Source organism: Lacerta agilis, chromosome 17 (assembly GCF_009819535.1).
Source record: "Lacerta agilis isolate rLacAgi1 chromosome 17, rLacAgi1.pri, whole genome shotgun sequence".
NCBI classification, from domain to species: domain Eukaryota; kingdom Metazoa; phylum Chordata; class Lepidosauria; order Squamata; family Lacertidae; genus Lacerta; species Lacerta agilis.
Window position 1 is genome coordinate 15,417,436 of NC_046328.1, and position 139,306 is coordinate 15,556,741.

At 47.5% G+C, this 139,306-nt stretch overlaps 8 protein-coding genes across 12 annotated transcripts in view; 3 read left to right on the plus strand and 5 right to left on the minus strand.

Annotated features, from left to right (window-relative positions):
* Positions 1-773: 773 nt before the first annotated feature.
* On the minus strand, positions 774-7,805 carry LOC117039190 (hydroxysteroid 11-beta-dehydrogenase 1-like protein B). Its single transcript, XM_033136259.1, has 6 exons — positions 7,686-7,805; positions 6,145-6,275; positions 4,940-5,051; positions 3,772-3,960; positions 2,773-2,916; positions 774-1,069 (listed from the first exon to the last, which is right to left on the minus strand). The coding sequence occupies exons 1-6, from the start codon at positions 7,765-7,767 to the stop codon at positions 855-857; spliced, it is 873 nt and encodes a 290-aa protein (XP_032992150.1). The 5' UTR covers positions 7,768-7,805; the 3' UTR covers positions 774-854.
* A 4,667-nt stretch (positions 7,806-12,472) lies between these two features.
* On the minus strand, positions 12,473-23,470 carry SIRT4 (sirtuin 4). 2 transcript variants are annotated; one of them, XM_033136061.1, is made up of 5 exons: positions 23,394-23,470; positions 20,685-21,193; positions 17,713-18,007; positions 14,901-15,095; positions 12,473-12,871 (listed from the first exon to the last, which is right to left on the minus strand). In XM_033136061.1, the coding sequence occupies exons 2-4, from the start codon at positions 21,191-21,193 to the stop codon at positions 14,943-14,945; spliced, it is 957 nt and encodes a 318-aa protein (XP_032991952.1). In that variant the 5' UTR covers positions 23,394-23,470; the 3' UTR covers positions 12,473-12,871; positions 14,901-14,942. The 2 variants fall into 2 exon arrangements, with proteins under 2 accessions (XP_032991952.1, XP_032991953.1); XM_033136062.1 differs by lacking the exon at positions 23,394-23,470 and adding an exon at positions 22,892-22,998.
* A 3,756-nt stretch (positions 23,471-27,226) lies between these two features.
* Positions 27,227-69,864, plus strand: AIFM3 (apoptosis inducing factor mitochondria associated 3). Of its 3 annotated transcripts, XM_033135899.1 has the most exons (22): positions 27,227-27,364; positions 39,231-39,479; positions 47,481-47,648; positions 51,331-51,544; positions 52,544-52,653; positions 53,165-53,274; positions 53,972-54,016; positions 54,352-54,448; positions 55,317-55,429; positions 56,565-56,651; positions 57,336-57,427; positions 58,477-58,607; positions 59,243-59,358; positions 61,398-61,469; positions 62,807-62,870; positions 63,718-63,794; positions 64,136-64,253; positions 65,741-65,839; positions 66,044-66,119; positions 67,219-67,323; positions 68,217-68,237; positions 69,769-69,864. In XM_033135899.1, exons 2-22 carry the CDS (start codon positions 39,449-39,451, stop codon positions 69,806-69,808), a joined length of 1,986 nt encoding a protein of 661 aa, XP_032991790.1. In that variant the 5' UTR covers positions 27,227-27,364; positions 39,231-39,448; the 3' UTR covers positions 69,809-69,864. The 3 variants fall into 3 exon arrangements, with proteins under 3 accessions (XP_032991790.1, XP_032991792.1, XP_032991793.1); XM_033135901.1 differs by lacking the exon at positions 68,217-68,237 and having other exon boundaries at positions 27,228-27,364; XM_033135902.1 differs by lacking the exon at positions 47,481-47,648 and having other exon boundaries at positions 27,230-27,364.
* A 5,746-nt stretch (positions 69,865-75,610) lies between these two features.
* Positions 75,611-79,828, plus strand: LOC117039082 (transmembrane protein 17B-like). The gene is made up of 5 exons (XM_033136119.1): positions 75,611-75,672; positions 76,842-77,026; positions 78,516-78,619; positions 78,978-79,091; positions 79,508-79,828. Exons 1-5 carry the CDS (start codon positions 75,611-75,613, stop codon positions 79,826-79,828), a joined length of 786 nt encoding a protein of 261 aa, XP_032992010.1.
* Positions 79,829-81,355: 1,527 nt separating this feature from the next.
* On the minus strand, positions 81,356-103,019 carry P2RX6 (purinergic receptor P2X 6). The gene is made up of 12 exons (XM_033174695.1): positions 102,876-103,019; positions 100,406-100,556; positions 99,950-100,021; positions 98,352-98,427; positions 97,517-97,610; positions 96,705-96,785; positions 94,690-94,831; positions 92,295-92,404; positions 90,267-90,360; positions 83,517-83,582; positions 83,093-83,170; positions 81,356-81,439 (listed from the first exon to the last, which is right to left on the minus strand). Exons 1-12 carry the CDS (start codon positions 103,007-103,009, stop codon positions 81,401-81,403), a joined length of 1,137 nt encoding a protein of 378 aa, XP_033030586.1. The 5' UTR covers positions 103,010-103,019; the 3' UTR covers positions 81,356-81,400.
* A 1,644-nt stretch (positions 103,020-104,663) lies between these two features.
* LRRC74B (leucine rich repeat containing 74B) lies at positions 104,664-115,195 on the plus strand. 2 transcript variants are annotated; one of them, XM_033135937.1, is made up of 11 exons: positions 104,664-104,830; positions 106,464-106,623; positions 106,917-107,059; positions 107,382-107,514; positions 108,364-108,570; positions 111,184-111,293; positions 112,492-112,607; positions 112,723-112,801; positions 113,366-113,461; positions 113,949-114,065; positions 114,869-115,195. In XM_033135937.1, the coding sequence occupies exons 1-11, from the start codon at positions 104,711-104,713 to the stop codon at positions 114,875-114,877; spliced, it is 1,290 nt and encodes a 429-aa protein (XP_032991828.1). In that variant the 5' UTR covers positions 104,664-104,710; the 3' UTR covers positions 114,878-115,195. The 2 variants fall into 2 exon arrangements, with proteins under 2 accessions (XP_032991828.1, XP_032991829.1); XM_033135938.1 differs by lacking the exon at positions 108,364-108,570.
* Positions 115,196-120,190: 4,995 nt separating this feature from the next.
* Positions 120,191-132,669, minus strand: SLC7A4 (solute carrier family 7 member 4). Its single transcript, XM_033135844.1, has 5 exons — positions 132,552-132,669; positions 127,171-128,224; positions 123,942-124,624; positions 122,722-122,830; positions 120,191-120,697 (listed from the first exon to the last, which is right to left on the minus strand). Exons 2-5 carry the CDS (start codon positions 128,150-128,152, stop codon positions 120,501-120,503), a joined length of 1,971 nt encoding a protein of 656 aa, XP_032991735.1. The 5' UTR covers positions 128,153-128,224; positions 132,552-132,669; the 3' UTR covers positions 120,191-120,500.
* Positions 132,670-135,149: 2,480 nt separating this feature from the next.
* The window catches only part of LOC117038843 (protein DGCR6-like), a 4,685-nt gene continuing 528 nt past the window's right edge, over positions 135,150-139,306 (minus strand). The window contains exons 2-5 of the mRNA XM_033135788.1: positions 136,698-136,858; positions 136,212-136,312; positions 135,786-135,926; positions 135,150-135,474 (exon numbers count right to left, since the gene is read on the minus strand). Of these exons, the coding sequence (XP_032991679.1) occupies positions 135,391-135,474; positions 135,786-135,926; positions 136,212-136,312; positions 136,698-136,858 (487 nt within the window). The 3' untranslated portion in view covers positions 135,150-135,390. The remainder of the gene's footprint in view (positions 135,475-135,785; positions 135,927-136,211; positions 136,313-136,697; positions 136,859-139,306) is intronic.

Consider the following 139,306-nt stretch of genomic DNA (forward strand, 5'->3'; position numbering starts at 1 on the left):
AAAACAGCTGGAGACCCAAGTTTGGGAAACACTGGCATAGGGGAAGTTCAGTACAGTGGTGCCTCGCAAGACGAAATTAATTCGTTCTGCGAGTGCTGTCGTATAGCGAATTTTTCGTCTTGCGAAGCACCAACAGGGGAATAGTGGTTTGACGGGGGGGGGGGGATCGAAAATTTTTCCATCTTGCGAGGCAAGCCCATAGGAAAATTCGTCTTGCGAGTTTTCCGTCTAGCGAGGCATTCGTCTAGCGAGGTACCACTGTATAATGCAGTTCAGTATCAGGCCGGTGCCTTTTGAAATCTGCTCTAAATGAGAGCCTTGAGGACTAGAAACTTACTTCATTTTCAGGGGAAGGGTGTAGCTCAGTGGTAGACCATCTCCTCTGCACGCAGGATCTCTTGGGGTTGAATCTCCAGGTAGGGCTGCTGGACCTGACTTGGTATAAAGCAGATTCCTATTTAAATCTGCTACTTGAAGACAATGAGGACTAGGACCTTACTTTATTTTTAGGGGAGGGGCACAGCTCAGTGGTAGAGCTGTGCGCGCCAAAGTTCCCAGGTTCAGTCCCTGGAATCTCCAGATAAGCTTGGGATTGCCCCTTCCCTGAAACCATATGTGGTTTGGTTATGCGGAAAAAAAAATAAGAAGACCATAAAAAATCATGCATATATTAGGGAAAATGTGTTATGTTAGTTAAAACTGCACACAAAAACGTGTTTATTAGGAGAGATTTGCACTTAAAATACTGTTGAATATTCAAGAGAGAGAGAGAAATGCATTGGGAAGCAGCCCCCCCCCCGGATGTTTTGCAGCACTGGAACTCGTAGCTTTTCCGTTCATCCCACAAATAATTCTCAGAGGATTTTCTCCAGAAAGTAGCTGTTGCCAATGATCTGCTCCAAGACTCCTGGCAGCCAATCTCTGATGAGCAGCACAGGTTTCGTGATCCAGTAAGGATAGAAAACTTCCCTCACCCTCATGACGCCGCCCCTCACAATTGCCTGGGCGCAGAGCTCTTTCGGACTTGCCTTCAGGGAGATCTTGCCGTCTAAAAACCCCACAGCTGTGTCTGCGGGAAAGAGCACGGGAGGCAACTCAGTGTGGAAACGGCACCAGGCACCCTAGGACCTTGGAAGCTGCTGCTGGTTTGTCTACCTTGCTGCTGCCCCTAGGGGACTCTCCAGACTTTCAGGCTCAGGAGTCTCTCCCTGCCCTTCCTGAAGACGCTTCCAGGGATTGAGCCTGGGACCTGCCTCTGCGTGAGGCAGAGAGGCTTTATCACTGAGTGACAGCTCTTTCCTTAACAATATATTAAGATTCCAGTCCTTAGGGTTCCCCCCCAAAAGAGCATACTAGAATCTTGATTTCTTTCCAGGGGAAAGGTTGCAATTCGGGGGCAGAACATCTCCCTTGCATGGAGAAGGTCTCAAGTGCAACTCCCCAGCAGCATCTCCAGGTAGGGCTGGGAATGTTCCCTGCCTGTATATCATCAGGGCCGTCTCGTCATAGGGGCTGGGTGGCGCGGTGCACCAGGGCGCCAGGCCCCCCAGGGGCGCCCCTGCGAGCCCGCCGGCATACCAGGCACCCCCTCGCCAACCCGCCCCCGCCCCTATGGGCGGGTGTGCGGGCGGGCGCTCGCACGCCGGTGGGCGAGCTGCAAGCCGGCTGCCCTCCGGAGCCCCAGCTGGAGCGCTGGGAAGGGCACGCAAAGCCCCGCGCCACTCCAGCGCCATGCCGCTCATCCCCCGCTCGCCCACCTCCCTCCCGCGCTGGCCACCCCTCGGGGGATGAGGGGCAGGGCTTTGCGCGCCCTTCCCAGCGCTCCAGCTGGGGCTCCGGAGGGCGGGCGGCTTGCAGTGCCACACCCCTCATCTCCCGCTCGCCCACCCCCCCTCCCGAGGGGCAGCCAGCGCGGGAGGGAGGTGGGCAGAGAGGCGGCCCACTGGGGGCGCCGAGGGATCGTCGCGCCAGGGTGGCCGATCCCTTTAAGACGGCCCTGTATATCATGATGGTGTCAAAAGAAAAAACGGCTCCTTTTCCTTTATGGGGTATCCAAGAGCCCGTACAGAGTCCTTAAGTGGGTTCCCTATCGGTAGGAGAAAATAACAGAGGCCAACCAGAGAATATTGAGAAGCAAAGCGGCTAGTAAGCCTGATCTTTATTCAAGGAACTGTTGCAACAGGGTCCCCACTCACCACACGCAGGAGGGAGGAGAACCCTGAACAATGGTGCACAAGCCCTTATACAGACTTTTGAAATTGCCCACCCACCCTGTCGCCCAAGACCACCCCCCTAAAACAGCACACATACATCACAGAAGGAGGCCGTCTACAGCAGAGGAGGTGGCAGAAATCCTGTCTGCCAGGATACACGATAAAGGTCACTGGTTGCATTACCTGGGCAGCCTGGCCATTCTTTTGTGATGGTTAATACTTTACTTCCTGGATCCAGGTCACAGGCTCACCCTATTCATACACAAATATGCCCTTAAGGCAGGATTTTCAAGCAAAAAGGCAATGGGAAGACATTCCCCATTTCCCACCCTTACTGCAGAGGAATATTTGAGGTCATTGGGAGTGTCAAAATGGCTTCAGGGTTGCTCTCCTGTACTATTTCAGACATGTGGTTTATATACTTATGTATGTATTTGCCTTTTGAACATTTATATTTGAGATCTTAGAATTCTTATAACACTGGTGATACCATCACGATGTTGAAAACCGGATTATCACCCAGCCCTACTAAGCATCTGCCCTCCCCGGGGCTGCTTACCTGTGTCAATGTACCCCAACACGGCAACTGTGATAGGCATGTCGATTTTCCGAAGGCGCAGCTCTGTCCGCAAGGAGCTGTAGAATCCTTCCAGCGCAGCTTTGCTGGCAGCATATGGAACGGCGAAAGGGCCTGGAATGCGGCCTGAGAGAAAACAGGAACATATTCCCACTTGGAAGGTTGCAGAATCTAGTTCTCTGGAAAACAAAGTGGTTAAGGGGATGGAGCGAGTGCCCCTCCGAGGGAACGTTGCAGCGTTTGGGACTTTTTAGTTCAGAGGAGAGGTGAGTAAGGGGCAACGTGACAGAGGTTTGTACAACTGACATGGAGAAAGCGGTGACAGAAAGGATTTTCTCCCCCTCTCACGTTTTTTTCAGCTGAAGAAGAACAGGATGCGAGTGCTTTCCAATAAATTAACTAACAGAGGATTGGGTAATTTAGATGCAGGAGCCACAGAAGGTCCTAAGAAGAGCCCTGCTAGATCTGGCCAATGGCCCATCTAGTAGTAGTAGTAGTAGTAGTAGTAGTAGTAGTAGTAGTAGTAGTAATTTATTTATACCCTGTGCATCTGGCTGGGTTTCCCCAGCCACTCAGGGCGGCTCCCAACAGAATATTAAAAACACGATAAAATATCAAACAGTAAAAACTTCCCTAAGCAGGACTGCCTTCACATGTCGTCTAAAAGCCAGATGGTTGTTTATTTCCTTGACATCTGATGGGAGGGCATTCCACAGGGCGGGCACCACTACTGAGAAGGCCCTCTGCCTGATTCCCTGTAACCTCACTTCTCGCAGGGAGGGAACTCCCAGAAGGCCCTCTGAGCTGGACCTCGGTGTCCGGGCTGAACGATGGGGGTGGAGATGCTCCTTCATGTACAGTATATTGGGCCGAGGCCATTTAGGGCTTTAAAGGTCAGCACCAACACTTTGAATTGTGCTCGGAAAGTTTGGACCTCCCGAGATCTCTTAGGCTGGGGGGCCTCAAGTCGCCTGCCCATACCATTCATGGACGATACCACGATGATGTTGCCACGGGACTCTTGCAACATGCTTAGGGCCGACACGGTGACCTGGACGTAGCTGAAGAAGTTGACCGTCATGGAGCTGATGACAGATTCCATGTCTCCTTGGTATGGGCCAAAACCGCTTTTTCCACCGTAATGATTCAGAACCAGCAGATCAAGCCCTCCTGCAAGCGAAAAGAGCACAGAGATACTGAGTGGAAGCGAGAGAGCCGTACTTGGCGATGGACGGAGCTCAGTCTCTTCTCATGTTTTCAGGCTGTCCTTGAAAATCAGCCTGTGCCGAGCTCAGTCCTTTCATGATTTAGCTGTGGTTCCTTTGTTGCAGGGGGTTGGACAAGATGACCCTTGGGGTCCCTCCCAAACTTACAATTCTCCGATACCAGCTTTCGCAAGCCTGGTGCCCTCCCAATGTTTTGGACACCAACTCCCACCCGCCCCTAGCAGCATGCAGCCATGCTGGCTGGTAGGAACGCAGGAGAAATTTGGTTAGGTTTGCATTAAGACAGCGGTTTCCAAACTTTTTTCTCCCTACCCAATAAAAAGCATTATTCAGAAGCGTGATTTGTGCGAACCAGTAAGGAAGATAATAACGCAATGACATTCAAAATGGTAACTATGAATTGCCCATGTATTCAAAAAACCCTATTTAGGTTAACCAAGTCAACAAAACTGATGAACGTAATCCGTTCATCAGCTTTCGCAGAATCACAGAATGATAGAGCTGAAAGATACACCCAATCAATGAGAAATTGGAAACAAGTCAAAATCTATTATGTAATCTCAAATGACTGGGGCTGATGGGAGTTGCCATCCAAATTATCTGGAAGGCCAATCAGGTTGGGAATTGCTGATCAACCCCCCCTTCCTTCCTTCCTTTTCCCTCCCTCCCTTCCATATACCATCTTTCATGAAAAGATCTCTGGGCAGATCTCTGCCAAGATGCAGGCAGACAAAGTCAATAGCTGAGGTGTCCCAGGGCGGAAGCTGGCAAATGCCTTTGCAGCTGTTCCCCTCAAGACAAAAGGGTTAAGGAGCCCTTTGCCTGTGCCTCAGGCAGCTTGTGTGGCAGCCTTTTGGGAACGGGAAGAAAAGTTGCCACCCCTCCAAGACAGGCTAGACTAGAGACTGGCCTTCCATCTTTACCCAAGACGTTCTTGGTTTCTTCCACAACATTCCGGGCAGAAGCCAAGTCATTCATATCTGAAACGACGTACGAAGCAGAGGCTGCTCCCAGTTTAAGACAATTCTGGACTACCTGGAGGAAACAAATGAATGGAAAATGAGCCCCAAAATGGAAAACGAGCGAGGTCCCAACTAAAGAAGAATGGCAACTTAAACTGATGGAATATGCGCAGCTTGCAGACTTAACTTATAGAATAAGAGAACAAGAAGAGTATACGTTTAAAGAAGATTGGGAAATGTTTATTGAATACATGGTTGAAAATTGTGCACACTTGAAAACGTTGGCAGCTTTAAGATAAATTCAACAGTGTAAATAAGTTTCGATGGATGTAAAAATGGAATACTGGATGCCTTAGTTTATGTAAATTATGCAGGGATCTATAGCATGGAAACTGAACCATGAAAAGAGACTGGAAGTCATTGATATTTTAAGGCTGTTTAAATGAATATTCTAAATTGTAAAATAGAAAAAAAAACTTAATAAAAATTATACAAAAAAGAGAAAACAAATAAAAATAAAGAGGGAACTTGAAAATGGCTTCTAAGCGGTTTTCAAGTATAAAATCCATTGTAAAATACTACAACTCACAATAAAACAATCCTACCCGAGCAGTAAAAAACAGCCACAAAATTTATTATACAGCGGGCCAGTTTAAAAGCACCATAATTTTTAAAAGGTCAAAATAAAAACAGTTGGATCAGGAAGTTCAAGCTCAGGGGAATGTTCATCGAAAACAAGTGTGTCTTCAAAAGTCAGCGGAATAGCAGTACTGTCGTGGTGGTGAGTCATAAAATCACAGAATTATAGAGTTGGAAGAGACCCCAAGAGTCATCTAGTCCAACCCCCTGCAATTGGAGCAAGGAGGGTGTTCCATAATGCCGGTGCGATCAGGGAAAAAGGCTCCATGTTCCCGCAAGCTAATGGTCATCATGAGGGCATGGCTAAACTAAACCAGTTTCCATTACTGAACAACCGATTCTTGTGGGAGGGGAGCTTGGTCAGAAGGAGGGCCAGATGAAGAAGGAAGAGATGGGGGGGGGAGGTATTTTTGAGAGGGGAGGGGAGGCTAAGGATTGTAGCCAAAGTAAGACTATTGGAATCAAGGAACCTGAGATGCCTATGTTCATTAACTACGTTGGGGTCAAGTGATGAATTAACAGCTTACCTTCTGGAGGCTTGTCTCGTTCCTCGCTGTCAGCATCAAATGGGCCCCCATCCACGCGAACTCGTAGGCCATTTGTTCCCCTATCCCTGTGCTTGACCCCGTCACCAGGACCCGTTTCCCTCGCACCATTTCTGGAGACAGAAAAGGAGATGGTCAACATCAGCCGCCTGTGATCCAGATGTTTTGCGCTGAAGTTCAAAAGAACAGAAACGTAAGGATTGAAGGAGAGTCAGGCCAAAGGGGGCACTCATGTAGTCACAGAATCATAGAGTTGGAAAAGACCCTTAGGATCATCTAGTCCAGGCACCCCCAAACTTGGCCCTCCAGATGTTTTGGGACGACAACTCCCATCATCCCTAGCTAACAGGAACAGTGGTCAGGGATGATGGGAATTGTAGTCCCAAAACATCTGGAGGGCTGAGATTGGGGATGCCTGATCTAGTCCAACCCTCTACAGTGCAGGGGTACGCAGCTATCCCCATATGGGGATTGAACCTGCAGCCTTGGTGTTATCAGCATCAGTTATCCAGAGTATCCTGTTCTCGCAGTGGCCGACTAAATGCCCCAAAGGGAAGCCTGCAAGCAGGATCTGAGCGCAGCAGCATTCTACCCTCCTGTGGCTTCCAGCATCAGGGATTTAGAAGCATTACCGCCTCCTCCCTAGTAATTGATTTTATTTCACAAGATCGATATATGGCTGGATTGTAACACAATGTCGACACCTTTACAAAACAACAAAGTTGATGAAAGCAATTCTTAAAAAAACATTCAAAAATTAAATCAGAATAAATTATCATTACCCCAGAGTCTCAGGGGTGGTGGCAGCCCAAGGGAGGGTCTTTTCTGTGGTGGCCTCTAAGCTGCAGAACTCCCACTTCACAGGGATGCGATTTCATTACACAGCTTTCAGCAAATGCTAAAGACTCACTTCTTTCCCCTGGCACCTGTGTTTTTAGGATCCACCTTTTCGCCCAGTTGTTTTAAACTGTTTTTAAAGTTGCGTTTTGTAACCCGCTCTGGAACCTTAGGGTGAAGGGAGAGTTAATACTAATACTAATTTAAATTTAAAACATGGGCCAGATTCTGCATATCTGGCTAGGGTAGTCTAAACAAAAAAAGCTTTTAGCAAGTGCCAACAACAGACCCTCCCAAGCTTCCCTATTTTCCAGGGACAATTTTCTTTGGAGAAATGTTGGAGGGTAGTGATCCGATCCCCGGGCCATCTGAAGTAGCTCTGTATAGGGAAGTTTTTCAATGTTTTATTATGTTTTTATATATGTTGGAAGCCAGGTGGGTGGGGTATAAATAGTAACTTCTTTGTTGCTGTTGCTGTTGCTGTTGTCATTATTATTATGGAACAGGACGCCCCTATTTTCATTGGATAAATGTTGGAGGGTATGCAACAAGAGCAGAGCGAAGGCGCTTGTCTGGTGTCGCTAGCGTGCTATATGCAAACATCCCCGAGAACGGCAGAGCCATTTATGTGCAAGAGACAATCAAGGCCATGTTTCAGAAGAGGCAACCCTTCTCCCTTGGCTTACCTTCAGAGAAGCTTTCCCAGGTATAGGCATAGAAAGCGAGGACAGCGGCGAGGACAGGTAAGACGATCTTTAGCACCACCATGGTTGTCTCTGCAGCCAATCGTTAACCTCGACTAAGCTGGAGTTGTTTGGCGAGGTTCAGAAATCCACCCTCTGCCCTGTGGCCACCCGAAGCCTCCCCCCACCCCACCGCTTCAAATTGTGCAATTTCTCCTAGCCTTGAGCAACACGGTCCTCTCCCCCTTGGCTCCAGCACCTTTTGAAACCGACTGTCAAATCTTAACTTGTGAAAGAAACCTCCTTTGCCTCCTCAAGTGATCAGTGCCTTAAAAAAAACGTGTGGTTGGAATCCGTCAGATCGTGGCATGCATCACACTCCCCTCTCCGCAGCCTCAGATGTGGGTCAACAGTGGCACAAAGTGTGAAGCAGGGAAAGGCTTTTGGATGTGGGTGGGTGGGGGTTACTGTCAGCAGCAAACCTCACAAATGCCATGGAGGTGAGTTTGTTGGTGCTAATGCGCTATTGGCCCACTACTCTCAACTCACTGGGGACTTTTTATTATTGATTGCATTTGTACCCCACCTTCTCCTGCGAGGAGCTCAAGGTGGCCTACATGGTTCTCCTCCTCCTCCTCACTTAATCCCCACAACAAGCTGGAAAGTGTGCAGGGGAAGGCGGCCAAGATGATCAAGGTGTTGAATGGTTTATTTAAGGTTCATTAGTGTTCCACCGGTGTATACCTCTTTAAAAGTTAGAATGTCATCCTATCCATTCTCAAAGAAATCAGCCCTGAGTACTCACTAGAAGGACAGATCCTGAAGTTGAGGCTCCAGTACTTTGGCCACCTCATGAGAAGAGAAGACTCCCTGGAAAAGACCTTGATGTTGGGAAAGATGGAGGGCACAAGGAGAAGGGGGCGACAGAGGATGAGATGGTTGGACAGTTTTCTCGAAGCTACCAACATGAGTTTGGCCAAACTGCGGGAGGCAGTGAAGGATAGGCGTGCCTGGCGTGCTCTGGTCCATGGCGTCACAAAGAGTCGGACACGACTGAACAACTGAACAACAACAACAACAATCCTGTGACCTAATTTAGCAGCTGTGGAACTGTACAACAGGTGTTGCTACATTTATGGTAATTGAGTAATGATATGTTGTATAGAAGGAGTGTTATGCATCTGCCCTGTACCCCTGGCGGGTGGGCTTTTGGCTGGGGTCATGTTTCTGTAAAGTTCTGAAGATGTGGTATACTTTCTGTTATTTTATTTTTCTGTAATTAAAACAAAGCAAATGGTTTATTTGCATTCCATTGTTTATGTGCAGTTTTCCTCAGCGTGATTTCTGCAGCGCACTTGCCCCGCCTAATTACATAACACAAGGGTCTGGAAACCATGCCGTATGAAGAGCGGTCGAGGCAGCTGGGGATATTTAGCTTGGAAAAGAGGAGACGGAGAGGAGATAGGATAACCACCTTCAAATATCTGTCCCGTGGAAGTTGCAGTGGGATTGTTTTCTCCTGCTCCCGAGCGTAGCACTCAAGCCAAAGGGTGAAATTCCGACTAAACACCAGGAATAACTTTCTGATGGTTAAGAACCGTTTGACATTGGAACGGATTCCCTCGTGTGGTGGTGGACTCTCCATCCTTGGAGGTTTTAAAGCAGAGATTGGATGGCCATCTGTCATGGGTGCTTTGGCTGAGATCACTGCATTGCAGGGGGTTGGACTAGATGACCCTTTGGATCCTTTCCAACTCTACAATTCTATGATTCTATGAATGACCTTGTGAGGTAGGTTAGGCTGAGAGAGGTAGTTTCTGGCCTTCCAGGCCACCCAGTGAATTTCATGGCCGAGTGGGGATTTGAACCCAGGTCTCTCCCAGGTCCTAGTCCGACACTCTAACCACTAGGCCACATTCACTTTCCTTTTTGTTGTTGTTGAGAAGTCTCCTCCATCACCTGTTTAGACACCTCTTAAAGGCAACCTCTTTTGCTTGGGCTTTCCACAGTTTTTAAAGCTGGACTGTGTTCCTTTAGGAACATGTTGTTGTTCAGTCGTTCAGTCGTGTCCGACTCTTCGTGACCCCATGGACCAGAGCACGCCAGGCATGCCTATCTTTCACTGCCTCCCGCAGTTTGGCCAAACTCATGCTAGTTGCTTCGAGAACACTGTCCAACCATCTCATCCTCTGTTGTCCCCTTCTCCTTGTGCCCTCTATCTTTCCCAACATCAGGGCATTTTCCAGGGAGTCTTCTCTTCTCATGAGGTGGCCAAAGTACTGGAGCCTCAACTTCAGGATCTGTCCTTCCAGTGAGCACTCAGGGCTGATTTCTTTAAGGATGGATAAGTCTGATCTTTTTGCAGTCCATGGGACTCTCAGGAGTCTCCTCCAGCACCACAATTCAAAAGCATCAATTCTTTGGCGATCAGTCTTCTTTATGGTCCAGCTCTCACTTCCATACATTACTACTGGGAAAACCATAGCTTTAACTATATGGACCTTTGTCGGCAAGGTGACGTCTCTGCTTTTTAAGATGCTGTCTAGGTTTGTCATTGCTTTCCTCCCAAGAAGCAGGCGTCTTTTAATTTCGTGACTGCTGTCACCACCTGCAGTGATCGTGGAGCCCAAGAAAGTAAAATCTCTCACTGCCTCCATTTCTTCCCCTTCTATTTGCCAGGAGGTGATGGAACCAGTGGCCATGATCTTAGTATTTTTTTTTTTATGTTGAACTTCAGACCATATTTTGCGCTCTCCTCTTTCACCCTCATTAAAAGGTTCTTTAATTCCTCCTCACTTTCCCCCATCAAGGTTGTGTCATCAGCATATCTGAGGTTATTGATATTTCTTCCAGCAATCTTAATTCCGGCTTGGGATTCATCCAGTCCAGCCTTTCGCATGATGAATTCTGCATATAAGTTAAATAAGCAGGGAGACAATATACAGCCTTGTCGTACTCCTTTCCCAATTTTGAACCAATCAGTTGTTCCATATCCCTTTAGGAACATAGGAAGCTACCATTTATCTGTCTACCTCTGTACTGTTTACTCTGACTGGCAGCAGCTCTCCAGGGTTTCAGATGCAAAGCCTTTCCAAGCCCAACCTGAAATTGCTGTAGAGGATGAAACCCGCGACCTTCTTAATGCAACATAGATTCTGTAGCCCCTGAACTACGTTGCGGCTTAGAATGTATTTTTAAATGATTAGTTTAGTGGTTTGCTATTGATGGTTTTATTGCAGATTTCAATTTTCTGTACACCACTTCAAGATCTTAAAAATAAAAATCTTTAGCAGTCTACAAGTGTCATTTATTAAATAAATTTTGCACCCTCTGACATATACAGGACAGTGAAATAAACATGACCTTCCTCTCCAGTCTCTCTTTAAGAACTCAGGAAGGTTCACAGATAGGAGACCATTTAAATAGCAAGACGTAACTTGAAAGTATCTACTGCTAACTAGCTCAGGACCGCAATACCTCGAGGACCGCCTCTTTCCATATGAACCGACCCAGACCTTGAGATCATCTTCCGAGGCCCTCCTTCGTGTGCCTCCTCCTCGAGAGGTCTGGAGGGTGGCAAAATGAGAACGGGCCTTCTCTGCAGTGGCTCCCCGTCTGTGGAATGCTCTCCGCAGGGAAGTTCGTCTGGTGCCTTCATTAGACACCCTTAGGTGTCAGGCAAAAACATTCCTTTTAAAGCAGGCATTTTGTTGGTCTGATTTACATTCTATGCCCTTTTAAAATGTTTTTTTTTTGGGGGGGGGGTTGTTCTTATTTTTTATGTATTTTGTGGTTTTATATCTTGATTTTATTCTGTGAACTGCCCTGAGACTCCCGGGTATAGGGCAGTATATAAATTCAATTAATAATAATAATAATAATACCTTCCTGCAGCAGTAGTACCTATTTATCTACTTGCACTGGCATGCTTTCAAACTGCTGGCCTGGCAGGAGCTGGGACAGAGCAACGGGAGCTCACCCTGTTGCATGGATTCAAACTGCTGACCTTCTGATCGGCAAGCCCAAGCGGCACAGCGGTTTAGACCACAGCGCCACCTACTGTGTAGGGGGACAACACCCAGCCCGTAACTCAGCCTTCGTCTATCTGGTGCCATCCTGATTTCCTGGACTTCAATTCAGTGTCGGCTGGGGGCTGATGGGGGTTGAACGACAAAACCTCAGGAAGGTTGTCAGAAGACAGATGCAACGTCCCCCTTGCACTTGCCCCAAATCTCTCCCTCTCACTCTGCATCCCTGGAGAACTGAAGCCCTATTTGGAACATCAGGAGAGCATAAGAAACTGCCTTATGTTGAGACTTAGCTCAGTATTGTCTACTCTACACTGACTGGCAGTGACTCTCTGGGATTCCAGACTGGGTGTGTCCCCAGCTCTACTGCAATGTGTTCTATGTGGGGCTACCTTTGAAGGTGACCCAGAAACTACAATTAATCCAGAATGCGGCAGCTAGACTGGTGACTGGGAGTGGCTGCCAAGACCATATAACACTGGTCCTGAAGGACCTACATTGGCTCCCAGTACGTTTCTGAGCACAATTCAAAGTGTTTGTGCTGACCTTTAAAGCCCTAAACGGCCTCAGCCCAGTATAACTGAGGGAGTGTCTCCACCCCAACCATTCAGCCCTGACACCGAGGTCCAGCTCTGAGTTTCATCGTGTTTTTAAAATTCTGTTGGGAGCCGCCCAGAGTGGCTGGGGAAACCAAGCCAGATGGGCAGGCTATAAATATTATTATTATTATTATTATTATTATTATTATTATGCCCAGGATCGAACCCGGGACCTTCTGCATGCGGAGCAGTTGCTCTACCACTGAGCTACGGCCCTCCCCTCTCAACCAAAGGGCTGGTTGGCTGGGGAGAAGCAAGGTCTCCTGGGATTCCCCTGCTTTCGTTTCATTGGGCAGAGCGGAACCATTCATGGGTGCAGAATAGGGAAAATACGGTGACGTGCTAGCTTCCATTTTGTCAGTTTGCACCAAGAAGCAGAACCCGATCATAGTTGAACCCGAGAGGTTTTATAAAGAGACAGGGAAGTAGTTTTCCGAAGCTGCGCTAGGAAGAAGGTGAGCGGGCTGGAGTCCTTGGAAACGTCCTCTTCTTGCAAGATGCGCCTCTTGGCAGCTTTGCCAGAGAATCAACTTTCTGAATGGGCCTTGGGTCAGCGAGGAACCTGTAGGCATCAGAAGAAGCAGGCAGTGAATGACTGAGACCTGATATGTGGTTACTTGTCTTCCGGCTAAGCTGTGGTGTGTCCCATGTCCCCACGACCACCAGACATGTGTTTGCCACCTTGGGCTCCTTTGGGAGGAAGGTGAGAGATGTAAAAATAATGATTAGGGAAGCCCTGTATCCAGAAGCACAGAATGTGGCAATGCAGGTTCTTTTCTGAGCATTTCTTTTAAAAGCTAGCTTCTACCTTCAAGATAGGCTTGAAAGGATGTGGCCAGTGCCTGCTGAAGTCTCAAAAGAGGGCAGAACGACTCCAAAGATGGTTTGGTTCCTTGTCCCTTCCTATGACTAGCAGGGCCAGGAAAAAAAAAACCCAATCAAAATTAGTTAACGTGAATTTAAGAAGAGAGTGCTGGATCAGGCCAGTGGTCCAGCATCTTGTTCCCACAGTGGCCAACCAGATGCCTTTTATGGGAAACTTTCCAGCAGGACCCAAGCACAATTGCCCTCTCCCGTCCTGTGTTTCCCTGCAGCTCGTATTCATCTCCCACTGCCTAGGCAGAACATAGCCTAGTATTCATTGTTGGCCTTCTCCTCCATGAACTCATCCAATCCGGGTTTTTTTTTAAAGACATCCAAATTGGTGATGGTCATTGCATCCTGCGGTGGTGCGTTCCATAGTTCTGCCTCACTGATGCACATTTCCTCAATCCGTTCAACCCGCACAGCAACGGGTGCTAAGCTGTGGTCCTCCAGATGTTGCTGGATTCCCATCATCCCTGAGCATTGGGCATGCTGGCTGGGGCTGATGGGAACTGGAGTACCACACCTGGAGGGCTACAGGTTCTCCATCCCTCATGTACAGGCTCAGTCCCAGCTCAAGTTTTGCTGGAGCAAGTGGCTCACTTGGAGCTCTCCATGGTCCTTCAGCTTTGAGGGGTGATAGGATAGCTGCCTTCAAATCTTGAAGGACTGTCACATGGAAGGTGGAGCAAGCTTGCTTCCTGCTGTTCTGAGGGGAGGACCCGAACCGATGAACTCAAATGACAAGAAAGGAGATTATGACTAAACACCTCCCACTTGGACTACTGTAATGCACTCTATGTGGAGCTACCTTGGAAGGTGACTTCAAAGTTGTCGTTTCCAACTAATTCAGAATGCGGTGGCCAGATTGGTGATTGGGAGCAGCCGCCGGGACCACATAACGCTGGTCGTAAAAGACCTACATTGGCTCCCAGGACGTTTCCTTCTTTGGAGGTATTTAAGCAGAGGCTTGACAGCCATCTGTCAGGAATGCTTTGATGGTGTTTCCTGCTTGGCAGGGGGTTGGACTGGATGGCCCTTGTGGTCTCTTCCAACTCTATGATTCTATGATTCTATGATTCTGAGCACAATTCAAAGTGCTCATGTTGACCTTTAAAGCCCTAAAGAGCTTCAGCCCTATATACCTGAAGGAGCATCTCCACCCCCATCGTCCAGCACAGACACTGAGGTCCAGCTCCAAGGGCCTTCTGGCGGTTCCCTCATTGCGAGAAGAGAAGTTACAGGGAAACAGGCAGAGGGCATTCTTTGTAGTCGTGCCCACCTTGTGGAACGCCCTCCCATCAGGTGTCAAGGAGATAAACAACTATATAACTTTTAGAAGACATCTGAAGGCAGCCCTATACAGGGAAGTTTTAAATGTTTTATGTTTTACTGTGTTTGATGATTTCTTGCAAGCCACCCAGAGTGGCTGGGGCAACCCACTCAGATGGGTGGCATATAAAACAACAACAACAACAACAACCTTAGAAGATGGTGGTCTCTCCATTGTTGAGATTGGATGGCTACCTGTCATGGATTCTTTAGCTGTGCTTCCTGCATTGTAGGGGGTTGGACTAGATGACCCCCGGGGGTCCCTTCTAGCTCTACTATTCTATGATTCTAAATTTTGATTCCTCTCACGGCCTCATGCCCTGTGGGTTCCATCACCAGACATGACCAACTGAGGGCCTAACTCTGCTGGGCTGCAACAGTGTGGGGATACTTACCTACCCCAGAGAGGGGTTGCTCCCCCAGGGTGTCGATTTGGGTCACTTTAGGACAATCTGAGGCAGCAGCTCCCCGCAACGAGAATTCAGTTTCAGAGTCACAAAGGAATCTGCCCTAGTCGGGCCAATGTTGACAACGGCAATTGGTAGCTTGCCATCGCGGGCCGCGAGTGCAAACTTGTACGCCGAGTATACCTGTTGAGACAGATGGCAAGAGATGGTCAGGCAGAAGTGAGAGAGCTGCAAAAACATAGCAGCTCAGAGGGCCAAAACTGAACTCAACTGAAGTTGTGTTTCCTTGTTTCTCAATTTAATCCTCTTACAGGGGTTTGTATGTTTTGCGGTATTTTATGCATTGTGACTTGTCGTTACTTTTATTGATTGTAGTTTAGTAATTCTTTATTGTAATTGATAAACGTAAACTGTTTATTACAGTCAATTCTTGGTTGTTGAATGTCTCGGGTGCCAAACGTTTCAGAAGCCGAACATGGAAAACCCAGAAGTGACTACTTCCGTTTTCAAACATGACTCAGAAGCTGAACGGCTTCCGAGGTGCGTTTCTCATTTTTTTCAATTGGATTTGCCAGTAGCCCTTTGATCCTCGGTTTTCAAATGTTTCAGAAGTGAAACGGGCTTCCGGAACTGATTACGTTCGAAAACTGAGGTTCCACTGTATTTGCTGATATTTAATTTTACTTTTAGATTCTAATGGATTGTTGAATGTTGCTTTATTCGACATAAGTTGTTTATTTTAAAGTTATTGTGACTATTTTGTATTGGATCAGACTGCTTTTATTAATCTTCAATGTTTTATTATGTTTTTATATGTATCGGAAGCTGCCCAGAGTGGCTGGGGCAACCCAGCCAGATGGCTGGGGTATTATTATTATTATTATTATTATTATTAATAATAATAATAATAATGGAGGGAGGGGAAAGAACAGGTGCATTGCAGTGAGTTGGGTCCCAGCGACTTTACGTTTCTATGATTCTATGAAATAATACATTGTGGCAGACAATTAAATTAACATAAATACGTTCTATGGAGAGTTATCATCTGCTACTTTGTCATTCCAGAATTGCATGTGCAAAGGCATGGATAATTATTGTAATTTTTATCTCTATTATGTGCTTGCATTATATACAAGGCTGTTTCCCTGGTTTTCTTCCGTAACTGTGGGTGATTGATTCTTTTAATTGATTTTTTTAAATTTACATTTCCAAGATTGGGCAATGCATAGTTTTGCTGTTGTCAGCAAAGTTTGCAGTAGTTGGAGATCAACAGCCGCGACCTTGAACAGAAAACTCTTTAAACAAATTGGCCCAGTGGGGAATGGGCATGCACAGCACCCGTGAAATACTGGCTACCAATCAGAACAGTCCTCAAACTTTCTGGAGCCAGGCACACATTTGGAAATGTAAGCCACTGTCCTGGGCAGTGCAAAAAATACCCGTTTCACAGAAGAGAAACTGATAATGGAGAATATTGCTCCCTGTCCAAAAAAAAAGCATAGGAAATGCATAGAAAAAAGCATAGGAAATGGATAGAAAAAAGCATAGGAAATGCCAGATAAAACACAGACAAAAAAATAAATAAAAAATGAGGTGGGCAACAGCATTCCTGAAATCAGGCAACCCCCCCCCCCATCAAACAACAAAAAGTTATAAAATCTAATTTTTTAAAATTGGGAGAGGGACACAGTCTCTCTCCCTGTGTGTGTGTGTGTGTGTGTGTGTGTGTCTGTGTCTGTCTGTGTGGAGGCGGTGTGGTACCCATAGCTGCTACGTTAGGGACCTCAGAGTTAGAGAAGAGGGAGGTGGGGGAGAAAACCAGGGTGGGGGCAGGGAGAGATTAAATAATGAATTGACCTACCCAGTCCTCTACAGCAGAAGGGGCTGTTTAACTGGCTGGCAAAAGCTCCTGAATGTGTGGCTGTTGTTGTTTAAACAAACAAACAAACAAACAAACAAACAAACAAACCTGTCCTTCACCCTAAGCTCGCAGCAATTAAATCACAACTGTTTAAAACAGTTTAAAACAATGACAGAAATAAGGTGGGTCCTAAAAATATACACTCAAATGCCCAACGACAGGGTGAAGAGGTATGTGTTTCACAGCTTAGGGGCCACCACAGAGAAGGCCCTCTCCTGGCCTGCTGCCATCCTGAGCCTCTGAAGGTGGAGGAACTACCAAGAGGGTCCCCTCTGCCCATCTCAGCACCCGAGAGGGTCTGTGGGGAATGAGGTGGCCTTTCAGATATTGGGGGCCTGGCTCATGCAGGGCTTCAAACACTAATGTGAGCACCTTGAATTGAGCCCGAAAACGAGCTGGCACGTTAACACTGCAAGATTTCCCGGCAGATCTCACTTGCCTATAAGAATACTCTGCAGCCAGAGAGCCAGTGTGGTGTTAGGGGGTTGGGCTAGGAGACCAGGATTCAAATTCCCCATTCCACCACAAAGCTTACTGGGTGACCTTGAGCCAGTCCCTGCCTCTCTCAGCCTAATTTACCTCACAGGGTTGTTGTGGGGACTGAAATGAGGAGGGGGAGAACCACGAAAATGCCACCTTGTGCTCCTTGGAGGAAAAAGGCGGGATATGAAAGCGATAAGAAAATAAACCTTACAAGGTTTTTGAGCAGATAGCTGAGACAATTTTGGGAACATGGTATATAAACACCGTGGTTCTGATTCAGAGAACTGTATGCTCAATGCAGCTAAATCTGAATCTGCCTTTGTGGGGTGGGGGGAAGAAAGAGACTGCCTCTCCTCTGCTCCCAGGTCCAGCTCCTCGCTGGCTGTGGGCACCCACCTGCAAAGAGGACCCTGCCACCAGGACCGAATCTGCCTCGCCCAGGCGCTGGTACACAAAGTCCACTTTCTCTTTGCTCACAGAATCTCCAAAGAACGTCACGTCTGGTTTGAGGTTCCCGCCGCACTTGCCACACGGGGGGACGAGGAAAGTGCGCACCTCTTCTTCGGACAGGAAGACGTCGCCGTCCGGGGCCACCCCATGCGCCTCGGCTCTCCAGGTGGGGTTCAAGGCCTCAAAGCGCTCCTGGAGGTCGGTGCGGGGCGTCCGGTCACCGCAACTGAGGCACAAGACCCTGTGAGGCAACATAAAAACATGAGGGCCTGCTGGATCAGGCCAAATGGGGCCTACGTAGTCCAGCATCCTGTTATCACAGTGGCCAACTGCATGCCTATTATCCCATTTAATTCAGCCCTGAGTTTTTTGTTATAGCCATAAGGAGTAGAACAGGGGTCAGCAAACATTTTCAACAGGGGGTTAGTCCACTGTCCCTCAGGCCTTGTGGGGGGGGCGGACTATATTTTTTTTTGGGGGGGGAAATAAAATGACGCAAGAGCACCACAAGCCCTGGTGGCTGCTTACCTGTGCCTTGCGAGCGGCAGGGGCTGGCGGTGGCGCCAGAGGGACGATGAGCAGCATGTGAAAGGGCTCCAGAGAGGGACTGCTTAAAATGGCGGCTGCTCGAGTGCTGGTGCTACTGGCCGCCGTGTGAGGGAGAGGGAAGGAGAGGGAAAGAACACGTGTGCTGATGATCCAAGTGGTGATTCCCGGACCATCCGAGGGCCAGATCCAGAATGCAATTGGGTCTGATCTGGCTGGTCTGTGTGGGCCTTAGTTTGCCTACCCATAGACTAGAATCTTAATTTATTTTAGGGGAAGGGCTGTAGCAGTACAGACAACACTTTCATTCAATGGATCAGTGTTCTGATTCAGCATGGGATAGGTTCCTATTTAAATCAGCACTTTATTTATAAGAACGTAAGAAGAGCCTGCTGGATCAGGCCAATGGCCCAACTAGGCCAGCATCCTGTTCTCACAGTGGCCAACCAGATGCCTGTGGGAAACTGGCAAGCAGGATTCGAGCAGAAGAGCCCTCTCTCCTTCCAGCAAGGGGTATTCAGAAGTGTTGCTGCCTCCCACTGGGGTGTAGCAGAGCCTAGCATTCATGGCTAGCAGCCATCGACAGCCCTCCCCTCCATTAATTTTTTGTAATCCTCTTTTAAAGCCATTTAGGCTGGTGACCATCACTGCCTCCTGAGGGAGAGAGTTCCATAGTTCAGAACCATGAGAACTGGAGTCTTGCTGTATCTATAAGAAAAGGACCGCAGTTCCATAGCAGACTGCCTATTCTGCATGCAGAAGGTCCCAGGTTCAATCCCAGCCATCTCCAGGCTGTGGTGGACCTACATTCTGGGGGGCCCCAAACCTCGAACTGTCATGGGGGCCCCTTCGCAACCAGCAATGAGGTCTGAGGTCTGGGTAACCGTTGTTATCGTCTTCAGTGAGGTTGTTCCATCATAGATCACCCCACTTTTGCAACGTCTGTGCTAATGACTCTCAAACTTTGGGATTGTTGAAATATATGCAACAAAAAATTAATCAATTGTGGTCCTGCGACTCCAAGCACCCAGTCAGATGGGCAGCATATAAATAGTTGTTGTTGTTGTTGTTGTTGTTGTTGTTGTTGTTGTTGTTGTTGTTTTGTTTTTATTCAAGATCAAATGGTAAAACAGCAACAATAACAACCACAGTGTGCATTTTATTTTATTTTTAAATTTATTTATTTGGTTTCTCAACTTAAAATTGTATAGAGATATATCAAACATAAATCATAACAACAAGATTCCAAGGAACCTCCTGGACTTCCACCCTCCCCTTTGTGGGTCCTATTATTAATCATTTCCTCCCATATCTTTTATGATAATCCAAACCCTCTTCCATTATGCCAGGAATCAACCTGAAACTACAAGTGATATTCTAATCCCACTAAAAACTTGAACTGTTTACAATGGTCTTTAAGATAAGTTATAAAATTTCCAAATTCCTTATTAAAAATTTGCTCTTCCTGATATCTAACTCTTCCAGTCATTTTAGCCATTTCAGCACAGTCCATTAACTTCACCTGCCATTCTTCTCTGGTAGGGACTTTATCTTCTTTCCACAATAATAATTTAATAATAATAATAATAATAATAATAATAATAATTTATTACTTATAGCCCACCCATCTGGCCGGGCCTCCCCAGCCACTCTGGGCAGTTCCCAACAGAATACAATGGTACCTTGGTTCTCAAAGTAATGCAAAACGGATTAATCCGTTCCAGATTTTTGAAAACAATCCCTCAAACAGCCATTTAACATGAATTTTACTATCTAACAAGACCATGGATCCATAAGATGAAAGCAGTAAACAATGCACTGCAGTCACACACTCAATCAATCAATCAATCAATCAATCCGTAGCTGGACTGGGTTCCACAGTCACAAAAGCAAAACAAAAAAGAGCCACAAAAAACAAAAATGCTAAATAAATAGCAAAAAAACAGACAGACCTCAACATAATACTCAAAACGGAAGTGTGGCACTCAAAACAGAGCATGTTCAGCTTCCGAAAAAAGGTTCGCAAACCAGAACACTTACCGGCACTTCCGGGTTTGCAGTGTTTGGGTTCCAAGTTGTTTGAGTACCAAGGCATTTGAGAACCAAGGTACCACTGTATTAAAAACACGATAAAACATCAAATATTAAAAAGTGCATTTTAAAGGCACTTGTGGTGGTTATATCTCTTTATGATCACAGCAGTGCAGACCAAACAACTCGCCCCTTTTATTTTTCAGCAAGGGGATTTGTGGTGCCAACAACCCCCACTCCCCCGCTTGCATCTCCGGGACGTGCTCATCCCAGTTGCAAAGTTGCACTCCTCTTTTTCCATCAGCCAGCCTCCCCCCCCCCACACTGCCACTCTCCCCAACCTGTGGATGCAGCCGTGCAGCTCTGTCAAACGCTGGCTGCCGGCCTTGGCGTGCAGGGCGTCTACGTTCTGGGTCACCAGCCAGTGGAGTTTCCCCAGTGCCTCCCAGTTCCTCAGGGCCAAGTGGGCGATGTTTGGCTGGTGGGCTGAAAACTGGGGCCAGCCGACAAAATTCCTGGCCCAGTACTTCTGGCGGGCCCGGGCACTCCGCAGAAATTCGGCGTGCTGGACGGGACGCCGATCTGTCCGGGAGTAGAGGCCCACGCCTTCAGAGCGATAGTCGGGGATCCCAGATTCGGTGGAGATTCCTGCTCCGGTCAACACAAAGAGCCTCTGGGCCCTGCTCACAAACTCCTGCAGCTTCTGAACTTCCGCCGGGTCCAGGGGAGGACTGGCGGGAACAAAGGCCAGGGTCTGGTCAGCCTTGGCCACGGAGGAGTGGGAGCCACGGCAGTGAAGTCCACGGATGGGCCATCCTTCCAAGACCTTCAGGAGAGAGGTAACGCTCATCTAGGTGAGGACAGAAGAGGACAAGTGAAGGATGATGTTTTCAAACTCTGTTCACATGGCTTTTTGTTCGGAGACGGCCTGACCTTTAGGCACAGTGGATACTTGGGATGGGGGCTCCCGAGCTTCGTCTCATGCAGGGCCTGGCCCTGTTTTTTGCCTCAAAGGCTCAGGTGGTCCCAAGAATTTAAATTCAGAGTTGGGGAATGTCCAGTGCTATCATCCCCAAGTACTGGCCACAGGGCCGTCTTAGCCATGGAGGCTAGTGGTGCAGGGAACCACAGCGCCACGTTCTGGAGGGCGCCAGGGAAGAGGTGGAGGCTGGACGCGGCGCCTCCCAGGATCAGCTCGCCGCCCTCACCCACCTCCACCATGCTGCGCTGTGGCTGGAGCCTCCTCCCTGCCAGAGGAGCTGCCCTCCAGCCCTGCTAGCAGCGCTGCACCCGGAGCCTCCGTCCTGCCGGAACAGCCACCCGGAGGGAAACGTGGGGGTAGGGGACACCGGAGGAATCCTTGCACCACAGCGCCAGATAAGCTTAAGGTGGCCCTGACTGGTCACACTGAGAGTTGAGCCGTATCCGGAGGGCCACAGATCGCTCACCCCGGCATTAGGCTGAAAAAACGACAAGCTCCAAGCTCACTAAGTGGCCGAGGATTGGGCTTGGACCTGGGTTTCCCTGAACCACGACACAGCACTTGTTTAACTGTGTGGCACAAGAGGACCACTGTGATCTCCAAGCCTGGATGGGCATCTCACCTGGAGGGCATCTGGTATGGGGAAGGTGCTCAAAGCTTTAAAACGGTGTTTAAGTTCCAAAATTGGACTGTGTTATCAATTGGAGGTGCTGCCCATGCTACTCCCATTTGCTTGTTTTATTGAATTAATCTCCCAGCTTTTCTCCGAGGATCTCAAAGTTGCGTACATACTTGTCCCCATTTTATCTTCACAACAACTCTGTATGGTAGGTCAGGTTGAGAGCAAGTGACTGCCCCAAGGTCAACCAGTGAGCTTCATGGCTGAGTGAGGATTTGAACTCTGGTTCCCCAGATCCTTGCCTGATGATCTAGCCACTAAGCCACAATTGTTCTTAAATTGGCCATTATTATTATTATTATTATTATTATTATTATTATTATTATTACAGTACTGTATTATTATTCATAGCTCTGTTGGTTAGAGCATGCTGCTGATAATGCCAGGGTTGCAGGTTTCATCCCCATATGGGACAGCTTTATATTCCTGCTTTGCAGGGGGTTGGACTAGATGATCCTCGGGGTCCCTTTCAACTTTACAATTCTATTATTATTATTATGATTATTACACCCTCCATCTACAGGTGAAACTCGAAAAATTAGAATATCATGGAAAAGCCCATTTATGTAAGCAATTGTTTTCATTAGCTACTGGAGTTTAATATATGAGATAGACTCATGACATGCAAAGCGAGATATGTCAAGCCTTTGCTTGCTATAATTGTGATGATTATGGCGCACAGCTGATGAAAACCCCAAGGTTGAAATTGTTAATGAGTCTATCTCATGAGTCTATCTCATATATTAGTTTCACCTTTTAAGTTGAATTACTGAAAGAAATGAACCTTTCAACGATATTCTAATTTTTCGAGTTTCACCTGTATAGATAGGCTAAATCAAGGGGACAGAGAGACACCCCGTTTAAAAGTTCTTTTATTATAATGTTACCTATTCCATTTCTTCACTGCTTTGCACAAGAAAAGGTCTCCGAAACCCACTTGATAACCAATTAAAAACACTTAAGAGAGAGAGGGAATGAAATGAAAGTTCCCTAAAAGTGCTCATCCCACTAACGAGAACTATAAAAGGGCTTAGGATTTTTAAAAAGACATGTCCCTCGTTAGCTTACGCAAAGGTTATAGGGCGACGACCCCATTAAATCTGAGGTTGCCTCTGGGGCGCTTGGGGGAGGAACCTCAGAATTTCCCTTCTCTATCCCCCAGCTGCATTTTGGACTTGGATCTATTTTTGTCGGTGCAGCTTTCTGTGAGTGCAGACAGAGGATCGCCGCCTTGTTATGTAACTCTCAATCCCACATGTAACGAGCCAGGGGAGGGGCAAGCAGGAGAAATGGGCATCCTCTGCAAAGGGGACCTGGACCATCTCTCTCCCTCCCTCCCAATGGCGCGTCCTGGGTTTCACCTCGCGGTAAGCGACACGCGACCCTCACCTCGCGCTGCACCCCGGAGGGTGCAATTGACCTCTCTTGCAGCCACGCGGACGGCCACGGAAGCACAGCCTGCTGGGGGATGCAGTTCCCGCAGGAGCCAGGCAGGGGGGGAGGAAACTACAACTCCCACAATGCACCGGGTGCGTGAACAGCTGCAGGCTGGTCGGGCTGGGAAAACCTGCCTTTGCCCGGGTGTGGTTTTTGATCGAATTTTAAAGCCCGGTTGCATTGTGAGATCAGAGAAGCCGCCGGGATCTGTGGAACTTGGGTGGGGTGGGGGGTTCTGGAAAGACCTTCCCCGACCTGGCGCCCTCCGGACTTCACCTGCCATCACCTCCCAGCCAGCATGGCGAGGGGGTGATGGGAGTTGGCAGCTGACAACATCTGGAGGGGAGTTTAAATTTGTTTATTCAATGCATTCGCAGCCCCCACCTTTTTTCCTCTGAGGAGGTCGAGGTGGTGTGCATGGTTCTACCCCCTCCTTCTATAATCTCCCACAACGACCCTGGGAGGTAGTTTAGGCTGGGATGGACTAAGGGAGACCAGGGTTCAAATCCCTGTTCGGCCATGAAGCTCAGTGGGTGACCTTGTGGGCCAGTCACTGCCTCTCAGCCTAACCTACCTCTCAGGGGTGCTAACTTAAATAAAATATTGCGGGGGTGGGGGTGGGGAGCACATAATCACTCCACACCACATAATCGACCACAAGACTCTGCACGGACACACCATTTGAATGGCAATGCCCATCAACTTCGGTGGGTTTGGCCCTCTCAAATATTTTATTGAGGGGCAGCTGATGAAGGGACCTCGGCCCCTAGCAGTTGGCTCCTATGCTACCTCACAGGGTTGTTGGGAGAATGAAATGCAACCAGTGTGGGATGGGGGAAGGCAGAGAACTGTGTACGCTCATCGGAGGAAAGAGGGGAGATAAAGATGGAATGAAAAGTCAGCTCATTAAAACTATAGGAGGGTGCCGATGTTTTTGTGGGGTGTCTGAGAGAGCCATGATACACCATTTTGGGGAGCCCAGGTGCACTGACTGGAGGCAACCCAGAGGGCATTTTTGGGTGCATCGAAGACAAATCAGCAAGGGATCAGAAGCACAGCTTTGGGGACCGGCTCTGTTTTATATATACAGTGGTACCTCGGGTTACAGATGCTTCAGGTTACAGGTGCTTCAGGTTACAGATTCCGCTAACCCAGGAAATAGTACCTTGGGTTAAGAACTTTGCTTCAGGATGAGAACAGAAGTCATGCGGCAGCGGCAGTGGGAGGCCCCATTAGCTAAAGTGGTACATCAGGTTAAGAACAGTTTCAGGTTAAGAACGGACCTCCAGAATGAATTAAGTTCTTAACCCGAGGTACCACTGTATATATAATTTTTATCAAATTTTCTGTTTTATAATTTCAAATACTCACTTTACATCCTTAAGATATCCATGACTTCCCTTCTTCTCTTTCCATGGTTCATTTTACACATCTTAAATCCCTGCATATTTTACAAAAACTATACCAATCAGTATTCCATTACTGCATCCATCAAAACTTATTTACACTGTTGGATTTATCTTAATGCTGCCAGCGTTTTCACAGTACACAATTATTTTCCGCATATTCAATTAACATTTTCTAATCGTCTTTAAATGTGTGTTCTTCTTGTTCTCCTATTCTGTATGTTAAGTCTGCAAGTTGTGCGTATTTGGTCAACTTAAGTTGCCATTTTTCTTTGGGACCTCACTAGTTTTCCATTTTGGGGCTAAAGGACTGGCTCTGTTTATTTTAGGGGTGCTCTAAGCCTGAGGAAGAAGCCATAGCTAAGTGACAGAACAGCTGCTTTGCATGCAGAAAGGTCTCAGGGATAGGAGAGGGAGGATCCCTCTCCAAAATCCTGGAGAGCTGCTGTCAGTCAGTGTAGACAGTGCTAAGCTAGATGGACCAATGATCACACTCAGTATAAGGCAGCTTCCTATTTAATTCAGCTCTGTTTTTTTTTTGTTATAACCATAAGGACTAGAATCTTAACTTATTTTAGGGGAAGGGCTGTAGCAATACAGACAACACTTAAGTTCAATGGATCAGTGGTCTGATAGGTTCCTGTTTATATCAGCACTTTATTTATAAGAACATAGGAAGAGCCTCCTGGATCAGGCCAATGGCCCAACTAGTCCAGTATCCTGTTCTCACAGTAGCTAACCAGATGCCTGTGGGAAACTGGCAAGCAGGATTCAAGCACAAGAGCATTCTGCCCTCCTGCAGTTCCCAGCAACTGGTATTCAGAAGCATTGCTGCCTGGCCATCTTAGCTAGTAGGCATTAATAGCCTTCTTTTCAATGAATTTATCCAATCCTCTTTAAAAGCCATCTAGATTGGTGGCCATCACTGCCTCCTGTGGGAGAGGGTTCCGAAGTTCAGAATCATGAGGACTGGAGTCTTGGTTTATCTTTAAGAAAAGGACCACTGTTCTATAACAGACTGCCTACTTTGCACGGAGAAGGTCTTAGGTTCGATCCCTGCCATTTCCAGGCTGTGGCGGACCTACATTTGGGGGCCTCTGAAGCTTAAACTGTCATGGGGGCCCCCTTTGCAACCAGCAATGGCGTCTGGGTAACTGCGGTGAGTGTGATCTTCTTCAACGGGGTTCTTCCACGACAGATCACCCCACCTTTGCAACATCTGTGCTACCATAGGAAACAACTCCTAGGGTCCAAGATTCCTTTGCCCCCCATAAAATATTTGAGGGTACCGCCCCCCCTCAATTTGATGTGCATTGCCATCAAATGGTATGCCGTGTCTTGTGATTGATTATGCGGGGTGGAGCTTACCTGAGCCCCCCCCCCCGCAATGTTTTATTCAAGTTGGCACCCTTGTGTGTGCTACTGACTTGCAGACTTGGGGATTGCTGAAATATATACAACAAAAATTTAATCCATCTGAGTTGTGCGACTCCAGTTGAGTCTACTAGACCCAGTGCCATTTTTTCTAAAAAATAAAATAAATGTTTAGGGATACTCTCATTTTCCTACTCAAATTGAAATAATGCCCCTCAATGAGGCCAAACTTAGATTCACGAAATGTTTAGGGGTTCCCCCCCCCCGAAAAAAGCACTGAGTAGACCCAAAAAATTTAAGCCATGGGTCCTTCTTGGGGTCCTTTCGGATCCGGGTCCTGAAGCTTAAGATTCATTAGTTTCATAGTAAAACTGCCCCTGTCTCCAGGAGACTCCCGAAATCACCGGACCAGTCAGCACAGACTATTTTGAGCCCAATGGACCAGTGTTGTGACTCAGGCAGCTTCCTGTGGCTTTATGTAACCTCTTGTCTCTCTCTGCCCTGTGTTCCTCTTACGAGCTGACTCTTCCTTGCCAAGCACCAAGGGATGCTCCTCCCTCGCTCCCTGACTGTCCCGCTGCAGCGGTGAAGCGGTTAAGTCACAGAGAGCACTCACTCCTGGGTCCGCTTCTGACCCTGGAGCCTAGGGCAAGCTCCTCAGCCACCGCCAGGGGGGCTCTGAGCTGTCAACAGCCTTCCTTCTCTCTCTCTCTCTCTCTCTCTCTCTCTCTCTCTCTCTCTCTCTCTCTCTCTCTCTCTCTCTCTCTCTCCCCTCCCTTCTCTCTTTCTCTCTCTCTGCCTGCAGGTGCCTTGGAAGTTTCATGCAGGACCCGGAGTCTCCCTCCGTCTTTCCCCAGCCTGAAGTTTTTTTGGGCTGCAGATGAGCAGCAGCTGCTGGGGCCGGAAGGAAGCCTTGCGGGACTCCGGCCAAGTTGGCACCTCCTTGGCCCATTTGGATCAATACTGCAGGGCTGGGGGGGGGGGGAAGAGAGGAAACCCTGCCTCTCTCTCTGCAAAGACCCAGAAGTCCAGGCAGGAGCGATAGCAGCCTCTTCCACAGAGGACAGCCTCTGCCTCCATCCTGCAGCTGATCCCAAGGCTGATGCCCAGTTCCTTGCACGCCTCACTGCTCTCCCTGCCCAGGTAAGGTGAAACCCTCCCAGCTGGAGGAAGCAGGCAGGGAATTAACCGGGTAGGTGGGAAGGGTGCAACAAAGAGGCTTTTCCTTTGCAAACCTAACCCCCCTCCTCCGCACCCCGGATTCTTGGTGTGTGTGTATGGGGAGGGGGGGTGGAATCTAAGAAAATGATTCTTTTTTTTCCGGAAATCTCAGCTAAAACATAGCTTCTGTAGTGCTTGCGATGAGAGATGCCTTGATTGAAATCTTCAGCTGCTGTGGGGAGGAATAATCCAGCCTCTCTCTGTGTGCGCTCCCAAAAAGCTGCAGTGGTGTCCCCCCCCCCCCCGCGCGCTGTTGTTTGGGCTCAAAACCTCCCCTGTGCTGCAAACAGCTGTGCTGCAACAAGGAGACTTTTTTCTTCTTTTTCTTTTACTCCTCTTGCTCTCTGTTTTCCCTGTGACTGACTGGCAGTGGCAGGGACTCTGAACCGTCCGCTTCCAGCCCCGGGTAATAAACATAATCAGTTGAAAGGATCTCTCTCGCCTGCGGTTCATGATGGATACCGCTCCTGCGTAAAACATCCTTGGTGTGTGTCACGAAGTAGGAACACAGGAAAGCTGCCTTGTACGGACTCAGAGCGCTGGTCTATCTAGCTCAGTATTGTCTACACTGACTGGCAGCAGCTCTCCAGGGTTTCGGGGGGGTGGGGTGGGGTTCATTACCTGGAGATGCTGCCGGGGGTTGAACGAGAGACATTTTGCATACAATGCAGATGCTCCTCCGTTGAGTTACAGCCCTTCCCGTAATGCATAGATGCATAGGAACCTGTTTTGTACTGAGTCAGAGCAGGGATCCTTCCAGCTCAGTGTTGTCTGCACTAACTGGCAGCAGCTCTCCAGGATTTCAGGCATCCCTGCCTGGGGTTGCTACTAGGGATAAAACCTAGTTCCGTCTGCTTGCAAGGCAGATGCTCTACCAAGGAGCTACAGCCCTTTCCTTAAAAACAAATCAAGATTCTAGTCCTTATGATTCTTTTTTTTTTTTAAAGAGCTGAATTAAATAGGAAGCTGCCTTATACCTTATGGGGCAGACTATTGGTCCATCTGGGTTCAGTACTGTTTACTCTGTCTGGCAGCGGCTCTCTAGGGTTTTAGGCAAGGGACCCTGCCCTGGAGATGCCATTGGGGATTGGACCTGGGACCTTCTGCATGCCAAGCAGGTGCTCTGTAAAGCCTTTCCCCAGAAAAAAAAGTCAGGAAGGGAAAAGTGAATTAAAAATTCTTTTTCTTCTGCTCGGCTCCATCATTATAAATTATTATTCTTACTACTACTACTACTGCTAATAATAATAATAATAATTTAAAAACCCACCCCACGGAATTGCAAAGTCTTGTATTCTTAAACATCTATGCATCAGCCCAAAATACATGACCTGATTTTAGAAAGATGCTAAGCATTCCTCTGCATCTTTCCTTGACTCAATGATGCCTCTGGGTGTGCCAGATTTTAAGGAGGGCAGTGTGTGTGTGTGTGTGTGTGTGTGTGTGTAGATTCTGGCTGAGTATTGAAAGGACTCATGGATTTGTTTGCTGGGGATCCCACCACTCCACAAATAACACCTCTTTGCTTGCTTCAACCTCAAATATGCTTCCATTACCATAGGATAAGCTTGATGCTTTAATGTGCAAATGATGTTCTGGCTAGTGATGGGGGGTGAAACTAGATTTAGTTTGCTTTTTGGAGGTAAAGTTTTTAATTATTATTCCATTTTACAACGTATATAAAACTCAGAGAAAGTTTAGTTTGCACTGAAAGACGAGCTTACCTAAGTCACACTTTCTGAAGCACAGCAGTCCTTTGAAATGTGCACGTCTCTGCATTGGTGTGTAGAAAAAGGCATATACAAAATTAAAATCTGTCTGTCTGTCTATCTATCTGACTGTCTACTGTTTATCAGTGAAATTAACATACAAAAATGCATTATTGTATCAGGAAAAATTGCTTGCAAAAATGTGCATATTAGTCAAAACTGCGAACGAGGTACCACATTTGCCCAAATGGCCCAGCTTCTGCTCCCCTGTAGGTTGAACTGCTGTGATACTAGAATGGGCAACCCAGGAGGAGAAGAGGCAGGGAGCACTTTGGAAAAAGTGACTGAGGGTGACCCAGAATACCAGAAGAGTTGGGAGGGAGCTCAAAGGTCATTTAGTCTTTGCCATTGAAGGAAGCTCACTGCGATGGCGTCCCTGATATAAGACCTTCCATTATCTGCTTAAAAGCTAATGATGATGATGATGGAGTGTCCACCACTTTCTGAAGTCATCTGTCCCCCTGAAGAACATCTTGTACAGCCCAGTAGTTTTGGAAGATGTTTTTTATGTTTTGGAGTATATTGCCAGCAATGCTGAGGTATGGCAGAAGATGTGTTGGACTGTTTTCTTGCCTCGATAATGGACTGGGTGAGAGCAGGGCTGGATTTAGGTTTGATGAGGCCCTAAGGCTGTTGAAGGTAATGGGGCCCTTTATATGTCCAGCTGTCCTTTGTCAACAACAAATTGTCACTGTTTTTTTGTGTTGAATATATGCTACATGGTAATTTATGGACCTAATTACATCATAGGAGCCTACACAACACAAAACACTGTTGCTGTATGTAGGTTTTTGTTTATTTGCTTTTTTATCTTATATTTAGGAAATGTACATCCAGGTTTGTTTTCTTTAAATTTTTGTGTGGCCCTAAGCTATGGCTTGTTTAGCTTATACGTAAATCCCGCACTGAGACAACATACTGAAGCTCAATCCAGATAAGACTGAGGAACTGTTAGACGGTGGTTGCCTAGACCAGAGTTTCTCAACCTTTTTTTTTAGTCCACAGCTCCCTTAACCAACTGCATTCTTTCTGTGGCACCCCTGTGGGGCTCAGGAGCCCAGTTATGTCACCCCTCGCCTGCAGAGCTGGCAGCCTCTCGCCTGTTTTCAAACACCCTCCCTGGTGGAGTGTTGCCTCAGCCTCCTCTCTTCTCATCTCCCCTCTCCTTGGGAGTCCTCTGGGCAGCTGCTGCTTCTGCCCCTTGTCTCTGAGCTGCCCCACCCCTGCCCCAAAGAGAGGGGCCTCCCAGAGGCATCATTTGCCTGTGGAGCTTATAGCCATGGCTGCTGTGTAACCAACAGCTGTGCAAGCTTTTGGGAGGCCGAGACGTGAGAGGGCATCAGAGGAGGAAGAGAAGGAAAGAGGGTCAGAGGCCAGTGTTGCCCGCAGCCAGGGGCGTAGCTGGGGGGGGCACACACCGTGGGGAGCGGCACTTATCGCACCCAAGCCTCGCGTTTCACCCGGGAGTGACACGGTGGCTTGGGTGCCTGCAGGCTCCACGCTGCCCAAGAGGGCACCATGGTGCTTGTGTCTGCCTGTTGCCTCTTCCTCAGGTTGCCACCCTACAACTGAGCGGGAGGTGGTGGGCGGACTCCCTGCAGGCTCTGCACCACTTGAAAAAGCAATGCGGGCCTGCAGGGCACCAGCGTGGAATGCTGCTCGGGCACCGGGATTGTGGCGCGCCCTGGCCCGTCCTGCCCCGAGGGCGCCGCTTGCAGAGAGCCCAAGCGGCTAGCTACGCCACTGCCCACGGCACCTCTGACCATCATTCAAGGCACCCCAGGGTGCCACAGGACACTGGTTGAAAACCACTGCCCTAGATCATATGGATGGGAGGTTGCCTGCTCTTGATGGGGTTACACTCCCTCTGAAGGAGCAGGCACGTAGCTTGGGGGTACTCCTGGATCCACTGCTGTCACTTGAGGCTCAGGTGGCCTCGGTGCTGCCTTCTATCAGCTTTGGCTAGTGGCCAGGCTTTGCCCCTATCTGAACAGGGACAGCCTAACTTATGTTGTCTATGCTTTGATAGCCTCTAGGTTAGATTACTGCAATGTGTTATACATGAGACTGCCTCTGAAGATGGTTCGGAAGCTTCAGCTGGTGCAGAATTCAGTGCCAGGTTGCTCACTGGGGCAAGATGGTTTGAGCATATTACACCGATCCTGGCCTGACTGCCATGGCTGCCAATTAGATTCCGGGCCCAATTCAAAGTGCTGGTTTTGACCTAGAGAGACTTAAACACCTCAGGACTGCAGTACCTCAAGGCAGTGGTGAAGGAAGTCTCCGCACTGCCCGGGGCGGCGGCACCCCCCTGGGGGCGGGGTGTCGCGACAACACGACGCACGTCGGGACGGGCTGCATATGCATGGAATTTCCAGGCATGCGCAGTGCATCCCACCTGGCGCTGCTGCTCCCGCGGCAACTGGGGAAGCCGCTGGGCGAGCGGCGGCTCGTAGGGCTGCCCCGGCCGTCCGTGGAGCAGCATGGGCGGCGGGGAGTGGCAGTAGGGGGCTGCCAAGTGTCACCCCCCTCCCATGGAACCCGGGGCGCACCACCCCATTGCCCCGCCCTTGCTACGCCACTGCCTCAAGGACCACCTCTCCCCTCATGAACCAACCTCTTCTGAGGTTCTTCTTTGTGTGCCTCCTCCATGAGAGGTCCGGAGGGTGGCAACATGAGAATGGGCCTTTTCTGTGGTGGCTCCCCATTTGTGGAATGCTCTCCCCTAGGAAGCCTTTGTTACATATTTTTAGATGCCAGGCAAAAACATTTGTCTTCTCCCAGGCCTTTAGCTAATTAAACAATCTATGGCCTTTTAAACTGTGTGTGTGTGGATTATTGCTTTTGTTTATTACTATGCTGCGTAAGTGCAAGGGTGCCAATATTTGTTGGGGGGCAGATGAGCCTCGCCCCACATAATCGAAAGCATGATGTGGTGCACCCCCCCCCATTTAAATGGCAATGCCCATCAACTTGGGGGGAGCCCAGACCCCTCAAATATTTTATTGGGGAGGGGGCAAAGGCACCTTGGCCACAGGAGTTGGCTCCTATGTGTACGTTTGTGTTTTTATATTGTAAATTGCCCTGTGATCTTTGGATGAAGTAAGTAAAAGTAAAACTTTATTTATTTGCATAGCCTACAGGCCATTGCATCACTTTGGATGAAGGGTGCTATAGGAATTTAAATAATAATCATGTGCTATAATGGTTGTGTTGAGTCCCACACTAGACTTCAGAGTGCCCACATTGTCTCCGCCACCACTCAAAATAGCAGCAACTCATGCTGAGCTGCATCAGGCAGCCTCTCTGAGGGCAGTGAACACTTCCGAGTCCCTGTGTGGAAAGAGATGGCTTAGAGGCCCCAAAGGACTGCCCACCTCTGGAGGATCCCAGTGGAAAGGAGGTGGTCTCCCCAGGCCAGTGACTCATGCAGGAGGATTCCTCTTTGCCGGTCACAACCTCTGGGGTCTGCAAATGCTTTGGAGCTCACAGGAGGAGCCTTTAATTATTCAGCTTCTTTCAGCTCATGATATATTCTCTCCAGGAGCTCCGTTTGGGTATAACGAAGGCAAGCAGGATTTATTTTCTCTTAATTGAGAAAAGTAGCATTAAAAATGACGACCTGTAAAGCCAAAGTCAAGGTAAGAGGGATGAGGGGTCTAATAAGGCTTCAAAAATGTTTTTGAACATAGAGGGGTTTTTTATATTAAAAAAAACCTCTCTGACAGAAATCCAATGTTTCAGAAAGGATGCTCCATGTGAAATGGGCACCTGGTGTAGAATCATAGAATTGTAGAGTTGGAAGGGACCCCAAGGGTCATCTAGTCCAACCCCCTGCAATGCAGGAATCTCAGCTAAATCATCTTTGACAGATGGCCGCCCAACCTCTGCTTAAAAAACGTCCAATGAAGGAGAGTCTACAACCTCCTGAGGGAAACCGTTCCACTGTCAAACAGCTCTGTCAGAAAGTTTTTCCCGATGTTTAGTCAGAATTTCCTTTCTTGTAACTAGAAGCCATTGGTTCGAGTCCTACCCTCCAGAGCAGGAGAAAACAAGCTTGTTCTATCTTCTATGTCAGGGGTGCTGACGTGGCCCCAGGTTATGGGTCATGGCGTCATGCGCCCCACAGCCTCAGAACCTGACTTCTGGTTGCACCAGAAGTCGGGTTCGGAGGTTTTCGCAAGGCCTCGGGCAGCATCTCTGAGGTCTCATGAGACCTTAGATGTGACCTCTGGCACATGGGGGGGCCTCTGTGGTGTAGGTGCTGAGCACCCACAACAAAATTTTTGTGGGTGCTTGGGCCCACAGGGCCCCCTGTAGTTGGAGCCCCTGTTCCATGTGACAGCCCTTGAGACATTTGAAGATGTTTGTCGTATCTCCTCTCAGTCTCCTCTTTTCCAGGCTAAACATACCCAACTCCTTCCACTGTTCCTCATAAGGCTTGGCTTCCAGGCCCTTGATCAATTTGGTCGCCCTCCTCTGCACACGTTCCAGCTTGTCAACATCATAATATAATAATAATTTATTATTTATACCCCACCCATCTGGCTGGGTTTCCCCAGCCACCCTGGGCGGCCTCCAACAGAACGTTAAAATGCAATAATCTATTAAACATTAAAAGCTTCCCTAAACAGGGCTGCCTTCAGATGTCTTCTAAAGGTCTGGTAGTTGTTTTTTCCCCTTTGACATCTGGTGGGAGGGCGTTCCACAGGGCGGGTGCCACTACCGAGAAGGCCCTCTGCCTGGTTCCCTGTAACTTGGCCTTCTTAAATTGTGGTGCCCAGAACTGGACACAGTATTCCAGGTGTGGTCTGACCAAGGCAGCATGTGCTTCTTTAATGATGGGATTTTGCTTCCTGAATGGAAATGGAGAGTGAGGCAGCAGCAGCAGCAGCAGCAGCAGCAGCAGCAGCACCAGCGGCTGGTAAGCAGAACCCAAGAAGACAGATAGAGCCTGCTCGATCCGGCCACTGGACTGCCCAAGCCCTTGTCCTCTTCTCACAGTGGCTGCCCAGATGCCCCAGAAGGAAACCCGCAAGCAGGACCCAAGGATAAGGGCACTCTCTGCTCCTGTGGTTGCCAGCAATCGGTATTCAGAAGCGTTGCTGCTACCAACTGTGCGGGCAGAGCACAGCCATTCTTTTCTTCCTGGTGGGGCTGCCTCAGGACAGTGTAAGAGAGGTCATAGCACCACAAGCCAAAGGCACCGAGAGACTGTATACAAGTGTTTATGCACCAATGCTAAAAGCCTCTGAGGAAAGATGGCGGAACTGGAGTGCTTGGTTTTAGCAGATGACATCGATAGGCAACAGAAAACTGGTGGGACAGAAAGTACCCAGCAGTACACAGTTATCTCTGGAGATAAACTCTATAAGAAGGACACAGAAGGCTGCCCTGGAGGTGGTGTGTCTCTGTACATCAAAGACAACATTGAGTCCATCAAGTTTGAAATCCCCAAAGGGGTGCACCCCTACAAAGGATCGTCGTGGGTGGTGATGCTAGGCCCCAATAGTAATTGAGTGCTGAGGATGTGTTATCATCACCCGCCCCGCCCCCCCGATCAAAACACTCAGAGAGATCTTGAGACAAAGACGGAAATCAAGGAAGTACCCAAAAGCGAAGGAATGGGTGACTTCAACCAGTGGCATAGCATGGGTTGCCAGTGCCCAGGGCTGCATGGAGGGGGACGTGGGGCGTGAGAGCGAGGAAACGGACGGAATACCGTAGGCATGTGCAACCCGCTGCCTATTACAGGGTCAGTGTCACCCAGGAGATTGCAGCCCCAGAGATAAGAAAAGAAGAGCCGTTCCGTTGTCTGGAGAGGTCGTTTCCTGGTTCTCACGGAGAAGCCGTTTTCAAAGGAGCCCAGCGACGGAACCGCATAGCTGTGTTGAAGCAGCACCGGGTGTTGAAATTTTGCACCTCGTAACAATTTTGCGCCCGGGGCAATCACCCCTGTGTGCCCCCCCCCATGCTATGCCGCTGACTTCAACTATCTTCGCATTTACTGGCTAAATATGTGTTCCATTCACGACAAAGAGGCAAGATTTCTTGAGACCCTTAATGGTGTCGCTTAGAACAGTTGATGTTTGAGCCAAACAGAGAGGCGTTGACCTTGGACCTTCTGGGCTTTGGCTGCTAGCCTGTGACCTGAACCGTCTTGGATTTCATGGCTTCTCAGATAAGTGCACCATAACACTCTGCACTTGTGAAAAGCCAGTGTGGTGGTGTGGTTAAGAGTGGCAGACTCGTAATCTGGGGAACCGGGTTCGTGTCTCCGCTCCTCCACATGCAGCTGCTGGGTGGGGGAGGAAGGGAAAGGAGAATGTTAGCCGCTTTGAGACTCCCTAGGGTAGTGAAAAGCGGTATATCAAATCCAAACTCTTCTTCTTCTTCTTCTTCTTCTTCTTCTTCTTCTTCTTCTTCTTCTTCAGCTATGATTCCTGCATCACAGACGGTTGGACTAGATGATTCCTTGGGTCCCTTCCAACCCTACAGTTCTTTGATAAGATGCTGGGAGAGGATTTTACTCAAAGCTTTCTTTCAAAATATCCCCGCTGCAATATTCAAAATGGGTCCCCCCCCCTTAAAAACATCCTTAGGCTAAATATTTGATATTTTTTTAAAAAATAAAAAATATAGCATGAAAAATCAAATATTTAGGGTCATAAGAATTGCCCTGATGGCGAGGGACCCTTGCAAGTCCTTGGCCAATGTGATCCCTCTTAGAAATGCATATTTATTTCCTTGCCCAAGGAGCCCAGGGAAGCAAACAGATAGGCAGTTTAGAAAAGAAAGCAGAAACATTCCGAAACAGATTTAAAACATTCTAAAAGTGCTTACAGTTAAAAACATCTAAAAGCAGCTTCTATTAAAAACATTCTAAAAGCCATTACAGTGAAAAGTGTTATTCCACCCACTGATCAGCAGATTGCCAGGAACAGTCTTCTTCAGCCGCCCAATGTCTGGGTGGACGGGAATGTTTTCAAATTCCTCTGGAAAGTTAATGGGAAGAGTGTTCCACAACTGGAGAACCACCAATGAAAAGTCCCCGTTGTGGTTCAGTACCAACCAGGCAGCCCCTGGCGGCGACACTACCAGCAAGTCCTCACCTGCTTTTTGTAGTGTAAGCAAAGTTTGAGAGCCACACCCCTCCTATGGCAATGAGAGGTATACTGCTGTTGAACATGGGGGTTCAACGTGGCTATCATGAACGACCCACCCTTCTCCATAGCTGTCAACCTTCCCTTTTTTTGCAGTGGGAAACGGCGCTGGAATAAGGGAATTTCTCACAAAAAAGGGAAAGTTGACAGCTATGCCTCTCACTGAGCTTATTTAAGCATCTTAAATATCTGATGGCTAGCACTACATCTTGAGTGGAAGGGATACCTATAACTTGTTCATCAATTTTGTTGGGTGATCCCTGAATCCCTGTGTTTATACGGTGGATGAACTTATCTCCAAGCCAGCTTTCGCAAATCTGTTCAAATGTTGTGGACTACAACTCCCATCAGCCCCAGCATCCCCAGCCCTGCTGCCTGATGGGAGTTGTAGTCCAAAACATTTGGAGGGGTTGGCGGGGACCTCCCCTTATCAAGTCTTCTCGCTTTCTTCTCCATGTCACCTGCATTTATCTTGGCTCACCTGTTTCCGTTCAGAGCACCGGAGAAGTGTATCAGCTTTTTATTGATGCACCTTGGACATCTCAATTGCATCTCTTGTTTAATGATTAATTCGGGGAGACTGTTTCTAACTTGGGAAAGGAGATAAAGAGTTATCCTGACAGCACTTGCTGCTGTGCTGACCAGATCTAATCTGGAGGCTGCAATTTGCTGAAACAGCAGGCCCAGAAGGAGCTGAGTGTGCAGGCGGTATCTCTCCTCCTTGCCTCCTCCGCCAGCTATCCCATGGCACTCTGGAGGCTGCAAGGTAGACATCCCAACTGCTTGAGATGCAATTAGGGATGAAGAAGAGGGGAATCTGTAAATTCCAATTTCTCTCCATTTCTTACTTTGCCCATCTAAAGTGCCACATAAAAATTCACCGGCAGGTTTCTCCTAGTAATATGCATTTTTGTATGGAAATAGGCCTAGCATACACATTTTTGCAAGAACTTTTCACAAATTTATGCATCTTTCTTGCAAAATCTGGAGATGGGCAAATTTTGACAGATGGCTCTCCAACATATCTAATACAGTCATACCTTAGAAGTCAAAACAGAATCTATTCCGGAAGTCCGTCTGATTTCCAAAATGTTCGGAAACCAAAGCGCGGCTTCTGATTGGCTGCAGGAAGCTCCTGCAGCCAATCGGAAGCTGCGGAAGCCACGCCAGACGTTCGGCTTCTGAAAATTGTTTGAAAACTGGAACACTCACTTCAGGGTTTCATTGGTCAGGTGCCGATCTGTTTGAGATCCAAGGCATTTGAGATCCAAGGTACCATGCAGTTAACGTCAGTTGAGGAGGGATTCTGTCTGAATAAGCTCTGAGCGATGCTCGTGCATGATCAGGACTAGCTAGAAATTCTGAATCAACAAACACAAACCATTTCACTGTCTTTCTACTCATCCATCGCCAATGTATACAGAGGAATCTGCTTCTGAACATGGAGGCTCCATTTACTGGTACAATTCCTGGTTTTGGAGGCCAGTGGGCTAAGTGGGTCCTCTCCCTCAATGAGGTCACCTCCTTGCTGCAGCTTTTTGCTCACTGCTGCCTATGGGCTTAGGACTAGGCCATGGGCAGGCAAACTAAGGCCCGGGGCCTGGATCCAGCCAAATCACCTTCTAAATCCAGCCCGTGGACGGTCCGGGAATCAGAGAGTTTTTACACGAGTAGAAGGTGTCCTTTTATTTAAAATGCATCTCTGGGTTATTTGTGGGGCCTGCCTGGTGTTTTGACATGAGTAGAATGTGTGTGGGTTATTTGTGGGGCATAAGAATTCGTTCATTTTTCCCCTCCAAAATATAGTCCGGCCCCTCACAAGGTCTGAGGGACAGTGGACCGGCCCCCAGCTGAAAAAGTTTGCTGACCCCTGGCTTAGGTGGTGCCACCTCCCAGAGGGAGCGAAGACAGAAGTTCCTTCTCCTTGCACCTCTGACTGCTCACACACTTGGAGAGCCAGTGTGGTGTAGTGGTTAAGAGTGAGACTCGTAATCTGGGGAACTGGGTTCGTGTCTCCGCTCCTCCACATGCAGCTGCTGGGTGACCTTGGGCTAGTCACACTTCTGTGAAGTCTCTCAGCCCCACTCACCTCACAGAGTGTTTGTTGTGGGGGAGGAAGGGAAAGGAGAATGTTAGCCGCTTTGAGACTCCCTAGGGTAGTGAAAAGTGGGATATCAAATCCAAACTCTTCTTCTTCTTCTTCTTGGAGTGGGCAGGTGAGGAGTTAGAAGAGGAACAGGACCACTGGGCTCCAAGGGTTAAAGGTGAAGGCTGTGTTTTGGGGGTGTCTGCCCAGCCTTCTTCCTCTTCCTATGCAGGAACTCTTGATGAACTTCCAAGGGACTGCAAGGTTCCTTCCGTGGGATGGTTTGAAAGCCACTGGACCAGTCTTCCTTAACCTGGTGCCCTCCAGATGTTTTCAACTGCATCTCCCATCAGCATGGTTGTGTGCACATCTGCCCCAGCTTCATATGGCTGCACTGGCTGGGGCCAGAGGGAATTGGGAGTCCAAAACATCTGAAAGGTGCCAGATTTTGGGGAAGGCAGACCCACACACCATACACCGAAATGCACATTTAAATCACATGACTTTCCCTAAGGAATCGTGGGACGTGCAGTTTCCCCCAGGCAGAGTTAACGTTCCCAGGAATCCTGAAGAACGTTTAACTTTTCTGCTGAGATTTTCCTTTTCTTTAATTACCCCTTCTGTTTGTTCTTTGCAAAGGGAAAGGGTATAAAAAGTGTGTGCTTCGTTTGACGATTGCTCACGTTGCACCTGGGATACGGAGGTTAACTTTTGAGAAGTGCGCTTGTTAGTTTTACCGCTCGCTAAATAGAACTTTTTGTTTGATTCAGGTCATGAGGGAAGGCCGAGCCCGGCGATGACCGGCATAGACCGAAGGGACCAGTTTGAGCAGAGGTTCCTGGACCGCTCCTGCATCTGCCATGGTGGGGATGAATTGTGGCTCCTGATCTCTCCCTCGCTGGCTCTGGCACCCATGTCTGCCAAAGGCACTGCTTTCTGACCCGCTTCTTCCTTCTTCTGGGACCTCTTCCTCTCTGCGTGGCTCACGATGGGAGGATGCTTCTCCAAACCCAAACCAGGTGAACTCTCCTGAATCGTCCCTCTGCTCAAGCCCTTCCACCTTTCCTTCTCCGTGTGGAACTGGGAATTAAACTAGGTCATGCAAGCAGCAGGGCCACTCCGCGGAGAGAACTCTTGCAGAGAATGTTAATTCTCTGGGCTTCTACGCGGAGGGATTATTAAAGCGATTGGCTAATCCTCCCAAAAAAACTGAGCACAATGCACAGCGGTGACTTTAATGAAACATTTGGGACTTGGAAAAGCAGCAGGAGGCATTGCTAGACAAAGAACTGGGACCTCGAGGATGGGGTTGGGCAGCAGGGAAGGAATCTTTTGCCAAGAAGTTGCCATAGTCAAGGACAAAATACGGGATCTGGGGTTCCTCCAGGCTCTTTCTGTTCCCAGGTGGGATCCAATCGCATCCCAGGAAATTCAGGTTATAGTCGATAGGGAAGTCTCTAGGCAAAAACAAGAGCTAGTGGCAGCAGTGCAATGGTTAGAGTGCCAGAGTAGGACCCGGGAGACTAGGGTTCAAATCCCCACTCAACCATGAAACTCACTGGGTGATTGTGAGGGCCAGTCATTGCCTCTCTGCCCTTAACCTACCTCGCAGGGTTGTTGTGGGGATTAAATGAGGAGGGGGAGAACTGTGTATGCTGCCATGAGCTCTTTGGAGGAAAAGTGGGATAGAAATGCCAAAAACAAACAAACAAACAAACAAATGGTGGTCAACCGATCGCTACAAAACTTTTTTAAAACACACATTCTTCATCACAATGGCTGGCTGTCAACCAGAAGGTTGGAGATTTGAGCCCACCTGGGAATGGCTGTGGGCAGGATTCCTGCATTGCAGGGGGTTGGACTAGATGACCCTCAGGATCCCTTCCAACTCTACAATTCTGCGATTCTATGATCTGTAGTAACCTTAGCTGTGCCTGCCGTCCAAAAAACAATAAAGACATGAAATACCTCAAGCCGTAAGGGGCATGTCCACAATCATTCCTGTCACTTGTTAATGGCAAAGAACAAACACCCAGCTGGCTTTGACTGTGGATTCCAGCAAATTAAGCTTCCTTAATTTAGCCCCGCATCGCCCGCAGCAATTATATGCCCCCTATGGAGTCAGCCGGCCCATGCCCTCATGGAGTCTTTTGCTGGTGTGCCAGACCAGAAAAGAATTTTCGTTACAAATATCCACAGTTTTGGGGTGGGCTGCTTTTCCTAACAGGGAACTTCCCAGAGGTTGCACGGTGCTGGCAGCTGGGAAAAGATGCAAAGGTGGTCTTGGGCACGGGTGAAAGCTGGCGGGGCAGAGGGCAGGATCTTGTCTTTGTGCAATTGTAGGCTACAGCTCTGCAAAAGGCAGGGATTTCTGTACACAGGCACACACAAATCTCCATCCAGACAAGGAAGTGGCCTGAACACAGGCATAGAATCACAGGATTGTGGAGATGGAAGGGACCCGCGAGGGTCATCTAGTCCAACCCCCTGCCATGCAGGAACCACAGGTTCTCCGCCTCCCCATTGGATCCTCACCACAACCCTGCAAGGTTGGTGAGGCTGGGATTAAAACCGCCCTGTTCAAGAAACATCAACATTCTAAGTCCTTTGACTTCAAAGGTGCTTGTTGGACCATTTTGGGCTTTTACATTATTATTTTTAAAAAAGAAGATGTTTATTTTAATTTGCAGGAGTTTCCTGTTAGAAGAAATGATGTGGCAAGGAGAGAAAAGGCATTGCTGGTTACTTTACTTCCCTTTCTCTCTCTCTCTCTCTCTCTCTCTCCACAAACACACACACACACACACACACACACACACACACACACAATTTTATTCTTATATTTTCATCCTGCCATTCCTCCAAGGAGCTCAAGGTGGTGTCCAAGGTTGTCTGCCTCCCCCATTTTATCTCCCCAACGACCCTGCAAGGTAGGCTAGGTTGAGAGATGGCAGCTGCCCCCAACCGTCCAACAGTGGAATGGACTCCCCCGGAAGCTGGGGAACTCTCTGGAGGTTTTTAAACAGGGTTTGGACAGCCATCTGTGAGGGATTCTTCAGCCGTGATTCCTGCATTGGAGGGGGTTGGAATTGATGACCTTTGAGGGTCCCTTCCAACTCTGAAATTCTTCACATGGCTGAGTCCTATTCCAACCTTCTAACCACTGCAGCCTGCCACCTGTGCCGTCCTCCCCCTTCATCGCAAGGTTGCCGCATTTCCCCCAAAAGCCTAGGAGACGTGGCCTTGCGTGGGAAGGAATTGTGTGCTGCAGGCAGAGCTCTTGGTAAACGAACCTTGCGTGTAAGGTTGCAGCCTTAGCTGCCTGGAATCGAGTTGGCAAGGCTGGCGCTGTTACTTATTCATCTTGGCCGTCGTTACTTATTTATCTCCATATTTTCTTAGCTCCAGTGGCCCTCTGCAGAAATGCAAAGGCAACCGGACGTCGCAGGTGTGACTCCGACATTTAGGTTGCCTTGCATTTTGGATGTTCTGTCCTTAATGCATTCTGGACGTGCTATTCCTCATCAAATCAAGGCAACATAGCTTTAAAAGAGGATAGGCAAGTTCATGGAGGAGAGGGCTTTTGATGGCTACGGACCATGATGGCTGTGCTCTCTGCCTTCATCGTTGCGGTTGCTGGAAACCACTGGCGGAGGGAAAAGTGCTCAGGGTTGTGGGCTTCCCTTTGTGGCACCTGAGTGGCAACTGTGAGAACAGGATGCTGGACTAGATGGGTCATTATCCTGATCCAGCAAGCTCTTCTTATGAGACAGACATTCAGAGACCACCTCATAGGGGTTAGTGGGGGGTGAAATCAGCCAGATTTCAGAAATGTTGGATGAAGCCAGTCTGAATTACGGCAGTTTATGTATGTGAGGGTCTTCTGCTTGCAAATATTTCGGGGGCAGATAGGAGGAAGCACCCACAAAACATGGAAAAACCTCAATCCTCCTCAGATAATTTCCTAAATGCAAGAGTACAGTTGTACTTGGTTCTCGAACGCCTTGGTACTCATATGTTTTGGCTCCCGAACGCCGAAAACCCGGAATCAAGTGTTCCGGTTTTTGAATGTTCTTTGGAAGCTGAACGTCTGACGTGGCTTCCAAAGCTTCCGATTGAGTGCAGGAAGCTCCTGCAGCCAATCGGAAGCCGCGCCTTGGTTTTCGAACGTTTTCAGAAGTCAAACGGACTATGTTTGAGAACCAAGGTACGACTGTATCCCATCCCTTTTACTGACTGGTGAAAACCCACTGCATATTTCTAAAGTGATGAAGTTTCAAAAGTCTCATTTTCAGGATAAATTATGCTACCCATGTCAGATGGATTCTTCTCTGGGTGGGCTCTGTTTCCCCAAAGACAAATGGCTGTTGCTTTGAGATTGGGAGAGGAGGCAGGCAAGACGGCATCCTGTGCTCATCTGTGTGTGAGAGAGGAGTTCTCTGTGTGAAACGATTTTACGACTGACGATTTATCTTTGCCCCTGTCCCTTATCTGTAGAACGCACAAATCTTTTCTACCTGTTTAATCCTTTGACTGTTCAATAGCTTCAGCTGTTAATCCTTTGACTGTTCAATAGCTTCAGCTGTTGTCTGTAGCTTGGCTCACACCCTTGAGAGACCTGCTCAATATATTTTGAGGGATGGGACGGGGACCCTTGGCTTGACAGCAGTACGTGTGAAAAGGATCAAGCAGTCTTAGTATACACCACAAGCTTAACACGAGTCAGTTGTGTCATGCAGAGGCAAAAAAGGCTAATGCAGGCTTCCTCGAACTCGGCCCTCCAGATGTTCTGAGACTACAATTCCCATCATCCCTGACCACTGGTTCTGCTAGCTAGGGATCATGGGAGTTGTAGGCCAAAAACATCTGGAGGGGCGAGTTTGAGGAAGCCTGGGCTAATGAATTTCCAGGCTGCATCAATAAAAGTGCAGTGTCCAGGTCAAGGGAAGTCCTAGTCCTGCTCTGTTCTGCCTTGGTCAGACCCCAGCTGGAGTCTGCCACAATTTAAGAAGGATCTTGACAAGTAGGAATGTGTGCAGAGGAGGGCAACCGAGATGATCAAGGGTCTGGAAAGCAAACCAAACAGCTGAGGGCGTTGGGTCTGTTTAGCCTGGAGAAGACCGAGAGATGATATGAGAGCCACCTTCAGATATCTAAATGGCTCTCCTATGGAAGATAGGGAAAGCTTGTTTTCTGCTGCTCCAGAGAGGCAGAGCCAAACCCACGGATTCAAATCACGAAAAAGGAGATTCCGACTAAACATTAGGAAGAACTGTCTGACGGTAAGAGTTGTTTGACTGTGCAGCAGGCTACCTCAGTAGGTGGTGGACTCTCCCTTGTTGTGAGTTTTCAGACAGATGTTGGATGGGCATTTCTCAGGGATTCTTCAGCCGTGCTTCCTGCCTTGCGGGGGGGGGGGGTTGGACTAGATGACCCTTCCAATTCTGCAGTTCTCTGTGGCCTTGGCTTTGCTTCATTTGCTGTGTTGCAGTTGGGCCTGCTTTGAGGGTAATAAAAAAAATGCTTGCATCACAACTTTAGTGTCAAGAGATTACAGCTGACTTGGACTCTGTGCTCGTGAATCCAAATTTCCACCTATAAAGTTCTGATGAGAATCACTGCCTTTAATTTCCCCTTGAATTGCTTTGGCTTTTTTTTTATTAACTCGTATTTCTACTTCCATTTTAGATCACTTTCCTAAAGGTGGGGTAAGAGCATTACGGCACTTAAGCCTGTGGGGGGGGGGAGGTTCCCCCATCAGGTGCTGCTACAATCCTGCGCTTGACGCCGGAGAATAAATTTCTAAGAAGTAAGAGGTTTACGAAAACCACGTTCTTTAACTTTTCCTCAATCCGATTGGCAGGGTAGAGTTGTCCTTGGACTCAGTTCTGAGAGGTTAAGCCCTCTTTGGAGTTACTAGGGGAAAACGTTGGCTATGGGAACACAGCCGGGAAGTGTTTAATCCGTGGCATGTGACTGGTTTTTTGTTTGTTTGTTTTGCTTATTCGCCCATTGGCTGGCTTCTTTGAGGCCTCACGGGATTTAACTGGAGCCGGGTCTCAGCCCTGCAATGCACAAACCAGCATTGCAGGGGATTGGATTGGATGACCTTTGGGACTCCCTTCCAACTCTCCAATTCTATGATTCCCATCGGAACCATACATGCAGATTTTGTACAAATTGGCGTCCTCTTCCAGCCTCTTTTTAAAGAGGTGCAGATGCATAAATGGCTACCCTACTGAGAGCAATGTGACCCCTCTGCTCCCAGTCCTAGGGCCTCGGCCCAGTATACCCAAAGGAGCGTCTCCACCCCCATCATTCAGCCTGGACACTGAGGTCCAGCGCCGAGGGCCTTCTGGCGGTTCCCTCACTGTGAGAAGTGAAGTTACAGGGAACCAGGCAGAGGGCTTTCCTGGTGGTGGCGCCCACCCTGTGGAATGCCCTCCCATCAGATGTCAAGGAAATAAACAACTATCTGACTTTTAGAAGACATCTGAAGGCAGCCCTGTATAGGGAAGTTTTTAATGTTTGATGCTTTAGCGTGTTTTTAATATTCTGCTGGAAGCCGCCCAGAGTGGCTGGGGAAACCCAGCCAGATAGGCGGGGTATAGATAATAAATTATTATTATTATTATTATTATTATTATTATTATTATTATTATTATTATTATTATAAAATAGGTGTCCTGTATCCCTGCACCTTATATTGCTCCGTCCAACTCCCTTGCAGCAGACTGTGGCCAGGCCCCTTCACACATTCAATGGGACACACGTTTGGGGCTGGTGAGGAGGATTGTGGGAACTTGTACCTGCGACTCAAATGTGTGTCTTAGCAAATGGCGTGAAATAGTCCTGCTTTTTATTTTATTTTATTTAAAAGGCCAGAGGTGATGGGGAGGAGGGCAACATTGTGTGTGTGACTGTTGTGATGTTGTGACATTGCATGTGTGAGCATCACACCTCCTTCCCTAAACTGGGCAGAAGCTTCCCGGGCTTTGGGAAGGCTGTGCCAGGCCATAATACTTTAATTTACCCAGAACATTTAGGGGATTAGCCTAGTCCCCTTAGTCCATTGAATGCAAGGTAAAGGTAAAGGACCCCTGGATGGTTAAGTCCAGTCAAAAGTGACTATGGGATTGCAGCACTCATCTGGCTTTCAGGCCTAGCGAGCCGGCGTTTGTCCGCAGACAACTTTCCAGGTCATGTAGCCAGCAGGACTAAACCGCTTCTGGCGCAATGGGACACCGTGAAAGAAACCCGAGTGCACGGAAACGCCGTTTACCTTCCCGCTGCAGCAGCACCTATTTATCTACTTGCACTGGCCTGCTTTCGTACTGCTAGGTTAGCAGGAGCTGGGACAGAGCAATGGGAGCTCACCCCGTCATGGGGATTTGAACCGCTGACCTTCTGATCGGCAAGCCCAAGAGGCTCAGTGGAGACAGAATGCACAACACTGCTACTCAAGCATCAAAATGTTCCTATCCCTGTTGTGAGATCCTTTTAGTTCAGGACTGGGAAAAGGGCAGAATGCAGTGTTAGGCTTTTAAGCTGCCTTATACTGCGCCAGACCATTGGTCGATCGAGCTTAGTATTGTCAACACTGACCGGCAGCAGCGGGCTTCAGACAGTGAACATTCCCAACCCTACCTGAAGATGCTGGGGGCTGAACCAAGTTCTGCATGCAAGGTAGCTGCTCTGCCTCTGAGCTACATCCCTTTTATGCCACATGGAGTATGTTCAATGTATGCATAAGGGAGCATCAGGCCAAAGGCCGATCTAGTCCTCCTAGATGCCCGTGTGAAGCCCGCAAGCAGGACCCGGGCACAAGAGCCCTCTCCCCTCTTGTACTTTCCAGCAACTGGCATTCAGAAGCATCGATGCCTCCTACTGCGGAGGCAGAGCACAGTCATCATGGCTAATAGCCATCAATAGCCCTTCCCACCAGGAAGCCAGCCAAGTTGGTGGCCATCCAGTGGGAGTGAGTTCCACAGGTTAATTAACGGTTGGGTGGTTGGGGCAACTGAGAACTGCAGGCCTTTTCTTATTGATTGTCCTGTCATTGTCCTCAGATAATCTTCAGGGGAGAACCTGGGTCAGTGTGTACTTTACTTACCTGGTAATCGGAAAAACAAAGATTGAAGTTAAGACACCTGCCCACATCTCCAAGGTGTCTAAAGTTTACTTTAGACTTAAGTGCAGCACCCTTTCACACCTTTTGTATTCTTAGCTGTTAATGTTTTATCTGTGTCTGCCAGCTTGGTTACAGGTGAAATGTATGGAGAAAAGAAATGCAATGGGGGAAAGTCAAGGCAGTGATTTATTTGTTTATTTAGAAGGGGGAACATCAGAACTTTACAGCCAGGGTGGGGAAATTTGGATTCAAGGGAACAGAGTCTGATCCAGCAGGATTCTTTTGTTCCATCGCCGTACAATTCACTTGCTTCCTTGTAGAGAAATCAGGGCCTTTGGAACTATACTTGTTCTGCCTTTGTAGGAACTCGATCTTATAGTGTGGAACTTTGGAACTCTCTGCTTATTGATACCAGGCAGGTGTTTTTGATGTACTCTTTTCGGTGCCTGCTAAATGCAATTTTGCTTAGAAACGTCTACCTACGTGTTTAGAAAGTTGACGCGAGTCTTAATCTGCTTTCAGTCTACTGCTTTTAAAAAAACTTTATGAAAGTTTTGTTTAATTTTTAAAATAATTTTTATTGGTTTTACATATAATGGCTGAAGGCTGGCTGCACTGCTGTAGGGGACAAGCCCCTCTTGAAAGGACCATGCTGTAAGATCTGGACTCCCTCCATGCAGAATGAAGGTGTAAATAGGTGAATAAACCCTATTGCTTAAAGCTGCAACAGTCTCCGCCATGTCTCGATTCTCCAAAGGAACGCAGACTCAGAGGGGCAGGCACCTGGCTTTTGTAACAGTATTCTCATTTTAGCAGTGCCTCCGCAACATTCCTGCCCCAGAGGATATGAAACTGCATCTACTAAAGCTGACCATTTTTAAATCCGCAGGACCGGATAACTCGCGCCCAAATGTTTTAAAAGAATTGGCTGAGGAGCTTTCTGAACCGCTGAGGCTGATTTTAAGTAAATCATGGAATACTGAGGATATTTCAGAGGACTGGATAAAGGCTGATGTCAGTGTCCCAGTGTTTAAAAAAAGTAAACGGACTGAACTCGGTAACTATAAGTCAGCCAGTGTTAACATCAATCCTGGGTGGAAATAATTAACGCATTAAAATGAGGATCCACTTAATCAAATAATTACAGGGTCTTAATGCCAATAATTAGGGCTGGCAAGTGATTAAAGCCCTCTCCCATTGATTAATAATTTGCGTTTCATCCAATTAATTATTTGATTAAATCTAGATTTTTGCATACCAGCAAAACCTCAGCAGGAGTGCCTGTTTGAGTTCCTGGAGAATTTAGTTTAACCACTCATAGTTCAAAGGAATATATGGAATTAATATGGCTTTTTATCATCCATTACTTCGGGACCAGAAAAAGCTTTGAAAAAGGTTTGTTTTTAATCAGAATTGCTCATTAAAATTGACACCATCGTTGAATCAACCCAGTGGACTGATCAGCCACTGATTAATATCTCCATCACTGATGATAATGCAAATCAATAAGGCTTTAGTAGGGCGTTTTGCCCCTCCCAAGCAAATTTGATACACACTTTGAAATTGGAGTACAAACGTGATTGATGTAAGTTGCTGCTTTAACATTACACACCTCTGAAAAGGGTCTGAAACAACTCAGCATCCCATTCAGTTTGGTGAACTAACAAGGTGGGCAAGTAATGTGAAGTCCATCCAAGGGATAATATAATTCAGTGCTTTATAATGTTGGATTCATAGAATTGTAGAGTTGGAAGGGACCCCAATGGTCCTCTAGTCCAACCCCCTGCAACGCAAGAATCTTTTGCCCAACGTGGGGCTCGAACCCACTGTAACGACCCTGAGATTAAGAGTCTCATGCTCTACCGACTGAGCTATCCCAGCTATAAATGTCAAGGTTGCCACTTTTTTTTATAGCGTCCACGGGAGCCATTTAAAGCATGGCGGGACAGCCTTTGGGGATCCCCAGATCCTGCTGGACTATAACTCTGCAGCTTGTTAAGGGCACTGAGAGTTGCTAGGAGACTCCTATTCATCTCCCAGTTGCTGGAAATCACGGGAGGGAAGAGTGCTCCTGTGTTCGAATCCTGCTTGCAGGTTCCAACAGGCATCTGGTTGGCCACTATGAGAACAGGATGCTGGGCCTTTGGCTTGCTCCAACAGGCGCTTCTTAAATTCTTATGCAAAAGCACTTAGCCATGGCAGTGAATCATTTCACCTGTTGTGTCTGAATAAGCAAAGGCTTTCTCCGTTCAGTTTTTGTGTGTGTGTGTCCTCTCACCAGTTATGTGTGTGTGTTTCTGCTTGTCCCTTGGAGCAAAACATCAAACATCCTCAAAATAGCTTAAACTGCAGAGGATCTCCCTCTAAGCATTTTTTGTCTTTCAGCAGAATCTCTCTCTCTCTCTCTCTCTCTCTCTCTCTCTCTCTCTCTCTCTCTCTCCTGCCCTCACAGACAAATTCATGTCAGAAGACTGTGCAAGGGTTATTCTGAGATGGAACCAATATTTGACATCAGTCCCCCTTCTCTCTCTTTTCCTCAGGGGCGTAGCTAGGTAAATTGGTACCCGGGGGCAAAAGATTTTTTGTTCCCCCCCCCCAAGGCATGGGAAGGTCAGGTGTTACCCGATGCGGAAAATTTCTTGTCAACCCCCCCCCCATTGACACCCCCCCGCAAAAATGGTTTTACGTTATTTCATATTTTCTTACAAAGGAATAATAACAAGTAATAATAATAAAAAACCTTTTATTTATATCCCACCCTCCCCGGCCAAAGTCGGGCTCAGGGTGGCTAACACCAGATACATAACATTGGTATAAAATCAAACAATAATTAAATTACCTCCTAAAAACCTCTCAAAGTCTAATTAGATGACTTTCCACAGGGTTAGGGTTGGGAACAGTAAGTGTTCTCTGAACTGAAATTTCAGCCTTCATGACATAGGAAAACAGCCAAGTGAACAGCTATTTTGGTGGAGGAGGGTCAAGATATTAACCAATATGCATGAAATTTCACATATAGCTATATAATCCCTAGTATAGTAAGATAAGACCTTCGGAGCAGGCATTTAAAAAAAAAAATTCTTGCTAATTTGTCACCCCCTCCATTATGGAACCTGGGGCGGCCCGCCCCCCTCGCCCCCCTTGCTACGCCCCTGCCTCTCCCTCCTCCCCACGTCTTCAAGAGCCAGTGTGGTGTAGTGGTTAAGAGCGGTAGACTCGTAATCAGGTGAACCGGGTTCGCGTCTCCGCTCCTCCACATGCAGCTGCTGGGTGACCTTGGGCTAGTCACACTTCTCTGAAGTCTCTCAGCCCCACTCACCTCACAGAGTGTTTGTTGTGGGGGAGGAAGGGAAAGGAGAATGTTAGCCGCTTTGAGACTCCTTCAGGTAGTGATAAAGCGGGATATCAAATCCAAACTCTTCTTCTTCAAGAAGCCCGTTTGTTTTCAAGACCGTGATGTCAGGCTCTGGTTTAGTTTAGTTTCTTGCTCTGGGTGTCGTTTTTTCTTTCTTTGCATTTCTCCCTTTTCCAATCATAATTGCGGGCATTTATCCAGCAATCTGTGATGTGTTCCCGCATTTCAGTGCAAACTTCTCCTGATAAACACATTTTTGTATGCAGCCTTGGCTGAAAATGTGCACATTTTTGCAAGCAATTCCCCTTAATAATATGATGCATATTTGTATGTTAATTTTCACCAATTTTTAATGCACATTTTCCACTGACACATGCATTTACTGGTTGGTTGCTGGAAACCTCATGAGGGGAGAGGGCTCTTGTGCTCAGGTCCTGCTTGTGGGTTTTCTGTTTGGCCACTGTGAAAACAGGAGGCTGGACTGGACGGGCCATGGGTCTGATCCAGCAGGCCTGAAACTGGTGAATGCTAAGACATTTTGCAAATTATCAGTTGAAATGGTAATTTTATTGTTTATTTTTTTAAAAAACAACAACAAACAAACCCAATACTGCTTAATATCATAAAAATATCTCAAGTGCTTTACAGGAAAAACAAACAAACAAACAAACAAACAAACAAACAGTAATAACAACAATTAAAACAGCAACGATTTCACTTAATATTTTGAGCTGCTAATCTCTTTCAGAAGGAATTACTACACCATTCTGAGTCGAAAAGCTTTTTGTGCCCAGGCTAATTCTGGGGAATAATTTTCTCCAATTTATTGGCACTAATTGATATTGCTATGGATAGATATAAAATATAGACTATGATGTAATGTGCAGTTGGAAACATCGACATTAGGACCCATGGAGGAGATGGGGGGGGGAGGTCTCGAGATTCAGAGAAATCTCTTTATATGGAAATGTGTTTGGTTTTGTTATAAATTTCTATTTGGGAAATCAAATAAAAACGATTTTAAAAAAAGATATTGTAACATTTGCACAGGCAGTTAAACTTATTTAGCTGTAGTAATTTGGTATAAAGCTTATGTGGTCATTAAATGACAAAAAAGGGCAAACATTCAATAAGATCACCATATAGATACTTGGTCCACCCAGCTCCATATTGCCTACACGGACTAGCAGCAACTTTCCAGGGTTTCAGGAAGGGAGTCTTTTCCCAAGCCATACCTGGAGACGCCAGGGAATGTGTACCTGGGACTTTCTGCGTGCAAAGCAGTTCCTACAAAAGACGACTTACCAATGGGCAGAGAGCCCAGTGCCGGGAGGGACATCTCACCATGAAGTATAACGGAGAGGATTTCTCTTTGCTTCCGCAGTTGAAGTGAAAATCGAAGTGGTGCTGCCAGAGAAGGAGAGAGCCAAGGAGGAGATGTCACCCAACGGGAAAGCCAGCCCCATCATCTACAAAGCCAATGGCACTTCTCGGCATTTCCAGCTCGAGGAATACCCGGTCGCCATCAACCCCTACCGGAACCTGAAGGACGTGGTTGAAGCCTCTGTTTGTTACGTGAAGGACCTCGACAATGGACAGTGAGTGTAGACGAGCGACAACGTATCTTAGGCCCATTGCGACTGTTACCATACCCTCCGAGATTTCACTGATGAAGATAGAGGAGATAGGGAACAACAGCAACGATAATAGTAATACCCTTCTAAATTGCAACCCAGCCAGATGAGTGGGGTAGAATTATTATTATTATTATTATTATTATTATTATTATTATTATTATTATTATTAAATCAGGACATTTCCAGTAACTTTATCTCTGCAAAATCCTTCAATCCAGCTATTGTTTGCTTAAATTTGGACCTAAAAGTCCAGTGGGGAATTAAAACAAAAAACAAAAAACCCTTAACCAACAGATTCCTGTTCCATTCGACAATCTGCATTTTGAAAGCCCTCTCATCATCAAAACTGGTTTGCTCTCTGATGTGAGGCACTGGTCTTTGATAAGCCCAAACCCCAGTGCTTCCCTGGGTATTCAGAACTACCTGTGTGGGTTTTTGCTCCAGACTTCCTTCAAATATCAGTGGTAGGGTTTTTTTTGTTTTGTTTTGTTTTGTTTTAACATTTGTCTGTATTGCCATAATGAAATCACACACACTTTGTGTTTTTTTTTGTTTTTGTCTTGAATTGTAGCAGGGTTTCCTGCCCCCCCCTTCCTGGTGCGTGTTAATTCTTTGTATAATTCCTAACAATATTTCTATGAAGTGGGTGGGTGGCTGAAAGGAGTGTTGTGAAGGTGCCGGCTTGATATCTGTAAGCAGGGAGATGCTGCCACACTAAATGTGATAAATGTGAGACTGAAAGAGAGAAGCCTGAAGCCATCTCACAAGATCTGAGGCGAGATTTGACCTGTGGGCCTTCCTGGTTCCTGGCTCCATTGCTTAGCCACAGTAGGGCTCCATGTGACTCTCATTCTCAGCAGAACATCCTCGACTCTGCTAGGCTCCCTGTTAATTGTGCACATGTAAAACTCAGGTTTCCTTTGAGAAAATATTGACACTGTTTTAATTCTGCCTATCTAGGATGCGAGAGGTGGATCTGGGCTGTGGGAAAGCACTTCTGGTCAAAGAAAACGGGGAGTTCTATGCCATGGGCCACAAATGTCCTCACTATGGTGCTCCCTTGGTGAAAGGTCAGTTCGCCCTATTATGAAAATGACACGTGTTCATTAAAAAAACAAAACCTTTTTATAAAACTGCAGCCTTGGGGTGTCCTTGCGCTTTCTGCGATTCCATCACGGGTCTGCTAGGAAAGGTCGGAATGTGACTTGGTTGCAGAATGCAGAATCTTGGCTTTCGTTTTTAAAAATAAACACGCAAGTTTCTAGCCCTCAAGACGTGCTTGAAAGTGTTTGGGCAACAGCTGTTGAAGGCTTGGGTGGGTGGCTGAAAGGAGTGTTGTGAAGGCATATCAGTAAGCAGGGAGATGCTGCCACACTAAAATATAGGGTTCCTACAAATGTGGGTGTTCTGTGGCACCTCCAACAGTTCCAGTTCCATAGGGCTGGGAATGTCCCCTGCCTGAAACCCCGGAGAGCTGCTGCCAGTCAGTGTAGGCAACACTGAGGAAGATGGACCAATGAGGGCTTCCTATGTTCCCATGCACACTCATTTCGGCTTGTGTTCCTCACCTCCTTACTGCAGGGGTTTTGTCCAAAGGACGTATCCGCTGTCCCTGGCATGGGGCTTGCTTTAACATCGGCACAGGTGACATTGAAGACTATCCAGGCTTGGACAGCTTGCCGAAATTTCAGGTAAGACCTCCAGGGTTAAGCCACTGCACTGCTTTGAGAAAGGCACAGCAGGGTAATCACAATCTCCAGCATCTGCCCAGGGTTTGGGATGCCCAGGGGGCAAGATGGTTTCGTTGAGGTAGAAGGGTAGAAGGATTCTTTACTGGTGAGTCTGGTCTGTGCAAACTTGAGTTTGGTGTTCAAGGTGCCACAGTAGAGATCATTCTGTCTGTAACTCAAGGGTTAACTCTGTTAGTGTTGAAGTCAGTCAGCCAAGAGGGAGCGAGGGGTGGAGATGTTGTTTAGCTTAGCAACCAGGCAGAGTGGCATGATGTTCCCTGAGGTAAGACTCTGATTGGCTATGTGGCACTGAGGGAGTTTCTCCTCTGTATGTTGGGTTGAATGTCTCTCTGCTACGTAGAAGTAAGACAGAACCACTTTCTTCATTTCTTCTCAACTTATACACCGTTCTGTTCACTTTCTTCAGAGCACTTTTATATGACAGTTTGCAGGTGTGAATTGCTTTTCGTGGGGGAAATCTGTGTGAGTCATTTTGCCAGTATGTCTGAATTTCGTTTGACATTCTTATTCTTATTCTGCCGCCCTTCATCATAACATCTCAGGGTGGTGATAAAAAACCAATAAATAATCAAAACAAATATGATAAACTTTGATTATAAAACCATTTTTAAAAAGAGAAACCAATTTATATTCCTAGGTGAAAATCGAGAAAGAGAAAGTGTACATCAGAGCAAGCAAACAGGTGAGATGTCCTTGAGATCCCTGTAAGGCGAAACCTTACAGCATGTGCCTAAGCATCTTTACTCAGAAGTAAATCCCACTGAGTCCAATGGAACTTGCTGCTAAATAAGAACAAATGGGTTTTGCCAGTAACAGAGCACCGCCCAAGGCCAAAACTTTCTCAGGGATGCCTCTCCTGAACAAATACAGTGTGTGAGAGAGTTGGCAGAGGAATTGCAGAACTGTAGATTTGGAAGGGACCCCACGGGTCATCTAGTCCAACCCCCTGCAATGAGGGGGAATTGCAGAAATGTGGAAGGTTTTCACTGACGCCGTCTTCTTAATGGCCCCCTTCAGGCTCTTCAGACACAGAGGCGGACCAAGGTGATGGCCAAATGCATCTCCCTCAGCAACTATAACATCAGCAGCACAAACGTACTCATCATCGGGGCAGGTACCGTGAGCCAAAGTGGGCTCCAGAAGCAGCCTGGGGTGGGCTGTGGGGCAGGTGTTTGGTGAGGGGTAGCTTCACTGAAGAGATGGCACCCCCTTCAGGTCAGTTGCTGTACTACTGCAGGGGTGTGTGGACCTTTTCCAGCTCGAGGGCCACATTGGCTACTGGGAAACCTCCTCAGGGCCAGAAGTCAGTGGTGGGAGGGACCAGAGGCAAAACTGGGCGGAGCATTAGATGTGAATTTTGCCATTATTATTGTTGTTGTTGCTGTTGTTATTTTATTTTATATACCGCTTATGTTGCAAAATGGTTTGCAACTATACATTTAATCCATAATTAAAATATAGGTGATCCTCGTTTTGTACAGGGGAAACGTTCTGGACCCCCAAGCATGTCAGTGGGGCCTACGTAAAGTGTATTACCCTACTCTACCCCCCCCACTCCACCATTTTAGTGACATTTTAGGGATGTTTTAGTCATGTTTTGGGGTCACTTCCAGGTTCGGCGCCATGCACACATGTGTGATTGCGCATCAATTGGCCGTTGCCTCTACACAATAGCATCAAGGCATTCTAAATCAAAATATACAATTTATTTATTTTATGTCATGGTTAGAGTGTCAGGCTTGGACCTGGGAGACCAGGGTTTGAATGCCGCCACTCAGCTAATGAAACTGACTGGATGTGACCAGAGGCCAGTCACTGCCTAATCAAATCAACCTCACAGGGTTGTTGTGAGGAATGAAAATGAGGAGGGGAGAACCGCATACAACAACTTGATCTCTTTGGAGAAAAAAGGTGGGAATAATAATAATAATAATAATAATAATAATAATAATAATACACAAACAAATATACTTCTGTCACAGGCCCCGCAGGACTGGTGTGTGCGGAGACGTTACGGCAAGAAGGCTTCTCGGATAGGATTGTGATGTGCACGATGGACAGGAACTTACCCTATGACAGACCCAAACTAAGTAAGGTTGGTATTCTCCAGTTCGTTCTCCTTGTACCCTAAACTTGGTGGAGGGCAAATCCTAATCGGGGGACAGCTAACTTGGTGCCATCTAGAAATTGTCGGACTACAAATCCCATCAGCCAGCATGGCCGATGGTCAGGGATGATGGGAGTTGTAGTACAGCAATATCTGGAAATCCCCACATTGGCTACCGCTGGCATAAGCTCTTGTAGACTACAGTCCTCTCCAGCAGATGCACGAAGTGTTACCTTGGTTTACCGCACTATAATAAGATTATATCGAATTATAAAGAGGTGAAGTGGGACATTTGTCCTGTGATTTGCAGGCACGGGTCTGAGAGCTTCTTCCTGGGAAAACTCTCTTGTTTACTTCAAACATGAACCGGGTTTTCTGCAGATGGACGTTTGTTCTGATTCAGCACTAAACAGCATGGACTCAGCTATGCAACTGCAAATACAACATTTTAAGTGGTTTTTAAGTACATTATACAAATGGGACACTAGATGGCGATGGTGAGCTTATGGAAAATTCAATATACTGTATATTTTTTCAAAATGCTAAAAAAAAAAGCATTTTCACAGAGGTGTGTTTTTTAAAAAAATATGCGTCTAGATTCCACCCAGGTTTTCCTGGAGAAAGCAGTGAGACAAAATAAGAACCTGTGTCTTGAAATCAAGCACTCTTCCAACTTCCTCCCCCAGGAAGTTGGAGCAAGGATGCTCTCAGTGGCGGAATTTGGGCTCTCAGATTTCAGTGATGCCCTGTGTGGAGCTAAAATTCCCCCGCCCACCTCTTGCGCTCCATTCCACAGTATTGTTGTGGGGCCCAGTTTAGCCAAACTAGTTGCATTGCCATAAAACGTCCTCTGATGCTCTGCCCAACTTCTCTATCAGCTCTTTGTTCTTTCCGAGGCTCAGATGAATACCGTTGGATCTGACTGTATGTTCACGTGTTCTTTCTTTCAGTCTCCTGAGGGGTGGGCTATGGGGGGGGGCTGATCTGGTGCCGGGGGGTGGGGAAGAGAAGTGATCAGAGGGGGTGGGCAGTCATTCAAATATCCAAAAGTGCCCTCTGGGTCAAAAAATAATAACCAGCAATCCCTGCTTTTGCTAAGGACAAAAATGGATTTTCGTTTCAGTCGATGGATTCTCACCCCGATCAGATTGCCTTGCGACCGAAGGAATTCTTTCGTACGTATGACATCGAGGTCCTGACAGAAATGCAGGTAGGTGTGTGTGTGGGTGTGTGGGTGTGGGTGGGTGTGGGAGGGTATATGTGTATACAAGGGATGGAAGTTTTGTATCAGTGGTATTCTATACTCCCAGTTTGAATTCTCAGCTTTTGTGGGAGCTGCCTCATACCATGTGTAAGGTTCGCGTGATGGTGCTTCACGAGTAACGGAGAAAGAGCCCAAACAGTCTTTTGCAGTTTTATTGTGCAAACTATTTACAGTGCAGAGCTACAAAAAGCATGTCTGTCTCAGTCGCTGGCAGAATCCGGGAGGGACCCCTTCCGGCTCCTTCCCCAGCATAAGAGTTTCTCCAAATCTCCTCCTACCCTCCTTGCGTTTCATCCCTTTGCGAGGTGAGGTGCTGGGGCTCTTTGCAGCATCCCCAAGCCCTCTCCTCTCCTGGCTGGCCCCTTCTCCTTCCTCTCCACTGGAGGTGTGGCTGCTCTTCGTGCTGGAAGAGGTGCTGCTGCTCGATTGGCGTCGTGTAAAACCAATTCTTCCATCTAGCTCAGTGTTGTTTACACTGGCCGGCAGCAACCCTTCCAGGGTTTTTCAGGCAGAGGACTCTCCCAACCCTAACCCTAGAGAGGCTGATGGGGATTGAACCCGGGACCTTCTGCACAGTTCGGTCCTTGCCTTAAGATGTTCCATTGAATGATCCTTTGGAAATTGTTTCAGGTGGTGGCTGTGGACGTCAAGAACAAGACAGCCGTATTTAAGGACGGGTTTAAAATGGAGTATAACAAGCTGCTACTTGCCACTGGGAACACGTAAGCAACGAGCAGGACATTTTTGGGCACTCAAAGTTTTGACCTTAAGAGAAAGGTCATGGATGGTTATTAATTTATTATGTATTATTTCTTTCATTTATATATCACCTTTATCTCCTAAGGATCTCAAGGTGGTGTATATAGTTCTCCTCCCCGCATTCCATCCTCACAACAACCCTGTGAAGTAATAATAATAATAATAATAATAATAATAATAATAATAATAATAAGTTATTATTTATGCCCCGCCCATCTGGCTGGGTTTCCCCAGCCACTCTGCGTGGCTCCCAGCAGAATATTAAAACCACAATAAAACATCAAACATTAAAAACTTCTCTCTACAGGGCTGCCTTCAGATGTCTTCTAAAAGTCAGATAGTTGTTTATTTCCTTGACATCTGATGGGAGGGTGTTCCACAGGGCGGGCCCCACTACTGAGAAGGCTTGGTTCCCTGTAACCTCACTTCTTGCAGTGAGGGAACTGCCAGAAGACCCTCAGAGGAGGACCTCAGTGTCTGGGGCTGAACGATGGGGGTGGAGACGCTCCCTCAAGTAGGTTAGGCTAAGAGATGGTGACTGGCCCAAGGTCACCCAGTGAGCTTCGTGGCTGAGAGGGGATTCGAACCCTTCTCTCCCAGTCCAACATTCTAACCATTAACAGCACATTGGTTGTGAGCTCTCTTTCCATGGCGCATTGAATGCGGCGCAAGAAAGTATGAGACTGCCATATACTTAGATCATTGGCCCATCTAGCTCAGTATTGTCCACACTGACTGGCAGCAGCAGCTGTCTAGCGTTTCAGGCTGGGAGTCTCTCGCAGCCCTGCCTGGAGATGCCATTAGGGATTGGATCTGGACCTTCTGCATTCCAAGCAGGTGCTCTACCTATGTGGAACAACCAGGACTTGGGGCACCATGGAGTGGTTGTGTATTTTGAGGGTGTTTTTTCTGTGGTCGGTATCCACATTACAAAATCTGGACATCTGCCAGACTTTGATCTTGTAGAATTCTGTTTCGGCTACAGTCTTGCTCTGCCATCGCGTCTTTTCAGGCCCAAAACCCTTAGCTGCAAAGGCAAGGAAGTGGAGAACGTTTTTAACATCCGGACGGTGGAGGACGCCAACCGAGTGGTGAAGCTGGCCACCAGCAAGAACGCAGTGGTGGTCGGAGCCTCTTTCTTGGGTGAGCAACTCTCTGCAAGGAAGGACGGTCAGATCAAAGAATTTACATACCTGGGAGAAGGCTTAGCCTGCCTACATTTTTGACTAGGGCTTTTCATATTTCTTGTTGCTGTTGGAACGTATCCTGTGTGTCCCTGGCCTATAGCAGAAAATGTCCTGCTTTTAGATGTTTTAAACTGTGGCGGGGTGAGGTGGGATTCGAACCCTAGTCCACACACTCTAACCACTGATTGTACTGGTTCGATCTTAAATCCAGTTTGATACATTTATACACCTGATTGTGGATTATTACCATTTTTATTTCAAGTCCTCGTGAAATTTCCTCAGCGTTTTTATTGCGATTTCTCCTGCTTGTTCTCCTACACAATTTGGGTTTTTTTCTTTTTTGCAAAACAATATCTCCTTATGTAAAGCATGTTAGTATTATATTTTCACAAATATATGCATTTCTATGCATGCTTTCCCCTAATATATGCTTTGCGTATGCATAGTTGAAGAACTGCATCATAAAATTCAGGGAAGTGCGAATTTTCAATGGAGAGTTGCACTTCATTTCACGTATTGTTTCGGGAAGTGCATTCCTTGGCATGGTTTCCTCTGTGGAAAGTTTTACTTTTTCTCGTTTCTGTTTTCCAGGCATGGAAGTTGCTGCTTACCTCACGGAGAAGGCGCATTCCGTCTCCGTGGTGGAGCTGGAGGAAGTTCCTTTCAAGAAATTCTTTGGGGAGAAGGTTGGCCGAGCCATCATGAAGGTAGCAACAGATATGGAAAGTTAACCTGTGAGAGCTCCTAGAATCATGGAATTGTAAAGGTGGAAGGGATCCTGAGCAGATATTAAACCACTTCTTTAAAAAAACTCAACATCTTTTGACCCGGCCAATATGGCCAAGTATTGCCCAATCTCAAACCTTCCATTCTTGGACATTCCTTTTTTTAAAATAAATGAATAAATAAGAATTTATTGTTTTTTCAAACAAAATTTAACAAACGAATTAAACAATACAAACATACAAATACAAAAAAGATATACAAACTACAAAAAATAAAACAAAGAAAAAACTAATACAATACATCAAAAATTTACATAAAACACCTAATTAACTATCTTAATCTTATTTTGAATCTTAATTGGGGGGACTTCCTCACGCCCTCTCTTCTGCGTTCATTTCAAATATAATTTAGTAACTTTGTAACTACTTTAAATCCTCTTTACAAATTATCTTAAACCTTAACTAACAACTTATATGTAATACCTTACTCTCACCGAAATATAGAAAAAATTCAGATATATCACTAACTTAACTTCTTATACACTCTATTAAACTAACATTGTAATGCTATTGCCTATAATATCCACTGATTTCAATTTCAAATATCTAACTTTTCACGTTGTTTCAAATATTCTTTAAATTTCTTCCAGTCTTCTTGCACCTCATTCTTGGACATTCCATTCATATGTCAAGGAAATAAGCAACTATCTGACTTTTAGAAGACATCTGAAGGCAGCCCTATTTAGGGAAGTTTTTAAGGCTTATTATGTTTTTAGATATGCTGTAATTCACCCAGTATGGCTGGGGAAATGCAGCCAGATGCCGGGAATAATAATAATAATAATAATAATAATAATAATAATAATAATAATAATAATAATAATAAATATCCAACTACCTTCAAGGCAGGAATGTGCAGTTGTCCCATGCAGGTATCAAACCTGCAATCTGGGCATTATCAGCACCATGCTCTAGCCAACTGAGCTATTCAGGCTGACTGTGGCTGTCTTTTTGAAAAATGTCTGTGAGGAAGGAAGGGAAGTTTTGACCGACTGTTCAATAATTTGAGGATCCATTATAGATTCTAGTATAGGGGGGGAATTTATTATTATTTTTTATCTTTATTTAATTTTATTCTGTAATATTTATACGCTACTTTTTATTTATTACAAACTTTTCTGGTGGTTTTTTTTTTTGTATAAAAAAACAATTACTAAGCATAAAGTGTTGTCTTCCAGGACAAATGCATGTACAGGTGTTAAGTCTTGTATGGAGTCATGCATATAAACATCAAAACAGACTTGGGAAATCTTCTACTTTACAGACTGAGCTCACATCCACACTTGATTGTAAAAAAATTAAATAATAATCCGTGTGGTTGACATAGAGAATAAAACAACATAATCAGTAAATACAGTTAAAAGCAACTATTTATTATTTTATATACTGCTTAATGCCCCAAAATAGACTTCTAAGTGGTATACAAAAGCAATAAATATATTAACAAGGCATAAAACCAGTTAGCTACACAAATTATTCAAATATAGAATCACATATTTGTGGAGTTGGAAGGAACCCTAAAGGTCATTAATCCAACTCCATGCAGTGCAGGAATCACAGTTAGATAATCTCTGACAGATGACCCTGCCCAACATCTGTTAAAAAACCTCCAAGGAAGAAGAGCCCATAATTAAAATATGCAGAGAAGAGGCTGGCTTTAACCCTCTGTATCCCACTGTAGTCCTGATCTGTTGGGGGTGGAGGGGAGGGGGCCAGCAATTTTATGTAACTGTGCGATTTGCTGGCACTATGTGACCATAGTTGTGCGGATGGTTAAAATCCCTCCACCTGCCATGCTAGGGTACTGATCTGGATTGGGGCCCCAACTGCTGGCCATTTATCTTTAAAAAGAAAATCCTATGCTTAAGAGCACCGGTATAAAGCTAATGCATAATCTCCCCCCTCCCTCTCCTTCTCTCTCTCTCTCTCTCTCTCTTGCTTGCTCGCTCGCTCTTGGCCAGATGTTTGAAAACAATCGGGTGAAATTCTACATGCAGACGGAAGTCTCGGAACTGCGGGAACAGGAGGGCAAGGTAGGTTTGTGTGCAATGACCTCTGAGCACCATCTGTTGGATTTCCAAGGTCTTTGCCTTTGTCCTAGGGCAGATGCAGTCATTCTGTGCTTCTTGGCTTTCTAGGGCTGATGGGAAGGCGATTCTATGCCTTGCATTGATCTAGAAAGAGTCTAGTCCCATGCGGCACCAGGTTTGAGAGGTGTAGGACACTCCTTGAGATTCTGTGTCTGGGATGGGGGGGAGAGACATCTGTGTAGGCACTGCTGTCTAAGTTTGCTTGTGGGTGTCTTCTTTTTTCTTCCTATATACATAGAAACATAACGGTGTCGTCACGCTCTGCAGTTTGCAGAGATGAGCATAGAGAGCAGTAGGGGCTCAGTGGGCCTGATGATGGAGGTGGCCATTTTAATGATAAGAGATTGACTGCGGCTTCCTTTATTCAAAATGGCAGTGCAGGTTAGGGCTGCGCCATATATTGATATACAGTGGTACCTCGACTTACGAATTTAATCTGTTCCAAATGCACATTCGTAGGTCGAAAAAGTCGAGAAAAGTGATTTCCCCATAGGAATGCATGGGAAACGAAAAATTCGGAAAAGTTCGTAAGTCGAGTAAACCGCATCTAAAATTCGTAAGTCGAGTAAACCCCATCTAAAACCGCCAACGGATGTCCTTCGGATGTCGAAAAAATCATAGGCGTGTGGGCACTTTTTTCATTTGTAAGTTGAAAAATTCGTATGTCGAGTAATTCGTAAGTCGAGGTACCACTGTATCATCCACAAACCAGTTGGAAGTCCATACCGTGATATCGGTTTCATAATGTTTGACCTGGGAACATATTGCAAATCATGATGTGTGTACATGTGCTATGCAAAAATCACAATGTGGGGAAAACTGTGAAGCCAGCCAATGCCTCTACATAGCTCCATCCTTATTTTGATACACACACACACACACACACACACACACACACACACACACACACACATATCGCAATGTTTAGCTGGTGACATATCATAATGTTGAAAACCAGGTATCGTCCAGCCCTAGTGCAGGTACAGCCTCATTTCTCACTAGACCTACGAATGGTATAGGCTACAGCAGCTGTCCCCAACCTGGCACCCTCCAAAGGTTTTGGACTACAACTCCCATCAGCACCACACAGCCATGCATCCAAAACACTCGGAGGGCACCAGGTTGGGGAATGGTTTCATACGACAACTTTTCCATTCTTTATTTCCTGGTTTCGTAGTGTGGGGTGAATGAAAGAAAAGGGTGTGAGATCTGGGCAAAATGGGCTGCGACTCGTCCTTCAAATCACCACCATTCCCTCCTCTTTTTTCTCTCCCTTGAAGCTAAAGGAGGTTGTGCTGAAAAGTGGCAAAGTCCTCCGAGCTGATGTCTGCGTCATAGGCATAGGTAGGTGGCCGTGCAAAACTTTACTTCTCTGGAATCCTTCTTATGGGGGGCATGGGCTGCTATGCAACCTACCTGCGGGCCATCCATTGCAATGCTATCTTTTGCAACAAAACACTTTCGCATTTCCCTTTCTCATTCATTGATGGAGAATGGTCGGGGCAGGGAACGCAGTGGGAAATTTTGGTGCACCGCTACCGCAAATTCCTCATCAACAAGGTTGCTTATCTATTTCGTAAAATTCATATTCCGCCGGATTGTAAAACGACGAACCACAATGCCTCAAGGAGGTTTGCAAAAAGAAGAAAACAATAAAATGATCAGTAAAAACGTTCCAAGAAATAAAATAAAATCAGCAATAAACTAAAAGCAGATGAAAATGTACAGCAACATTCTACATGTCTGGGTAGGTTTGCCTAGACATTTTTATTTTTTTAGCAGGTGCTGAAAAGAGTACAGTCAAGGTGCCTGCTTTTGGCCAAGAAGCCAATAATTGCTGTTGGAGGGAGGGGGCGGTCAGACGCTGGGACTTAGGGCCAGGCCGGTGGTGCTCATGTCAGCCAGGATAGCTCAGTTAGTTAGAGCGTGGTGCTGATCTTGCCAAAGTTGCAAGTTCGATTCCCGTTTGGGACAGCTGCATATTCCTGCAAGCTGGACTAGGTTATTCAAAGGGTCCCTACCAACTCTAGGGGTGCCTGGCGTGCTCTGGTCCATGGGGTCACAAAGAGTCGGACATGACTGAATGATTGAACAACAACAACCACCAACTCTAGAATTCTGTGATTCTATGGAGAAGTTGCTTAGGCAAAGCCCTCCCACTGAAAACATTCCTGTCTCCCTTTCTGGGCAGGTGCAACCCCAGCGACGGGCTTCTTGAAGCAGAGTGGCATTAACGTGGACTCCAAAGGTTTCATCGTGGTGAATAAGGTAAAATCGGGGCACGGAAGGCAGGCTGGAGCCCAGTGCGAGTGCTCTGGCACACAGACAGCAGATGTGCTGTCAACCCACAAGGATCCAGTGTGGTGTAGTGGTCAAGAGTGGTAGACTCGTAATCTGGTGAACCGGGTTCGCGTCTCCGCTCCTCCACATGCAGCTGCTGGGTGACCTTGGGCTAGTCACACTTCTCTGAATTCTCTCAGCCCCACTCACCTCACAGAGTGTTTGTTGTGGGGGAGGAAGGGAAAGGAGAATGTTAGCCGCTTTGAGACTCCTTAGGGTAGTGATAAAGCGGGATATCAAATCCAAACTCTTCTTCTTCTCCCGTCCAGATGATGCAGACCAGCATCCCAGGAGTTTTTGCAGCCGGCGACGCTGTTGCATTTCCGCTGGTGCTGAGGAACAACAAGAAGGTGAACATCCCTCATTGGCAGATGGCTCACATGCACGGTGGGTGACACTCAGTTTCTTGTTTCTTCTTTTGTCATTTAAGTTTTTCATTTTATTACGTATACAAAGCAGAGAGAACGGTTATAGCAACCGATGAACATTTAAAGATGAGAAATAGGTAGTTATGTCATTGAATTCTACTCAGTATTGATTCATAGCAGATTCCAACATATAGTTAGCAGAGTAAAAACTTAAAACACGTTGCAGGATTCCCAAAAAAAAATAGACCACAGGCAATTGTATTTCATCCAGCAGAGCTTTATGGCTACTGAAGGCAAATAAGCATAACGGTCACAAATCCAATATATTCAGGATTGGCACTGTCCATAAGAAATCCAGTTGCAGCAGACTTAACTTAAACTTAAAGGTAAAGCAAAATGAAAAAAAATCCTTCCAGTAGCACCTTAGAGACCAACTAAGTTTGTTCTTGGTATGAGCTTTCGTGTATATCTGAAGAAGTGTGCATGCACATGAAAACTCAAACCAAGAACAAACTTAGTTGGTCTCTAAGGTGCTACTGGAAGGAATTTTTTATTTTGTTTTGACTATGGCAGACCAACACGGCTACCTACCTGTTAAAGGTAAAGGTAAAGGGACCCCTGACCGTTAGGTCCAGTTGCGAACGACTCTGGGGTTGCGGCACTCATCTTGCTTTACTGGCTGAGGGAGCCGGCGTACAGCTTCCGGGTCATGTGACCAGCATGACTAAGCCACTTCTGGTGAACCAGAGCAGCGCACAGAAACGGCGTTTACCTTCCCGCCAGAGCAGTACCTATTTATCTACTTGCACTTTGATGCGCTTTCGAACTGCTAGGTTGGCAGGAGCTGGGACCGAGCAAGGGGAGCTCACCCTGTCACGGGGATTCGAACCGCCAACCTTCTGATCAGCAAGCCCTAGGCTCTGTGGTTTAGACCACAGCGCCACCCGCATCCTGCAACTTAAACTTACAATAACTTATAATAAGACCAAAACCTTAACACTAAGCATACTATGTACAGAACACCACACCAGGTGGAAAAAGAGATAGAAAGGGAAAGGGAAACCCAGGCTCCTTCTGGCCTTATTTTTATAGTCAGCATGACCTTGACAGAAAGAGATAAGAGAACCAGTTTGAACCAGCTGTACTCAGCTTCTCTGAAGGTATAACCCAGACATCATGAACCTTCTGCATGCTTCTTTCACACAGAGAAGCTTCCAGAACCCTCTTGAATTAATTAGAATAGGAAATATCTCTACACATCAGATCAATACTTTCTGTACTAAGAAATGCAAAATGACAAGTTACACATGGGTTAAAATAGCAAAGTCCCAGACTAACAGCTGGCCTAAGCCACCCCTAAAAGAGAGGGTGATTTCAGATTCCAGGAGGGTCGACACAGCTGGTTTGGGGAATCAGGAAGGGCTTCATCGCTGGGTGGCTAGTGCTGTAGACATCAACTGTACGGAGCATTGGGCAATGTGCTCCTGCTCTTCCTCTACATTCCAGGACGCATTGCTGCGCTGAACATGTTGGCACACGGGACCGAAATCAGCACAGTCCCCTACCTGTGGACAGCCATGTTTGGCAAGAGCATCCGCTACGCAGGTGAGTGAACGGCCCACCCAGGTCTGACGGTAAGAGCAAGGCCAAGTCTTCTGCACTGCAAGACTTTGGAGGAAGATCTATCCCTGGCCATTGGCTGTCCTTGCTAGGGCGGTTGTACTTCAGCAACATTGGGGAGGGTGTGTGTGTGTCACAAGTTCCCCACCCTTGCAATAAATCAGTGTAAGTTCTCTTTTCATTTCCCAGGCCATGGAGAGGGGTTTGATGACGTCATCATTCAGGGGGACTTGGATGAACTGAAGTTTGTGGCATTTTACACCAAGTAAGTGCTGCTTTGTCTTTCCAAAGGTGCAACTGCACCCAAGTTAAGTAAGGATGGGCATTTGCAAAAAGTGCTGGCTGTGCTCCACTTAGTGGCATTCCGTGTCAGCAGTGTGATGCAGAAAAAAAAGCTAATGCAGCTCTAGGTTGCATCAACAGAAATCTAACGTCCAGATCAAGGGAAGTAATAGTACTGCTCTGTTCTGCCCAGGTGAGACCCTAGCTGGAGTTTTGTGTCCAGTTCTGGGAACCCTAGTTTCAGAAAGATATTGACAAATCGGAGTTTGTCCTGATAAGACTGACCAAGATGATCAAAGGTTTTGGAAACCAAGCCTTACAAGGAACGGCTGAGGGAGTTGGGTAGGTTTAGCCCGGAAAAGAGAAGACTGAGAGGTGATATGAGAGCCATCTTCAAATATCTGAAGGCCTGTCACATGGAGCAAGCTTGTTTTCCGCTTTTCCAGGGAGTAGGACCAATGGATTCAAACGACGAGAAAGGAGACTCCAACTAAATATTAGGAACAAAGGTGCCAGCTTGCCTCCCGCATGGAGGGGGGGGCACGCCACATGACACGTCACGTGACACATCTGCCCTAGTGGGTCGTGCGGCGGGGAGATGGAGGCGGAACCATCGCCATGCTCCGCCTCCCCGCCCAATGTCATGAGAGGAGAAGGAGGCGGAGCTCAGTGCTTGGCTCCGCCACACGGCCTCCTTTTCCCCATGGCATATGCCGGGGGGGGCACGTGGAGGGCAATCTTCTCCTTTGCTTTTCCCAGCCCCCTCCTGGCTCCCAGGTGGAGGCTGGGGTGCACAGAGGGCACCCAACGGTGACAGGGGATGTCGGCCCCTTCAATATTGGGAGGGCTGGGTTCCCTGATTCAAAATATTGAGGGGGCTACCAGCGCCCCCTATACCTTGCACCGGTGATTAGGAAGAACTTTCTGATGGTAAGAGCTGTTCAGCAGTGGAATGGACTCTCTCAGAAGGCTCTCCTTCATGGAGATTTTAAGGAGAGGTTGGATGGCCATCTGTCAGGGATTCTGTGATCTCAACCTCTCCTTCTCCGTCAGCCTCCAAAACCTCAGATCTTTCGTTGCAGGAATGAAGAGGTGCTCGCCGTGGCAAGCATGAACTACGATCCCCTGGTCTCCAAAGTTGCAGATGTCATGGGAGCCGGCAGGGCCATCCGGAAACGAGATGTGGAGTAAGTTGCAACCGCTGGTTTGAGACCGGCCTTTCCCTCAAAGCACCCGCTGGTTTGTTTCCTTTCTTTCCTCATTGCAAAGTTGATTGACAGCCCAGAAAGGGAAGGGAGGTTTCAACTGCTGATCCGTCCCCAAGTTTTAAAAGGCACCAATCTGGCCTGGGCTGTCTGTGTCCCACAACTGCCCCACAAACAGGCTGTAGCATCTGGTGGAGCTTGTCATTCATTTTAAATGCAAGGTTCTAGTCCTTAAGCTTGTGAATATCAGATGAAAAGCGTACCTGCCACTTCTTTGTTTTTCTTTTCTGGCAGAGCTCTGGTCCATTTCCCACTTGTGAGGCAGGTGAATTCCCCCCCAGGAAATGGATGTAATGATATTGGGTGGGGGAGCTCACTTCCTTGATCAGCATTGGGCTAGCAGCATTGGGCTATCCGGAGCTAGGTTGGCTGATTTTCCAGTAGGAAAAAGGTGGGCTTTATTGCCCTGGTTTTGCCGTTTTTAAAAATTCTCTCTCTTCCTGTGATCAACGTTTACTGAATAAACTTTGGGGGAAACCGCCCCCCCCCGGGAAACCACCAATATGAATCGTGCATAACTTTTAAAGTGGAAGCCGAGATTATCAATATTATAAGCTCAGAATTTTGGCTATAAAGTTGGTAATTTCCATTTGAAAAACAAAGCCAAGTTTCTAGCCATTACGGTTGTAGAGGGAAGCCAGAGAAGTGGACTAGCTTTGTGCAGGACATTAAATTTTTTAGAACTGAGGAAGAATATGTAGTCCTGAGTGTGAATTGCGAAGCAGGTCAGTCCCGCTGGTAGCAAATATTGAGTCTCTTCTCCTCTCCTTTCTTACTTTCTTTCTCTTTCTCTTTCTTTACTGCTGCAATTTAAGGCTCTTCATCCGCTATGGCAAGTAGGTATATTTTAGTCACTGTCTCTTCAGCTTGCTAATTTGGGGGGGGGGGGAGTTGTTCTCTCCCCCAACCCAACTTTTGCTTTTTGATCTGTTTAAATCAGTGGTTCTCAAACTTTTTCCTTGTTCACTGTTTCCTTGCTTCCACAAGCTCATCGCCGGTGCTCCCTACCATGCTCTATAAGGAATAAGGAATAAGGAATAAGGAATAATTTTATTGGCCAAGTATCAATCATACTTGGAATTCTGCTACATTGCAATGTAAAGAAAACCGTACCTCATACAAACACTATTCCCCTCACAATACAACAGCACAGCAACGGAATCCCATACCACCAACTGGCCTCCCTTCCGCACACAACTATGAATTTAACAGTTTGATGGCACAAGGGAAAAAAACTATTCCTATGCCTAGACGTTTTTGTGTATAAAGTCCTGTAATGACATCCAGATGGAAGTAAATCAAACAGGTAATGACCAGGAAGCAAAGGGTCTGCGACAATTCTCTCTGCTCTCTTCCTGGCTCGACCAGCATAAAGTGTCTCTCTTGGAGGCAAACTAACACCAATTACCCTCTCTGCAATTCTTACTGCTCATTGGAGCCTTTTCTTGCCCAGCTTGGAGGCTGTGCCATACAAGGCAGTAATAGAATTACAGAGATTATTCACAACAGCAGTTTGGACGACCCACTGAGGAAGATAATGATAGAATAAAATTCAAAATGGTACGGATTAAGTGCATGTTCATTCAAGATTCAATTAAAGCTATTTGGTTTAATTCATAAAATAGATGAATTTGATCCAGTGATACATTAGTAAGAACTTTCTGGCACTAGGAGCCGTTGGACAATGAAACGGATGACCTCAGAAGGTGGTAGATTCTCCTTCACCAGAGAGGAAGTTTAAAAGCACTCTGCAGCAACAGCATTGTGTGGATTATAGGTTGCTAAACCCTTTTGCTTATCCTGATTCATCTGCCTTAAAACTATTGCCCTCCTTCTACTTCTCTAGCAATGAACAGACCACACACTCGTAAGTAAGTTTAAAAGCTTTACTTACTAAATCCAAAGGTCTGATTCATGCATTGTTCCACGCAGCACCCAAGTTACTCTTGGGCACAAAATACACAATATAGTTTCAAATATGCGGTCTGAACTTGGATCAAGTTCAGACATGTCCACCCTGGTCGGTTACATGGCTAGAAGAGAAGTGAGAGAAAGGAAGAGAAAACAGCTTCACTTCCTCCCTCATGGAGGAGAGGGGTCATGACCTAGCTGAGTCTAGGAACAGAACTCTGTGGTCTTAACCCCTTCATGCACTAACTAGTGCTCGTGCATACTGTAGTTATGTTTGACTGCAATTTCCCACACCTTCCAACTCGACAGTTCTATGATTCTATGATTCTTTGCTCTTTCAGTCTGCTTCAAAAATATTGCCTTCCTCCACTCCAAGGTTTGTGCGGTTGGTTTGGGAGTTGAGGAAGCATTCCTACAACGATCTTGCTTTGTTTGTTTGTTTTGTATTTCCTGTAGAACTGGAGACATGTCCTGGCTATCCGGAAAGGGTTCCTAACATCCCCAGAAATCGCTGGCTTCCTACAGACCCTGCAGTCACCAGAGGGCAAGATGCCACACACCTTTCTCCAGTGACTTTGACAAACCTGGCACTGTTTCCATAACTGTTCTCTTCCTACGCCTTCCGAGGGCCCCATTCACGCTGAGATCAACTGCAGTAGCCTCAGAGTGGCTTATACACACCCTCTCCCTGGAGCAACCGGAAGGAAAAGGGGCCACTTAGGGGTTCATTGAGTTGCCACGGCTATCTAGGGCCAAGTCAGATAAGTGCTGTGAAGTCAGCAGAGCCGTGGGGTGGGGTGGGGTGGGGTGGGGTAGAGGAAAATGCGGGTCACACCTGCACGCTTGCTTGGGAGCAGAGTGGAGAGCTGGTGGACCTCAAAGGCTTCCCTTTCTACATGGTGAAATCTCCATGGATTGGTGTTGGCCGCATCCCAAAGTGGCTGGCTGTGCCGCTCGCCGTCCACATTCCAACTCCCCTTCCAGTCTACTCCATTGCTGCTGCGGTTCCCTTGAACCACATCCTTGAGGCACTTCCTGCAAGCCCATTATACAGTCTTCCTTTATGTGAGCCACAAACCTCTGTTTGTGTGTATGTGTGTGTGTGTGTGTGTGTGTGTGTGTGTGAGAGAGAGAGAGAGAGAGAGAGAGAGAGAGAGAGAGAGAGAGAGCGCAGTGATCAAAGGGAAACTAGTATGGAGGATTGGCTCACCTTTCTTTGTTCCCTTTGGAACAGTTTTGCCCAAGTCTGCTGTGCCAAAGATCTGTTGGTCTTTTGCATGTGTGTGTGTTTGATTCAGTTCATGTTTCAAGGAGAACGTACCTGGTTTGCACTTTCTGAAAACGGCAGGTGAACCGAACCACAACCATCTTTAAAAATTTGCCCATCTCTGAATTTTGCAATGCAGTTCTCTGGTCAAGCGTGGAAATCCATAACTGTGCATAAACATGCATATATATCAGAGGAAATAACATACAAGAATGCATTGTGTTGCAAAAACCAAACATGTGAAGCTTTGCAGAAACCGGACACATGAAGCAAAATTGCATAATAGAACGTTGCGTGAAAATGCTGGCGAATTTTCACGAGGACTTAAGGAACAGCAACACAACCACTTGTGGACTGGTGTGGAGATATGGCTAAACTCCACTCAAGACTGGAAAATGAGGAACTGAAATGGACAGATTCAGCTATCCCTAGTGGGATCCATGTTTTCTCCCACATTTCCTTCCCTTGTGTCAAGCCCTCTCTTGCCAAGCCTAGCTGTGCCTGCTCTCTGTCGTTCTTATGGAATGCAGAAGAGGCACAGGATCCGGCTTCCAGATCACTGCAAGGTTTTCTTTCCTTTTGTTTTGCCTTAAACAGGTTTCTAGCCCCTAAGGATTGCCAAGATGTGCTTGAAAGAGTGCCAGAAGTCAGAGAGGTTGGAGGAGCAAGCGAGGGGAACGGTAATCATCCTTGGTCACCCTCCAAATTAGTACGCCAGAATAAATTCTGCAATGCAATAATGCATGTGTTCCTCTGGCATGGTTTATTCAGACTGCAGAACTGTCTCTTCTCCTCGGCATGGGGTATCAATTTTCTTTTTGCAACGGGAAAACAAATCCCCGAGTTATCATCATGGGACAAGGGGACCTCGAGGGTGATGGAGATAGGGTGCACCTCTCCTAATAATCCAGACCATCAAATCCTATAATTGTAGAGCCGGAAGGGAACATGAGGGTCATCTAGCCCAGCCCCCTGGAATGCAATTTCCTAATTCAGGGTAATCAGCTGTATTTTCTAGGAACCAGTAGCTACCATTTCCGTGCAACTCGGGGGCGGTGGAGGGGTGTCAACATTAAAGTGGAAAAACTTTGAAACCTGAAACTCCAGGTTCTCTTCATGTGGCTGGAATTTCTCTCCCCTGGTGAAGTTGCAGCCGAAGCTCCTCCTCCAACAGGACTAGCCCCTTTCCCAGACTTTTATGTTCCTCGCCACTGACAGGGTTGCCAGTCATAGGTCTGCCACCTTCCACCTTCCTGACAGAGGCCTGGGGGGTGCTTTAGAAATGCTTGCAGGCAGAAATTTGGCCACTGTGATGGTGTTTTTTGTTTTGTTTTGTTTTGTTTTTGCTGCTGTGGGGCTGGAGGAACAGGAAGCGCCCGTTGAGTTCATGCGGGTGTTTTCTTAAGGGTGAAAAGAAATGCTGGCTGGATTTTGCCCGCCCCGCGTTTCAACTGCCCACATTTGCTTGCATTTCACTCGCTTTGCCACAGAACGTCATGCAAAATAAATTAGCCATCTCATGTTTTGCCCTCTTCCCCCACCCTCCTAGGTTATTAATAAACTCATGTATTAAACCACAAGGCTTGTGTTATAACTGCTCTGGATGGTGTGTGGATGCTTCAGCCAAAAATAGCCCCCTCCTGGGGTTGCTACCTCCCCCCCCTTTTTTTTTTTACTTGCCCTGTTCTTCTGCCTTTAAATTCTGCCTAATTTAACCAGGGCAAATGTCTTTCCCCATTATTTAATGCTGGGGGGCAGGGAAAAGCTTTCTGAATTATTTGTTATAGAGAGAGAGTGGGTTTCCCCCCACCCCTTCAGTTTGCTTTTTGATGTGAACATAAATCTCACTTCCCGAAACACTTTGTGAAATGACACACAGATCTTCTTCCAACGTTGCACCTCTCTGAATTTTTTGCGATGCAATTCTCTGGGGGAAAATGCCTGTTTTTTTTAAAAGGAAAGGGCTGTGCTGTTTTTATTACCAGTATTTTTTTTTAAATATTGCTTTAATTCTATTAGAGTTTAATTCCATTTTTAATGATTATCTTTGATATGTATTTTATCTGTGTTCTTTTAATTTGTGTAAGCTGCCTGGAGTCCTAAGCTGGGGGAAAGGCTGGGTATAAATAAATATAATGATGATGATGATGATGATAACCCAGAAATGTTCACAAATATGCCTCTACTAGGGGGAAGCATGCCAGAAACTGCATATGTTAGTGAAACCAACAATACAAAAATGCATTTTATCAGAGAGAAAAAGCTTGCAAAGTAGTATTTATTAGAAGAAAATGTGCAGTAACGTGCTGGTGAATTTTCTTGAGAACTTTTTTTTTTCTTTAGCAAAAAAAGTTGCAACCGAATGCGGAAATGTGGTGAAATGAATGCAAGACTGGGAAACCAAGGGAAAACTGAAATTGAGAGAATCACCTATCCCAGGGGTCTGCAACCTTTAAGACAAAAAGAGCCACTTGGACCCGTTTCCGAAGAGAAAAAAAATCTGGGAGCCGCAAAACCATTGCGGCCCACAAAAATATAAACACCCAGAAGCTCATAGCACAATTTAGACAGGTAATGAAGAAACGCTCCCCCCCCCCCAGCCAAACAACAAGCACTGTATTAAAGGAACCGTCCGAACGCCTGACGCTGCAGGGGCAAATCTAGAAGGGGAAATCCAACCCCCCAGAATACTTCCGCCCCATGAACAGCACAAATGCAACCCTAAAAGTTTAGCAAACTTATGCAAAAGCACACAGCATGCACACTGCCCCAATCACTATTGGCCAGCAGAGGGGCTGGGCAAGGCAGCTGAGAGGGGCTGAAGCAGGGGGCTGATCACGTCCCCCCTACAGGCGCGGGAAAAGATTCCTTCAGAATGGATAAAACCCTTCTTTCAGTCCATGGGACTCCCGCTTCTAGGGGGGCAGGGGGCTTCTAGGGGGGGCCGCTGCCCCCTCCTGCCCCCCCCCCCCCCCCGTCGGTACGCCCATGCTCGGGTCCCTTTCGCCACGCTGCTTAAGGGAAGTCTCCTGCGCGCCCCCGAAACTTTGGCCAGCCTGATATCTGTGAAAAACTGGCAAGCAAAATTCGAGTCTTCCTGTGGTTTCCAGCAACTGGAATTCAGAAGCATTGCTGCCCCAACTGTGGAGGCAGAGCAATAGCCATCATGTTTAGTAACCATTGATAGCCTTATACTCCAAATAATCTGTCCCATCCTCTTTTAAAGTCACCCAAGCCTATCATTGTCTACTGCGGGAAGCAATTTCCTCAGTTTAACTCTGTACCACATGAAGGACTTCCTTCCTTTCAGATAAACAACTCTCTGACTTTTAGAAGACATCTGAAGGCAGCCCTGTTTAGGGATTTTTTTCTTAGTGTTTGATGTTTTATTGTGTTTTTAATATTCTGTTGGAAGCCTCCCAGATTGGCTGGGGAAACCCAGCCAGATGGGCAAGGTATGTATGTATATATGTATGTATAAATAATAATAATAATAATTATAAACAGCCACCTTCAGATGTCTTCGGAAAGTCATGCAAATTGGTTATCTGCTGGGAGGGCATTCCACAGGGTGGGTGCCACTACCAAGAAGGCCCTCTGCCTGGTTCCTGTAACTTCACATCTCGCAGAGGGAAACGCCAGAAGGCCCTCGGAGCTGGACCCCAATGTCCGGGCTGAATGGTGGGGGTGGAGACGCTCCTTCAGGTTTACAGGACTGAAGCCATTTAGGGCTTTAAAGGTCAGCACCAACACTTTGAATTGTGCTCAGAAACATACTGGGAGCCAATGTAGGTCCTTCAGGACTGGTGTTATGTGGTCTCGGCGGCCACTCCCAGTCACCAGTCTGGCGTTTGCATTCTGGATTAGGTGTAGTTTCTGAGTCACCTTCAAAGTTAGCACCATGTAGGGCACATTGGTGTAGTAGCCCAAGTGGGAGATAACCAGAGCATATCCCCTTCCTTCTGGATCCCTGTTAAAATCTGTGCTGCAGAGCTGCATATTTGCAGGGATCTGCCCTTTACCAGCAGCTGGAACATGCTGGTGTGAGCAGATTGGCTGTGTTTATCTCCGTGCTGTGAAAATCTTAATGGGCTCTGTAGTGTCGTGGGTTCTGGTAGCAAGAAGTCCAGCTACACGTCTTAGTGAAAACAGCTCTTTATTGTAGGGATTAGACAAGACTGGGGATAGGGGGTAGGGAAAGCTCTATTTATAGACACATTGGGACTGGGGGAAAAGATACATTTTAGCGGGAACCAATAATATTCAAACTTTCCGGCGGGACCCAATCAGGCTGTGGATTGTATTTGTACACTTCAAATTGACCAATAACAATACTTTACCCTGCTGCCAGAATATCTTATTTAATACACAACAGGCTCGTCGCTGCAGATCTAGCTGTTCTTAAAGACACAAGAGCAGAGCAGGCATTCTGGGTGTTGAGATCCACAATTTCATCACAAGAGGTTTACAGCTGGGCTGGGCAGACTTCTGGGTCCCAGAATCCACTTGTTTTTGGTTCTGCTAGCATCCTGGAATCTATCAACTGGAGTCTAATGCAAGGCAAGCAGTTTGGAGGGAGGGTGTCAGCATATGCGGAACGGAGGAATGGGGTGCCTCTGAGCATGCACCGAGCACAGGAATTTATTTTCAGTTCCAAAACTGGGTTCAGAGTCCTATCACTCAAAAAATATATTCCTGGTTTCAATCTTTCTTCATCTCGGCAGCCTGATTTGGGAGAAGAAGAAAGTGTTTTTTGGGGGTCAGGTTTATTGTTGAAAAGTTATTATTGCACATTCCCCCAAGATTGACCAGTAGATCAATAGATCCCAATCTACTTCTGTCATGGCCTTGTTTTACACATCGAAGAAGGTCCCTGCTCCGAGGAGCTTGCACACTAAAATTTAAAGCAGAAGAACTTACAAGAGGAAAAAGAAGCAGGGTGTGAACTGGAAAAGTGCAGGTAATGATTCCACTTGCAGGCACGTGCCTTCCAGGTGTTTTGGACTACAACTCCCACCAGCCCCAGCCAACATGATCATCTTAAACTACAACTACCAAGAACCCCAGCCAGGAAAGAATTGCACTGGGTACCTGTAAGAACGTTCAGTGGTTGCTCATGAGTAATCAGCCAGAAGCAGAACTCCTAACAACTAAGTTCTTTATTGTGCAAAATATTTACAGTGGAGCAAAAGTAACAACGTCCATCTCATCCCTCTGCAGAGTCCGGGAATGAACTCTTCCGGTTCTTGGTCCAGCAAAAGAGGCGCGGGATTCTAAACCCCCGCCTCCCCCTTCCACGTCTTTCCTGTCTGCGAACTCTGAGCGTGGGAAACTTGACCCTGTTCCCCGCTCTCCCCTTGGTGCTCAGGCTCTGCGATCCCTTCAGAGCCCCTGCACCGACTTCCTGCCTCCAACTCCCCCTCCCCACTGGAGGAATGGTCGCTTCCTTCTGAGGAGGGGGATGACGAGCTGGTGAACAACAAAGGAGTTTCCCTGTACTGCAAACGATCCTGGGATGCTACCTGCCGTGGGGAGGGGGGGGTTTCCTGACAGTACCAATTACCTACCAGGCTAAGGTGTTTAGAAAGGCCTGTACAGCTCAGGACCAAGATACCTGAAATATCACCTCAGCCCTTATATACCCAGTCGATTGCTGCTCTGCGGGTGAGGGGCTCCTGCTGACAACATCTTATCAGGAGGTTTTCTCCTCATGAAACAAGGCCTTTAGTGTGGTGGCACCAACCCTATGAAATTCCCTTCCAATAAATATTTGGCCTCTGTTGTCTTCTCAGTGCCTACTTGGGGAAAAAAAAATCCTCTTCTAACAAGGCTATTCAGTAGAGATCTCTATCCCGTGTCGGCATCTGTGGTGGAATTTTCAGATGTTTTAATTACAGTACTTCAGCGTTTGTGTGTTTGAAAACCTGGGCTCATTTGGGAGGAAAGTCAGGACAGAAATTTAATAAATAACATAACGTAACAGAACAGCCCATGGGACTTTTGCATCACTTGCTAAGATCCATAGGCAGAAAGTGCTCCTAAAAGCACAGGAGCGGCGAAAAGTTGGCAACTTCTCTCCAAAAATGCGCTAGAAAAGGGGCAAAGAAAGATGTGACAACCTTATCCAGGAAACTTTTGGGGTTTTTCTCCCTCACAGCACAGCAGGATTAACCTCCTCCAGCCATATGTCTGAGTGACAGCTGTGCTGCCCGGCCTCCTAATGCAATTAGCAGATCTTCTTTCCCAGCTCTGCCTGATTCAGGTCAAGAGCAGCAGGGTGGGTGGGGGAACAGAGGGTGACCCCCCCACAAACACATACATTGGGGGTGATGGCCCTGCAGACTCCGCTGCCCCCCAACCTGCGGAGGGGGCTGACAACTTTCAGCGGGTCCCTCTTCATCAACAACAAGACTGGCGACTGCGGCCTGGCACAGAGCTACCACCCAGGTACGATGAGATTTGAGGAGTGGGCTTTGGTAAGGTCTGGGAAAGCTTTTAACATTGAACTGGGGCAAACAAGGGCTCCGATGCACACCCTTCCCAAGTGGGGTGGTCTCCATGGCTGTAGATCACTGGTAGAGCATCTATTTACAATTTTATGATTCTACCATTCTGTGGTTCTGTAGTTTACTTTATCCGATTTAATATTTGGAATAATAAAATTGTAAGAGTTGGGTGGGACCACAAGGGCCATCTAATTCCAACCCCCCCCCCTACAATGCAGGAATCTTTTGCCCAACATGGGGCTTGAACCCACATCCGAGATTAAAAGTCTCATGCTGTACCGGCTGAGCTGTCTCGGGAATGTGTTCTGCTTTTCCAGCAACAAATGTTGAGCTCAAAGCGGCTCACGGCAGCATGGAGAACAACAAACACTGCAATCGCTATAACAGCAAAACGAGGTAGCATATTAAGAAAGCAGAGAGCAGAAGGAAATTAAACTGTTGGGACTATGCTGAAATGGCAAAACTGACCGGAAAGCTCAGGAACCAAGAAGACCAAAACTTTAACAAAGAATGGGTTTATTATTATTATTATTATTATTATTATCTTGGGAGACCACAGTAAGCAGATGAAAACATTAGCAGGATTGCAATAACACTTGTAAGGAAGCAAGATTTGGAGGAATCTTTCAATGTGTATGTGTATGGTTGTATTGTTATAATTTTATATTTGTAAAAATCAAATAAAAATTGTTTTTAAAAAGAAAGGAAAAAAGTAAGCAAAGAGCAGGAGCAAATTCATCAGAACAATTAATAAAGTGGCGGTGATTCAGTTCAGTTTAATAGAATTCCTATATACTGCTTGATATACAACACTTCAAAGCGGTTTCCAAAAAGAATGAAATTACCGGTTAGAAAGCAGCTGTTTTAAAACATTAAAGAATAACAATAATAAGTCAACAATAAGTGAAAACCCAGAGTAAAACACAGGTCAGCATTCTACATGTCTGGGTTGGTTTGCCTAACCAAAGTGTTTTTAGCAGGCGCCGAAAAGAGTACCGGGAAGATGCCTACTTGATGTCAATCTGCAGGGAGTTCCGAAGTGCGGTTATCACTTAAAAATCTGTAAAAGTGCTAGTTCTGCAGATCAGAGCAGTTGAGTGGGCATGCGTGGGGCAAGACGGTCTCGTAGGGAAACTGTAATCCAAACCAAGTTGATGTTTATAAGGGTGGGGTATAAATTCAGTAAGTTAAAAGCTATGCAGGAGGCCCTGTTCATTTCACAGTAATTTTGAATTGTATTAACTGTCGACCATGTATTCAACCTTTGGGCAATCCCTTGGCAAGGTGCCTTATCCAAAGCTCTAATAAAAAAACGAAACAAAAAAAAAAAACACCCCATGCCACTGGCAAACGGGCCCAGAGGAGACTGTTTTCTCCCGGAGATGCTGCTGCAGCAAACTTTCCTTGCTCTTTGTTGGTGTCTTTTACAGACCACACGGTGCTTTCCAGTCTGCCGTTACAAATGATGCTTTACTTCAATGCTTTCTTCTTCCCGTTCTGGTGCCTGTCGGAGGGGGTCATGCTGGAACTGAAGGTAGTCAGGGTTTCCCCCCTTTTCTTTTGTATGGTAAACTGGAGCTGTAATTCGGAGGAAGAACATCTGCCGTACATGTGGAAGGAGGAGACCCCAGATTCAATTCCTGGCATCTCCAGGTGGGGAGGGACAGACCAGCCTGAATCCCCAAAGCTGTTGGGGTCAAGTGTTTGTGTGTGTGTTTGGGGGGGGGGGTGTGTCATCTGCCGAGGATTCTTTAGCTGTGATCCCTGCATTGCAGGGGGTTGGACTAGATGACCCTAGGTCCCCTTCCAACTCTGCAATCCCATCTTTCCAAGTTAGATGAAAGAGGATTGTCCTTTTCAGCTAGTTCTCTCTCTTTCTAACCTCCTTCCAGTATAGCCTACTGCCCACTTACTATCAGTTCCTGCTGGTCAGTGCATACCTGATGATCATCTCAGCTGAAGGCCTGCGGCTCTACCTGGGGTTTATTGGAAATCTGCAGGAGAAGGTAAGGCCTCAAGGCAGGGGTGACGAACCTCAGAGCTGAGAGCCAAGTGCGGCCCTCCAGACCTCTTTGCCTGGCCCCCAGGAGTTCCCCCAGGCCACTGCACCCACCTTCAATGTGTTTTGCCTTGCTGGGATGTGGCCTTAAACTCTCTCCAGGTAGGGCTAGAATTTCCCCTAACTAGAACCCTGCAGAGCTGCTGCCAGTCAGTGTAGACCAGGCTTCCTCAACCTCGGCCCTCCAGATGTTTTTGGCCTACAGCTCCCATAACCCCTAGCTAGCAGGACCGGTGGTCAGGGATGCTGGGAATGGTAGTCTCAAAACACCTGGAGGGCCGAGGTTGAGGAAGCCTGGTGTAGATAATACTGAGCTAGATGGATGGGTACAAGGCAGCTTCTTCTGTTCCTTGGCTCCTGCAGGTCCCGGAACTGGCCGGCTTCGTCCTTCTCTCCTTCCTGATTGAGACGCCCGTCCTGCTGTTCATCCTGACCGACGAGCACATCATCCGCCTGCCGCTGGAGACGGCCGTCCACCTGCTCCTCCTCCTCTTCCTTGCCTCCGAGATCACAGCGGCTGTCTTTGCTCTCAAAGGGATGACCAGGCAGCTAGCCAGGCAGTTCTACCTGAAGCAATTCGAGGAGGGGCCCGGCAGGCTGGGCCCGGGTGCGAGGGGCAGCCAGCAGGGGGCTCGGCTGTCCGTCAGCACTGACTCCGCCCTGCTTTCTGCACAGGGGCGCTAAATGTGCGGCGGGGTGTGTGTGTGTGTGTGTCTTCCCTTTGAGGTGGTGTTCCTCACTGAGAGCCAGCGTGCTGTCGTCGAGTAACATCTGAGAGACCAGAGTTCAATCCCCACTCGGCCGTACGGAGCTTACTGGGTGACCCCGGGTGAGGCACTGGTTCTCAAGCCAACCCGCCTCGCAGGGTTGTTGTAGGGACTGAACTGAGATGGGGGAGGGCTGTGTATGCTGCCTGGAGCTCCTTGGAGAAAAAGGTGAGATATAAATGCAGTAATTAATTAAGTAAGAAATAAATATGCAGGCAAACCCTAAAGATGTGGAACTCCCTCCTTACAGAGGTGTGTCGGGCATCATCATTGCACATGATTCATCGAATATCAAAGATGCTCCTCTTTATCCCGGCCTTTGCACAGCATGGCTACATTTGAAGCTGTTTGATACTTCCGCCAAAGTATCCTGGGATGTGTTTGTTAAGGGTGCTGAGAGTTACTAGGCGAACCCCAGTTCCCCTTCCCAGCTGCAATTCCCAGAGTTCCTTAGGAAGTAGGAATTGATTGTTAAACAATTCTGGGAATGTGTGTGTGTTTTAAACTGTTTTTTATTATTGTTGTACATCGCCTTGAGAGGATTGTGTAGAAGGTGATCAATAAACTGATGATGGTGATAATAATAACTAATTAATTTTATTAATTGACCTGGGACCTGAGTACCTGTACTTGATGGAGCACCTGTCGCCACGTGCCCCAGTACACAGTTTATAGTCAGAGAGAGAGAGAGAGAGAGAGAGCCTTACAGAATCACAGAATTGGAAAGGACACAGAGGGTCATCTAGCCCAACCCCCTGCAATGCAGGGACCTTCTCACCGTATGTACGCTGAGCACCTTTTCAGGGAGGCGTGGTGGGGTATAAATTTAAATAAACACAAAGAAAATGCATCAGTTCCCCAAGTAAGTAAAGAAAACCTGCAAGTCCTGTAACAAAGGGTGAAAAAAGCAGGTTTCATCTAAAAGTGATCTTTAGGCAGAAGCAGGAAAATAAACTGATGTGGCTGATGTGGGGAGGTTTTGATTCCCTCGACAGAAATGTGGCTGAGAATTATTCCAAGTGGAATATATATATCAGAGAGAGAGAGAGAGAGAGAGAGACAGAGAGAGAGAGACATGGGGGGTTTGACAGTCTTCCCCCGCCCTGGTATCTGAGACCCTTTTATACCGGCCCTCCCCAAACTACAACTCCCAGGGTTGTTGGGAATTGTAGTCCAAAACCTCTGCAAGGCATCTATTTGGGAAAGGCTGCCCTGGGGCTTTCTACCTCTGTGTTGCTGATACCCTCTGGAGGTTTTGGACTACAACTCCCATCAACCCGACAACACAGCCCTGGGGCTGATGGGAGTCCAAAACACCTGGTTGGAGGAGTCTGTTTTAAAGCAATACACCAGCTGGACACCAAAGTCTTGGTTTCCTGGAGGGCCGAACGCATCCAAAGCAGGGAGGAGAGATCTTGCCCATCTGCTGGAGCATCAATCTATCCCACATTAGGTCTCTCCTGAGATCTCTTGCGCGTGGTCTGTAGGGCTAAGTGGCTGCGTCAACTTTGGTTTTCGGTGGCTTTGCCTGGAAAAGTAGAACAGGGAACATATTAGAAAAATACTGTGGGCATTGGAAAAGGTTCAGGAAAGGCCAAGCAAAATGAAGAAGGGGATGGAGCGACTAAAGAAAGGTTGCAGTGTTTGGGACTTTTTAGTTTGGAGAAAAGGCACACAAGACATGATTGAAGGGGACAAAAAGCATGCTTGGCAGGGAGACAGTGGATAGTGAAATGTCCCCGTCCCCCCGAACACCAGAACTTGCGGAGAGCCAATGAAGGTGAATTTTGGACGATTCGGGACAGATAAAAGAAAGTCCATCCTTGTGCAGCGCAGAGTTAAACTGTGGAACTGTCTCCCGTAAGGACCTCCAACATGAATGGCCTTAAAGCAGAATTACAGAAATGCATGGGAGATCAGGCTATCGATGGCTCAATGGAGGCACTGCGTGGCTGGAGGCAGCAATGCTTCTGAATGCCAGTTGTTGGAAACAGCAGGAGGAGGGAGGGCTCTTGTGCTCGAATCCTGCTTGTGGGTTTTCCATTGAGGCATCTGGTTGGCCACTGTGAGAACAGGATGCTGGACTAAAGGGGCCATTGGCCTGATCCAGCAGGCTCTCCTTGTGTTGTTTTACAGATGGGCTGGAGAGCCAGTGTGGTGTAGTGGTTAAGAGCGCTAGACTCGTAATCTGGTGAACCGGGTTCGTGTCTCCGCTCCTCCACATGCAGCTGCTGGGTGACCTTGGGCTAGTCACACTTCTCTGAAGTTTCTCAGCCCCACTCACCTCACAGAGTGTTTGTTGTGGGGGAGGAAGGGAAAGGAGAATGTTAGCCGCTTTGAGACTCCTTCGGGTAGTGAAAAGCAGGATATCAAATCCAAACTCTTCTTCTTCTATTATTATTATCTGCCTCCGCGATCCGAGGGCTGTGTTGTAGCATGCAGAAAAGCCTGCTTATACCAGGTAAAAGGTAAAGGTAAAAGACCCCTGGACAGTTAAGTCCAGTCAAAGGTGACTGTGGGGTTGTGGCACTCATCTCGCTCTCAGGCCGAAGGAGCCGGTGTTTGTCCACAGACAGCTTTCTGGGTCATGTGGCCAGCAGGACTAAACCGCTTCTGGCGCAACGGAACACCGTGACGGAAACCAGAGCGCACAGAAACACCGTTTACCTTCCCGCCGCAGCGGTACCTATTTATTTACTTGCACTGGCCTGCTTTCAAACTGCTAGGCTGGCAGGAGCTGGGACAGAGCAACGGGAGCTCACCCTGTTGTGGGGATTCGAACCACCGACCTTCCGATCGGCAAGCCCAAGAGGCTCAGTGGTTTAGAGCACAGCGCCACCCGCGTCTCTCTGCTTGTACCAGAGACCGCCCCCGACAGGCGAGAAATGAAGTAAAGGATTGGGGAGCCAGACACCTTCAGACACACAATAATCCCTCTCAAGTTCCCTGACCAGTTGCTGCTGCCAGTCCCCAGGGAGCACAAGGGGCTGCTGAGGTTGCGATTCCCCACAGCGGGACGATGGGGCGTGACAGCGAGTGCTAAATGGGACGGAACCGGAGCATGCAGGCAAAGGGATGTTTACAACAAAGGGCATGGTGGAGAGAAAGGGATTTGCAAGGCAGCGGCATCCACATAAACAAAAGCAAGAAGCCAGGTCAGCCCACATCCGATCGCTGTTACCTCCTCGTATTTCTCGCTCCGATAAAATTCAGCTTTCGTATCGAGGTACAGCAGGACGAGGTCGCAAACCACGGCGGCCTAGGGTGGCAAGGATGACATCATTCAGCATCATCCAGACCAGCCTTCGCCAACACAGCGCTCTCTGAAGAAGTGTATCTGAAGTGTATCTGAAGAAGTGTGCATGCACATGAAAGCTCATACCAAGAACAAACTTAGTTGGTCTCTAAGGTGCTACTGGAAAGAATTTTTTATTTTGTTTTGACTATGGCAGACCAACACGGCTACCCACCTGTAAACAGCGCTCTCTGTTTGTTTGGATCTACAACTCCCATCAGCCCCAGGGGCATTGTACAGCAGCGCCGCCCGGGGCTGATGGGAGTTGTAGTCCAAAAGGGCGTTTTTTTACTCTACCGGTCATACTTACAGCTCCAAGGAAGGCAGCTCCTGTTCCCAAGTTGACAGCGGTGGGAATGATGCTGAACTTCCCAGCCTAAGTAATAAGAAGTGCATGGGGTATTAGGGGATGGGTAGTAGCTCTGGTGGGACATACACGTTGCATTCCTTCTGGGGTTTTTTTTTTTTTTTTTTTTTGCCTGTCTTTCGTCCCCACCCTGCACTCAGCTCTCACCTGTGGCTCCAGGAAGCTGTCAGCCTGCGACTGAAGCCACACCCTGGGAACAGCTTCGACTGGCTGGCTAAACCAGGTGAGGGTAGCCTATGGATCTCAAACACTTGGTGAGTTAGGGATTTCCCCTGCATTATATAGAAAGCTGTCACCCACTGTAATAAAAATTAGGTTTGGCCCCAGAAGGGAGTCCACGAACCCGAGGGAGAGCTTCAGCAGGGCTCCCCTCCTGTCAAGAGCACCTAAGAACAAATAGAGACGATACAGATTCTTCCAAAGCAAGCAATAGCCCTTTATTAGACACTGCTGCAGCAGGGTGTTTTGCAAGCAAAAGACCTCAAACAAAGGCGCGCAAGCTCCTATATAGACTTTTGAAATTGCCCCCCTCCAGCTCAAGACCACCCCTCCATACATCATACATACATCACAAATTGGGAGGGTCTGTTAGCAGTGATCTGAGCATCCTGGATCCTGCCCCCTGCCTCCTCTTGCCCTCCACCAGAAACCCATCAAGTGAAACAAAAGATATTTACATTTCCCTATTTCCCAGCCAAGTTATTCACACCCTTTTGTTTGGCACTCAGGTATCAGGATGCCAGAGAGTATCACTCAGGCAGGGGGCTGCTGAGTAGCTGGAGGGGCAACCCCCCCTTTGTTCCTGAGACAAAGAAATACTTGGTCAGTTGGGAGTCAAAATGGAGTGAGGCCTGTCTTCCTGTGCTGTTTTTCAGACATGTGGCCTTATTTGTTTTGGTACACTAATAACAATTATTATATATAACTAAAATACCTTAAAATTCTTACAACACCACTCATTCAGGCCACTGGTCCATGGAACGTCTGCAGGCACGGTATACAAAAGGCACAAATAATTGGGAATATAAGCTCCCCCCCCCCTTCTGCCTGTGGCACAACAGATCGCTTTAATCTTTAATTGTATCGCTTTGTGCACTGGAGGCCATGCAAAGAAAGATGTCGGCAAGTGTTATGTATTGAAGTTCTCACCTCGGCCACCAGGGGTGTGTGTATATAGTTTATTCTGCTGCGGTTTTCACTCAGGTCAGCTTATGCAAATGAAGGATTAGAAACTGACACTCAGGGATTGGTTAGCTGCAGAATGTTGTTACTGTTACATTGTAGCTGAGCTCTATATAAGCTGGTGGCTGAGGCCTCCAGCTCAGTTCTGTTCCAGCCTGCAAATAAATAAGAGCTGTTTTGGAAATCGCTGTGTTGTCTGTTGTGTCCACCCACAACTTAACACTGGCGACGAGGATGGGATCATGGACATCAGAACACAGACAGCACACAGCCAGTCAGCGCAAGGGCAAATCACTGAGCTGAATCACTGAGCTGAATCACTGAGCTGAAACGCTGAGCGAAATCACTGAACAGAACCAACTCAGAGCTGCCCGTTCTGGCTAGAGCACTGTGTTCCATCCATCGCCCACCACGTCGGCATCGGAGTCATGGCTACACTAGTGCCTCTACCGCCGTTTGCCCCGGCCTCTGAATCATGGGACTCATATCTCGCTCGGTTCGAATGCTACCTTCAAGCAAACGAGCTAACAGAGGTATCAGAGGAGCGGAAGCGAGGCCTTTTCCTCAGCCTCTGCGGGCCCGAAGTGTTTGAGACGGCCAGAGTTTTAGTCGCTCCACTCGCAGTTCACAGAGCACCGTGGGACGCGCTACAAGAAAAGCTACGCGGCCACTACGCGCCCAAGCCGTCCAAAATTGCGGCCCGCCACGCCTTTTACCACCGGAACCAGGCAGAGGGGGAGTCGATCAACGACTACGTCGCCGCTCTCCGAAAGGCCGCATTAACCTGCGAGTTCCGAGACTTAGACGATGCCATGATGGATCGGATCGTCTGCGGGGTCTGGGACAACCGTCTGCAACGGCGCCTCCTTGCCAAGCCAGACCTCACGCTGCAGAAGGCCATCGAGGAGGCTGCGGCCTCAGAAGCGGCTGAACTCTCCGCCCAGGAGATCCGCAAGGCCAGCAGCCCACGACCTACAAAAAAGCCAATCGCCGTACACCATGAAGAGGCTAGCAGCGACGAGGCATCAACCAGCGAAGACGATGACGTGCACCAGACGAAGCGGGAACGCGGGAAGTTCAAACAGAAGTCCAAGGGCCAATCAGAATGCGCCGGCTGTGGAGGTGACCACCCCCGCGTCAAATGCCGATTCAGAGACGCCATCTGCCGGCAGTGCTCCAGAAAGGGTCACATCGCCAAGGTCTGCCGATCTACGCCATCAAACACAGCCTCTTCACCATCTCGCAAGTCCAAGTCGTCAACCCGGTCCGCAAACAGTAACTGTTTCGCTCTCACCAACTGTTGCTGCTCATCCGGAACCACGATTGGACAAACCGACTCGCCTACGCGACGCAAACTACACATCACGGTGCTCATCGAAGGAGCTCTGTGTGACATGGAGATCGACACCGGGTCTGCCCTGTCCGTTGTGTCCTGGAGCACTATCAAAAGACTTGTGCCCAAGCTGTCTAAGAGGCAGCTTGACCAACATCGTGTACACCTGAGGGACTACCAGGGAAACGACATTCCCGTGACGGGCGTCGGCCAGTTCCAGGTCAAGTTCAAAAACTTCTCGGGCCCACTCCGACTCGTGGTAGTTGAAGACCCGCGGCCCAGCCTCCTAGGGCTAGAATGGTTTGGCGCCCTCGGTCTGGAAGTCACCGGCATCAACTGCATCTCCAACGCGGAAGTGGAAAAGTTAACTAAAGAATTTGCCGAGGTTTTCGATGGCACTTTGGGCCAATATACAGGCACACCCATCTCCTTTAGCCTTGATCCACAAGTAGCTCCAATCAAGCTAAAGCCACGCCGGGTTCCGTTCGCCCTCAAGGCTAAGGTGGACGAACAACTGGACAAATTAATCGCGCAAGGGGTTTTGGAGCCGGTCGACCATGCCAAGTGGGAAACGCCTATCGTCACACCTGTCAAGCCGGATGGGTCGGTGAGGATATGCGCAGACTACAAGTGCACGATCAACAAGGCGCTTCAGCAGCACGCTTATCCCGTTCCCGTCGTCCAACACCTGCTGCATTCTTTGGGCGAAGGCAAGGTCTTTGCTAAGCTGGACCTTGCCCAAGCCTATCAACAACTGCCTGTTGACGACGCCACCGCTGAAGCTCAGACGATCGTCACCCACCGAGGAGCGTTCCGATGCCGCCAACTACAGTTCGGGGTGAGCGTGGCTCCTGGCATCTTTCAAAGCCTCATGGAGCGCCTCCTGCAGGGACTGCCAGGCGTGGTACCATACTTCAATGATGTACTGGTATCCGCAGACTCAAATCAGCAGCTGTTCGAGCGCCTCCGCGCTGTGCTGACCAGGTTCCAGGAGGCCGGACTCAAGGTAAAGAAAGAAAAGTGTCTGATTGCCGTTCCACAGGTGGAGTTCCTGGGCTACCTCATCAACGCCTCTGGCCTTCACCCAACGGCATCCAAAATCCGGGCCATCCAGGAGGCCCCGATTCCAAAGAACAAGACTGAGTTGCAGGCGTTCCTAGGGCTGCTGAACTTCTACAATATGTTCCTGCCCCACAAGGCAACGCTAGCTGAGCCTCTCCACCGCCTGCTCAGCACGAAGGCGCCATGGTCCTGGGGTCATCGGGAGACAGCGGCCTTCAACGCGGTCAAGTCCCTCCTCTCCTCAGACAGTGTGCTGGTACAGTACAGTGAAGCCAGGCCACTGGTCCTCGCCTGTGACGCCTCGCCCTTTGGCATCGGTGCAGTCCTCAGTCACCGGTTCCCGGATGGGAGGGAAGCACCACTTGCTTACTTCTCTCGGACGCTGTCTCCGGCGGAACGGAATTACAGCCAGCTCGACAAGGAGGCACTGGCGCTTGTGGCTGGAGTGAAGAGGTTCCACGAATATCTCTATGGGAGAACCTTTGACCTCATCACTGACCACAAGCCGCTCCTGGGCCTCCTTGCAGGGGACAGACCAACTCCGCCGATCCTCTCGCCACGCATGCTGCGATGGACTGTTTTTCTGGCAGCATACAGCTATCGGCTCATTCATCGCCCGGGAAAGTCGCTGGGCCATGCTGATGCCCTCAGTCGTTGCCCCCTTCCGGCGTTGGTGGAAGATCCAGCTCCTGCTTCATCGGTACTCCTGCTTGAGGACCTCCCAGCTGCACCAGTGTCGGCTACCGATGTGGCCTCCGCATCTTCCCAGGACCGCACCATCAGACGTGTGCTCAACTGGGTGTGGAGGGGGGTGGCCAGAAGGGCCATTCACATCTGAGTTCCAGCCATTTGCGACCAGACAGCATGAGCTCTCGGCTCATCGCGGCTGCCTACTGTGGGGAGACCGAGTCGTGGTTCCCCAAAGACTCCGCCAACGCGTCCTTGAGGCTCTGCACATCGGCCACCCAGGGATCGTTAAAATGAAGGCGTTGGCTCGGTGTTACGTCTGGTGGCCTAACATGGACGAGGCCATCACCTCCTGGGTTGCCTCCTGTCAAGCATGTCAAGAATCGAGACCTGCACCACCGGCAGCTAAGGGCAACACCTGGGAGACGCCAAAGGCACCCTGGTCGAGGGTGCACATTGACCTTGCTGGCCCTTTTCACGGCCGGACCTTTATGGTAGTGGTGGACGCTTATTCGAAATGGCTCGACGCTTATTCGAAATGACGCTTATTCTGATGCCCTCCACCACTACCGAAGCCATAGTCCGGGTGCTGCGGGGCCTATTCGCAACGCATGGATGTCCTGATGTCCTCGTCTCCGACAACGGGCCACAGTTCACATCAGGCGCTTTTGAAAGGTACCTCTTGGGGCTGGGCATCCGCCACGCCCTAACAGCTCCATTCCACCCGGCCAGCAACGGACAGGCAGAACGAATGGTGCGCTCAGCAAAAGAGGCACTGGCACGCCTGGACCAGAAGGACTGGCATGAGCGAGTTACGGAATACTTGCTCGTGCAACACATTACCCCGCATGCAGCCACAGGGCGGAGTCCAGCTGAACTGCTTATGGGCCGTCGCCTCAGATCTCCGCTCGACCGGTTGCATCCAGACTTCGGGGTAGCCGAGCCCCCGGGCGGTGCTAACGCACCAAGGTCTTTTATTCCCGGGGATAAGGTTTTTGCCAGAAACTACGTGGGGGACGTTCCTTGGGTGCCGGCCACGATAGTGGGAGTCACTGGGCCCCGCTCATATCAGGTGGCACTTGAGGACGGGCGTTTGTGGCGCCGGCACATAGACCAACTGAGGCGCCGGGTTGGAACTTTGGACGATACCGCAGTACCCTCAACGGCAGCCTCAGCTCTAGAACCGACACCATTGGAAGGCGAGGCTCCATCTACACCCCCTTCACAAACTGCGGACATGGGGCCAAGCCGAGCCACTGCAGGGGTTTTGCCTGACTCCCTTGAGACGCCGACCACCGCCTTGCCTGAGTGTCCACCAAGTCCGATCGTGACAGGCCTTCCAACAGCAGCGGAGCCGGAGACCTCAGGCCCAACGACACCAGTGGTAGCACAGCAGTCGCAACGGGACTCGGGCAGCCAACCGGGCTCTGATACTGGCCCACGGCGGTCAGGTAGGGTTCCCAAACGCCCAGCATATCTAAAAGACTATGTTACACACAATTTGCACACATAATGCTGCATCGTAAATTGAACTGTTATGCTATGTGTTTTAATGAATATTGCTGTATATAATGGAACCACTATGCTTGTAACCTAATGCCTTATCTCGGTGGGGAGGGGTGTTATGTATTGAAGTTCTCACCTCGGCCACCAGGGGTGTGTGTATATAGTTTATTCTGCTGCGGTTTTCACTCAGGTCAGCTTATGCAAATGAAGGATTAGAAACTGACACTCAGGGATTGGTTAGCTGCAGAATGTTGTTACTGTTACATTGTAGCTGAGCTCTATATAAGCTGGTGGCTGAGGCCTCCAGCTCAGTTCTGTTCCAGCCTGCAAATAAATAAGAGCTGTTTTGGAAATCGCTGTGTTGTCTGTTGTGTCCACCCACAACTTAACAGCAAGTTTGTGTGTTGCGTAGATTTTGTTGGAGATTGCAAAAAACAAAAAACAAAAAATGAGGAGGCGGGAGGTGAGGTTGCCGAGTGAGTTGGAAAGAGGGTCGGCCAGCGGGTAGCCCACCTCCCACAGAGAAAGCAGGAAGGACAGCATGTTTGGAGCTGAGCCTGAGATTCAAAGCACCCCTGGGCAGCGTTTGAAACTCCCACTGTTCATCTAGGTGGATTTTGCGACAGGGAATTTCATTAGCGTGACCAGTTTCGGAGCTCGGCACAGTACTGCGCCTAAGATTTCAGATTTAAAACTGCAGAGTGCAAGGAAAGGGGGGCCTTTTCCTGCCTCCCCACTTCCAGCTACTCTCTGAAGGCTGGAGGAGACATTCCGTTGTTGCTCCCATAACCTCGGTTTAAGGTGCCTTTTAGCTCCTAGCTTTCATATCTCAGTTTCTAACACTTGGGGGCAATGAATGGGATCCCTGCAGAGCTTCCCCCCCCCCGGGATCCGCTGCACATGGGGCATCGAGAGGTCCTTACCTGGCCGTGGACCGAAATGTCAAAGCGGATACCGTAGAGTTTCAACAGGCTCCGAGACTGCCGGTTCAGGGGGTCCCGATAATAGGAAGCGGTTCTGAAGAAATAAATGAGGCGGATGAGCTTGCAGAAGCTGTGCCTTGGTCCACATGCAGTTGGACCACGTTTGAGGTTCTTGTGTTGATCGGCAGGGCCCTTGACAACTTCGGTTCAAGATACTATGAGGAGCGCCTGACCTCTCATATTATTTATATAGTTTGTGAATATATTCATATCACTCCTTTCTCCCAAGTTGGGGTGCAAGTTGGATTAAAAGCAACATAACGAAATGCAAAGTGACATCAATGAACTAGCTAAAAACAACCATCAAAATACATCCATCAACAACCATCAAAATACATCAGAACACATGCGGAACCAGCTATTAAAATGCTGTTTGCCCTGACAGCATCACCTGTGCTTCAGATTCTAAAGGCTTGTCTGACTAGGAAGGTATAGGAGCGCGGGTGGTGCTGTGGTCTAAACCACTGAGCCTCTCGGGCTTAGCGATCAGAAGGCTGGCGGTTCGAATCCCTGTGACGGAGTGAGCTCCCGCTGCTCTGTCCCAGCTCCTGCCAACCTAGCAGTTCGAAAGCACGCCAGTGCAAGTAGATAAATAGGTACCGCTGTGGCGGGAAGGTCAATGGCGTTTCCGTGCGCTCTGGTTTCCATCACGGTGCCCCGTTGCACCAGAAACGATTTAGTCCTGCTGGCCACGTGACCCGGAAAGCTGTCTGTGGACAAACGCCGGCTCCTTCGGCCTGAAAGCGAGACGAGCGCCACAACCCCATAGTCGCCTTTGACTGGACATAACCGTCCAGGGGTCCTTGACCTTTTTTTACCTATTAGTCTGCCAGTGGGAGGATAACAAAGACAGAGCCAGTCTAACCTCTCTGGGCTTCTGGGGAGTCATGGTTAGTGAGACCCAATAGCTCAGATACCTCCTTATATACACCAGGCGCTCTGTGTTCAGGATTGTGTGCCCAAGGACAGATAAATAGGATGGACTTGTTCATGCAGCACACAGTTAAACTCTGGAACTCACCTCTGCAGGAAGCAATGATAGCCACCAACTTGGATGGCTTTAAAAACAGGATTGGGCAAATCGCTGAAGACTATTGATGGCTACTGGATAGCTTGAGGGCAGGGAGCTTTCAGTGACCTGAATATTGGTGAACCTTTCTCTACGATGAGCAGCAGCAGGAAATGATACAGAACGTGGTAAATGCTGCATGGTAAACTATGCAACATAAAACTAGGAGGGTGGGGTGGACAGAAAGTGCCTGCAAAAAAATCTAGTTTGTACGGTTTCACTTGGTGCCAAAGTATAGTATTAATAGGACAGACTGGGAAACGGTACCACCCTGGCAATGCTCCCTGGCAGATTGTTTAGAGAAGGGGATTACCAGGCTCGGTTCTAGAGAAAGAGAAGGGCCCTCTTCACATCAGTCGAGAACCAACACCCTCCTATGCAGGACCCACCTCCTGGTCTGCAGAGGGGGTGCAGTTAACCACTGGTGAAACAAATGCGCTTTGCACCTGCTCAGAGGCACTTGTGTTTATCATTGCTTCCTAAGATGAGGGATGGGAGAACCTTAACCATCTCATTTTCCCAGTCTCGAATTCTCCACATTTCCACGTCGGTTTGCATTTTTGGAAAAAGGAAATATCCATCAGTTTTTTTAGCGCAGCTCTTTCCCAATATACAAATTATTGCGAAGTAGTTTCCCCTGATGCATTCGTGTATGTTTGTTGTTGTTTTTTTGCTAGTGTATACATTTTCCTGCACATTTCTCGGCATTGTGAAATTCAGAGAAGTGTAGATTCCGAAGGGTTGCTGTGTTCCGTTTCACATACTGTTTCAATAAGCGTGAATTGGGCGGGTTCGTCTTCAAATGCAAGCAGAATTGAATTCCCCCCTCCCTACTTAAGACAGAAGGGCTTGCTTGCGCCCTGCTTCCTTCACACCCTCCCGCCTGCTGCTGCGCCCACCTGAAGTTGAATTTCTTTTCCAGCAGAGTGAAGGAATAGCCGGGCCTGCACCACGATGGAGGCTGGTCCAAGTCACAATCCCAGTCGATCCGCAGGCCGATAGCGCCCCCCTGTGTGGGATCCACCAAATGCCACAAGATTAACGGGGGGCGGGGGGGGGGAGAAGGACAGAGGGCACTAGGATCTATTAGTACTGAGCAAACTGGGGCTTCAGCGGCTCCCCTTCCCACATTGTTCTGTGATAAAGGTTACATTGTCACGGGAAATCCAAGTGCGAAGCTATAACGCATATTTAACACTTCCCCCAAAGAATCCTGGGAACTTTAGTTTACGCCTCACAGAGCTACCATTGCAGTGCTGGATTTACGTATAAGCTAAACAAGCTATAGCTTAGGGCCCCACTCTCTTGCGGGGCCACAAAAATTTTTTAGAGGGGGGGGGAAACTGGATGTAGCCTACATTTCCAAAATATAAGATAAAAAACAAAATAAAACCTACATACAGCAACAGTGTTTTGTGTTGTGTAGGCTCCTATGATGTAAGTACTGTCATACCCCGTGTTGCGCACGCTCCGTGTTGCGTATGTTCGGGTTGCGTACTCCGCTAACCCGGAAGTGCAACACGGAGCGTGGGTGCTTCTGCGCATGTTCGCGCATGCGCAGAAGCGCAATATTGCTTGAGTGCGCAACCCAAGGTACCACTGTAATGGGCCCTGCCTGCTAGCCTTTTGTTATGTGCAAATAGCTTTAGATACCTATTAGGTCCACAAATTACCATATATAGCATATATTCAAGACAAAAAAAACAGCGACAATCTGTTGTTGACAAAGGACAGCTGGACATATAAAGGGCCCCCATTCCCTTCAGTAGCTTAGGGCCTCATCAAACCTAAATCCAGCCCTGTACCATTGCCAGCACACTTAACAAACTACAGTTCCCAGGATTCTATGGAGGAAGCCATGTGCTTTAAAGAACCCAAATGCAGGTGCTGCAAGCTCTCTAATTCTTTTTTATATAGCAATCATAGAATTGAAGAGTTGGAAGGGAACTTGAGGATCATCTCACCCAACCCTCTGCATTGGAAGAATCTCAACTAAAGCATCCATTACAGATTGTCCTGCAACCTCTGTTTAAAAACCTCCAATGAAGGAGAGTCCACCACCTTCTGAGGTGGTACATCCTACTGTCAAACAGATCTTACCATCTGAAGAAGTGTGCATGCACACGAAAGCTCATACCAAGAACAAACTCAGTTGGTCTCTAAGGTGCTACTGGAAAGAATTACCATTATAAAGTTCTTCCTGATGTTTAGTCGGAATCTCCTTTCTTGTAACTTGAAGCCATTGGAGCAGGAGAAAACAAACTTGCTCCATTTTCTATGTGACAGCCCTTTAGATACAGGTGTGAAACTCGAAAAATTAGAACATCGTGGAAAATTCCATTTATGTAAGCAATTGTTTTCATTAGCTACTGGAGTTTAATATATGAGATAGACTCATGACATGCAAAGTGAGATATGTCAAGCCTTTGCTTGTTATAATTGTGATGGTTATGGCGTACAGCTGATGAGAACCCCAAAGTTGAAATTGTTAATTTGGGGTTCTCATCAGCTGTACGCCATAATCATCACAATTGTAACAAATGAAGGCTTGACATATTTCACTTTGCATGTCATGAGTCTATCTCACATATTAGTTTCACCTTTTAAGTTGAATTACTGAAAGAAATGAACCTTTCCACGATATTCTAATTTTTCAAGTTTCACCTGTAAGTGAAGATGGCTATCATATCAAGTCTCAGACTCCTTTCCCCCTCAGGCTACAGTAACATACCCAATTCCCTCAACCGTTCCTTTTAAGGTTTGGTTTCCAGACCCTTAATCATCTTGGTGGCACATGTTCCAGCTTGTCAATATCCTTCATAAATTGTGGCGCCCAGTACTTCCAGGTGTGGTCTGACCAAGGCAGAATAGTGTTATGACTTCCCTTGACCTGGACACTATACTTCCGTTGATGAAGCCTAGAATGGCATTAGGTTTTTCTTTTTTTGCTGCATCAGACTGTTGGTCCATCTAGCTCAGTATTGTCTACACTGACTGGCAGCAGCTCTCCAGAGTTTCAGGCAGGAGGTGTTCCTACCTGGAGATGCTACCAGAGGCTGGGCATACGATGTTCTGTATGCAAAGCAGATGCTGAATCGCTCTGCTACGGCAGTGGCAGAAACACTGCTGGAAGGGACTTCATCCATTTCCCATAAGCCAACTCACTCCCTTTCTAAGGTTAATCTGACCTGGAGTCAATGGACTTTTCCTGGGAGGGAAGCAGTTCCCAAAGAGCCCTGCCCCTCCGCGCTTGCATTTGTGGGATGGGTTGCCGAAGCAAACGAGGAGACCTACCTGGTGAGCCAGCTCCTCAAAGCTCTCCCCAGCTGCCTCAACCATGTCACGAATGCGAAATATGGGGCAATAAGGGTCATCCACGGCATCATATCGACACCCCTTGAAGTAGGAGCCGTCCGTCGTCTTCAGCGTGTTTGTCCTGAACGAAAGCATGAGAAAAATTAAAGTCTTTGGGAAATCTGTTGTAACAGCAGCTTGGGAGGAAGAGCCTTGTGGCACCTTTATTTGCAGTTGAATTGCTTCCTATATTTACATGCCATTTATTAAGTAGTGGGTGGACATAGCAGATGACACAGAAGTCTCTCCAAGCAGCTCTTTATTCTTAAGCTGGGACTGAACTGAACTCAAATAGCTCTGCCGGCCTGCTTTTATAGGCAGCCCAGGGTTTCCGCTTAAATTAATTGATGTGGACCTGAGTGAAAACTATATACACAACCCCCCTGGTGGCCTAGGGTGAGAACTTCAATACATAACACCACTTACCGTATTTTTCGCTCCATAAGATGCACTTTTTTCCTCCTAAAATGTAAGGGGAACTATCTGTGCGTCTTATGGAGCAAATGGTGGTCCCTGGAGCTGAATTGCCCAGGGGCCAAAAGAGGATCATGATTTTTATTTTACAAAGAGAAAAGGGGGTGTTGAAAGGACCCAGCTCAGCAGCTGATCAGCAAGAGATCAGGAGAGAGATAAGAGTCCAGGCTCCCTTTGGCCCCGCCCCCTTGCCCAGGCCTCCTTTGTTGAATGTGCTGCAGAGGGAGGTTGTTTGTTTCCCCAGCGACATGTGACTGGCTGATTAGATTATCTGTCTGGAAACAGCAGAAATGGCTCCCTTTCCTTAAGATTTTTCAGAAATGTGAGTTGAACCCCATAAAAATGGGCCTTTTTCTCTTTGCTTTTCCCCCTTTGCAAAAAAAGCAGCAAAACTTTTAGCTGATCCTCAAAAAAAACAGGGCTTTTCCCTTTGCAAAAAAGCAGCAAAACTTTTAGCTGATCCTCAAAAAAACAGGGCTTTTCCCTTTGCAAAAAAGCTGCAAAACTTTTAGCTCATCCTAAAAAAAATAGGGCTTTTAGAGGAGGAAAACCAGGGAAATTTTTTTTTTCTTGTTTCCTCCTCTAAAAACGAGGTGTGCCCTATGGTCCGGTGCGCCCTATGGAGCGAAAAATACTAATACTAAAAGAGTTGCCAAACAGACGACAAAAACAGCAAATACTGTAAGCACGGAGAGACACGCCATGAAGTTGAAATGCTGCTATATCATATAATGCACAAAACTGGGAATTATAGGGACAGAACTACCTAAGTTGTATAGAAACTTATTCATGTATGCTACTACAGCAGCAAGAGTGCTACTCGCCCCAAAATGGAAAGAAGCAGAAGTCCTAGCAAAGGAAGAATGGATACAAAAACTTATGAAATATGCAGAAATGGCGAAACTCACCTGAAGAATAAGAAAGCAAGATAACAAACTTTTTATATATTAAAAAACGGAAATGGTTTGTTGAATATTTACAGATAAATTATAAACAGATAAAAACATTGGCAGGATTATTGTAATAACCTGCAGTTTCCAAAGAGTATATATTTAAAGTAGATAATGAGCAAATTAATTGAATTTGGATATGCAGAAGTTATTAAAAAATAAATTTAAGGAACTGCAGAAGGAGGGGGAAGGAAGGGAAATTTTGATATGTTAAAATGACTGCAAAATTATTCAAATGTATAATAAACCTGAAAAGTATAGTTAAAAACTTTAAAAAAACAAAAACAAACCTGCAATACAATATAAAACAATATCACCCCCCAAAAAAGTAAGAACCTGAAGACATCTTTTGTGGCACCATTCCAAACTTTGCAGAGTTTCTAGACCATACAGAAACCTGCACAAGCTATCTAACCTGTGCCAGCAGTGGGCTGGGTGTTGGTGCCATGACTGACACTCCTGTTTGCAAACAGTATCCCAAACCCTCTGTGAAAACCGTCCCCACCCTGCTCTCAAGATCTCAGCCCTTACCTGGAGAAGTTAAACTTGTTAAAGTTGACAGTGTTTTTAATAAAGAGAGTGAAATTCTCCGCTTCAGCCAAGAGTGGTTTCCTAGGTGGAAAACAGAAAATACGTGGGCCTATGAATGGAACACGACCATTTGGTTTTTACAACCTGTAGGCTGTTAAGCTACCTTTCCATGAGAAATTGAAATTTCTGGTGGATGTCTGATAATACGTGGTGGCTGATTTTTTTTATTTACTTATACATACATCATGACATTTACATGTTGCTTGGTTGTAAGAAGTAGAGAAAAAAACAAACCTCGAAGCAGTTTACAAAAGAATGAATCAATGAAAGAGTTAAAAGCAGCTATCTAAAACATTCAAAAAGTACCAGTAATTGAAATCAAAGATTAGCTAAAAACAATGGCACCAGCCTACATATTTGTTAGGCTTAGCTAAACAAGTATTTAATTTGTTTTCATTTTTAAAAATAATTTGGGCAAAGTTCTCTCTTGGAGACCAAAAATTGTGTTAATTCCCCCCCCCCCCCGGAAGGTGGTTTGAAAGAGGAGTTGGTACTAAGTGGGACGTACTTGCCTTATTTTTCCTCTGGCTAAACAGGTTCTCTAGGCTTTTGGTATCATCTGGGGGGAAAACCTGCAATGCCTGTTTGACCACCAATAAGGGAAGGGCCACCCCCTCCTAACCAAATTTCTTCTTTTGTTAGGAGCTACTGCCCGTTCCTCAGCTGAAGATGTCTGGCTGGCTTGTGGTGGGTTTGGGGGACAGAGATACAGGTAGCCGTTGAAACAGGATGAAAGAGGACAACTTGCATACCTGGACAAAGTCCTGTTTTCCACCGGACACCACCCGTAGATCTCACAGGTATTATTGGATTCATCAAATGGAACACACTTCCCTGTTTTTACTCCTGCAAGAGAACCGAACTACATCTCTGTTATGTCTTCTTTTTACCAAAGCCCTTTTATTCCTTCCAATGTGCATTGCGGCCCAACTCCCCCATGTAAGGTATTGCTTTCTCCTATATTTTTGGAAACCAATTAGAGGTTTTCTGACACTCAAGCTGTATACGCACATGCTGTTAAATAAATGAAATTGGGAAAAGCAGAGATACTGAGATTGACATATTTGCCCATCGGACCTCGAAGAGCTGCAGAGAAATTGGATAATCCTGAACTAGATAGGTCAGTGGTTTAATTCAGTATGAGGTGGCTTCATCTGCTGTATGTTTTAGAAAATATTCGCTATGCGTTTGGACACCTCTTGTGGTAATGTGGCCAAATTTTGCCTCCTTGTTCCTGAGACACAACTGGGTGCTGTTTTGAATTAAGGCGGTTGACTGAGCCTTCCCAAACTGCACTGATTACTAATTGGCACCGATTGTTTGGTCCATGATCAACAACAGGTAACGAAATGTAAAAACAAGAGGGAAGCTTCTTGGACTGCAACTTCCATCAGCAGGGTCAGCCCAGTACATTTTGCTGCCTGAGGCAAAACAGAAAATGTCTCCCCCTGCTGCTGGTTGGGGAAGGCTTCAAGTGAGAGCCTAGCAAGCGGTAACCACTGAGAAACCGGTGCTAAATTCGGCGTTCAGATGTGGGAGGTGTGGAGAGCAGCAGGTAGGGGCCAGGATTGAAACAGACCTCCTTACCATTTCCGTGGACCACCGGCTGTCCTGGCAAACAGTCCTCGTCTCTCCTGCACTTCCCATCGGGGATGGAAGGGTGCTGGAGGAGAAGACAATTGTTGAGAAGGAAAAGCATCTGCAGGGGAGCCCTGTGAGAGGGTCTGCCTGGCATGCCTGTATAAAGCTATAGCCTATAGTGGGAAGGGGCACCCACAGACCTGACAGGGTCTCAGGGCAACTTGGCCAGCCCCTTGTTGCTGCAATGAAGTTGGATTATCTGAAGCTACACAGAATAAGCTGCTGTGATGCATAAAGGTAAAGGTAAAGGTAAAGGTAAAGGTACCCCTGACTGTTAGGTCCAGTCGCGGACGACTCTGGGGTTGCGCGCTCATCTCGCTCTAGAGGCCGAGGGAGCCGGCGTTTGTCCGCAGACAGCTTCCGGGTCATGTGGCCAGCATGACTAAGCCGCTTCTGGCGAGCCAGAGCAGCGCACGGAAACGCCATTTACCTTCCCGCGGGAGCGGTACCTATTTATCTACTTGCACTTTGATGTGCTTTCGAACTGCTGGTTGGCAGGAGCTGGGACAGCAACGGGAGTTCATCCTGGGATTCGAACTGCCGATCTTCTGATCGGCAAGCCCTAGCCTCAGTAGTTTAAACTACAGTGCCACCCGCATGTGGTGCCTACAATCATGCAACCTGGTCTATGATTTGGGCTGAGAGCAGGCAAATGGTTGGGAGGTGCTTCTGCAGGGCTCGGGCAGAGAGGTCAAACTGCACAGCAGGGGTGGGGGACCTCCAGACTGAATGCGGCCCCCAGAACTCTCTATCTGGCCCTCCCGAAGCCACACAACCCCTCCAGGCCACATCTCTCCCAGGCCTTGCCTTGCACTCTCCTCAAGAGTTTTAGTCTAGCTGGGACAGGTCCTTTTTAAAAAACAAGAAAGGTTTGTTTTCATTTCGTTTAATACTGTATATAAAGCAGAAAGGACAATTATAATAACCGATGGCGATCAAAAGATGAAAAACTAAACTGTAAAGTAGGGACGTAGAATGTGTACGGTTGCATGTGTGTTAAAATAACAAAGTCGAAGTAAAATCATATTTGATCTAGTTGAGATTCCTGAATTGCATGGGGTTGGACTGGATGACCCTCGGGGTCCCTTCCAACTATTGCAGCCCCTCCAACAGCTAAAGGACATTTTTGACATTTGCAAAGGAGTGCAATACTACCTGTGTAGTAATTTCAATGAGTTTCAATGAGTTTTCTCCAAGAAAACTGAAAGCAGATTTTAAGGGTTGTGATTCCCAAATTTTAGTCCAATCCTTGGGAAGAATTTGTGTGCCAATTCTAATAATTTTTCTGTTTGTCTATTAATCTTGTTCCCATATCTTTTAAAGGGGCTGGGGCGTGTCCTTGAACCCTTGCTTGCCTGGATAGAGAATGGCATTGGATGTGACCTCTGCACCGAAACCAATTTGTTGTACAACAGTAAAATTTACATTTGTTGCTCCACCCACTTTTGCCTCTGGCCCCACCCACCACTAGCATGTGACCTCCAAAAGGTTTCTCCCTCCTGCAACTGTAGAGGAAGCAAAAAAGCACAGGTAAAGAGACGTACCTCTGGACACGATCCTTGCACTTGCTTCGGTGTAGCAATGAAATTGGTCACCACAAAGAACACATTTTCCCCCTATGAAATGATGAAACGTTTCAAAATACGTACATTCTGTTGTTGTTGTTGTTGTTGTTGTTGTTGTTGTTGTTGTTGTTTTAATGCCCCATTTTATTTGTTTTGATATGCTCTTATTGGTTTTATTTTTGGTTCAGTGCTATTGTTTGTTTTTATATGGTACACTGCTGAATTTTTAAGAAACGAAGTGATTTATAAAGGCTTTAAAAATAAATAAACAACACAACTTAACCACTATTAGTAACTTTACCACTACTTTACTACTGTAAGTAACTTTACTCCTAGTACTAGTATTACTACCACAAACTTCTCCGTCTCAGTTTTTCATATGGCCTGATCCAGATGGGTAATTCTTTTGTGGCCACAAGGCCAAAGAAAGGATACCTGAGGGGGTTTCACGTAATCTGCTACATCCCAGAGTCGGTCCCCAAGCTCTCGGACACGTGTGACCGAAATCCCTTTCAGTTTGGTGATCACTGAGATGTGAGGGTCAGTATCTTTCTCCTGGTAGCCCTTTTTGGCTAGAAACACCCACCTGCGAAGCAGCAGAAAGAACAGGGGTCCAAGATGCTTAACACGCACACTTAAAATAACTCTCCTCCCATGCTCCAGATATATTGCCCTACCCTTAGTGATCATCCGCTACAATTGGCTCAGCATTTCCAGGTGGCTGCAAGGAGCGGGGCCTTTTTCTGTGGTGGCACCCCTGCGTTGGAACACCCTGACCAAGGAGCTCCTCAACCTTACTCATTTTCATCCCTTCAGAGATTAAAGGTAAAGGTAAAGGGACCCCTGACCATTAGGTCCAGTCGTGTCCAACTCTGGGGTTGCGGCGCTCATCTCGCGCTACTGGCCGAGGGAGCCGGCGTACAGCTTCCGGGTCATGTGGCCAGCATGACTAAGCTGCTTCTGGTGAACCAGAGCAGCGCACGGAAACGCCGTTTACCTTCCCTTGCACTTTGACGTGCTTTCAAACTGCTAGGTGGGCAGGAGCTGGGACCGAGCAACAGGAGCTCACCCCGTTGCAGGGATTCGAACCACCGACCTTCTGATAGCAAGCCCTAGGCTCTGCAGTTTAACCCACATCACCACCCACATCCTTTCTTCAGAGATTAGGCTGTTATTTAGTGTTTGACTATGTGTACAAAGGAGGCTGCCCTTTTGAAGGCCTTTTCCAACTTTACAATACCATAAATAAGCATGGATTTGAGACTGCCTGTTCATTAAGGTCCTCTGCAGCAGGGAACCCCAGGAATGAATGGGGCCCTCCACTCCTCTCTATCTGGCCATCGGAAGTCTCCCCAGCTACATTTCTCCCCAGCCCTGACTCATGCACTGCTTGGACTCAGCTACGTTAGTCAGAAAACAGCATCTTGAATGTGTTATAAACATGCAACACCAGATGGCGCCAGAGAGCAAAAAAAAATCTATGCCGTTTTACATAGCGGTTTTTTTTCCTTTTGTAATAACGATTTATTTTCTTACTTCTTTATAGCATCCCCCCCCCCCCCCGTGTGTAGATCCACCCCTTGAGTGTGTTTTGCCTGTCTTGAACTCTGATCACGCCCCTTGTTTGGGAGGAAGGTTGCGAGAGCTGCACAAGTGTGTGTCGAAACTAGCCTACTGGGAAAAGGGGAAATTTGCATTCGTTGCTCCACCCACTTTGGCTCCGCCCACCACTTTCATGTGACCCTCAGTCTGGAAGAGGTTCCCCATCCCTGAGCCTTAGCATGCGCGATTGCAATAACTCATATCAGCCAGATGGGTTGGGGTATAAAAAATATTATTATTAAGCCCTAAACTATTTCCCTTTGCAGCCTTCCTTGAACCCGGTGCCTCACAGTTGTTTTGGACTGGAGTTCCCATCTTCACACAGCGCTGGCTGTGCTGGCAGAGGCTCATGGGAGCTGTAGGCACCACACATCCACACTATAAAAGACGCCTGGAACTGTAGTTTGTTGAGAGTGTTGGGAATTGTAGCGCTGGGGTGGGTAAACTGCAGTTCCCAATATACTTGGGGGAGGGGGAGGGAGGCTTTAAATGTATGGTGTGTACACAGCCTGAGTCCAAAAACTGCTTTGAGGTTTTGTTTTGTTTTACAATCCGGGGTATATGAATGTTATGAAATAAATAAAATTATTTACTCATTTCATAACATTTATACACTGCTTGATTGTAAAAAAACAACAACAACCCTCAAAGAGATTTACAAAAAAAGATAAAAGAATAAAATTATCACTAAGAACAGTAAGATTTCCAAAAAGGTAAAATAACAAAAGACTAAAAGCAGATTTAAATTTGCATCAGCTTTCTAAGCACCTGGGTCAGCTTGTCTAAACAGGAATGTGTGTTTTTTTAAAAATATATAACAGGCATTGAAAAGAATGTAGTACAGAGAAGGTGCCTGCCTTATGTCAATTGTCAGGGAGTTCCAAAGTTCCAGGTTGGGGAAGACTGTGTGTTGCTTCCCATTCAGCGAATTGGGGATTGCGAGCAATCTACCTGATTCATTTGGGCAAAAACTCCAACGTCGGCGTTAAAAGGCAGAGGAGCAGGGCTAGCTGAAGGAATGTGGCAACCCCAGGCATAGGTGGAACAAAGATGGGATGTGTGTGAGGAAGCTGGATTCCTGCACGGCTGCAGTTCCTCCTGCAAAAGAAGCTGCTTCTAATCTAGGGCATTTAAAAAAAGAGAGCCAGAAGTCAGTCGGTGTAAATCCACCCAATGCAGCAATTCACCTCCAAGCTGGCTGCTGCTGCAGTCCACCAGCTCACCGGCAACGTCTCAGAAATGTCAGTGACTTGCGATTTCGAAGGCTTCTCAACGCCCGCCTCGCTGCTTCTGCAGCTCTTACCCGAGGATGTAGCCCACGATCCCGAGCTGGATCAGGCGGTGCAATACTCCGACCTTCCTATTCCTGGTGAGTGCAAACTTCTCTGTTTTATAATCCAGAAAGCCGAAGCAGGAATGGCTCCAGGAATCCCCCATGGCTGGCTGGCTGGCTGGCTGTGAAATCCCGGCAGCAGAAGCTGACGGAGGACGCCACAATCATCCTCCTGGCCTGCTGCCCAGGTGGAGAAGAGCAGGCAAAGAGGCAAACTTTTCAAAAAACGTCGAAGATGTGAGGATCTGTGTCAGCATCTTCCAAAGTAGCAAGGAGGGGAGGGTAAAATAAAGATGGCCTGCTAATGGGCTGCTAAAATGGGAAAGGAGGGCCTTTCGTCTCCATGGGCTAACTGGAATCAGAGCTGTAGAGTTGGAAGGGATCCAAGGGCCATCTAGTCCAACCCTCTGCAATGCAGGAATGTCAACTAAAACATCCAAGCTCTGCTTAAAAACTTCCAATGAAGGAGAGTCCACCACCTTCTGAGGTAGCCCGTCCAGGGCCGGATTTAGGTCTGATGAGGCCCTAAGCTATGGAAAGTAATGGGGCCCTTTGTATGTCCAGCTGTCCTTTGTCAACAACAAATTGTCGCTGTTTTTGTGTGTTGAATATATGCTATATGGTAATTTATGGACCTAATAGGCATCTAAAGCCCTTTGCACATGTTGCCATGCAACCAGTCCATGCAGAATGTAGGCACCCTATATATAGAAATGTGCAAATCAGTGATATTTTAGGGAGCAGGCTAGCAGGCGGGGCCCATTACTTACATCATAGGAGCCTACATAACACAAAACACTCTTGCTGTATGTAAGTTTTGTTTTATTTGTTTGTTATGTTATATTTTGAAAATGTACATCCAGTTTTTTCCCCTTTAAATTTTTTTGCCCCCCCCCCCCAAGAGATTGGGGTCCTAAACTATAGCTTGTTTAGCTTATACGTAAATCCGGCACTGAGCACGTCCCACTGTCAAACAGATCTTACCATCAGAAACTTCTTCCTGAAGTTTAGTTGGAATCTCCTTTCTTGTAACTTACCCCCAACCCCCACCCCCCGCAAAGGCTACGTGCTTTTCTACAAAATACCCAGTCTGATAATCAGCCAAAGACTGTTTGGGTTTGTTCTCTCTGGATTTCTCAGCGGGTGCATTTTTTAAATCATTATTTCATTTTAAAGACTCTTGGGGGGGGGGAGAGGAAACATCACCGCAAATTAAAATTCCTGCACTTTTCCTGGTGTTTTGGATTTCTGGGAGCAGGGGCATCCAGGCATACGAAATGTAACGGCAACATTTATTTCCCTTTATTGCAAACTTCTTCACAGTAATATTATACACTGGGGGGGGGGGGGGGTTGGGTTGTTGTTTTGATTTTTATTAAGCATTTTGTGGTTTTATATCTTGATTTTATTCTGTGAACCGCCCTGAGACCCCCGGGGTATAGGGCGGTATATAAATTCAGTAAATAAAATTAATAAATAATAAATAAAATAATTAAACAAAATTGCTTTGTAACCCCGCAAACCAACCCCCGAACCAGGTTTCCGAACAGATTACAATTTTAATTCGAAATAAGCCTCGGGGTTTCCGAACTCGATCCCCAAAGCAGCTCAGGACAAAGTTTCCAACCCCGCTTGACAGGGCGAAGCTTGGAAGCGACCCTTCGCTGCCCACAAATACTTGATAGGCTCGCCTCGTCACCTACCCCGTCCAATCGGCTTCCGCGATGTCGGGCTGCGCCCGCCCCTCTCCGGCGCGACGCCGTTGCCACGGCAACTGGCGGGTAGAGCAGGCCCGAGCCGCGCCGATGCCGAAGCTGCCGCTGTCGCCGGTGCCCGAGCAGGAGACCGACGTCGGGGGTCGTCTTCCCAGTCGCGGTACTCCTGCCCCTACTCGTCTGGGCAGCGCCGGCTCCGGCGGCTCAGCGGTGAGGAAAAAAGAACCGAGGAAGAAGGCCGCGGTCTTGAGGAGGAGCGGGAGCCCTGCGGGCTTGTGGGCGGGGACTAGCGTGTGACGTAGACGTTGGGGGTTTCTGGGAATTGTAGTTCTGGGGGGGAAAGGCCGGGGTTTGGGAAGCTCATGCAGCGCCTTTCTCTCAACAGGGCCGCTAAAAATAAAGCAGCTAGGAAAAACCCACAGGCAAAATGACAACACTTGTGGTATTCCTATAGCTCTGCTCTTTAGATGTGATTGGACTACAACTCCCATCATCCACGGCTGCCAGCACGGGCAACGATTAAGGATGAGCAAGAGTGGTGTAGTGTTTAGAGCAGGCTTCCTCAAACTCGGCCCTCCATATGTTTTTGGCCTACAGCTCCCATGATCCCTAGCTTGCAGGACCAGTGGTCAGGGATGATGGGAATTGTAGTCTCAAAACATCTGGAGGGCCGAGTTTGAGGAAGCCTAGAGTGTTTGACTAGGAACCAGAAGGCCAGAGCTCATACCCGCCACTCCTGGGTGACTGTGGGCTAGTCACCCCCTGCCAGCTTAGCCTACCTCACAGGGCTGTTGGGAAGATTAATTGAGCTCCTTGGAGAAAAAGGTGGGGTATGAATACCGTGGTTAGAGTGTTGGACTAGGTGAGAATTTAAAAGATTCAATCAATAAATCCAGCAATATCTGGTTAGCAAAGCAGGTGCCTTTTGGGATGTTGCTGCACTACAACTCCCATCACGCTGGCTGGGGCTGATAGGAGTTGAAGTCCAGCAGCATCTGGAAGGCAAGAGGTTCCCCCAATCTTGCTTTAGAGCACTCTTCCCCAACCTGATGCAACCCATACTCTCCAACGTTTCTCCGATGAAAAAGGGGACATCCCTATTCCAGAATGATAATTTTACTGTTTATACTCCACACATCTTACTGGGTTGCCCCAGCCACTCTGGGCAGCTTCCAACATATGTAAAAACAGAATAAAACATTAAACATTTTTCCCTAAACAACTACCGTAAACGGTTGAGCCAAGAGATTTAATAAGATGATACAATGTTACATATTGTGATTATATGTAAAACTAATAAATTTTTTTTTGAAAATTAAACATTTTAAAAAAACTTCCGTGTACAGGATTGCCGTCAGGCGGCTCGAGGGTCTGATCATTCCGTACCCTCCAACATTTCTCGAATGAAAATACGGACATTCTACCATATCCTCCCAACATTTCTCCAATGAAAATAGGCACATCCTAAGGAAAAGTGGGACATTCCACGTTCAAATCAGAAATCAGGATGGCTTCTCTAAATCAGGGATGCCCATGGAAAATAGCGACACTTGGAGGGTCTGATAACCATCCATATGTTTTGGGCAAGAATTTCCATAAGCCATAGCCAACATAGCCATATGCTGTTAGAGCTGATGGGAATTGTAGTCCAAAACACGTCCTCAGTACGTCTGAACAAAAACAATGTCCTCATGTGATTGTTCCAGTTCAGCACTTAGCACTCTGGATGTTTGCTGTCATTTTTTTCAAATCGACTTTCTCCTTAGTTCCCAGGGTTTGGGTAGAGGAATTTTGGCATGACTACTTGCTTGGAGTAAGATCCTATGCGTACGTCTTTCCTCAGACTTTTTCAAGGCCTGGTGATGAGCCCCAGACTGTACATGAGGAAAGTGGTCCCTGTTACCCAGAGAATGCTAGGAACGATTCTGAAGAGGAGATGGAGGAGGAGGAGGAGGAGGAGGAGGAAAGGGATGAAGACTGGGACACAGACCTTGAAATAGAAGGTATGGCTTAGAGGAGGGGGTGATGGTTCTCCAGATGTGCTTGGACTGCAGCTGCCATTGGCTGGGCTTCATTGGGTACTCACTACTAGAATTATGAGAGAGGGAGAAACAACTGTTTCTCGCCTTGTGACATCCAATACATCTTTTGTGATTCTGAAGGTCACAATGTCCTTGGGTGGACTGTCCATTAGCTGCAGATGCTTTATCGGCTTGACTTGCTTCTAAATAGCTTTCTTGCTTTGCAGAGTTATCCTTCTCTACGTTGACTCTCTTTTTCTCCCTCCCGACATTAGATTCTAAGACATCCCATGATCCAACAGGAAAAGCCAAATATCTCAAAACCTGCCGAATGCACGGCGTCGTTCCCATCTCGTATTTTTTACGCCACATGAAAGATTCTGAACTGACCCTGAAGCACTACGGCCTTGGACCCAAGGTATCAATTCCCATCTGCCCCAGTAGGCTGGGCTGTTTTGGACTACAAGTCCCATCAGCCCAAGTGAGCACTAGCCTTGATTGTCAAAGGCAGTAATGCTTTTGAATACCACAGGAGGGGAGAGTGCCCTTGTGCTCAGGTCCTGGGTGGCTACTGTGAGGACAGAAAGCTGGACTAGATGGGCCATTGGCCTAATCCAGCAGGCTTCTCCTATGTTCTTATGACCACAGCCATGTGTAAGAGCGTTAGACCCAATGGGACTTTGCCCTGATCCAGCATAGACAATCCACCTATTTCTTAATTTTTCTCTTCTGTATCTCAGGGAGCCAAAGCTCTAGCTCCTTCCTTGGCAAATAACACATCCATTGTGAAGTTAAACCTGAGTGACAACTGGCTGAACGGAGATGGAGCAGCAGCGGTGGCAGAGATGTTGAAAGAAAATTGTTACATTTCAGGTGTGTCCCTTAATTTTGAGGTTTCGAGAAGGTCTTTGTAGCAAGGACGTGGCAAAACAGAGGTCTTGTGACAGACAGGCCCGAGCTGCTTTTGCTGAGGAGGTTTTTTATGGTGTAGCATGGTGTTTGCTGACCTAGCGTCCTCCAGATGTTTTAGACTACAATTCCCATCAGCCCCAGCCAGCACAGCCACACACCCATCATATAGGCATGCTGGCTAGGGTGGATGGGATTTGTGGTCCCAAACATCTGGAGGGCACAAATTGGTGAAGACTGGGAAGAGTGGTTATAATGTCAAGACTAGGACCTGGGAATCTAGGATTCGAATTCCCTGTTAGTCGAAGCTCTGTAGGTCTCCCTGACCCAGTCTCTGTCTCTCAGTCTTCCGTACTTCGCAGGGTTGTTAGGAAAATAAAACCAAACACACCCTCACGAGCTGCTTGGAGACGAGGCAGGAAATAAATGTAACAAGTAAATACAAACACAAGTGCCTAGCTCTCAGTGAGACGCAGTGGAACAGCCCTAAGAAACCCATCCTCTCAGGGTTTATGTTCTGTATCCTGAGTGTGGTTATTCCTTTGTTTGTTTGTTTTCCAGAGTCCATGAGATAATATAATTGATATTTTTATGGCAAAGTGGGATTAGGGGAGGTGATTTTCTCCTTTGAGGAGCTGTCAACACATTGAGTTTTTCAGAGGCGACCACTTCTTGACATCCTCCGATCTGAGATTGTTCAAGGGGCCCAACTGAAGGCCCTGGAAAGGTGGAACTGGAATGGGTCTGAAATGAGAGACGGGTTTTATTTTGTGGGAGTTGGGGCTAAAAGTCTGTCTTGTTCTTCCCTCTCAGATGTTGATTTGTCAGAGAACAGGCTTGGAGTGAAAGGGGCGAAGGCTTTGTCCTCCATGCTTGGGGAGAATAGGACACTACTAACCCTGAAGCTCTCTGGAAATGAATTAGATGAGCGTGCGGCCAAATACCTAGCAGATGCTTTTGTGATCAACAACAAAGTGGAGTCACTCGATCTGAGTCATAACATGCTTGAAGAGCTGGCAGGTAAAGCAGCTTCCCTTGCAAAGAAAGGCAGAGAACAGCCTTTGCCAACTTTGTGCTCTCCAGATGTTTTGGACTACAACACCCATCAGCCCCTGCCAACAGTAATGTCTCTGCCTGCTGAGGCTGGTGGAAGTCGTAGTCTCTCAAAAGAGCTGGAGGGCATAAGGTTGATGAAAACTTACCGTAGTTGTTCTGAACTTCTCCTTTAAGAAAGAAGCTATGGAGTGGAGAAACTTTTTCAACCCAAGGGACACATTACCTTATAGGCCACGTGGCAGTGGTGGGTGGAGTTTGGGACAAAAGTGGGCGGGGCTATGGTGTGACTCCATCTGTACCAAACATTGGTAAATTGGAAGCTGTATCATACCACTTTAAACAGCCATGGCTTCCCCCACAAAATGGGAGGTGTAGTTTGTTAAGGGTTCTGAGAGCAGTTAGGAAACCTCTTATTCCTTTTTTTTTAAATAAATAAATAAATATTGATTTGGTTTTTCAGATTAAAATTTTACAATCATATATCTAACATATATCATTACAACAAGATTTCCATCTTCCCCTTTGTAGGTCCTATTATTAATCATTTCCTCCTGCATCTTTTATGATGATGGGAGTTGTAGTCCAAAGCATTTTGAGGGCACCAGACTGGCAAAGTTTGTTTCAGGGACAATTAATATTTGATCAAGAAGCTGTGCTCTATTTACAGCAGAGAACTCACCTACATATTTTTGCCAGTAAAGCGATGTCCAGAAGGAAATATCACTTGATCTGGGTTTTTTTTTTTAGTTATTTGCAAATTTGTGCTAACAAATGTCAATATTATTTTCCAGGGTGCAACAGCCATGATTGTTCCCTCCTCTCCCTCATCCTCTGTACCAGCTCCTCTTCTGCTATTTAAATTTATGCACCATTCTTGATTTCTTGTGCTATTGTAGTCACTGCCTCCTACTTCTCAGTCCCCTTTTGCTATTCTTACAGCTGCCTTTCCGTTGTCCTCGGCTCCTTCCCTGCTGATACTTTGCATTCTCTCCTTCGCCTCCCTCACTGAAGAAAATCTCCTTCTGTGGCTGATCAGGTCTCTCTCCCTTCCCATTTACCTTTTGATGAGGTCGCAGGGAGTTGATGGAAAACAGGAGGGGACAGAGAGAGAGATTGAGAGAGAGAGAGCACAGGAAATAGGAACAGTCTAAGCTGAGTGGAGAGAGAAAGACAGAGAGAAAAAGGAAGGAAGGTAGGACTCAAAAGAGTTGTTTTTTTTAATTTATGTATTATTAATATTGTTTATTTATTTAGAGCATTTGTACCCCACTCCACAGCCAAAAAGACTTCCCAGATAAGACACCTACCCACAGGCTTACAATTTAAAAAACCACACACAACACATCAGGGAAAAAGGAAAACATACAGACAATAATAAAAATGATTTTCATCCACGAATGGTACAAACAACATCAGTGCAGTATTAAAAACTTTTAGGGCCTCGAGTTTATCGAGTATATGGAAAATAACTGTGTACAGCTGAAAACGCTGGCAGCATTAAGATAAATTCAACAGTGTGAATAATCTTTGATGGATGTAATAATGGAAAACAGATTGGTATAATTTTTGTAAAATATGCAGGGATATAATATATGCGAAATGAACCACGGAAAGAGAAGAAGTCGTTGATATTTTTAAGTATGCAAAATGTTCATTTGAAATTGTAAAACAGGAAATTTAATAAAAATTATATAGATAACAAAAAACGTTTAGGGCCTCGAGCTTGCACCAGTTTTCTCCAAATACCTCCAAAGGCCCAAGAAAATTGGTATGTTTTAACTTTGCAGCAGAATCCCCAAACAGTAGTTTCCATCCATCTGAGTGAAGAATGAGGGAACCCCCTGCCACCTGACTGCAGCTGGAAGAGCCAGGGTGGAAGAGCAGTCCCACCTACCCCATCTGAATTAACACAGACACCAACCCACCAGGAAAGTCTGATCTGCAAGGGTTGTTTTTGTTCTTGGGGGGTGGGTGGGTGGAGCACCAGCTCATTTCAACAGGGCTAGTGCAGGAGGTCTTCCCAGCGGACTACAGCTTTTAAAACATAGAATAATAGAATTGTAGAGTTGGAAGGGACCCCAAGGGTCCTCTCATCGAATCCCATGGAATGCAGGAATCACAGCTAAAGCATCCATGACAGATGGCCATCCAATCTCTTGTTGACGTTCCTTCTGGTTGGAGAGTCATGGAAGCTGTTTTCTTTTCCCCAAGGTGCAGAAATCCGAAGTCCATGAACTCCTGCATTGTAGGGGGGTTGGACTAGATGTCTCTTTGGGTTCCTTCCAAGTCTGCAATTATGTGATTCTTTGAACTCCCCTGAGGTTTTTTGCTTCATACATACCAGCTTCCTACTGAATGCTTTCTCTTTGCTTGTGGTTTCTACTTGTCTCATCCCTCCCCTTTTTCTGCTCCAGCGTGGGGGATATTGGGTCATGCTGATCCCCGATTGCGAGATTTCCAGCTCCCTAAGTCAGGGGGCACATTGGCAAATATTGGAGGGGGCTTCTGGATGTTGCAGTTGCTCTTATCTAAGGCTTGTGCTTCTTGGCCCATTTCCTGTGTTCTGCATTTAACTAGGCGGGGTTCTTGGAGCAGCGATTGCAGAAAACGTTGGCCTGAAGGAGCTTGATCTCAGCTGGAACCACTTCCGGGGCAAAGGAGCAGTTGCTATTGCCAAAGGCTTAGGGGTAGGAGAACTGCCTAATTACAGTTAGGCTACAGTTGTAATGACATGTCTTAAGCATCTGTTCTGCATTTAGAAGGTCTCAGGTTAAATTCCCAGCATCTCCAGGCAAGAAGGCTACTTCCTGAAATCCTGGAGAGCTGTTGACATTACTGACCTAGCTGGACCAGTGGTCTGAAGTTTGTATTTCGAGTAGAAGCTCCTGCTTTGCTTGCAGAATTTCTGTGCTTCATTCCACAGCAGCATCTCCAAGTAGAGCAAGGAATGTCCTCCTGCCTGAAACCTTGGAAAGCTGCTGTCAGTCAGTGTTGACAATACTGAGCCTGATCCAGTACAGGTCAGCTTTCCATGCTGCTTGCCACTGAAAATATATACTCACCAGTGCATGAAAATGCCTTGTGTCACATTCAAATGGATGCTTTGGGGTTCTCGCTGTTCCAAATCCTTCCAGATTACAGCATTCCTATTTCCTCATTAAAAGCTTAGGAAAGTCTATTTATGTGTCTCTGATGTGAACACAGCAAAGCAACCCCAACTGGCCCCTGGCATAAAGAAATCAGGAGTGGGGAGGGCCTTAGCACATTGCCACATTCTGTTTCAAAAAGGTTGGAGGAGGAGGAGACTTAAGCAAAACTATTCTTCCTTTCTGGATCAAAAAAGACTGATCAGGGGTGGCAACTTGCTCAGTGAGTGGCAGGATGCCCTGAGACCCACCTCCCTCCAATGTAATAATTTTTATTTTATTTTATTTGCCGGATTTCTTACCCACCCTTCACCTTAAGGTCTTAGGATGGGTTACATCGTTATAAAAGCACAAGTTTAAACAATTTGCAGTCAAACAGAGTGGGCCCTAAAAACGTGCATCTTAGATGCCATATGATTAAAGCTGTAGAGTGAAAATGCCAGATGCACTTCCGTGGGGAGGGAAATCCACTACAAAGGATCATTCCCTCTCCTGGGCTGCCAAGCTTAGTACACAAGAGGGTCTGGAAGGAAGAAGGTGGTCTTTTAGATATTTCGGATCTGTTTAATCCTAGAGTGTCTGAGCAGGTAGGACATCAGAAGAGGCCTGCTGGATCAGGCCAATGGCCCATCCAGTCCTGTTCTCACAGCGACCACCCAGATACCTGTTGAACCCAGAGCCCCAGAGGGTTTCCCCACCCAGAGCTTTGCTAAGGCTGCCTCCCTCCTTCCCTCCTCAGGCCAACATCTTCCTTCGTGTGCTGGACCTTTCATACAACGGCTTTGGCAACGGTGGAGCAGCTGCCCTGGGTGAGGCCCTGAAAGTCAACAATGTTCTGGAAGAGCTGAACGTTGGGTAAGCGTGCTCAGCACCCAGGTTCTGCTTGGCATCCTGGGTAGATCGCAGAGAGAGATAAGAGAAGGGAAAGGGAAATGAGACAGTTGAGATGGTCTCCTCTTCTTCTTCTCAGGAACAATCGCATTTCTCTGGAAGGAGCCCTCTGCCTAGCTTTGGGCCTGAAAGAAAACAAAACCCTGAAGATCTTCAGTGTAAGTGGCTTTTCAGAGAGTGTCTGATCCTCTAGTGCAGGAATGGGGAAACTGAGCAGTGGCAGACCTTGGCGTCTCAAATTTCAGCGACGCCAAAATTCTGCGATCTCTGCTTCTTGCGATCCATTCTAAATAATAGTTGTGGTGCCCCTGAGGCTCTGTGCCCAGTGTGACTAAACCGATCACCCTCCCCTAAATCCGCCTCTGCTGTGGGCCTCCAGGTGTGGTTAGATTCCAACTCCCATCAGCCCCAGCCGGCAATGTCAGGGATGATGGAAGTTAGAGTCCAGCAGCTTTTGGAGAGCCACATGTTATCTGATCTAAGAAGTAGCATTTCCATACCACATGCAAAAGGTGGAGGAATTCCTCTAGAGAGAAGAGAGATTGCTTCTTCTGCAATCAGGGTGGAAAGTCTGCAACCCTCGCCAGGTGTCATTGGACTCCATCTCCCATCACCCCCAGCAGGCAGCAATGCCAATGGCAGTTGGGAGTCCGGATGCCCAGCCCTGTTCTTAGTGCTTTTCCCTAAACAAACCCGGCACGTTTCTGTTCTGTGACCTGCAGGTGGCCAGGAACCCCATTCAGAGCGATGGCTGCATTGGGATCCTCAAAGCCCTCCAAGCAAATCCTGGTGCTGCCTTGGAAGTCCTGGATTTTTCAGTAGGTATCAGTCAGTCAGTGGTTGGAAGAGAGGTGTGGTGTGCTTGTGATGTAGTGGCCCAATCTTCACCAGCCTGGTGCTCTCCAGTTTTGTTTTGTTTTTACTAGAGCTTTCAGCAGCTCCACGGTCACACAACCACACTGAGGTCACTGGGAGTTGTAGTCCAAACCATCTGGTGCAGGCACCATCATGGCAAAGAGCATAGTAGGCAATGTGGGATTGGAGAAATATTTATGTACGCAGTGAATATGCTCCAACAAGTCCATGCAGGGACTGGTGTGCCCTGAGGACAGTACTTTGAATAGAGGTTCACATTTCATAGAAACCTAGGCTATAACTCCACAACCTGGATTGGCTGGAAGGTGATGGGACCCCCACCCAAATGGAATAGGGGGATAAGACCCCCTGCCACACACCTCTTTGAGAACCGTCTCCACCATGCTGTTGATGTGGGAATGGAGAGGGTATATTTTCTGTCCTTTTCAGGAGATTGTCGTCAAGCAGGACTTTGCAGAGCTTTGCGATCGCATCCAGGTAATTTTCCCGAGCCTTCAGATCAAGCACAACTGGAGCAGCCGCTCGTTCAAAACAGACCCATCAAAGGTACAGAAAGCCAAACCCCTCTGCTGGGCTGCAGGGTCTTTTTTGACAGCTCCCGGTGGGTTCTCATCATCCCACTGCCTCCAATGATAAAACGGGTTTTTCTAGCATTTTTTTTAAAAAAGCAAAATACAGAACTTCCTGAACCACAGGAGACAGCAGAGGAGAAAGGGGGGGGAAGGGTGTCCCAAGAACAACGATGCCCCTAGCACCCCTTCAGCTCTCTGGGAGGAAAACCCAACTATCCTCAGTCTCTATACTAGCCATTGAGCAAAATCCCTGGGGGAGGGGGGCCCCAATAGGGGAAATAATGCAACACTTTCCCCCAAAAGCATTTCAGTTGTTCCACAGACCCTCCCTCACTCTGCTAACTGGAAAACATATGGTAGTGTCATAGATGTTGGAAGTGGTGTTTGAAGCAGTGGTCACTCTCAAGAACCCTATATGGTTAGCCTAACTTTCTCCACCCCCATTGATTCCTGGGGCATGTCTCCCAGTTCTTTAGTCCAAAGACATAGGGGCCATCTTCTCCAACCCCCTGCTATGCTGGTCATGTACTCCAACTTGTCTGCACTGGGTTTCTACAGCTGGCCCTGGGACTCTCATACGGCACATTGGTGGATATTAAGCCAGGGCTTTCAGCTTCTCTGGCTAGAGCCTGCCTTGGATACCTGTCCCGGGATTTCTCTCCAAGGGCCATTAAGCCAGATCTGGTGCTTTGCAACTTCTTGGCTGGGGAAAATCGTGGGAACAAGAGTGATGCCAGAGAAGATTGCCACTGACTTATGGGATCCTTCTTTTTGTAGGTTTTCTGAGAAGACACCCCAGCTATGGACAGCCCTGGGAAAGATTGCTCATTTTTCCTTCCTTGGCTACCTGCAAAGTGAGGAAGGAGCCCATTAGGGGACCCTCTGCTCTTCCATTTGCTGACAAATAATGGGATGTATGTGTGTGTGTGTGTGTGAGAGAGAGAGAGAGAGAGAGAGGCTGTGCTGTTTTTGCCCGTCTTTTAGCATCTGTTAAAAACACTTTTGTTTAGACAGGCCTACCCAGATGTTTAGAAGGTTGATGCGAGTTTTAATCTGCTTTTTGGTCTATTGCTATTTTAACTTTTTGAAAGTTGTAAATCATTGCTGTTATTCATAACATTTTATCCTCTTTGTATATCACTTTGAGGGTTTCGGGGTTGTTGTTTTTTTAGAATCAAGAGGTGTATACATTTTATGCATAAAAATAAACTCACAGCCAAGGAACAGAAAAAAATATCTTTATATTAATTGGCTTCTTTGCCACAAGCTGTTGTACAGAGCAGAGTCACAGCATGACAGGCGAAGACAGTAGCGAGGAGGGCAATATCCCCACTGCTATGAATCTAGTGATGGGAGCAAGCAAGCAAAGGTCAGAGCACAGAGCAAAACAGCAGGCGCTGCCCGCCTGGGATTCACCGGCAAACCGGTGAGACATATGTGTGACAAAACCCAGCTTCCAGTGTCTCATAAGCAGCTGCACAACCTCCCTCCATCTGTGGGTGAGAGCAAGAAGAGACTTTTGCTCTCTGGGCTTCCGTTGCCAGCAATCTGCAAGAAGAAAACCCTGCTTTCCTTCTCGGGACCTCTCTTGGCCTTTCAGTGTTTTTGCCCTGACCTCTGAGACAACAGAAGCTGATGCATCCAAGAGTCAGCGTGAGCAACGGGTAAGTGATGCCACCCCCGATGGCATGTCAGGCACAGCGGCAGCAGAGGTCCCCTGGCAAACTATTTTATGCGGGAAAGATTGGCCCTCGGGATCTGCTTCTGGCAAAGCCAAATGCACAGGTGAACACAGCCTGACAAGTGGTGGCTGGCAGGGGGTCGTGAAGGGTAGTTGTTGTGCTCAGATTCATGCTAAGCACTTGAGCAAATACTCAACCGTGGAGGTGAGGTTCTTTGGAGAAGGAGGGCAGCTTCACGAGAGCAGGGAGGCCATTTTGAGATTCCTAAGCAGCCTGCGGCCTGTGCTGTGGCAGGAGATTTGGCCCTGAGTTAGTGTGTGACCCGGTGGGTGGCAGTATAAACGGTCCTTTTAAAAAGGCTGTGAAAACTTTGCCAGTCTGGTGCCCTCCAGATGTTTGGGACTGTAATTCCCATCAGCTCCAGCCTCCATACCCATTATGGACTATAACTCCCACCAGCCTTTGCCAGCATGCAGAGGCATACGTAGGCTTCCTTGCACCCTTGGCAATTGGTGCCCCCCACCCCTCTCTAAAAATAAATACATGACATAATTCAGTAATCACAAATGACTCTTAAACTGGGTGTTTTAACAGCACAATCCTATAAATGTCTACTCAAAACTTAATCCCACCGTTCAATGGGGCTTACTCCCAGGAAAGTGGGTACACAGGACTGCAGCCTAAATCTGGCAAGCCAGAGGCAGGAACTTCAGACAATACTTCACTTGCCTTCCTGTTACGTCTGGCAAGGTGCCAGCAGAAAGGCACTAACTTGGAGGTTGCACTCCCAGTGCACACTTTACTTGGAAACAAGCCCTGTTGAAGTGTCCTGGACCGCTGGGAGGCATCAGCTGGGGAACCCCCAAGGGAAGAAGGCTCAGGTCCTGGGGAGTGGTGATGGGATAACAATCAATGGTCAGAGGGAGAAGACTGGGAAGAGGCAACAGGGCTTGGTGAGAGGAAGAGTCAATGGAAGAGAGAAGCCCAGAATCGGAGGCAGAAGCTGAAGCAGGTGACGGGGAGAGGGGAGTCCAAGAGGCAAAGATGAGTCAGGCTGGTGAAGAGTCACGGGTGTTTCCCCCTCCTGCTGTGACAAGCTCCCTCCCCACCTTGTCTCCCAGAACCAGAAGAGAGCTGAAACGGGCAGAACAGTGGTAGGCTGCACATGGGCACAGTCTCTGATTGCTTGGAAAAAGCCGTGGAGTGGAGGGGACTTAGACGGCTGTAGGGAGGTGAGGACTTTCAATCTCTGCAACCTACTGGGGATGCGCTGCTATGCTTATCAGGCCTGACACTTGCCCAACTGTGTGAAAATTGTGGTTTTGCTAGTAGCAAGTTAACTCCAACTTTGCTGGTGCAACTTACAGCTGGCTGGTTCTTTGACAACGACCCTTGCTTTCTGGGTTAAACTCGCAGTGGCACATGCCCCAGAAATTGGTCAAGGCGGGAAAGAAACCAGGGAAAAGCAACTCGGCTGTGCTAAATGAAGAGCCTCGTCTGATATTTCTTAGCCACCACATCAGCTGAAAGTCCATTCTGGGGGCACGCAGTAGGAGTGGAGAGTGGGACACATTGTTTCTGCTAGGACAGAGGGCCAGGCAGAGGTGTTCTCACGGGGAGCCCCACTGCACAAATTAACTGTCAGCGCTGCCGTCTGACTGGGAAGGAGGCTCTGCAGGGCTGCTGTGATGGCATCCAGATTCTTCTGCCAAGATGCTGAGAGAGATGCCATTTTTGTGCCCTCTCTCTGCCTGTGCGGTTGGCAGGGGCCAACCTGGCCAACCCCTAGGTATGCCCCAACCAGCATGGCTGTGTTGTCTGGGGCTGACGGTGGTGGTTGGCCAAACCAAGCTGGAAGGCACCACGGGGGGAGGCCGAGTACGTGTTTTCCTCACTCAAAACTGAACAAAACAATGCCATTTTTTTCAGAAAGACTTAGCAGTGCAGCCCCCTCCATGTCTACTCAAAAGCAAAACCCCTCAGAGTTCAGTGAAACATTCTCCCAGTCATCTGCTGCAAGTTATCTGCAGCAACTCCTAAGTTCTGTGCTATGGGATGAATTGGCGCTGTGCATTAAACCACTGAGCCTTGGGCTTGCCAATCAGAAGGTCGGCGGTTCGAATCCCCGTGACAGGGTGAGCTCCCGCTGTTCGGTCCCAGCTCCTGCCAACCTAGCTGTTTGAAAGCACGTCAATGTGCAAGTAGATAAATAGGTACCGCTCTGGCGGGAAGGTAAACAGAGTTTCCGTGTGCTGCTCTGGTTCGCCAGAAGCGGCTTAGTTATGCTGGCCACATGACCCGGAAGCTGTCTGCAGACAAACGCTGGTTCCCTCGGCCTATAGAGCAAGATGAGTGCACAACCCCAGAGTCGTCTGTGACTGGACTTAACGGTCAGGGGTCCCTTTAAGTGGCCATAGAGGAGGCTCCCTGCTGGATTTGTGCATGAGCCCCTGGCTGTGGCCTTGCCATGAGCCTCACCATTAGCTGGTGGGGTTCTCTAAAATAGGTACAGTCAGAATGTTTAGCCACTGCTACTGCAGAAACCTGCCCCGGAAGAGTCTCTGATATGGAAATAGGGCAGGTGGTCTCCCAAGGACAGGTATCTACTTTATGAACCAGTGGATTCAAGTCACAAGAAAGGAGATTTCAACTAAACTTCAAGAAGAACTTTCTGACGGTAAGAGCTGTTTTAACGGTGGTGGATTCTCCTTCCTTGGAGGTTTTTAAGCAGAGGTTGGATGACCATTTGTCATGTATCATTTAGTTGAGATTCCTGCTTTGCAGGGGGTTGGATTCGATGACCCTCAGGGTCCCTTCCAACTCTACCATTCCATTATTTCACCTTTTGTATATAGCCCCTTTCCACTGGAATATTTCCAGAATGAGGAATGGCCACACACACACTTAACTTTTCTAGTGTGAAAAAAATTAAGTGTATGTCCATGTTCAATTTTGGGAGCTACTAGTATTGTGGGGCATACTTGAGCTGTCACCAATTAAGGTACTGTTTGCCTGGCTGGCACCTGCTCAATCCATGCCATCTTTGAGCTGCTGAGAGGGGAGAGTTGGTTATCAAACACTAAAAGGCAGAAGGGGCTGAGAAATGGTAAGTTGATTTGGTGGAGAAGGTGATAAATCCCATCCCTTCTTCACCAACCTGGACTTTAACACCTACCCCCAAGGACTGGATTACTGCAATGCAGTCTACGTAGGGCTACACTTGAAGACGATTTGGAAACTTCACTTAGTCTAAAACGCAGCAATCAGATTACTGGCTGGGGTAATCCATCTAGATCTCATTTTAAAACAGCTGCACTGGTTGCCAGCTCGCTTCTGGACCCAATTCAAGGTGCTGATGTTGGTGTTTAAAGCCCGAAATGACTCAGGCCCCAAATACTGACAGACCACAGTCTTCCCTACAGACCATCAGGTTCTGAGATCAGCAGGGCAGTCCCTCTTGGCAGTCCCTCTGCCCTCAGGGGCTTGGGGTGGGGGCGGTCTGGGAGAGGGCCTTCTCTGTGGTGGCCCCTAAACTGGAGAAGTCCCTCCCCACACAAGTGCATCTGGCACCTTCATTGTGCAGCTTTTAGAGGATCCTGAAGATGCACTCTGGCTTTTGACATCAGGTGTATATTTTTAGGACCCAACTTACAGTTATGGTTGCAAGTTGTTTGAAATTGCTTTTAATGTTGTGTTTTAATGCTGTAACCCACCCTGGGACCTTAGGGTGAAAGGCAGGTTGTCAGTCAGTCAATCAATCAATCAATCATCACCATCAGGCTGTGCTGGCTGGGGATGATGGCAGTTGTGGTCCATGCTTTCTGGCATACACACTCTACCAGGCATCATTGAGAGACAGATGCACTCACAGTGCGAAAATGCCTACTGCCTTGTTCCACGCAGAGATGCCATTTACTCTAGTGCATTTTGTGGCAGGCAAGAGACAGCCTTCTGTCAAAGCAGAGCAAACACAGTCTAGCCTAGCGGTCTGGGAATGAGAACCGACCCCTGAAGCTGGCACAGCAGTGCCCCTCCCATCTTGCCCTTTTTACTAACCCATCAAACAGGAGCCACCCCAAAATAATCTACAGTGGTGCCCCGCTAGACGAAAATAATTCGTTCTGCGAAAATTTTCGTCTAGCGGGTTTTTCGTCTTGCGGAGCGGCAATGACAGCCGCGCTCCGCAAAACGAAAAAGAAAAAAAAAGACGAAAATTTTTCGTCTTGCGAGGCAGCCCCATAGACTTTTTCGTCTTGCGGGGCAGCCTTCCGCTAGACGAATGCCTTCGTCTAGCGAGTTTTTCGTCTTGCGAGGCATTCGTCTAGCGGGGTACCACTGTAAATGGGACACCTGGAATGAAGGTTGCAGGAGCCTGGAGGAAAGAAAAGGGGGGAACACGTAGATAATGGAAAAGTACAAAGACAGCCCCCACCCCACCGCTGCGGGTTGATATGGGCTGTCTGCAGATCAGCTCTCGGTTCCAAGCTGGAGGGCAGGACAGACTGGGCAGTTTTCAATGCCAAGATGGGTCCAGCTTTCCAGAGCAGAAATACGGACCAAGCAGGAAAGCAGAAGCAGTGGGTCTCTGCTCAATAGCACTCCCAGGGTCTTCCTGGCTGAATCAGATGAGGGCTCCTCTTCTTTCTGCCAAAACACTGGAGAGTGGTGGGTGGGCTGGGGGGTGGTGGTCAAAGGGAAGGGTCTCCTCCAAGTTAGGCCTCTCCACATCACCTCTTGGCTTCTTCCTCGCCTGCCATTTCCTCCAATCCCTGAGAGGGCTGAGTGCTGGGCTGCACAGCTTGGACTGTCTCTTCCAGGCTGCTGCTTGGGAAAACCACATAGCGGGCACAGACCGAGTGTGCCGTGGGCTCCCGTAGGTTCTCTTTGCTGTGCCAGATGCCGTAACCAAAATAAACCAGCAAACCTGGAGACGAACACACAGAGAGAGATCAGCAGCCTTAACCCCCAAACCCAGCACCGGAGCCCAGAATGGTGGCATGCATCTAAGACCAACTTTCCCCAACCACGTGCCCTCCCCAGGTGGTTTGGATTACAACTCCCCATTAGCCCAGAACAGCTGGCACAGGCTCTCATCCCCCCCCCCCCGTTCCCTGGCAGGTGAGGAAAAAGGCAGACTCTGCTTTTTCTACTTGCAGGCTTTTGGTGAAATACGATGGGCTGCTTTATATGTTACTAATTTCCGATTTGTTCTCAGTTATTTATTATCTTGCTGGTGTTGATTTCCTTGTGGGGTTGCGTGATTTTCAATGCTTTGCAGAGAAATTGTTATTCTACTGTTTTGTTTTTTGTTTTTTGCACTTTGTATTTATATAGGGAGAAAGTGTGGGAATGTTTTGGTATGCAGGAGAGGATATATTGTTTAAGATATCCTATTCCAACTTGTGTTTACAAGTCCCAGAAATTAGCACAGTTCTCATTCCCCTTTTAAACACACACACAGCGGATAGCTTGCTCAGGTTCATTAAAACCTCTGTAATAAATGTCCTGGTATTTTCCCCATTAATCCCTTTCAAAATAAGACATTACACAGTCTTCTATAAAAGTATAAAAGCGCTTACTCACGAGAAATCATCTGTTCACAATTGGATCCCAGACGGCAGACTTAAACTTAGTAAAAGTTACATTTACTCAGGAGACTGTTCCATAAGGGAAAACAGTTCCTTTGTGTTCTCTTGGCTTCCAGCCAAGAGAGCATCCTAGCGATCTGGCTTCTTTGAGAGCGTGGTCCAAAAGAGAAAGATGGAGTCTGGCCCTTGTGGTTTTGTGTTAACCTGCCCAGGTGAGGCCACACCCATCTCCAGTTACACAGAGGAAGTCTATCCCAGCCCAGGAGAAACAGCAAGTTCCAACTGGCTGACCTAGAGTTCCCCTTCTATGTCCACTCTAGCAATGTTGTGTAACAAGTTTAATAAATGCTAATTCAAATAACATGTGAAGGGCACTACTTTGGCTAACCCCCAGTTGCAATGCTTAGATCCAGCTCCACCTGCCATTATACATATGTCAAGGACCGCCTATCTCCAGATGAACCAACCCAGACCTTGTGATCATCATCTGAGGCCCTTCTTCATGTGCTCCTTCTGCGAGAGGTCCGGAGGGTTGCAACACGAGAACAGGCCTTTTCTGTGGTGGCTCCCCATTTGTGGAATGTTCTCGCCAGGGAGGCTCATCTGGCGCCTTCATTACATATTTTTAGGCGCCCGGCAAAAACATTCCTCTTCTCCCAGGCCTTTGGCTAATTAAACAATCTATGGCCTTTTAAACTGTGCGTGTGGATTATTGTTTTTGTTAATTACTACAACTCCCATTAGCTGTAGCATGATACAACTGCTGACTGAGGGTGATGAGAATTGCAGTCCAAACTATCTGGAGGGCCCCAGGTTAGGGAAGGCTGCTTTAGACATTAGGGTGGGCATATTTGTTAAATCTGGTTTTTCCTTTTTCCAGCCTTAAGTTCAGTTCCCATAGTGGTCTGCAATTTATTTATTTTTTAAGTCCTCAACATTCATCAGCATTTGGGTGTGAATTTCTCCTAATGTACACATGTTCTCAAAGCCATTTCCCCCAATGGAATGGATTTTTGTCTGCTATCCTCTTTAATTACAGGGGTGCCAAGTAGAGGGGGGCAGCCCCACAAATTTCCAATGAAAGGGTCGGGGTCCCCAAAGTTGATGGGCATTGACATTCAAATGGTGTGTGTGTGTGTGTGTGTGTGTGTGTGTGTGCCATGTCATGTGATCAATTATGTGGTGTGGGGCTTACCTGCCCCCCAATATTTTATTCAAGTTGGCACCCCTGATTACAGTAATGATATTCATTTTTAAGGCACGTTTCACCCCAATATATGCACTTTCCTTCCACATTACTTCTCCCTATTTCTCTCCTCGCTCTTGGGTGCATCTGTGTGCACCTGATCCCCAAACTCACCCGCGATCAGCCACACAGAGAACCGGATCCAGGTCATGTAGTTGAGTTTCAGCATGAGGTAGACATTGATGAAAATGCTCAGCGCTGGAGTCAGTGGCACCAGAGGGAGCTGAAGAAAAAGAAGACCCAGGGAATTGAGAGCAGGAAGACGGGAGGATGCACTTAGCAGTCTTTTCCAGCAGGGCTGCTTGAAAAAACACGGGGTGGGACAAATGCCACCCCTTACATGGGTGGGTTAACTTTCTCTTAAGACTCTTTGCACTCCTTGTTCTCTGAATGTCCATTGATAACCGGTGGCCAGTGGTATAGCATGGTTTGCTGGTGCCCGAGGTGGGATGAAAAGGAATTTGAAAACATTCCTGTTTATCTAGCTGTTGAGGGCTGAAGAATACTGTTCCTGGCAATCCTAAGATTTTTGGTTTTTAACTACTATTAGATGTTTTAAATTGCACTTGTTTTTAGAACATTTTAACTGTTTTAGAATTTTTATTCTTTGTTCTTGTTTTTAATCTGCGTAACTGATTGCTTCCCTGGGGCTCCTTTCAGAGAAAGGACAGGGTATAAATTTAATTATTGTTGTTATCAACAACAACAACAACAATTCCTGTCTGGAGAACTAGCATTGCAAAATTCAAAGATGTGCGAATTTTGACAGCAAGCTGTGTTTCGGTTGGTGTATAATACAATCACGTCTCCCTTGCATCTAACTTGTGCAATTTCAACCGTATACAACTGGAGGCAGGCTAATTAAGATGGAGCAAGTTAAACCTAAGCAAGGCAAGCAGCTTAAAAGCTCTTTTTTTGCACCATGCCCGCTTGGAGTTACCTAGCATCTGAAGAGTTTTTAAGCTCTCTGCTTTGCTTGCTGGGCAAGGCCCGCTCGGTGTGCCAGCTCTGGGAGTATGGACGATACTGTTCGATTTGGAGAGTGGGGTTGTTTTAAATCGTTGTTGACTGTTACATGTTAATTTAGATTTTTGTACGTGTGGGCTTTGTCTAGGGGCTTTTGTTGGGGAGGGTACTGTTTATTAGTGCGTATATATTAGCATTGTTAATAATTTTGATTATTTTGATTATGTATTTTGTGCTCCGTACATTGCAACTTTGTGTTGTGAACCGCCCTGAGATCTATGAGTATAGGGCGGTATACAATTAATAATAATAATAATAATAATAATAATAATAATGCAAACGGTGTCAAATCTCTCCCCCATCTCTACCTGGAATGTCTGGGTGCTTTGCTGCTGCTGATGAATGCTGATGAGGACCACACTGAACACAAAGGCCAGGCTGAAAAGGAGGACCAGCAAGGCATAGCTCCAAGTGGGGAGGTGGAGCTGGTTCTGCCCAAACACCAGGATGGAGGATAAGCAGATTGCTGACACCATGAGGATGATCACAGCCACCGTGACCACTTCGCCGGGGTCGAAGTCAGCCAGGAAGCCCAGGTAGGGTTCAAAAAAGGCCTTCATCTGCCCTCCTTCTCGCCTGCTTTTCGACATCTCCTTGCCCACCAGGTGGAGCTTATCTGAGAATGATTCGTATTCCTTGGGTTCCGTGGCGCCGATGCTCTCGGTGGATGCCGGGGCAGAAGCCTCACTCCTGGCGGACGCATTGGAAGCTTCCTCCGTCTTGACCCGCTGGAAGCGCAGAATGATCACGCTGGCAGCCACAAAGGTGTACGCCAAGAGAGTGCCGATGGACAGGAACTGGACCAAAGCCTCCAGGTCCAGGCTGAGGGCCAGGAGAGACATGAGGATGCCAAAGACCACAATGGCCACCACAGGGACCTGCGTCCGGGGGTGGACACGTGAGAAGACCTTGAAGAAGAGCCCGTCCTCTGCCATGGCATAAACGATGCGAGGGAGAGAGAAGAGGTTGCTGAGGAGGACGGTGTTCATGGCTGGAGAGAGAGAGAAGAAAGGGAAAGGGCAGGTGAGCCAGAGAGATGCCACTCACAAGGCAGGCAGTCCCTGTTAAAGCTTGCTGGAGGAGCAGGACAGCCCTGGAGGGGTGGAGTGGGGAAAGCAGAAGATCAAGCCAAAACAGAGGAGTCATCCCATCCCTTAATGTAGCCGGCTAGCACCTTAGACCCATAAAGGCAAAAGGCATCCATGGGTCACAGCAGCCATCATGTTAGGTCACCCAGTGAGCCAAGACAACAGCAACAACAACTATTATTTATTATCTGCTGTCACTCAAGGTTCAGGTGGCCTCAGTGGCACAGAATGCCTTCCATCAGCTTTGGCTGGTGGCCCAGCTACACTCCTATCTGGACAGGGATAGCCTAACTACTGTTGTCTATGCTCTGGTAACCTCAAGGTTAGATTACTGCAATGCGTTATATGTAGGGCTGCCTCTGAAGACGGTTTGGAAACTTCAGCTAGTGGAGAATTCAGTGGCCAGGGTGCTCACCGGAGCAAGACGGTTTGAACATATTACACTGATCCTGGTCTGACTGCACTGGCTACCAATTAGTATCCAGGCCCAATTCAAAGTGTTGGTTTTGATGTATAAAGCCTTGAATGGCTCAGGACCACAATATCTCAAGGACCACCTCTTTCCATATGAACGAACCTGGACCCTGAGATCATTTTCTGAGGCCCTTCTTCATGTGCCTCCTCCTTGAGAGGTCCGGAGTGTGGCAACACGAGAACGGGGCCTTCTCTGCAGTGGCTCCCTGTCTGTGGAATGCTCCCCCCAGGGAAGTTTGCCTGGCGCCTTCATTATACACCTTTAGGTGCCAGGCAAAAAGGTTCCTTTTTAACCAGACCTTTGGTTGATTTGATTGACATCCTATGCCGTTTTAAAATGTGGGTGGTGTTTTTTTTTTGGGGGGGGGGTTATTGAATTGTTGTTTTTATTTTGATTATATATTTTGTTGTTTTATATTTTGATTTTGTTCTGTGAACCACCCTGAGACCTCTGGGTATAGGGTAGTGTAATAATAATAATAATAATAATAATAATAATAATAATAATAAGCCTATTTGACTGGGTTGCCCCAGCCACTCTAGGCAGCTTCCAGCAAAATATTAAAACACCATAAAACATCAAACATTAAAAATACAGGACTGCCTTAGATGTCTTCTAAACGTTTCATAGTTTCATACCTAGAAGACCCTCTGCCTGGTCCCCTGTCACTTCACTCCTTGCAGTGGGGGAACTGCCAGAAGGCTGTTGGAGTGGGACCTCAGCGTCCGGGCCAAATGATGGGAGTGGAGACGCTTCTTCTTCAGGTATACTGGGCCAGTCATTGCTTCTTACAACCTAACTTACCTCACAGGGTTGTTGTGGGAAGAGGAAGTGGCTGCTAAACCACTCTGGGAGTGCAGCTCTGTGAGGCGAATAGGGGGTCTCCTCAGCATACTGAAGTTCTATGATGGAAGCTGCGGTAACCTTACTCTTTGTTTCAGCCTACTCAGATTAAAGAACTTCCCATCTGTTCAATATATGATCTCTACTCCCTTCGACAAAGTGTAGGATCATGGCAATGAAAATAACTAATGCCAGTGTACTGGAAGAAGCAAAGACCACCAGTGTTGAAGCAATGATTCTTCAACATCAACTTCGTTGGACTGGCCATGTAGTGCAGATGCCTAATTATCGTCTTCCAAAGCAACTACTCTATTCCCAACTTAAAAATGGAAAGCGTAATGCTGGTGGTCAATAAAAGAGGTTTAAAGATTCCCTCAAGGCAAATCTTAAAAATGCAGTATAAACACCAACAATTGGGAAACACTTGCCTGTGAGTGCTTCAATTGGAGAACAGCCTTTACCAAAGGTGTCATGGGCTTTGAAGACACTCAAACTCAAGACGCAAGGGAGAAATGTGCTAAGAGGAAGGCACGCTTGGCAAACCCTCACTGTGATCAACTCCCTCACAGAAATTTATGTCCCCACTGTGGAAGAAACTGTGGATCCAGAATTGGCCTCCACAGTCCCTTACAGACTCACTGCTAAGACTGTGTTCGTGGAAGACAATCTTACTCAGCTACGAGTGATTGCCAAAGAAGAAGAGGGGTTCTCCTAACAATTCTCAGTCCCCTTAACAAACAAGAGCTCCCAGAATGCTTTGGGGGAAGCCATGTCCATTTAACGGGGCATGATTCTGTAGGCGTGGCAGGATTCTGCCATCTCCCAGGCCAAAGCCCTCACCAGCCCTGCTCTGGACCCTTCTTGAGTGCTTTTGTCTGGTTGGAATGTCTCCCAAAACGGCGTCAAAGCCCTCTTGCTGGCGTGGATGGAGAGAGCAGAAATCTAGCCTCCTGGGGACAGGGGACAGTTCTGTCCAGTCCTCCACCCACTTTTGCCTTTGGCCCTGCCCACCAGTGGTGTGCGGCCCCCGGAAAGTCACACAAGAGGAAACGCAGCCCTCAGACTGAAAGAAAGCTCCCTCATCCCTAGTTTAGGAAGAGCCCACATGCTGGAAATGCAGCTCTGACTCACCGCAGATGGACCCGACAGCCACGATGAAGCCAGCCCAGGAATAGCCCCTCTGGTAAAAGGCGTCGGCCAGCGCCGAGTCGGGATTCAAGGAGTGCCAGGGCACCATGAGTGTCAGCACCATGGAGACCAGGATGTAGGCTCCCGTGGCAAGGCTCAGTGAGATGGCGATGGCCCTTGGGATGGCCCTCTGAGGGTTGCGGGCCTCCTCGCTGCACGTGGCGATGACATCAAAGCCCACGAAGGCGTAAAAGCAGGTGGCCGAGCCGGCCATGATCCCTGAGACGCCGTATGGGGCGAACCCCCCTTCGGCAGCCCCCCAGTTTTGAGGCCGGGCCAGGATGAAGCCCATGATGAGGATGAAAAGGATGACCCCCATGCTGATGGCAGAGAAGACATGGTTGAGCCAGGAGGAGACGCGGGCGCCAAAGGAGATGAAGGCCGTTGCCACAAGGAGGATGCCAAAGGCCAAGAAGTCTGGGTAATGGGCCAAGAAGGGGATATGCCAGCTGCCCACGTGGGTCTCTGTGAAGTTCTTGATCCGGTGGTCAAAGATGGCATCCAGGTAGCCGCTCCAGGCCCTGGCCACGGCTGCTCCCCCTATCATGTACTCCAGGATGACGTTCCACCCAATCAGGAAGGCCCAGATCTCGCCAACGGAGACGTAGGTGAACATGTAAGCAGAGCCTGTCTTGGGTACATGAGCGCCAAACTCAGCATAGCAGAGGGCAGCCAGCAGCGAGGCAATGCCAGCGATGATGAAGGACACGACGATGGCCGGCCCGGCCGTCTCCTTGGCCACTGTGCCCGTGAGGACGTAGAGGCCAGAGCCCACCATGGCGCCGATGCCGAGGAGGGCCAAGTCGACGGTGGTGAGGCAGCGGTTGAAGGACGTCTCCATCATGTCGTCCTCCAGGGTCTTGACCCGGTTGAGCTTCTGGCAGAAGCGGGCCAGGTCCGCCGAGCGAGGGAGGCGGGTCACCATCTTGCCGCGAAGGACGGAGTGCCGTTTCCTCCGTTTGAAGGTTCAGGGGAAAGGGAGAAGCGTCTCCGACTCCTGGGCAAAAGTGAGGGAGGAAAGGGTTATGAAATCAAAGGTGCTCACCAGGGCTTTGTGCTTGACCAGCTGTAGAAGCCAGCTGGGTTGTGGCTTGGGGCAGAGATCTGGGGTGGAGGTTGGGAGCCAGGGCTCTTCCTCCCGTTGTGAATGGAAGCAAACCAAGGGCACTGTGCCTAAGTTCCTGCAGAACAGGTTTAGCTTTTTAAAATATCCTGTTTGATGGGCTAACGGCTAGAGTGTTCCTGTGTGGAAAGTTTTTCTTCCAAGCTGGTTGTGCGAGGCCCCGGGGGAAGGGGGAGATTGGAGAGAGATCCCAGCACACATAAGACTTCAGTGTGGAAACTCATTTTTACAATCATAGCTTGCCTTCAGCGTGCAGGAACAAAAGCACAACAGACCCTCTGCCACTGCACACTGATACTCTTGTGTGCTGCCCGATATTCTGTACCGTGGAATACTTTTTTTCTTTTCTCATTACCAGCTCTGTAACAACCTGTCTTGCACTGGCTTTTAAACTTTATTTTTTAAAGGAACTATTAGCAGTTTTTAGGGATGCACACTGCCTTGGAAGCCTTTCCACTCACGGCTTGGTGTTTTGATATGAGGATGCATCTCTCTCTCTCTCACACACACCCCCTCCAAGAAACTTAACTCCTAGAGGACGGGGTCGAAGACCCATAGCTTGGTGACAGGAGCTCTGTCTTGCGAGCAGAAGACCCCGGGTGGCAGCAATCCCTAATGGCAGCATCTGCAGGTAATGCTTGGAATGTTCCCTGACTGAAACCCCAGAGAGCAGCTGCCAGTCAGAGTAAGAAACACTGCGCTAGATGGACCAATGGCCTGACTCAGCATAAGGAATGAAAAGACATGTCATAGAAAGAACCCAACAAAAAGTGATAGCAATATAAGCAAGTACATGAGAAGCCAAGGCCACTGTGCAAACAGCAGTGCAATTCTCCAAACAATAAAGAACACTCATTTTTGTACTTCTTCAAATGTTAATTGCAGAAAGTGCATGGGCGGTGGATATTAACCCTTTACTGCCTCCATTTTTGTCCCTGGGTATTTTTTCCCCTTCCTTTCAAGGGAACAGCATCGGATTGAATTTCTGTCCTGCGCTTCTGTGCATCTGAGCATAACCAGGAAGGTTATAACTCTCCACGCACTGTGGTCCAAAATGGAAGAATTCTCTATTCATAGATGAGGGGCAAATGTATTTAAAAGGCTATAATTCTGTGGCAGAGCATCTGCTTTGCACGCAAGTTTCAGTCACCCATGGCATCTCCGGGTAGGGCTGGGAAAGAAACTTCCCTAAAGCTGCTGCCAGTCCGTGCAGGCAGTGCCAAGCTAGGTAGGCCCACGGTTCTGACTCAGTAGAGGACTGCTTCCTATATTCCTGTGAAGCTTGCAGAATAGCACGGACACATCTGTACACACTGTACACACTGTTTTGTTTTTGCTTTTTGTTTTTTAAAAAAGATTTATGACACAAAAGGCAAGGTCATCATCCAAAGAAAGCTATTGACCTGGGATTGGGGCCAGAAGATTGGAGACTGCCCCTTGGTAACTGGGGAAGGAAAACTCTTTCCTGAGGGAAGAATCCTCAGCAATTATTGTGGGATATTTAAAATGCAGTCAAACCAACCACTCATGTTTTGCTAGATAGGCATGTGATAGGAGCTGAAGCTTACAGTGTTTTTCTGTAAGTTTGCTAGAGAGAACTCTGCAAGAGACACTCCACAGTGACCTGACGGGGGAGGGCATTTCTATATATGCGCCTACCTGCCCAGGTATGTCCTCTTTTCCATCTCTTTCCATCTTTTCCCACCATGCCAGCAATGTGAGAGCATCTGCTTAGTCTGAGCTCAAAGCTCAGACCACATTTTGAGCTCAACTTAAATAGGCCTTTGTAACCGAATCACCATTTTAAGCCTCCTGAATCTGTTACTCTTCAGCAAGTATTCTGAGTGAGTAAATGTTACATTTTACATTTTACGAGACTGTTTGGGTGATTATTGTTTGAGGGACCGGGGGGGGGGGGGAATACCAGGAGAGTCCAGTCTGCCTTAAAGCACTCTGGATTACTTAAAACTGAAAAGCTAAAACTATCTAAGCTTCCGTTTAAGCTACAAAGGGGCGGCACTCTGCTGAAATCACACATGTGAAGGAAGGAAGGAAGGATAAAAATCTAATAAATATATCCTCTCCTAGCATCTATTCACATCCCAACAACAATAGCAGCTTAGGTGGATGGGGCTGCAGGGATATCAACAAAGCAGGCATGAAGAAGATAGGGTGCAGCAGAAGGGGAGAAACAACAATTCCATGGAAAAGAGGTGGGAAGTCGACAAGAGAAAATACGAAATTGTGTTTTGACTGTATATGTTAAAAACGTTGAAACTTAATAAAAAAAAAATTTTTTTAAAGCAGGCATGAGGGAATTATGTGCATGGGGGGGTCATTTAGGGAATCACAGAAATAGAGTTAGAAGGGACCCTCAATGGTCATCTAGTCCAACCCCCTGCAATGGAGGAAGTGTTGACACTTATTAGACTACATGTGTTTATTTCTCAGGAGAAGCAAGCATATTTATTGGATTATAAATTATGTGTATGCAAGTGTGTATATATACACATTAAAATGCTCTTAAAATTTACTCTTTTTATAGCTGACTATTGAATATCTCTTTTTCATTTTCTGTGTATTCTGCAAGCTGTGAATTCCCTCCTCCCCACTGAAAAGGTCGCCTCCTGCCTCAAATCCCCACACTTGGGCATATGTTCACACACACAAAAAGACCCTCTGGGAAAATATGTCCAAGGCCTTGATGGCAAAAGAGTCTAGCCCTGAGTCAAGGGTGTGTGTGTGTGTTACATATTCCTAAGGGACCCCTCTGACATGCAGGGCACAATCTATGTCACATCTACTTTGACCCTAGATCTAAAATGGTCCCTCTCCTCCCCCTCCCTCCTTGGTAGGGCGGAAGGCAGGGAGCCCAACAGTAGGGGGCGCCAGAGCCTATGACAGTCAGAGCCAACTCAGGCTAGTTTTCTCCCCACCTTTCTCCCTGCTGAGTTCTACAAAGGCAACAGGAAATACTAAGGAGGAAGGAGCTGACAGGAGGTGCTGCCACTCCTTGGATTGAATCGCACAAAGAAGGCAGGCAGGTGAGGGGGCAGGCTCAGGTATGTGGGTCAGTGCCCCCCTTTTGCTCTAATGAACTGGTGAGCAGCTCTCCCTTTTTAAACAGGATGGGGGCGGAGGCGGGGGGTGGGATGGGAGAGAAACATGCTGGAGCTCAGAGCTGCCTCAGGTTCTTGGCTTCCTTCCCCAGAAACCCCTGCCTTTGATTCGGATGTGCAAAGGGGCGTCAGCTCTTCAGGCTGACAGGACAGGAGTGGAACTCTGCACATGCTCGGATGCACCACTCTTGCCACACCTCCGGGAAAACTGGGCTTGTTTTGGATCACAATTTCAGGGCAGTGGACAGAAACGTCTCCGTTGTGGCTCATGAGAAGCCTGGCGGTGGAAGTTAATGGCAGAGATGGGCGTTTTGGGTAACCAACTGTGGGTATGGGAGGAAGGAAGGAAAGAAAGCAAACGGGTAAGAAGACTGATGATGAAATTAGACACAAGTGAAGCCAAACAGGAAACCTTAGACCGAGTCAGACCATTGGTCCATCCGGCTCAGTATTCCCTACACTGACTGGCAGCAGCTCTCCAAGGTTTCAGGTAGAGTCTCCATCTTTACCTGGGAATTGAACCTGCAACCTTCTGTATGCACAACTACGGAACTCTGGCCCAGTGTTATTTTCCCCATTGAAGACAACCCTCCCATCCAATTTGAACCACAAGATTCCCCCTTTCCATTTTTTTGCCCTTTGGGGAAAAAAAACCTGTCCCCGTCCCCCAAATATTATTGACAGGAGGAGGAGGCCGCCTCTGCTCAGCACTTGCCCCACCCTGGACAGCTCCCCGCTCTCCCGAAAGCAGAGCAGCGCCTGAGTTAGTGGAAGCACCTGTGCGGATGCTCAGTCGATCCAAAAGGGCCCCCCCGGCACAGCTGCTCGAGGTTAGACACCCTGAGGCAGGTGCTCGAGGTTAGGCTCCCGGAGGCGGACGCGGGCCGATGGCGCTGCCTTGCTGGAGCCTCCGCCCAGTCCCGGGCCCTACTGCTGCCTCTCTGCTCTTCCTCACCTGCCAGGCTGGTGGCGGATGCAAGCGCACCTGGCGCCGGCCGGACAGCAGGTGGGACCTTCCCCGATGGGGATCGCCCTGCAGAGCCGTCCCGGGTCCCCCCCCCCCTCTCCCGTTTGCTGCTCACCTGCCCGAGGCTGCTCCGTTCGCTGCACCCGGCGAGGGCCTTTCCTGCTCGGCGGCAGCGGCGCCGCTGCGTCACGGCCTTATGTTCTCCAGGATAGGAGGGAGGGAGTTGCTTTTAATCCGCCCCCCCCCCGCCGCCGCCACCGATACCAGCTGCCCAGGCGAGCCCGGATGGGACTCAAAAGGAAGGAGGTGGGGGGAAGAGATGCTCTGAAGCAGGCCAGGTATTATTGGGGAGGGGGGGTGCTCTGCAAAGGGAGGGGGGCAGATCCCTCAGGGCGGGGCTCTCTGCAAAGGGTGCCCATCCCACTCTAGCCCCAAACCAAGGACAAACTCCCTACCTGCGGCTGCCACTTTGCCCGGGGATTCTTGTTTGCAGATAAAATGGCAGAAATCCAACCGGTGGAGCTTTCTCTCGCCTGCTCCCCTGGGGAATGGCGTGGGAAGGGAGGTGGGGGAGCCAGGCTTGACGCTGTGTTTTTGAAACAGCCTTCTTGGTTATAAACCTGATCGCACTGCCTGGGGAGTAAGCCCCATTGAATTCACTATGCCTTAACCTCTTGAGATGTTTAAGGTTACCAGGTTTTTCTCAATGAATCTGGGGACACTTTTCATCTTCAATGGATTTTGTATGGGGACTGATTTGTAAATCCAGGGACTGTCCCTAAAAACGGGGACATCTGGTAACCAAGGGTCAAGACTGCCTATGGGAAGTATGTGGTGTATGGATTTCTTTAAACATGTCCTGGCAAAATGGACTCAGGCATGGCTACTCAGGAGTAAGCCCTGCTGAGTTCGGGTAAGCCCAGAGGTGGGATGGTAGATTGCCTTTCCTCCCGAGGTGGCAAGATAGCTTTTAAAGCAGCTTTTAGGGTAGCCTTTGACAACCAACCTGGTCTCCACGATGTTTGTGTGACTGCAACTGCCATCACATGGGAATTGTAGTCCAAAATGTCTGGAGGGCACCAGGTTGGCAAAGGTCAGAACACGCTTGGCAAACGGATGCTTTTTAGCTGATCAGTGCTACCTGGTTTGATCGGTCGTGAATTTTGTTTGGAAGCAAATGTGCAACTTGATGAGTTTGTATACTGGATTAAGACCTATTTGGAGATAGTATTAGGACTCGCTGAATAAACTTTGCATTGGTGTGGTCTCCACAATTTGATGTTTATTTTAAAATCCCTTATATAATAAATTTTCTTTTAAAAAAATAAATAAAATCCCTTATATATGCCTATCGATTGTTGGCTAGGGAATGTTTTCCTTTTGTCTGTGTAATTACCTCCCCCCCCCCCTAAAATTAGACAATTTCATGGAAGAGATCTATCAATGTATATTAGTCTTCATAATGAAATGGTGCCCCCACATTCAAAGGCAGTCTACCTCACAATGTTGGCTGCAAACGGGGGGAGATCATCTACACAGCCCACCTGTGAGCTCCCCAGAGGAACCAAAACTGGATGAGACTAAGATGTTCTGTTACCTACCCCGGCACAAAGGGAACAATTCTTCTATTTATCAATTTGCTTAGCCAAATAAATTAAGTGGTACAGAACCAAAATTGTAGATAAAGCACAGCTAAGATTTACCAAACACTCCCTGGCACTAGACTAGGCAGAGGGTCTTCTTAGTAGTGGTGCCTGCCCTATCCCATCAGATGTCAAGGAAATAAACAACTACCTGACTTTTAGAAGACATTTTCTAAATTTAGGGAAGTTTTTAATGTTTGATGTTTTATTGTGTTTTTAATTATGTTGGGAGCCGCCCAGAGTGGCTGGGGAAACTCAGCCAGATGGGCAAGGTATATAAAAAATTATTTCCATCCTGAGCTTTGGCTAAAAAAAGTTTACTACGGAAATCTTTATAACATCTATAATTCTCAATAGAGGTCCTGAAAACTCCCAAACTAATAGCAGAAGGGACTAGGCTGAGCTGATTTCTCCATTTAAATACAATACCCCTCCAGTCAAAGACAAAAAGCATTTTCCTCAGTATCAGCCATCTCTAGTTGATGACCAGCAGGGGATGCACAGCTGTCGGTGCTTCCTGGCTGGTACTGACAGGGCCTTGTCAGTGGTGGTTCCCAATTTGTAGAATGTCTTCCCTGGTGAGATGGTCAAAGAAAGCCTGCTCCAGTGGTGCCGAATAAAACCTTGAGAAATCATCCTGCAAAGCTGACCTCCTGACTAGCAGCATTAAAAGCCCCCTTCAAGGTGGAAACGCAGACCCATTGTCTTCAAGAATCTCAAAAATAAAAATCCACTGTTGCAATAAAGAGGTAGCCTTGCTGAAGGAGTGGGCACTTGATGGCCTTCCCCGAACCAGACTATTAGCCCCCTGTTAAGCACTCTGAACCACAGGTCCAGTATCCCCACCCTGTCATCACCCCAAAACCTAAAGTGGGTGGGGAGAAATGCTGTTTTCTGTCTTCTTTCGAGCTCAGAATTCCTTGGTCACCATTGCAAAACATCAACCTTGAGATAAATGGAAAATCCACAACAGCTATATGTGTGTGTCATGTGTGCATATATTTTTTTTTAAAACCAAGATAGATAATAAATAAACAAACAAACAAACACAGAGTCAAACCGAACTTTGGGGCTTCCTTGGCTGTTAGACAGCTTGCTTCCACCCCACACTGAAAAGGGGACAACTCTCCTTCCCCCACCCCACTGAGCCTCTTTTCTTCTGAGGACTGGCAAGGGAACTGGCTGTGCCAGCCTTTATATATCTATATAAAAACACTGAGTAATCTCGTTCAGCACAACTCCCACAGAGGATCGTGGCTAGAAAAGAGGGAGATGGGGGAAGAGCAGTTATTGTGCCCTTCTGTCCTTTGCTCAAGAGAAAGGCTTTCTTGATTGCGATTCCTTTTGCTGCAGTTTTCGGATCAGCTCCAGCAGATTCATCTGGAGAGTCAGCTCCTGTAAACAGAAAGCAATTGGTTGTTGTTGTTTTTGTACACCACAAAGAGTCCTTTTCTTCCACCCACCGCCAAACTGTCAATATTGGGGTGCAATATGAAGTTATCTGTTGGGTTGGGAAGCAGCCAAAATGCACCAAGCCTTAATGCAGCCTCTCTTGACAACCAAGCAGGTGTGTGGTCCCCCCCTACTTTTAGGGCTCAAATAACTAACATAAACATGTGGGCCATGGATTTATTTGCAAGGCAGCTTGGATTATACAGGTATGGGGCAGCATCTGTGGAAAAACCTACCCCGTTCTACACACAGACCTGCGGGTTTGTCGTGATATAAAAGCCAGACACGCCAGCTTTCTCCAGGGTGTTCTGCTGGTCAAAAACTTTCTGATCCAGTTCCAGGACAATCTTCTCGTCCATCATCTGCTGCTCATCATGAATCCGCTGCTCCATGGCCTGAGTTAAAGATGGAAATGGGGGTGGGGTGTAAAGCGCAGAAAACCCAGCTGAGAAAAAGAGACATCTCAGAATCGAACAAGAGGGGGAAACACCAGCCAGTTCAACACGGTTCGCAGTGAAGGACTGCCAAGCCATCGTTGTCACAATGGGCTACTCTTGCCAACGAGGCAATCTGTGTACTACAGAGGGAGGGAAATGCCCCAAAGCAGCCGCTAGCTAACCACTGCACAAGCATGAGAGGCAATGTTCAAATACGAGAGGCTAAGAACATAAGGGCCTTACCTCCAGCTCCCTCTGCTGAGCTGCTTTGAGAAGAGGCAAGTTGTGAGGCTTGCAGCCTTGCTGGGCTTCTTTGTGCTTATATAGCATCTCCTGCTTGAGAACTACGGAAGGAACAAGCAGCAAAACATTATGTTTTTGTATTGTGGGGGATGCAGAAAGGCTCTGCTCCAAGCTCCTAAAGACCAGCCCCCCCCCCCAGGAGCTCTGCCAAATATGAACAACATCCCCAACTGCTCCATTTTTCTCTTCTGCAAAGTGGGTCATGTGGGAGCACATATGTGCCTCTCTGGTCGTGCACAATAATTTGGAACAGCCACCAACCACTTCCTGATCCTGTACTCATCAGCTGGAAGACAGCCCTTGTCTCACTCATTCAGAGGATGAGGAGAAAATCGCTTCCTGTATTTTAACCACCCCTGACTGGTGATTGAGAGGCTGTTTGATGAAGGCCTGGCCAATTCCTACAAGGGATCGAGCCCCTCTTACCTCGGTGCTCATTGTGAAGCTTGAGCCGCTGGTTGTAGAGGTTTCTTTCCATCAGGTGCTGGATGTCAAGCAGGCCCTGGACGATCTCGAAGACCGTCCCATCAATGAGCGCCAGGGCCAAGTCACTGAGGATGGTATGTGACAGCCTCTGCTGGGAAGAACTGCCAAGAAAGCACAGCACAGTCAAGGGAACATCGGGCACCCTGGTGCCACTCAGAAGCTAGGGTCAGGGTGGGAAATTTGTGGTCCTCCAGAGGTTGCTGAGCTCCATCTCCCATCATGTCCGTTGACTCTGGTATAGGGGTAAAGATGCCTCAACAGAAGGGTGGCTTTGTGCCCATTGGGACTAGTAGGGAGGATAGGCGTGCCTGGCGTGCTCTGGTCCATGGGGTCACGAAGAGTCGGACACGACTGAACGACTGAACAACAAAAAGGGCAGAAAGCAAGGATCCCAACAGTAGGTGGCGCCAGAGCCAATGAAAGGCAGAGTCAACTGTTCATGAAGGAGGCGGAGCTGGTTGTTAAGTAAGAAGGCTGGGAGACCAAGGCTGGCAGATCAAGGTTGGTGGGGGCACTGTGGCAAAGCCCCCCATTTTTCCAGATGGTAAAGGTTAAAGGAACCCTGGATGGTTAAGTCCAATCAAACTTGACTATGGGGTTGTGGCGCTCATCTCACTTTCAGGTCGAGAGAGCCGGTGTTTGTCCACAGACAGCTTTCCAAGTGCGATGGCCAGCATGACTAAACCGCTTCTGGCGCAACGGGACACCGTGATGGAAGCTAGAGCGCACGAAAACGCTGTTTACTTTCCTGCCACAGCGGTACCTATTTATCTACTTGCACTGGCATGCTTTCAAACTGCTAGGTTGGAAGGAGCTGGGACAGAGCAACGTGAGCTCACTCAGTCACAGGGATTTGAACCACCAACCTTCTCATCTGCAAGCCAAGAGGCTCAGTGGTTTAGACCACAGCACCTCCCATCCCTAATGTCCAGATGGACCAGCCTGCCTCAACAATAGTTCATAACTATTTTCATAGCCAGCATGCTGTTTTAGGTAGTCCCTGAGATTATTATGAAAATATGCTAAAGAGGAGATAGAGGTTTCTTGTCTCTTTTCAATTTAGAAACTGAAAGCAACTTGCCTTTTCAGCAGCATAAGCAGTTCCAGCGGAAACATCAGAATTTTTTTTGCTCCCCTATGCAATATTTGAGGCTTTTGAGTTTTTAGGTTTTCTAGTGGCATGAGAAAAGGAGAAAAAAAATATTTCTCCACCCCATGCATAAAATTATCCACTTTCACCTATCCTTCGCCTTACTTGCTTCCCCTGCCTAAACAAAAAAGCATCAAATATCACCACCTTTCCCCATAGGAGTGTTGCTGCAACCGCCACCATCTTTTTAACAACAAATCTGCCACAATAAATATTTTTATAATACAGAAATAAATGATAAACCCGTTAAATCCTGAAGGCCTCCTCTGATGGCCTTATGATGATTTTGCTGGGCCTTTTTCTGCAGAACTGACTGCAATTATAAGTTGCTTCAAGGCATTTTTACATAGCGAGCAGCTAATAACTGTAATAGCAGTAGTAATAATAACAATTAAGAGTTTTGTGGTTTTATGTTAGAATTGTGAGCTGCCTTGAGTATCATTTCTGCAGAAAGGTGGAGACACAAAACACTGCAACAAAATTATTATTTATTATTATTTAAATATGCGTAATAAGTGCATATTAAGCATTTACACCTCACCTTTCCCCTAAGGAGCTCAAGGTGGCTTCCTTCCACAGTTAATCCCTACAACAACCCTGTGAGGTAGGTTAGCCTGACAGCCAGCAACTGGTCCTAGGTCACCCCAGTGATGGTTGTGCAGGGATTTGGTCTCCCATGTCCTATTTTGACACTCTAACCACTACACCACACTAATAACAATTTGCTGGTTTTGTATTAAAGCAGCAAATTGCCTCGCACACGGTTTCTGCCGGAAGTTGGAGACACCACCAACAACTTGCCACTTTGTGGTTTTAAAACAAAAACGGTGAGCTGCCTCGAGGGGGGTTTCTGCAGAAAGGCGAGACACCAACCATTGCAATTAATTATTATTACTACTGTTACTACCACTGTCTGCTGCTCTGCGGTTTTTCAGATTAAAATTGTGAGCTGCCTTGAGTACCATTTCTGAAGAAAGGCAGAAACACAATACACTGCCATTATTATTATTATTATTATCATCATCTGCAGTTTTGCATTAAAATTGCGAGATGCCTCGAGCAGTTTCTGCGGAAAGGTGGAGACACATACCAGAGCAGCGAAATAAGTAATAATAAACTATGACCGGAATGTAATTGAAATAAGTAATATTTTGGAACGCAGAATTAAAGAAAACCATCAAACCATCCATTCTAGCATGCGGGGGCCCACCTTATCTAAATTATACAATTCGCTATTTGATCGATTGGTATTAGTAACTGTATTATAAATTGGTATTGTTATAACGAGGCTATTATTGGATTGTAATGGAAAACTGATAAAAAATTACTATATCTGAAAATAAATAGTAATAATAATTCGCAGTTCAGTGGTGGTTGTTTTTTTAATATTAAAATCGTG

Excerpts from the sequence above, each read along its gene's own strand:
- LOC117039190 (XM_033136259.1), bottom strand. The coding sequence starts at position 7,767 with ATGGTGGTGCTAAAGATCGTCTTACCTGTCCTCGCCGCTGTCCTCGCT. Across the intron at positions 3,961-4,939 it reads AGAAACCAAGAACGTCTTGG|GAGGGCTTGATCTGCTGGTT; the intron begins GTAAAGATGGAA and ends TTTCGCTTGCAG. Across the intron at positions 1,070-2,772 it reads GTTGGGGTACATTGACACAG|ACACAGCTGTGGGGTTTTTA; the intron begins GTAAGCAGCCCC and ends TCTTTCCCGCAG.
- SIRT4 (XM_033136061.1), bottom strand. The coding sequence starts at position 21,193 with ATGAGCGTTACCTCTCTCCTGAAGGTCTTGGAAGGATGGCCCATCCGT. Across the intron at positions 18,008-20,684 it reads CTGCACGGCTGCATCCACAG|GGTCTTGTGCCTCAGTTGCG; the intron begins GTTGGGGAGAGT and ends GTTGCCTCACAG. Across the intron at positions 15,096-17,712 it reads TGGCAGGGTCCTCTTTGCAG|GTATACTCGGCGTACAAGTT; the intron begins GTGGGTGCCCAC and ends CTGTCTCAACAG.
- AIFM3 (XM_033135899.1), top strand. The coding sequence starts at position 39,449 with ATGGGAGGATGCTTCTCCAAACCCAAACCAG. Across the intron at positions 52,654-53,164 it reads TGGTGCTCCCTTGGTGAAAG|GGGTTTTGTCCAAAGGACGT; the intron begins GTCAGTTCGCCC and ends TCCTTACTGCAG. Across the intron at positions 59,359-61,397 it reads TTGGCCGAGCCATCATGAAG|ATGTTTGAAAACAATCGGGT; the intron begins GTAGCAACAGAT and ends GCTCTTGGCCAG.
- LOC117039082 (XM_033136119.1), top strand. The coding sequence starts at position 75,611 with ATGATCATCTTAAACTACAACTACCAAGAACCCCAGCCAGGAAAGAAT. Across the intron at positions 78,620-78,977 it reads GGGTCATGCTGGAACTGAAG|TATAGCCTACTGCCCACTTA; the intron begins GTAGTCAGGGTT and ends ACCTCCTTCCAG. Across the intron at positions 79,092-79,507 it reads TTGGAAATCTGCAGGAGAAG|GTCCCGGAACTGGCCGGCTT; the intron begins GTAAGGCCTCAA and ends TGGCTCCTGCAG.
- P2RX6 (XM_033174695.1), bottom strand. The coding sequence starts at position 103,009 with ATGGGGGATTCCTGGAGCCATTCCTGCTTCGGCTTTCTGGATTATAAA. Across the intron at positions 100,557-102,875 it reads ATCGTGGGCTACATCCTCGG|GTGGGTGTTTCTAGCCAAAA; the intron begins GTAAGAGCTGCA and ends GCTGCTTCGCAG. Across the intron at positions 92,405-94,689 it reads TTGAGGAGCTGGCTCACCAG|GGGGGCGCTATCGGCCTGCG; the intron begins GTAGGTCTCCTC and ends GATCCCACACAG.
- LRRC74B (XM_033135937.1), top strand. The coding sequence starts at position 104,711 with ATGCCGAAGCTGCCGCTGTCGCCGGTGCCCGAGCAGGAGACCGACGTC. Across the intron at positions 107,515-108,363 it reads AGAAAATTGTTACATTTCAG|ATGTTGATTTGTCAGAGAAC; the intron begins GTGTGTCCCTTA and ends CTTCCCTCTCAG. Across the intron at positions 112,802-113,365 it reads AAACCCTGAAGATCTTCAGT|GTGGCCAGGAACCCCATTCA; the intron begins GTAAGTGGCTTT and ends TGTGACCTGCAG.
- SLC7A4 (XM_033135844.1), bottom strand. The coding sequence starts at position 128,152 with ATGGTGACCCGCCTCCCTCGCTCGGCGGACCTGGCCCGCTTCTGCCAG. Across the intron at positions 122,831-123,941 it reads AAAGCACCCAGACATTCCAG|CTCCCTCTGGTGCCACTGAC; the intron begins GTAGAGATGGGG and ends CTTTTTCTTCAG. Across the intron at positions 120,698-122,721 it reads CTCTGTGTGGCTGATCGCGG|GTTTGCTGGTTTATTTTGGT; the intron begins GTGAGTTTGGGG and ends GTTCGTCTCCAG.